Source organism: Mustela putorius, unplaced genomic scaffold (assembly GCF_011764305.1).
Source record: "Mustela putorius furo isolate JIRA1106 unplaced genomic scaffold, ASM1176430v1.1 tig00004007_pilon_pilon_pilon, whole genome shotgun sequence".
NCBI lineage: Eukaryota > Metazoa > Chordata > Mammalia > Carnivora > Mustelidae > Mustela > Mustela putorius.
This window is the reverse complement of record NW_025422145.1, coordinates 13,097,166-13,213,574: the sequence shown is the minus strand read 5'-3', so window position 1 is coordinate 13,213,574 and position 116,409 is coordinate 13,097,166. Positions and strand designations below refer to the sequence as shown.

The following is a 116,409-nucleotide window of genomic DNA, read 5'->3' as shown; positions in this document are numbered from 1 at the left end:
CTTCACCCACTGAGCCGACTAGGCGATCCTGGTTGGTTGTTTTTTTGTTTTGTTTTGTTTTAAGATTTTATTTATTTATTTGACAGAGATCACAAGCAGGCAGAGAGGCAGGTGGGGGAGGGTGGGGGACGAGGGGACAGGGTCCCTGCTGAGCAGAGAGATGGATGAGGGGCTCAATCCCAGGACCCTTGGATCATGACCTGAGCCGAAGACAGATGCTTTAACCCACTGAGCCACCCAGGCGCCCCTATTTGTTTCTTAATCTCTACACCCACCACCAGCCTTGAACTCATAACCTCAAGATCAAAAGTCACCTGCTGGGGTGCCTGGGTGGCTCAGTGGGTTAGGCCGCTGCCTTCGGCTCGGGTCATGATCTCAGGGTCCTGGGATTGAGTCCCGCATCGGGCTCTCTGCTCAGCAGGGAGCCTGCTTCCTCCTCTTTCTCTGCCTGCCTCTCTGCCTGCTTGTGATCTCTCTCTGTCAAATAAATAAATAAAATCTTAAAAGAAAAAAAAAAGTCACCTGCTGAGTCTCCTGATCTCAGTGTTATGAGATCAAATCCTGCACAGGGCTCAGCTCTCAGTGAAGAGTCTCCTTGAGTTTCTTTCTCTTCCTCCATGCCTCCCCACCACATACTCAAAAAACAAATAAACAAGTAAATAAATTAAATCTTAAAAAAAGAAAAAAAAGTCATCTGCTCCACCGACTGAGTCAGTCAGCCGGACTTGTGATTTTTTGGTGGAACCCTAGACATTTGAGTCTAACAATGCTCTGGACCCCAGATTCTTCCTCCCTCTTTGTTATTGTGCTTGTGGATTGTGTCTGTTTTTGTGAAGGTCGTGGGCGGTCTCTGCGCCTGGGAGCAGCCTCCCGGGTACACTTACCCTCTTCCCAGGTCCTGTCTGAGCCCTTCCTGGGACACGTGCTTTCTCACTCCACCTCCCCAACCCCATGCACAATTGTTTTGTTTCATTGTGGTTTTCCGGAGGTGGGAGTGGGAGCTGGTGTTTTCTTTAGCAGACGTATAATGGACACGTAACACTGTGTAAGTGGAAGGTGTGCAATGTGTTTATCTGACACATTTATACACAGCAACAACTACCACCGGTGGTGCCCACGAACACCACAAGCACACCACATCATTATCGTTTCTTCCACGTGGTGCGAACCCCTAAGATCTCCTCACCCGGCAGTTCTGAAGCATGTGACATGGGAGTGTTGACTGTAATGCCTGTCCTGGATCTTAGATCTCAATGACCTACTACTGAAACCACATCTCCCCAGTTCCTTCTCCCGGGAGCCCAGCCCCTGGTAACCACCATGCTACTCTATTTTCTGTCTCCATTATATGCAGTGGTTTCAAATGTTCTAGTTTGGGGGGGGGGTATAGCCCAGGGGTAGAGCATTTGACTGCAAATGTTCTAGTTTTTAATATCTGGCTCCTGAAAGTGGAAAAGTGAACAATGAGGGGGGCTTAAGGCACCGGCCCTTCAAATCCCCTGGTAGTCACCTCAGCAGGAGAGACAGGGGCTCACCACAGTGGGTGGGGGACAGCAGTGGCTGCCCACCTCTGTGCATCTCTGGGCTGAGATTCCTGATATCTGGAGGACAGGGTCCCTTTTGTCCACCCTAGTTCTCACGAGCTGCAGTGTGGCTGCATGTGCGGAGCTCGGCTCAGAGAGTGCTGCTACTGTGCTAAAAGCTGAAATCCATGGCAGTCTGCCTCCCAGAGCCTTCCCCAGAAGGTGTAAGCCTTCCGCAGGACTCTAGAGTTCTGAAGTGGCTACTGGAGGTTCTGTTAGCGCACTTGTTGTCCCGGTGGGGAGACAATTCCCAGTGCTGCTTCCTCCGCCATTTCCCCAGGATCTTCCCTGATCCAAGGCCTTTGGCACGAGTGATCCTGGATGGAGAAGAGAAGTTTTCCGACTCCTTGACCTAGGAGCCCTGTGCACTTTGCCACCGAAACCCACTGGCAAAGCCCTGACTTGGGCTACGATTAGATGGGAGGTAAGAATATAAGTGTTGGTAAAACGGTGCAAGTTGGAATGTTGGGGCGGGCCTGCTGGCAGGAGGTCGTGTCTCCTTTATGTACTGTTTTATGCAAGTGGATATTATGTCACATAAGGAAACACGTCCCCACGTTTGCATTGTACAACCAAAACCTGTCGGTTTTGCCCTGAGTGGGTTAAGTACTAAACAGAGATTAGTACTGTGAGGGTTGTGAGGGTTGGTGGAATTAAGGTAAAAGTCGGAGAACTGGTATGTTGGAACAGGTGTTACATGAGATGGTTGAGTCTCTTAAGGCAGATTGTACTTTGGGGATGGGCGATGTGCCCCACTGGGGAATGTTTCCTCCAGCTAAAGGGGTGGGAGGCGCCATTCTCTGTGCTCTGGCCCCTGTGGAGTGCAGACGGGCACAAGCCTGTGAGCGCCCCCCAGCGACAACCACTGGGACTTCGGACTACAGAATCCTCCATGTAACGGGTATTTACTACCTTGCTCCCGACATAGAGTGAAGTTACCCTGGTGAGCGAAGGACTTAAAATGATCTTGGCGGGGCGCCTGGGTGGCTCAGTGGGTTAAGCCTCTGCTTTCGGCTCAGGTCATAGTCCCAGGTTCCTAGGATTGAGTCCCGCATGGGGCTCTCTGCTCAGCAGGGAAGCCTGCTTCCCTGTCTATCTCTCTGCCTGCCTCTCTGCCTACTTGTGATCTCTGTCTGTCAAATAATAAATAATAATTTTTAAAAACTTAAAAAAATGTTCTTGGCACCTGTTACACCCGTGTTGTCTTGGGTACTGTTAGAGAGACACTCTCCGGACGGCAGTGCCCAGCAGTGTGCCCTGAGAAAATGAAAGTGGTTTACATGGCACCGTGCTGCCTGGGGAATGCTCTGAGCATGGAAGCCTCTTTCCAGGGCTGAGTCCAGAACTACAGAAGGAGCAGTGGGATTCTGTTGTCCTTGGGACTGTACCTGGCAAACAGCTCTCCGTTGACCAACAAGGAGCCGCTTGCTTTCTGTGGATGGCCATTCTGAAGGGAGCAGACAACATCCTGTTCAGAAGACGGCCACTCTGATCAAGAAAGGTATGAACAAGTCAGTCCGGTGGGCTGAGTTGCGGGCTGTTTTTCCAGCTGTGAAGGAATACTTGAGCAGGGGTAAAAAGTCCTTATGTTCTGGTTTCTACTGACACAGCCAGGAGGACAGTGGTAACCTGGCCAACTACAGAGGTGCGCAGTTGAGGCTCGGTCCCATGGAAATCACTGTGGGAATTTGCATTAAAGAAAGTAGGGCGTGTTGAAGCCCGTCAGAAGAGCCCCCTTCCAGGTTTGGAAGGTAACTGGAATCCATAATCAGATATCCCCATATGCTCACCTAATGTGGCCACCCGGGTCCACAGAATGAGTGAATGTGGAGGGCCCTGGGCGCCGAATCGACACTCACTCCCCCCATGCCTTCTAGGGTGGGAGATGGCAGTAGGAACTGTTCCTCTGCCTGCTGAAGGGACAGAGACTACAGAACTACAGAACGTGATGACACATTGTCACGAGGATGCCCGTGGTCATTCTGGAGGTGGCAGATGGGTCCCCACAGGAAGAGACACCGACTCTGGACCTGGCTTTGCTAAGCCAGAGGTGGATGGATGTGCTCAGAGAGTCAGAAACTAACCAGAATGGAGACCAACATTTCTTCAGACCAAGGACCACCATTGCCAGCCTGTAATGTCCCACAGTGGGCAGAGAGATATCCTTTTCGGAGACTGGTTTGGTAGAGAATTGGGAGAGGCGATTAAAGCATTGGTTGTCTAAAATGGGGTGGGGGGCATGGATAGGGATATAAAGTAATGACTAAATGAGTTATGTCATAAGGGAAATCCAGTGCCCCATGAATTCCTCCAAGAGGCTCTGAGCAAGAGATGCTGTTGTCGTCTTAGCTCAATTATACTGGATGTCCACAAGGGCAAAGCGAAACCATGCATGTGCTGAGATCACTCCTGTTTCTGCACCCTGACCAGATCGAGGAAAGGGCTTCAAACCTGATGACTGGCCTCACCCTGAGAGATGTTTTCATGCAAGAGAACGATGGACCGGAATGGTTCCCAAGAACTGGATGGGATACTATTAATGTGCTATACTACCATTTTGCTGCAAGGGGTCGTGTGGCCAGAGGCTAGGGGTGTGTGTGTGTGACAGAGAGAGAGAGAGAAATAACAGAAGAAAATACATATATGGGTCTTAGCACAGAGGTCTTAAATCTCCTGTAATTTCCTAAAAGGTAGGAGCCTAAAAGCATCTTCTGTTCTAACATTTGCTCTTTGACCCCAGTTCCCGGCACTGGGCTCCTAAATCCCTTGGAATCTCCTGGGAGATGGTAGTCTCTTATTCTAAGGAGGTGAGTCCCGGAGAGCACCTGGACAGAGGCTAAAAGACCAACCCATGACTGGAAGCCTGGAAATTTCAGTCCCATCTCTCATCACCCAGGGAGGGAAGAGGGACCAGAGATGGAATTATTAGTTGAGCCTGCCTATGAGACAAGCCTCCATAAAACTCTCCAAAGTTTGGGCTTTGGAAGGTTTCTGGGTAGTAACATCTTGCCACCCTCCAGCACCACAGGAACAGGAATCACTCAGCCCCTGTCCCAAATAATGTTTTCCTTTGGGGAAAACCCAACACACAATTGGTGTCGGAAGCCTCCTGAGTGGGGTAGGAGTTGGAGGGTCAAGGAGAAGCTGGGAAGGGGAAGTGCAGGCTTTCGTTGCATTTGGGATTGACCAAATTGACTGTGCTGTGTTCTCGCCCCACACCCCCCAGCCCTGGTGTTGAGGTCCTCATCCCTAGGACCTCAGCCTGTGACTGTTCTGAGAGGCAGGGCCTTGGCCTTTCCAGAGGCGACGAAGGCAAAACGAGGCCGTGAGGGTGGCCTGACTGTGCCCTTAACGGTGAGAGGAGATGTGGGCCAGGGCTGCCGGGCGCAGAGGGAAGACCAGGTGAGCACGAGCCCGGGCAGCCACCTGCAAGCCCAGCGGAGGGACTAAACTGGCCGGAAGATCCGACCTTGCCGGCACCTGGGTCTTGGCCGTCCAGCCTCCAGAAATAAATTCGTGTTGTTTCCGGCACCCGGTCCGCGGTGGTTTGTTAGCGCAGCTGGCGGGGACGCATACAGGATTTCTGTGTTTTATTTTGTATCTGGAGCTCGCTCATCCTGCTCGTTATTTATTTTATCTAAGCCACAGGGCGCCCATCGCTGCCGTGCTGCAGAGACAGAGCGGTGGGACTCGCACGCCCTTCGCCCCTCGCCGGGAAGTCCCCTCCCCACGCCCCCCCCCCCATTCCTCCCCATCCGTCTCCTGCGGCACCGCCTTGTAGCTCTGGGCTTCCCCGGCGGGGGTGAGGCGTGGCTCTGCGGGTCCTCAGGTCTCTGTCGGATCCGCTCCCGTTCACCCCCTCCTCCGCGCTGCGCGTCTGGCCCTGGGCTGCAGCTCCAGACTCTGCGCGCGGGGCACCGGCTCTTGCACGGCTAACACCAGCGGGAGGGGGCGCCGTCTCCGGGAGGCCCGGACCCCGGCCCGCGGACGCAGAGACCCCGCGCAACCCACGGGGCTCGGGGAGTGAAGGCGCCGAGCCCCGGCAGCCGCAGCGGACACGCCGGTGCGCCAGCGGAGCCAGGCGGGGAGGCGGCCCTGGACCCCGCGGAGAGTGGAAACGTCCCAGCCTCCCGCGGCCGGCCTCGGGGTCTCCGGCAGGGGCGGCGTGGGGAGGAGAGCCCCGGAGCCTCCCCTCACCCGCCCGGCTGCTTGCAGTGCAGAAAGCAGAAACGAGCCGTGCGGCGGAGAGTCCCGGGGGATCCGGGTTCTGGGAAGAGAAACTTGCGGGCGCGGCCGGGGACAGGAGGCGGGGGGCGCTCGGCGGGGGCTCCTCGCCGCCCCTCACCGGCGCCGCCCGCGGTCCCAGAAGCCGGCTCCCGCCTGCTCGCTGGGCATCTGAAGGCTGGGCTACTGGCCTCGCCGGGTAGCCACCGCTCAACGGCTGCGGCCGCCCTGCCCCGCCCGGAGGGAGGGGCCGCCCGCGCAGCGCGGGGTCCTGCGTAGCCGGCCGGGGACTCAGAGGCCGCCGCCGCGCACCCGGAGCCTGCACCTCCGCCCCCTCCCACGCCTTCTCCACCCTCCCGGGACCCGCGGCCACCCCGGCCCACCTGGTCCCCCCGCGGGACGTCTCCAGGTACCCCGCGTGGTGCCTCTCAGGATCCCGGGCGCGCAGCGCGGCCCCCGGAGCTCCAGCCCACCCCTCCTACCTCGCGCGGGGTTCCCAAGCCTCTCCGGGCCCCAGACCCCCTCCCGTAGGTCCCCAGAGCGGCCCTGGGCAGACCCCCTCGAGCCCCGCGGGCATGCTCCGCCTCCTGGCGCTGCTGCTCCCGCTGCTGCCGCCGTCGCCGGTGAGCGCCCCGGAGCCCTCCGCTCAGGACGTGAGCCTGGGAGTGGTGAGTGCTGGGGTCTTCGCGCTCCTAGGATCTGCGGGGTGGGGGTGGGGTCCGGATGAGGCTGGGGGCTGATTCAGTTGCCAAAGAGTGACTGGGGATGGGGTCTGGGGAACCCAGATTCTTGGCCCCATTTTTTCGGGGGCTGGGATTTGAAGATCTGTTGAGGGGTAGGGATGGGGAGGTGGAGGACAGGACTGTTGGGTCCGGACACAAGCCAGGTCTGGAGAGCTTGGGCTTTGAGATAGACAACAGGCGGTCACCTGGGGACCCCCTGTGCCCCCCTGTGCTCCGGATGCCCGGATGTGGGGCAAGGGGGGGCAGCTTCCAGAATGGTGGTAGAAAGGGGGTGTCTCTCCCACTCATCCCGCTTCACCTGTTCCCTCCTTTGGTCTAGGAGTGGCTGACCCGCTATGGCTATCTGCCACCACCCCACCCTGCCCAAGCCCAGCTGCAGAGCCCTGCAAAGCTGAGGGATGCTATCAAGGTCATGCAGAGGTTTGCTGGCCTACCTGAGACAGGCATCCTGGGTAGGTAGACCCCCACCCTTCCCCAACCCTCCGCAGCCCTGCCTCTGCACCCAGCCTGACCATTAGCCAGCAGTAGCTAAACCTCAGCATGCACCTGAATCACAAGATCTGCAAAACGCTGGTCTTGGAGCCAAACCCATAAGATTCTCAGGCATTCCTTTTTCAATAAGTATTTGCTAAGAATCTCTTACGTGTAAGGCCATTTTAGGCTCTGCTGGTGCAGTGATGAACAAAGCAGAAAAGGTCCCTGCTCTCATGGGACTCACACACACAGTTTGCGAACAGACATATGCGAGATAATTTCAGTTAGTTATTTGTGTTTTGAAGAAGATAAAATGCTAGTCAGGGCAGATCACTCTGGAAGGTGTCATGGGTTGAGAGGAGCTCACATGACATAAAGAACTCATAAGATGCAAGTAGGAGGAGCCAGCCATGGGAAAATGTGGGAGAAGAGTGTCCTGGGGAAGTGCAAAGACCCTGTGGTAGGCTCAAGCTGGTGTACCTGTGAGGAGAAGAGATTAAAAAGTTAAACAAGAACCTGACTGGGAATGGGGTGGGTGGCGATGGTTAAAAGGTGTTTGGGATTGATTACAAGCATGATAAACCACTGGAGGGTTTGAAGGAGGGAGGCCATTGGATTGGCTTTACAGTTGAAGCTTCCTCTGCTTGCTTATGGAGACTGGAGGGTGGGAGTGGAGACCAGGAAGGAGGCAATTGAATCCAGGGTACATATTTTGGAGGTAGCACTGAGCGGGGAAGAGAGAACTTGGGGGATGCTGGCTATCTACAAGGGAGGTAGGGCCTTTCTCTGTCCTGTCCACTGGATACTTTTTGTCACCTCAACCAATAAGGTGAGGTTTGATCTTCATTTGAAGATGGGGGGGCAGCTGGGAAGAGAGCTGAGCTAGGAAAGGGGATTCCAGGCATATCTAATCTGGGATACTGGACACCCCAAAACCTGGGGGCTTTGGATTTTAGGATGTGGTGAGGACTAGGGACCTACAGTGCGAGGTATGGACGAGCAATGTTCCAAGGGGCTCCGGCCTCTATGAGAGGAATCTGCATGCAACCCTGGGGCTCCTTTCTCCAGAGTCCAGGCACCGGGGCCCAGGGAACCAGGAACCCCAGATCCCAGATCTGATCACCACATGGAGGCAGCCAGTCCGTCCAGGGCTCAGTTAAGAGGGTGACACCGCCCTGAAGAGCAGAGTCCCAATTTGACCCGAGCTGGCTACCAGACCTGGAGAGCCCGTGTTCACATCCAAGCCGCGGGGCCTCCTGGGTCAAGTTGTTTAACGTCTCTAAGCCTCAGTGTGTCTGCGTAGGAAGTTAGCTGGTAGCTACAGGTAGACAACGGGGTAGAGCAGGTTGTCCTACTGCTGATCCCCTTCCCCCCAAACCCTTTCTCCTAGACCGCGTGACGATGGCCACCATGCAGAGGCCCCGCTGCTCCCTGCCCGATGTGCTGGGGGTGGCCGAGCTGGTCAGGCGACGCCGGCGCCGGCGCCGATACGCTCTGAGCAGCAGCAAGTGGGAGAAGCGAACCCTAACGTGGAGGTAGGTCCCGGGACACACCCCGCCCGCCTGCCTGCTGGGCCTGGCATGGAATAGCTGCCTTCTGTCTCCCCAGGGTTCGCTCTTTCCCCCAGAGCTCAGCACTGACCGCGGAGACAGTGCGGACCCTCATGCACCATGCCCTGAGCACCTGGGGCATTGAGTCAGGCCTCAGATTCCAGGAGCTGGATTCTCAGGACCCAACAGAACCCGACATCCTCATCGACTTCGCCCGGGCATATCACCAGGACAGTTATCCCTTCGACGGGCAGGGAGGTACCCTCGCCCACGCCTTCTTCCCCGGGGAGCACCCCATCTCTGGGGACACTCATTTTGATGATGAGGAGACCTGGACTTACGGCTCAAAAGGTATGATCTCCCTATTCTGAGACATGCTCTCCTCAGGTCTGTCTTTAAGAATTCGGTTTCAATCACATATATTGATGGAGACTGTAGCGGTTGGGCTTCTCCAGAGAAACAGAACCAGTAGGTTGCGTGTGTGTGAGTGCACAGTGATTTATTTCAAGGAATTGGCTCACGGCATTGTGGAGGCCAGCAAACCCAAAATCTGTAGGACAGGTACACAAGACTGGGAATTCAAGTGAGAGTTGGTGCTGCAGTCCTGGGTCTGATATCTGCAGAGCAAGCAGGTGGCTGGAAGCCCAGGTTTGATTTCTGTGTTGCAATCTGGAGGCAGAATTCCTTTCTCTCTGGGAAACCTCTGGTTTTGGTCTTAGGGCCTTCAACTGCTTAGACGAGGCCCACCCACCATGGCCCACAATCTGCTTTACTTAGAGTCCACTGATTGTAGATGTTAATCACGTCTACAAAATAACCTATACAACAGCATCTACACTGGTGTTTGACTAGACCACTGGGCACCCTAGTCTGGCTAAGTTGACACGGAAAATTACCCATCACCGAGGCCTCTCAGGCATCCCAGCCCTGAGCTATGGACTTAAAGAGGTGAAAACAGCTCCTTCCAGCAGCTGAGTCAGAATAGTAACCGGCAGTTGCTACACACTGTGATGCAACTTGGGGGAATCCTAGCAGAGGAAGTCCTCTAGCCTCCGGTGCTCAGAAGAGAGGCCTACCCAAAGCCTTTGACTGACAGGGCTTCCTAGAAGTGGTGACTTTGTTCATCCCACATATGTATACTGAAGGCCAACTAGCACATGAGGTCCTGTTCCCCCAGGGTATGGGGGGACTACGGGGAGGACGCAGAGAAAAGAGCAAGTCAGTGAGCTCGCTGAGTCCAGGTCATCAGGGGGAGGGGCACAGGGGGCCATCTGGGGCTGGGAGTTTGAAATAGAGTGTTGGGAGGCAGGCTGTAGAGAACAGATGGATGGTGTGTCTCATAACACAGAGGGCCTTGGAAGCACAGGGACAGAATGGGGAGGATGGAGGAAGGGATTGGGGGCCATGGAAGGTCGGGCATTCTGGAAACGCCACTGGCTGCAGGGTCCAGAAAAGATGGTGATAGGAGTCAGAGGACAGTTGAGTCGGGATGGGCAAAGAGTGGGGTCTAACTGAACCCTGGGGGCAGAGGGGGTGGGAGGAAGTGGTGATGGTTCAGGGGCCCCTGGAGGTGGAAGGACAGGCTCTCGGAAGGCAGAGGGGAGTTCAGGTTGGCTGCGCGTTGGCTGCCCTTGTGGGCCATTCAATGTGGGCGATGCTTTCATGGTCAAGTGTCTCGCTCTAGAACTGGGACTTCTCAGACTTGGGTCAGGTTCTCCATTAGTGCAGCTCAAGATGAAAGTTCTTGTGCAAGCAGTTTCTCAGGGTATGTTCTCGAAGGAAAGGGAAATAAAAGCGGGCTAGGGAAAGCAGCTAAGTCAGGATGTGGTCTCAGCTGAGAGGAGCCCGACCCACATTGCTGGTCCCGCCTGGAGGTCAGGGTTCCAGGTCTTCTAGTCACTCCACAAGCCGCCATTGGCTGTAAGCCGTGGCAGGGAGGCTGGCCAGGAGGGAGAGCTGTTTTCCAGGGTGGGGGGCATCCGGGAGAGGGACACACAGGCTCTGACTTGGACGAGGTGCCCATAGCATCCACAGAAGTGAGGTTGTGTAACGCAGCCTTTAAGCACACTGGCTAGAAGCGAACTCTGGTCAGGGCTCAGTTTCATCATCTGAGAAATGGGGGTTATAATAGTACCTGCTGGCAGGTGGGCTTGTAATTCCCCTATAGCTGTCAACACGAGCCCCGCACACAGTAGCACTATGAGCACAGGCTTCTATGAGCTGGCCTGGTGGCATTCAGAGGTTGGTAAGGTTCTGGGAGGGGAGTGTAGGATGTGAAGGTCAAGCACAGAGCTGTGGAGAGCCCCACAGTGAAGGGGAGGAGAGAATGAGAGGAGGAACCAAGGGAAATGGAGAAAGAACAGGTCCACAGGTGACCAGGAATGAGAGTGACAAGGGACTCAGGCAGCAGTAGGCAGGGCAGCAACCAGGCCAGTATGTTACATGGGCCTGGATTTGATCATCTAAGGACAAAGTAACCTTGGTGCCTACAGACTTGGCAGGTGGGGGAGGAGTCCTGACCAGCGTGAAATGAGGCGTGAGAGGGGCTGAGTAAGTGAAAACTGAGTTTGGACCACTGACCACAGAACTTGCTAGGGAAGGTCAGGTGGGTGAGGCGGGCAGATAGGTACTGGGGTGGCTTAGGATGAGGGAGACTTGAGCACTTTGTGATGTTGGGTGAGCCAAAAGAAAGAAAGAGATGGGGAATGGATGAATAGATTCATGCATGGATAGATTGATGGATGGATGGACAAATGGATGGATGGATGGATGGATGGATGGACGGATGGATGGATGGATGGATGGATAGATTGATGGATGGATAGATAGATTACTGGATGGATGGACAAGTGGATGGATGGATGGACAGGTGGATGGATGGATGGATGGATGGATGGATGGATGGATTACTGGATGGATGGACAAGTGGATGGATGGATGGACAGGTGGATGGATGGATGGATGGATGGATGGATGGATGGATGGATGGACAAGTGGATGGATAGATGGATAGATTGCTGGATGGATGGACAGGTGGATGGATAGATTACTGGATGGATGGATGTACAAGTGGATGGATGGATGGATGGATGGATGGATGGATGGATGGACAAGTGGATGGATGAATGGATGGACAAGTGGATGGACGGATGGATGGATGGATGGACAAGTGGATGGACGGATGGATAGATTGCTAGATGGATGGACAGGTGGATGGATGGATGGATGGATGGATGGATGGATGGATGGATGGATAGATAGATTACTGGATGGATGGACAAGTGGACAGATGGATGGATAGATTGCTGGATGGATGGACAGGTGGATGGATGGATGGATGGATGGACAGGTGGATGGATGGATGGATGGATGGATGGATGGATGGACAAGTGGACAGATGGATGGATAGATTGCTGGATGGATGGACAGGTGAATGGATGGATGGATGGATGGATGGATGGATGGACAAGTGGATGGATAGATTGATGGATGCATGGACAGGTGGATGGATGGATGGACAGGTAGATGGATGGATGGATAGATTGATGGATAGATGGATGGACAAGTGGATGGATGGATGGATAGATTGCTGGATGGATGGACAAGTGGATGGATGGTTGGATGGACAAGTGGATGGATGGATGGATAGATTGCTGGATGGATGGACAGGTGAATGGATGGATGGATGGATGGATGGATGGATGGATAGATTGATGGATGGATGGACAAGTGGATGGATGGATGGATGGATGGACAAGTGGATGGATGGATGGATAGATTGCTGGATGGATGGACAAGTGGATGGACAGGTGGATGGATGGACAGAAGGATGGATGGATGGATGGATGGATGGATGGACAGGTGATGGATGGATGGATGGATGGATGGATGGACAAGTGGATGGTTGGATGGATAGATTGCTGGATGGATGGATGCAGAGATTACTGGATGGATGGACAAGTGGATGGATGGATGGATGGACAAGTGGATGGATGAATGGATAGATTGCTGGATAGATGGACAGGTGGGTGGATGGATGGACAGGTGGATGGATGGATGCATGCATGAATGGAAGGATGGATGGATGGATAGACACATGGATGCAGGGATGGATGGAGGGATGGGTGGGGCATTGTTCTTGTCCTTTTGGAGGTAAGTGAAGCAAGGTCCTTGCACAGGGCAGGGCAGGGCAGGAGGTGAGTGTGGGGGAGGTGGAGCTGTCTGCCCAGGCACACAGGAAGTTACAGATTACATCGGCTGGCCTGTCTTGATGAAATAGGAAACACATTTGTCAGCATTTGTCACCTAAGAGTTGGGAGCCAGAGCTGGGGTGCAGCCTGAGGGGCCATGTGCCTGGCGTTCAGGCTAATGGAGAGCACAGAGGAGCTGTCCGTTGAGGTCTAGAGCAGAGCTGAGCGGAGGTGTCAAGGACCCCGAAGAAAGGCCACCTGGGATCTCATGGCTGGGGCTGCAGTGGTGTGTCTTCCCCCAGCTGCAAAGCAGGAGAAGGTGCAAGGAAGGGTGTGGCCAGAGGAGAGGCAAAGCAGGGGTAGGAGGGGTGAGGTGAGGGAAGAAGGACATGTACTTGATGTGGACACCAAACTTCCTCCAGTTTCTCAGAAAAAGGCTCCAGGGCAATAAGAAAACCACAGCCAACAAAATTCTTCAGTACCTGTGCAGTTTGACCCAGACCATCTGAAGTCACTGCTGAAAGGCAGGACGGTGTAGGCAGAGGACTTGGCTATACCATCACTGGACTCGACCTCCCTGTGCCTTAGTTTCCTACCCATCAAATGAGGACAGGAAGAAGAGGTTTTATGAGAGGAAAATGTGGGCACGTACTCACTACTCTTCTTAAGACTTGCTCACCCATTTCTTTCTTATACTCTCATCCAGCAGCCCTTAGGGGTTGAGAGAAATTTGCTTTTCAGATCACCAGGTCCCTTCCAATAAACCCACTTTCAGCAGCACTGGCCCAAGTTAGAGATTTGCATGCAGTCGATCAGCATCTGTGGACATCGGGCCTCCTTGGGCGGCTGCTTGCCTCTCTTGCCATCTTGCTGTTGTGGTCTCTTGGCCTCTCAGCGGCGGGAGAAGAAGCTGGCCTGCGGATCAATGAGGAGCTGGGATTCGGCCAGCAACTGAGAGCGTGAAGAGGCTCATCCTGGCACCCAGGCTGGTCCCCAAGGAAGAGGCTGTGGTCAGAGAGGCTGGGTACAAGGCTGGCCGCCAGGGCCAGCAGGCTGTGGTCTGAGAGTGCCTGCCTGAGGAGGTGGATGGACTGCAGAGGCCGGAAGGCAGCCAGGACCCTGGGGAGGCAGGAGAAGGGTGGAGGCTGTGGGAAGGGGGAGATGGGGGAGGGTGACAGAGGACTGAGGGGGTGGGAGCGGGGTGAAGGTCTTGGGGACAGAGGCTGAGGGGACCATGGGAGGGGAGTTCTGACCACAGACAAGCCTAGAGGAGGGAAACTCCAGGGACTGGGCCTTCTGGGAGAGAGAGAAATGCATCCCTATGTTCCTGTTTCCCCCAGAGTGTTCCTTATGGACAGGCTTCCCTGCCTGGGGGCCGGCTTCCTCTGTCCAGACTGTCTCCTCCTGCCCCTTCCCTAACCTCTTCCATGGGTCTCTTCAGCCCGCTCCCCAAGTTTCCAGAACTGCCAAATAAGGCTACTAAAAAAAAAATCTACCAAATAAGTGAACACACAAAAGAAGGACAAAATGGCTCACGGAAGGGTCTGGGGACAGCCATCTCTGGAGGATCTCCTGGTTGCTCCCCTCTGCCAGCAGGCCCCACTCCAGGGGCTTCCAGGCTGCCTCCCTTCCTGGTGTGGGGGAGGGGCACAGGTCTAGTCCATGTTCCCTCCTTCCCCAGATGGCGAGGGGACTGACCTGTTCGCTGTGGCTGTCCATGAGTTTGGCCACGCTCTGGGCCTGGGCCACTCCTCAGCACCCAACTCGATTATGAGGCCCTTCTACCAGGGCCCGGTTGGCGAACCCCACAAGTACCGCCTGTCCCAGGACGACCGCGAAGGCCTGCAGCAGCTCTACGGTATGGGGGCGGGAGAGGGGTGCTCTGTCCCCGGCCTCCGCTGCAGCAGAGCAGGAAACTCAGGCCTTGCTAACTCTCTCTCCACAGGGAAGGTGCCCGAAACCCCCTACGATAAGCCCACAAGAAAACCCCTGGCCCCTGCTCCCCCGCCCCCTGCCCTGCCCCCGGACAGGTGAGTCCCCTCCAGCTGCACGACCCAGGGTGAAGTCCCTAACCTCAGGGTGGTCCTTGGTGAGATGGGCGTGGTGAGCGTCCCTAGCCCATGGGACTGTCCTAACAGTTAAGCCAAGAGACCAGGAGCCCCGGCCCTCTCTGCTCACCTCTCCTTTCCTCCCTAGCCCCTCTCTTCCCGTCCCCGACCGATGTGACGGCAATTTCGATGCCATTGCTAACATCCGCGGTGAGATATTCTTCTTCAAAGGTGAGTCAGTTACTCCGGATCTCCCGACCCCACAGAGTTGGGTTTTTTCCCCCAGGATGCAGCACTTTAAGGGCTAAAACCACAAAACAAGGCCACTCTACCCGAGCCATGCGCCGGGAGGGAGATCTGTTGCTGTCTCATGCCCCCACGCCCGCCCCTTTCCCACCACAGGCCCCTGGTTCTGGCGCCTGCAGCCCTCGGGCCAGCTGGTGTCCCCCCGGCCCGCGCGGCTCCATCGCTTCTGGGAGGGGCTGCCCGCGGAGGTGAAGGTCATCCAGGCCGCCTATGCCAGGCATCCCGACGGCCGCATCCTGCTGTTCAGCGGTGAGTAGGGGCCGGGACAGCGCTGGGGCCCGCGCCCGCGGAGTGGGGGCGGGGGCGCACCTGCTCACCTGCGCGGCCCTCCCCTGCCGCGCCCCGCAGGCCCCCAGTTCTGGGTGTTCCAAGACCGGCAGCTGGAGGGCGCCCCGCGGCCGCTCACCGAGCTGGGGCTGCCGGCGGGAGAGGAGGTGGACGCCGTGTTCTCGTGGCCGCTGAACGGGAAGACCTACCTGATCCGGGGCGGGCGCTACTGGCGCTACGACGAGGCGGCGGCGCGCCCAGACCCCGGCTACCCGCGCGACCTGAGTCTTTGGGAAGGGGCTCCTCACGCCCCGGACGATGTCAGCGTCAGCAACGCAGGTGGGAGAAGGTGCTGGGAGGGGCTGGAGGCCCTGGGCACGGGGAGAGGGGTCCTCCTGGGGGTTTCGGGGAGCTCTCGGGAGAGACGCGGCGCGGTGGGAGAAGCAGCCTGGACCGGCCCCGAAGTGTCTCCTCTCTTCCGCGCAGGTGACACCTACTTCTTCAAGGGCGCCCACTACTGGCGTTTTCCCAAGGGCAGCGTCAAGGCCGATCCTGACTCCCCCCAGCCCATGGGCCCCAAGTGGCTGGACTGCCCGGCCCCTAGCGCCCGTCCACATTCCCCCCGGCCCCCCAGGGCGACCCTGGAACCGGGGACCTGCGATTGTTCTTGCGAAATCAATGAGGCCTCAGGGAGGCCGTCGCTGTCCTTCCTGCTGTCCCTTCTGGCCCTGCTGGTGGGGGGCGTCGCTTCCCCTTAAGGGGGACGGGTCTCCCACCGCGGGTCTGTGTTTAGGGGGGTGGTGCTGAGTCGCTGCGGAGGTGCATCCTCTCTTCCCAGGGGCGGGACTCTGCAGGGACGCAGATGGGAGCATGTGGGTGGAGCTAAGCCTTGGAGACTGGGGAGAAAGCTGGCGCTTAGACTGGGCAGGTCAGGTGCACGGCGTCGCCTCCCTTGCCCCACCCGCGCGGTTGCGGGGGTACCAGTGCGCACTCCTCCCGCCCGACGCTCCTTTTCCCGGAATAGCTGGTATTTCTTAGAGCGCAGCCGCCGCGGAGGGACGCCTTAACAACCCCCTTCAGGACGACAGCGGCTCTTAGGAGCAGCTCTGGGCTGTTCGGGCTTTGGAGGAACGGCCTGACTGGGAAACTGAACCACTGCCTCTGTCTCCACCCGCTGCTCGGAGTTTCCCAGGAATGTCCCACTCTGTCCCGCTTCCAAGACACTGGTCAATGCCACAGGGTTGGAGACCCCAGACCCAGCCCTGAAACTACCCCTGAGCACACGTAGGTGTGTCTTGGGTGACATCAGTGGCCACCCAGGCGACCCTCCACAACGTAGGCCCCATGCACCTGCTTTCTGGTCACTACTCTGTACCCAGTACTGTCCCCGCTCAACAGAACACCCTCCTAGCCCTACAAATCCTCTCCATGCCTCCACACCAGAGTATCTGCCGCTTCCCTCAAGGAGAACTCTGGGATTCTCCTCAGCTCTGTGCGGTGTGGATTTAGCTCCCCTCAGTCCAGGGCACTGCTTCCTCAGCACCTCTGGGTGATAAGTGGGTGGACCACCTCACTCACCCTCGCAGGACTCCCCGCAGAATTCAGGATCTAAATCAGTGCCTCTGGAGCTATACTTCTAGAATATTCTACATCAGAATCACCTGGGGAACTTAAAAATGCAGACTTCAAAACAAAAACAAAAACCTACAGAATTCAGGGTCTAAATCAGTGCCTCTGGAACTATACTTCTGGAATATTGCACATCAAAATCACCTGGGGAACTTAAAAACACAGACCTCAAAAAACAAATGAAACAAACAAAAACAAACTTGCAGACCTCACACCCTCATCCTGAGAGCAAAAGTCTGCATTTGAGTAAGCTTGGAGGTGGGCAAGGAAGCTGGGACAGCAGCTGGGAACCCTGTCCTGTGGTTTTCCTGTGTCTCTGCCATGTTCTCCCTCCTAGGGGCCAAGCTCTTGACATTCCCAGAGAGTCAGATTGATGGCCCTGGTCTATGGGTGGGGGACTTAGGCACCATTCTTGGGATGCCCTCCAGCCCACAAAGCTGCCTGGGGTGGGGACTGAGGGTGGAAATCCCAGAATGCAGGGAGGTTGCCTGCCTGTCAGTCAGTCAGGGGATGGGGGGGGGGGTCGGTTCGTGGGCTGCAACAAGCCGACCAGTAGGAAGGCAACAACCAGAGGTCTTCAACCAGTCCATGACCTGGATCCTAAGCTGCCGGAAATCCAGAAATCCGGGCCTCTGTCAGGATCCTTTCAAAAGAGGTGGAGGAGGAAACTTGTATTTTAAAATCTTACAAGCCTCATACAGGAGGACAAAGAAAATGAAAGCCCTTCTTTGCTTCTGAGCACAGAGGGACCTGGCATGAGTTTGGCCACAAGAGCTTGATAGACCTGAATCTCACTCTGTTCTGTAGACGAAGGTGGGGTTCAGAGTTGATGGGTGTTGGGGCAGCAGATGGAGAGGGAATGAGTGGGAGAAGAAAGCAGAGAGGGGAACCCAAAAGTCGGCCAGGGGAGCTCAGAGGATCAGCGTCCAAGGTGAAATCTGTACTATCATTGCTCCGTGGAAACTTCTCTAGTTTTTAAAAATGTATTTAGTATACTTCAGGAAAATGCCACGTCAAATTATTAGTTTTATTTATTTTTTAATGGTGTGGTCCCATCTGTGCTTCAAAGGACACCATAAGGAATGAAAAGACCACCCACAAAATGGGAGACCACATTTGCAAAGGACATAGGTGAAAAGAGACTTGTATCGGGAATATATAACATACTCTTACAATGTCATTACAAGAAGGGTAACAACCCCGTTTAAAAAGGGGCTGAGAATCAGAATAGACACTCCTCCAAGGAAGATGCCCAGTGGTCAACAAGCACCTGAGAGCTGTTCTAGGTCACTCGTCCTAAGGGGAAAGCAACCGCAGACCACACCGGGGGCTATTTCACACTCGCTGCGGTGACTGAACTCAAAACAACATTATAGTAAGTGCTGGAGGGACTGGAACCCTCTCCTGCTGCTGCTGGGATACAAAATGGTGCAGTAACTTTGAAACAGTTACCATGAGTCAGCTGTTCCTCTCCTAGGTGTCTACCCAAGAGAAGGAAAACCCTGTCTACAGAAATCTGCACACACGTGCTCACAGAGACAGGATTCATAATGGCCAAAAGGTAGAAACAATCCGAATGTCCCATCCGCAGGAGAACAGCTATGTAAGGTGGCAGACTCCTGCGATGGAATATTATTCAGCCGTAAAAAGGAGTGAAGTTCTTTTCTTTTTTTTGTAAGATTTTATTTGTTTGTTTGAGAGAGAGAGAACGTGAGTGCAGCTGAGGGAGAGGGAGAAGCAGGCTTCCTGCTAATCAGGGAGCCTAATGCGGGACTTGATCCCATGACCCTGGGATCATGACCCGAGCAGAAGGCAGAGGCTTAACCGACTGAGCCCCCCAAGCATCCCAGGAATGAAGTTCTCATACATGTCGCCGCCAACATGGATTGAAAACCCTGTGCTACGTGCAGGGAGCTGGACACAAAGGTCACATAATGTGACCATTTCCATGTGACTCCATTTATATGAAATGTCCAGAACGGGGGCAATCTGGAGACAGATAGTAGATGAGGGGTTGCCTGGGACTGGTGGGGGTAGGGTTTTGGGATCTGGGGGTTCTGGCTAAGGGGTATGGGATTTCTCTTTGAGGTGATGAAAATCCTACATTTGGATGGGTGAATTGTATGTGAATTCTTTCTCACTGAAACCATAAAGAAAATGGCACAGACCGCAATGAAATACAAAATGGCTGCAGATGGTGGTTTTTGAGCCAGTCCTGGCAGGGCGGCAGAAGTGGGAGATGATACGTTTCTGCAGTTTAAGCACCCCTGGCTCAAGTACTTTTTTGTGTGAGCTTTGGGCGCCCATACAGGGGAAGGACAGAGGCTGTGCTGAACTGGGAGGGGCTTTGGCCGCAGAGCAGGGTTGCGGGGGAGCTGGGAGGGAGTCCCGTGAGGACTGCCTGGCACCTGGGATGTCCCCCCTCTGCCCCACCACACTCAGGTGCCTGAGGGCAGCAGGACCCTGACATCCCTCGGCCCCAGGAAAGCTCAGGATCACCTGGTCATCCGGGCCTAGGCAGACAGCAAGCCACGCTCAGCCTCCCCTGAGGGCATCACCCTGCCCCCTGGCAGCTGGGCATCAGCTCCAGCCATCCCTGCAGGGTCCCATGGGCCAGTCTGTTCGGGTGCCCTGCCTGGTGGGCCCACCCCAGGGGTCCGGCAGGTCCTGCTACACCTGGGCCGGGAGGTTCTTGGAACCTTCTCTGGACTTTGGTGCTGGGATCCACTCCACTCCATGTGACCTGGCCAGCATTCCTCAGGACCTTGACCCCCCCAACTGGATGACTTCATTTTCCTGAGCTCAGAGAACATCTCCCTGTGCTTTCCCAAGTCTGGACTTTCCCACTGCCCCTCCCTCATCCCAGACTGATGAGGTTGAGGAAGGGGCCTGTTTCCAGGCTCTGAGATTCCTGCCCTAGCTCAGGGTGTGGAGGGGTCTAGGCTAGAGCTGTGCCCACCCACCCCCTCTCAGGCCCTTGGGTCTCCCTGCCTGTCATTTGCTTCTGTCTCTGTGTCAAACACACACACACACACACACACACACACACACACACACACAGCCTCACATCCTGCCTTTAGGACAGGCTCCAATTTCCTCCCTCCTCCCTCCTCCCTCCTCCCTCTTAAAAGAGCAGCTCTTTCTCAGAAGTGGAAACTTCAGCTGGGAGAATCTGTGAGAAGGTGATATCTCCGATGTCTCCCCGTGGAGGCCTGGGGAGGGAGCTGCAGCCAAAGGGACTTTCCATGGGGGTGGTGGGGAGGCTGCTTCTCTGAAGACTTGCACACACTTGTTCCTCTCTCACCAGGTCACAGCCCCTGGAGACCTGAATAGCCATGGGCTTCTCCAAGGTGAGTGAGAATGAGTGGGGGGGTGGGGGGGGTGCCTGGATACTATATCCACGCTGTGGGTCCCCCTTCTCCCACCTGCACTGGCCCCGGACCTCTGGATCCCTCCACATGCACCTGGCTCTGTCCCATTCTCCTGGGCCAGTGGGGGAGTCCCCTGGCGAAGCAGGGGGTCTGAGCCACTCAACAGGGCCCCAGTCTCATAATGACCCTTAGCTTGCTGGGTCAAGTGCTCTGCCATCACTTTCCTGAAATTCTGAATAATTTGTTGACAAATGGCTTCACAGTCTCCTTTTGCTTTAAGTCATTCACTGTATTAATTTTTTAAAATTTAAAAAAATTTTTTTTTAAATTTTATTTATTTGACAGACAGAGATCACAAGTAGGCAGAGAGACAGACAGAGAGAGGGAGGGAGAAGCAGGCTCACCGCTGAGCAGAGAGCCCGATGCGGGGCTCAATCCCAGGACCCTGGGATCATGACCTGAGCCGAAGGCAGAGGGTTTAACCCACTGAGCCACCCAGGCGCCCCTGTATTAATTTTTTTTTAAGATTTTATTTATTTGTCAGAGAGAGAGAGAAAGAGCATACAAGCAGGGGAAGTGGCAGGCAGAGGCAGAGAGAAAAGCAGGCTCCCTGCTGACCCCAGGATTTCCGGGTTAGGACCTGGGCTGAAGGCAGATGCTTAACCCACTGAGCCATCCCTGAATTACTCACTTTACAGAGCAGGTCCTGGTTGTGTGGCCAGATTTCCTGTCTGGGGGTAGATTACGGGGAGCAGTTCTGTGTCTGTGTCTTTGTGTGTGTCAGGGGTCCTGGGGAACAGTGTGTGTTGTGGGACAAAGGGGTTATTCTAGGAGGTAGACCCCACATGTGTGTGTGGCAGCTGGAGAGGGCCAGAGGAAGCACCAATCCCAGTAGACCTGTATGCCCTGGAAACCAGATCTGGCCCTCAGGTAGACTCGTGAGGGAGACTCTGGGGTGCCTTGCACTTCTGTGGGTCAAGCCAAGAGTCTGGGCAGGGGAGATGGGTCTGCAGGTGCCCCTGCCTTTCTGTCACCACCTCAGAGAGGACCAGCTGCTGCCAGTCCTTCCCTTGGCCGGGATGGAGAGCTCAGGGCTTTGGAAACACAGTGGACCCTGCACCCTGTGGAGCAATGTTTCTACATGTGCACACGTGTGCGGGTGTGCAAATGTGTGCATGTGGGGGGGGTGGCAAGGTCATATGAGCCTGAATATCACTGTTACCTCCACAGCCAGACAAAGACCTGAATGAGGGATTACGACTTGAGCTGGTAAGAACCGCTTCTCCATGCATGGTTGGGGGAGTGGGGTGTGGGGGGTATCTGGGATCTGCTGCAAGGAACTAGGAATGTCCCGACCCCAGGGGCGGCGAGGGGGAGGATCAGGCATGTCTTTTCCACCTCTGCCTCTCCTCTGCTCGCAGCACCGGTTGGTGGACAATTACTGTGATCGTCATCAGAATGAACCAGAAGGAGAGGACCAGGTGGGTCACTGTGTCCCCCACTCCCCTGCTCTCTGCACTCTGGCTTGGGTGGTTGATTTCACAATGACAGTGGCGAGGAGGAAGAGGAAGGTACTACCACAGGTTTGCTCATACCCTCCACTGGACAGACCCCTGCAATACGCTCATCTCTCGGTTCACACCTGTGTGGCCAGTGTGTACACAGGTGAGGAATGCGGAGGCCCCCCCCGGAGGCTTAGGAAGGCGTCCGAGTCATTGGGCATACAGATGACAGCACTGGGAGACCAGACAGCTGGTCCCCAGGCCCCTGGGCAGGACCCAGCTATGGGAGCCTTGGTGAGCCTGGCAAGTAACAGCCGGGAGCTTGGGGATAAGACTGAGCGAGGGAGGGGCTGGGAGGATTTTGAACACGTGATTTTTCCCCACCAGGAGTGGGTAGTGCTACAGGAGCTGGAGGTGAGTCTGGGGGCGGCGCCCAGCTTCGGGTTCCCCAGGGTGGGGAGATGCATGGCCGCGTCAGGGAGTCTGGGCCTCGGGTCTGGGCTCCCGGCTGCAGAGAGCAACCAGCAGGAGCAGGTCCGTAGCCTCCGCACCCCGGTCTCCCCAGGACGGCTTCAACGAGGTCTTGCTCAACACCGTGGACCTGAGCTACCAGAACGACAGTCAGGTGCGTGAGGCGCCCATCGGGGCCTCCTTGCTTCCCTTCCCCGCCGGTTCTGTCTGTCTGAATCTTGGTGCTGCCAGGTAAGGACCCAGCCCCGCTGAGCGGATGCGGGGGGCTGTTGGCAGGAAGTGGGCAGCTTCCGTCCAAGGGCTTCGTAAAGTTGGGGAGGCCTCAGCGCCGGCCAGGACCTGACGGGCCCCCCAACCTCGTCCCGGCAGGACTCCTCTCCGTTACTTCCCGAGGTGCGGCAGGAATTGCGGTCCAGGCTCAGGAGGTCGCCTGTCATTTCCCTTGAAGACCAGGACTTCGAGAGCTGGGATCCCAGGGAGTCCTTCTCTGACAGGGTCTTGAGGTTTTTTCAGAGGCTGCTGGGCTACCTGCTGCAGAAGTGGCGGGCCCTGCTGGCGTGGTTACGGCGCGCCGTGGCTGCTGGCATGCGGGCCCTCTGCTGCGCGGTGGAGACCGTCTGGAGCGTGTTCCAGGATTTCTGTTCCTTCATGGCGCAGGCCCTGGGATTTACCATCCAGGCCTAGCCAGAACCCCCTGACCAGTTTTGGTCTCCAGGTCTGACCTTGCTCTGGCTCCCATGTTTTAATAAAAGTTCGTGGAATCCAACTGAGTGCCTGTGGCGTTGGGAGCAGGGGGCCCCAGGGGTGGGGGCAGGGCACACGTCACATGGACCTGGGCTGAGGTCCACCTGACCACTCTCTAATCTGCACACAGCACACGGGGGTCATAACATGGGATATGGGGGTCACAACTGGTCACGGACTTTCTGTGAGAACTGGAAAGTGGATGTCTTGCCTGATGCATGGTGGGGACTGAGGAAATCAAGCTTGCAGCCCTTGAGTTTCTCCTGGCCCTGGTCTTCATCCTTGCGCTGGGCCACAGAAGCTCCTCTGTCTTCCTTCCAAGATCAGAGGCCTTGGGGTTGGGGCACAGGGTGGGAGGGAAGGGGAGGGAGGGTGTACCCCTGCTGGGCCAGGCTGAGAAGTGGCTTAGGGTGGGGCAGGAGTCCCATCTCAGGCCTGCAGCTGAACTGGGGGGAGAGAAGGCCTGGGGGGAGGAGAAGACCCGGGCTGGAAGGGCTCAGCTCAGCTGTCATTTCTTTCTTTCTTTCTTTTTTTTTTTTTTAAGATTTATTTATTGATTTGAGAGCGAGAAGGTATGGGGGAGGGACAGAGGGAAGTTGACTGTCACGCAGACTCTGGCCAAGCTGAGCTTGGAACCCAGGGCAATGCTGGGCCCCTGAGCTGATCTGAGAGTGAAACTCAACTGTCAAAGCCACCCAGGCACCCCTCTTCCTTTCCCCCACGCTTCAGCTCCCCCCCACCCCCACGGACTTCCTGCTTGTGGCAGTGACACACAGATTTTGCACTGGGAGTGTCTGGCTGCAAACACTCCAGCACCTCCCCCCACACTCCACACCCCCAACCCTCCCACACCCCCACACACACATCTGAGAGCAGAGCTGGAAGAAAGGGGGAAATGGGCACCTGGGGCAGGAGACCAGGGCAGGGCCCACTGTCTGAGAAGGATGCCCGAGGTGGGAGAGGCTTGGGAGACAGGGGGCCTCACAGACTGGAGGCACTCCGTGAGTCAACATCCTTCTTTCCTGTCTGCCACCTTCTTCACAGCCTTTTGGATCACAGGCATAAACTCTTGATTCTTAGAAAAATCGGCTCTCTGTGGGCCACCTGTGCATCCAGTGGGAGGACGTAATGGTCAAAGCATGCCCTACTAGTGGCTTCTTGGTGGCCTGGTCATGGGACCCTGCTTACTGAGCAGGGGAGGGAGTTGGGGGAACTTCTCGGCCCCGGCCTTTTCTTCCTGAGCAGAAGGCAATCCAATATGGGGGTTCCTTTCTGCAGAGGCCCATGGCGGCCCGCATCTTCTTTCGTTTGTGGGGGTCCCTCTGATAGCCTTGTACACTGGAAGGCCCATCTCAGGCCTGAGTCCCCAGCTTCAAGGGACCACCCAGTCCAGGGCCTGAGCCAGCATTTACTTCCCCTAGGCCATGACCTCTCTTCCCACTTCCCATCAGCATTCAGGTTGTTTTAGATACTTGCCCTGCATTTTCAAGTGACCTTGTGTCAAACTTTTCCTTCTCAGGCCTTTCACACTGATTTCCCTTGAGAAAAGCCTCCTACTGTGCTAAGGGCATCAGGGGCTTCTATGACCCCAGGGCCCCACTAAAGTCACCATCATCCAGAGCCTAGACAACTTCTAGGCTCTTCTAGTTGGTTTCCCTGGACTTGTCCCTTTCAAACCAAATCTATCTAGCACCAAGGTCAAAAGAATTTCATTGCAAAATGAAGTTAACTCCCTGCTTAAAATCCTCCCCCTTTCCCATCATAAATAGACTCTGACCTTGGCCTCTAAGTCCCTGTCTGTGTCATCAGGTTCCTACAGGGTTCCCTCAGGGACAGTATTCTTCAGCTGCCTGCTCAGCAGCTCAGGGCCTTTGCACATGCTGTTCCCTCTGAGGGGGATGTCCTTCTTCCAGTTCTTCTGTGGTTGCCTCTCCCTTCTATTTCGGGCCTTGTTCTCAATAGCTCAGCACATTCCTTTGTACATAGTAGGTGCTCAAGAAGTAATAAGGCCTCCAAATGCTGGGGGTTCTCCCAACTCCTTACTCTCTCAGTTGACTAAGAAAATTTCCTTCATGAAATTTTCTTCCCTGAAGCTTTCCATGAGTCTAATTTGTTCTGTGACATCTGGTGACTCTCTGTACCCTGCCTAACCTCCCTCCTAACCCCTGAAAGCATAGATCTTCCCCAGGTTTGGGGCATCCCACTCACTTGCGCCCAAGGACTATCTCTACTTTCCCATTTTGGGGAAAGTAGATTTGTGAACAGATTTTCCCCAAGTCCCGTTAGCCCTTGTGGATGAGTTCACTTCCTATTCACAGGCATCTGTGAAACAGCAATTTCATGGCAGGGTGGAGGGACAAAGACAACTTAGAAAAGTGTGGGTTAAAAAAAAAAAAGCCACAGACAGAAGCAGGATGTGCTGTTTTCTGCAGTGGAGGGGCGCGGTTTTCTTTCCTGTGGTCTTAACAGAAGTCACATGATTTTAAGTCTGTCTATTTGTTTGGAAAAAAACAGCCAAAAAGCCAAGGTTGCCTGGTAGGGAAAAGGTGGAGAAACCAGCCAAACCAGCTTTGAGTTTACAGAATTATGGCCTGTTAGTGGTCTCCAGCCACAGCCCCACTTGGCCATCAGGCAGGTTTCTTCTCCTCTGCTAGCATCTTCAAGTAGAACTTGTTATCTACATCCCCAAAACAAGGTTTCCCGTAAGAATCCAGAATCTGGGATTTTAGGGATGCCTGGGTGGTTCAGTTGATTGTCCGCTTTCGGCTCTGGCCATGATCCTAGAGTCCTGGGATCGAGTACTGCATCAGGCTCCCCATTCCTTGGAGTCTGCTTCTCCCTCTCTTTCTGCCTCACCACCCTGCTTGTGCTCTTTCTGTCTCTCAAATAAATAAAATCTTTTGGGGGGAAAAAATAACACAGAATCTGGGATTTTAAAGTTTATTCCATTTTAATTAATTTGAACAAGCATATGTGGCTACAGGATACTGTATTGGACAGCATGGATTAGGGGCAGACACCAGAGAAGGAAAAATTCCAGGGTGGCACTCCGTGGCCTTACTCACAGCCGACTCCGATAGCTGTCGCCCCTCTGCCACCCTGGCCCAATTCTGGGCCTTTCTGGTGTGTCTGGGCGGGGCTCTCTCTGGGCCTGCTCCTGTCTAGGGTACTGTGGAAGGAGCTGGGGTAGGGAAGGGGAAAAGGCATCCCTGTCACAGCGGTGAGGGTGACAGACAGTGTTTTGATGGATCTCAAAAAAAAAAAAAAAAAGAAAAGAAAAGTCATTTTCAAGAAGGCTGTTTTCCTTTAGGTACTTTGAAATACACGCCTGAGGCCACGGAGAGATGCCAGCGGGGGTAGGGTGGGGGCGCGAAGGGGGGGTTACTAACACACACGGTTGCGGGAGCCAGAGGGAGGCCGGTGGAGTGGGGGATCCAGACATCCTCTGCCGGCCTTGGTTGCCCAGGACCCCGGGGAGAGGCGCGCAGGGCTGGCCTGGCGGAACCTGGAGCCGCTAGTACAGGGTCTCGCGCGCGTGGGTTCTCAAGTGGCGCAGCAGGTGGGAGTTGCGGCTGAAGCTGCGGCCACACTGTGCGCACGAGTAGGGCCTGGCCCCCGTGTGCACCAGCATGTGGCGTAGCAGGTTACAGCTGCGGCTGAAGCTCTTGCCGCACTCCCGGCACTCCTGGGGGGGCTCGGCCTGCCGGGCCGCCGCCTCGTTGCCGGCCCCCGCGTGGGTGGCCAGGTGCCGCTGCAGGTGAGCGTTCCGCCGGAAGCTGCGACCGCAGGTTGGGCAGCCATAGGGTCGCTCGCCGGTGTGGCTGCGGCGGTGGCGGGCCAGGTTGGAGCTGTTGCGGAAGCGGTAGCCGCAGGTGTCGCAGGCGTGGGGCTTCTCCCCGGTGTGGATGCGCTGGTGGCGCGCCAGGTGCGCGCTCTGGCTGAAGCCCTCGCCGCACTCGCTGCAGCGGCAGGGCTTCTCGCCCGTGTGGCTGCGCCGGTGGCGGGCAAGGTCCTGGGTCTGGCTGAAGGTCTTGCCACACTGGGTGCAGTGGTGGGGCCTTGGGCCCCCGTGGGTCAGGAGGTGGCGGGCGAGACCCGCCCGCCGCACGAAGCGCTTGCCGCAGTGCGTGCAGCTGTAGGGCTTCTCGCCCGTGTGCACACGCTGGTGGCAGACCAGCTGGGAGCTCTGGCTGAAACTGCGGCCGCACACCTGGCAAGAGAAGGGCCTCTCCCCCGTGTGCACGCGCCGGTGGGCCCCCAGGTGCTCGCTGCGCCGGAATGCCTTGCCGCAGTCGCTGCACACGTAAGGCCTGCGCTCCGGGCCCGGGCGCAGGCTGCCCGAGCACTCAGAGCACTGGTGGCCCTTGTCCTTGGCGTGGATCCGCAGGTGTCGCTTGAGACTGGAGCGGCGCTGGAAGGTTTGGCCACAGTGAGAGCACAGGACCACGGCCAGCTCTCGCGCTTCACTCTTGGTCTCAGGGACGCAGGGTGCCTTCTGGTCCTGGGCGTGCGCCAGCAGGTGCTGCATGAGGTTGGCGCGGCGCTGGAAGCCCTGACCGCACTCGGCACACAGAAAGGCGGGCTCGGAGGAGTGAGTCTGAAGGTGTTTGTTCAGATGGGAGCTCTGGCGGAAGCGGTGGCCGCAGAGGTGGCAGGCATGGGGCCTCTCATCTGTGTGCGTGCGCATGTGCAGCTTGAGAATGGAACTCCGGCCGAAGCTCTTCCCGCAGCACTGGCACGGGAAGCACCGGGTGCCCGGGTGGGCGCGCCCCTGGTGCGCCTCCAGGCGGGCGAGCTCTCGGAAGCCCAAACCACAGTCTGTGCAGATGAATTCCATCCCCGGCTCCGACCTGGCCGCGTCCCCGACTACTTTGACCTCCAGAATGTCACTCCTGCCCCGAGGGGACCCTCCTTCACCGGAGCCACTCGCTTCAGGGCCCGGCCCCAGCCGGGGAGGGTCGGGCTCTTCTGCCACCCCAGGAGCCTCTGCCCCAGACTCTGCTGAGTTGGCAGCAGGCCAGGCCACCCCTCTGGGCTCCTCTTTGAACTCCTCATCTGGGGTTCTGTTTTCAAGTCCTGGGAAAGAAGCAGAAAACAGCAGGCATATTCCTAGAGGGTCCCAGGAATGGCCTAGAACCTCAGTGCCTCAAAGCAGATAGAAACCCAGGGTTCCTGCAAAACTGTTGAGTGGACAGAAGATGAGGGTAAAAAACAGACAACACAGAATTTACCATAGTAACCGCTTTACTTAAAAATAAATAAATAAATAAAGTAGGCTCCATGCCTAGTGTGGAACCCAAGCTGGGGCTTGAACTCATGAGCTTGAGATCAAGACCTGAGCTGAGATCAAGAGTTGAAACCTTAACCTGCTGAGCCAGCCAGGCACCCCAATGACTACCTATTTTGAAAGCTCAACGTTGAGGGGTTGATGATTAGATCAAACACAATGAGCCTTTAAAATAAATGAATAAATAGTTGAATGAAGGACGAGATGAATGAATCCTCATTAAGATGGCCGGTTGTTACATTTTTTTAGATTTATGTACTTGAGAGAGAGAGATTGCACAATTTCATGTGCAGTCATGAGTGGAAGGAGGGGCAAAGGGAGAAGCAGGCTCCCTGCTCAGGCGAGACTTGATCCCAGGACCCTGAGATCCTGACCTGAGTGGAAGGCAGATGCTTAAGCAAGTGAGCCACCCAGCTGCCCTCCCCTGCCCCCCGCACATAGCCCATTTTTAGCCCAAGAGGCCAAAAGTGAGGTAGGATCTGAGCTTCAGGGACCACTCCTGAAATACAACGAAAGGGCCTTCAGTGGTTGCAAGCGGGAAGGACCTCTTACCCAGTGGGTGTGCAGGCCAAATCTTCTTTGCTGGGACATCTTCAAATGTCAGGGACTCCTGTAACAGAAGGGTGGGCAGAGACCCTTGGTGAGAGAGGAATGGGGCCCTATGACCTGAGGGGGACGATGAGCTTTTAAGGTTTAAATGAAGGAAGGCATAGATCTGCGCCAGCTGCAGAGGCGGAGAACATCCAGGGTAGAACATTGTGGAATGAGGGTACTGGTCTAGCTCACCAGCACAGCTGCCAGCTCCTGATCCCGGGAGTTTTCCTCCAGCCATAGCACAGGGCCCTGGGGGACTGACAGCATGGGGGTGGGGGGAGAAAGAGCTGTTAGAAGCTAGACTTCCCCTTCATGTGGCTACAGGAAGTACACCTGTTGCCAGGTCCCCAAGAGAGACATTGGCTCCCGCCCATCCCCATCAAAGAGGGGCCTGCATCCTTCTCACCCTGCTCTCACATACCGTGCCTCCCAGCACCCACCGTCTGGGGGTACCAGCTCCTCACCAGTCTCTTGTAGGACCTGGAATGTCCTCTTGGGATCTGGGCTCAGTGACTGCTTTGTACTTGGGGGATGTCTCCAGGTCTCCAGCTCAGCGGGCTTGGAAGGTCCTGGCTGGGATGGCAGAGGTTCCTTTGCTGCCTCCAGGGCTGGGGGTCCTTCTGAGGACACTTCCTTTTTGGGGCTGTGACTAGAGACCTGGGAAGAGCCCCCCTGTTCCTCCAAAGTGATGTCTGCCCGGGGACAATTCTTGCCAGTATTAAAACTAAAATCCTGTTCAAAACACATCTGTTAGGGGACAGACAGGACAGGGGGATAGTCCCTGTCCTGACTCCCAACAGAAATGTGACCGAGGAAAGGTGAGAGTTAGGTTAAAAAGGAATTACCACAGGAAGGGAAATGGAGGGACCTCTTCATGGGGCACTGAGTCCGCACCTGCTGTCCCGCCCAGCTGGCCACCACCCTCTTACCAGGGGCCCCACGGTGCTGGACTCCCTCTGGACACCCTCCAGCAGCAGCACCACCTCCTCGCCGTCTCTGAGCTGTTGGCCCTGCAGCCGAGCCAGGAGGTGGGCGGGCAGCGCGCTCAGGAACTGCTCCAGCACCAGCAGCTCCAGGATCTGCTCCTTGGTACGCAGCTCTGGCCGCAGCCAGCGGCAGCAGAGCTCCCGGAGCCGGCTCAGGGCCGCCCGTGGCCCCATGTCCTCCTGATACTGGAAGCATCTGAAGAGCTGGTGAGCCACCTCCGGCCGGGGCCTGGCCTCTGCATGCCGGGGGCCCTCCTGACCGGCAGTCTCCTCTTCCTCCAGTTTGACTGTTCCGAGCTGCTCTGGCTCTCGGGCAGCCGACGTGGGCTCTTCCAGCATCCTTCAGCTTGGGGGAGACTTGCCGCAGCTGCTCCCACTCGGGTCTCTCCTTCTCTGCTCCCACACCTGTGGTGTTGAGAAATGCCTAAAGAGGGGTTCCTGGGGGCCTCAGCCATTGAGCGTCTGCCTTTGGCTCAGGTCATGATCCCTGAGTTCTGGGATCGAGTCCAGCATCGGGCTCCCCGCTTCTCCCTCTCCCTCCTTCCCTGCTTGTGTTCTCTGTCAACTAAATAAATAGATAAAATTTTTTCTTAAAAAAGAAAGAAAGAAAAAAAGAGAAATGCCTAAAAAGATGTGGCCTTCAGGGGAATCACTTCTCTCGTTGGTCATGGGTAAGGGCTCAAAGAGCAGGATAGCCCGACCAAAACAGTACAAGGCAAAGAAAACCAGTAGCTCTGTCCCCCTTCCACCCCAGCCCTGCCCCGATGGAGCATTTAGAACTTCACATCGCTTCACCCCAGAGATCCAAATTGGCATTCCCGAGACAGAACATTCCCTGCCTCTCAGTGCTGTGCTATAGGCAGTGAGCAGCACCACCAAAGATCTGCCCTTGTCAAAAATGCTTCACGGCTGCAGGATGAGCTCGACTTTAAACCCAGCTCTGCACTGCAAGGAGTGAGAACATGAGGGTTAGAGGTGTGGTGGGTAAGAGTGATAGTGTTTAAAGTACAAGCTTGTACCTAGGAAGTTACAGATCTCATGCACAATATAATGAATACAGGCAGTAATGGTGTACTCTAGGGGTGCCTGGCTCAGTGGGTTAAGCCTGTCTTCAGCTCAGGTCATGATCCCAGGGTCCTGGGATCGAGTTCCACATCAGGGTCTCTGCTCAGCGGGGAGCCTGCTTCCCCACCCCTGCCTGCCTCTCTGCCTACTCGCGATCTCTGTCTGTCAAATAAATAAATAAATCTTTTTAAAAAAATAGTGTACTCTAAAAATAAATAAAATCTTTAAAAAAAAATATGTATTTATTTGACAGACAGATCACAAGTAGGCAGAGGGACAGGCAGAGGGAGGGAGGGGGAAGCAGGCTCCCTGCCGAGCAGAGAGCCCGATGCGGGGCTCAATCCCAGGACCCTGGGATCATGACCTGAGCCAAAGGCAGAGGCTTTAACCCACTGAGGCACCCAGGCGCCCCTAAAAAATAAATAAAATCTTATAAAAAATTTAAAAATGCATTTACTTGAGAAAGAGAAAGACCATGAGGCTTGATTCCAGGACCCCTGAGTTCATGACCCGAGCTGGAGGAAGACACTTACCTGACTGGGCCACCCAGGTGCCCCCACTGTGCTGTTCCTTCAGTGGGCATGAAAGTTCGACAGTTTTAAAGATAATAGGTGTGCATGTGTGGGCGAGGGTGGGGGGAGCTCATGCATGTGGCCAGACATCCTGGTTCTCAATTTATGGCTCTGGATAGGGCTCTCAGCAGTCAAGGCCGAGGCCACCCAGGTGGTCAGAGCAGGCCCGAGCACCCACCTGGTGTTCCAAGCTCACCTCCCAGAGTTCCACCAGAAACAGAGGCCAGGACGAGCCAGAGAGCAGGGAATAATGGTTGCATCTCCAGATGAGAGACCAAGACTAAGGTTTATAACTTGCAGAAATTTGGATGAATATGTTCCCAAGGCCGATCAAAGTGGCTCTGCCCACTTCAGAGGCCTCTGGTGGGTACACTCTTGAGAGCTGGGTGATGATTAGGAGAATCAATTGTTTCTCTTTCTTTACTAAAAAATATATATTTTTTAAAGTTCTGGATTCTTCCCTGGTCTACCCCTCTGCAAAGTTTCCATCCCCAAGTAGCAATAAAAAGTGCTAACTGGCCACCAGGGGGCAGTGGTTCCACAGACGGACAGCCTCCCCGACCGGCTTCCCAAGCCCACACCAGCCCCTCTCCTGCCAGAGGGTTCCATGGGGAAACTCACTGTTTCCTGGTGCGGCAGCCCAGATCTAACAACAGGGAGATGCCTCAAGTTTGGCCTCACCCAGGGGACTCCGTTCAGTCCTTCAGCACAACCCAGAGGGCTTTCATTGTCCTGAATAGGCCAGCACTTCTGCTCCTGAGTTTTGAGGCATATATATATATATATATATATATATATATATATATATATACTTGTGATCTCTCTCTGTCAAATAAATAAAATCTTTAAAATATATATATATATGTATATGTATATATATATATGTATATGTATATATATATATATTTTAAAGATTTTATTTATTTGACAGAGAGAGATCACAAGTAGGCAGAGAGGCAGGCAGAGAGAGAGAGGAGGAAGCAGGCTCCCTGCTGAGCAGAGAGCCCCATGCGGGACTGGATCCCAGGACCCTGAGATCATGACCTGAGCCGAAGGCAGAGGCTTAACCCACTAAGCCACCCAGGCGCCCAAGGCACTTTTATATTTTAATTTGGGTCAAAATTATTATGGAAATAAAAACTCAAGTTCCACCATTTGTCTGCCTTCCCTGCTCTCTGGCCTCAGGGCTACAATTCTCCCCGGGCGTCTCTCGCCGGACCCTCAGTCCATGGACATCCCAAGCAGGGGCAAGGAAAAAAATGTTCTCGCAACACTCCCCAGCACGGAAAGGAGTACAGCAGTGCTGGGCTCCTGGAAGAAAGCCCATGGTGGGCGAGCAGGAGAGCTAGCAATCGCAATTCTCATTATTACTGAGCAACAACACAAAGGACCACCACTAACAGTGGACCCCATCACCAACCCATTTTATAGCTCAGGACACCAAGGCTTGGAGGCCCAGACGTTTGCCCAAGGAGGTAACACAGCATTGGCAATGCAGCCGGGGAGAAGTCAGCCCGGCCAAGAGCTTTGGACAGTTTGTTGAGCCCCCTTGTTGCGGGGCTGGGGCTGGGGCTGGAGGGGGGCGGTTCCCTGATGTTCCTGTTCAGATGGGGGGGGTTGAGGGGTAGCAGAACAAAGTTTTAAACCTGGCTGAGCACTTCCCACCCCAGAATGGGGAGGAGGAAGGGCTGCTGAAGACCCAGGCTTCCATCCCCACCACCTGCCCGCCTCTCCAGCCTCCCTCCCCCTTCCTGCTTCTCCCAGGTCTCCCGCCCAGCTGCCCAGCTGCGCAGCCCACATTCTTTCCCGCATTTGGCATCTGACCCTGCATGCGGCACCTTTCACCCCTTGGCGCCACTCTCCAGGGACTCCACAACACACCAGCCACCTGTCTCTCCCCGTCCACTGTCGCGCTGCGCCACAATCATGGTTGAGCGTCTCTCTCCCCTTGGCAAACAGGATTGCGTCTTGTTCAAAATGGTGTTGTTAGTAGAAGTAACCAAACAGGAATAATGATGCCTACCTAGAAGGTGTGTTACTGAGGAATGCATACAAAAACGTGTGCTACAGAAAAGCGCAGCAGGTAAAGGGCTTATTGTTTCATTACTGTTTCATGTTTTGGCAGCATGAGCAAAATAACAGAACCAATCACGGGTCATCAGTCACTTTGCAATAATAGGTGGTAGGTATCCAGGGCTAGTATGTGTCTCTGCTCAGGCTTGCTTCCTCCCACCCCAGCCCACCTGGTAAATTATAATTTCTCCATTTGACAAGGGCAAAGAGCATGCTTGGAGAGGACGGGTAACTCCCTCAAGGTCACACCAGTAGGAGCCAGCATTTTCTCTAAGGCAAGAACACTGATCTTGACCTCTACGCAAAAGCTCAGAAACAGATAAGGACCCAATTTCTCTCCCTGCCTGTGCAATTTGCCTAGTTTTAGCCAGAATATAACACTGGGAGTCAGGTGGGGGGGGGATGAGATTCCAAATTCTAGCCTTTGGGCCTAGACACCCACAGGGGTGCCCGGAACCTCCAGGAGAGGTCTTGCCAAAAGGTTTGAAAGAAATGAATTTAAGGGAAGTTGGCCTGAGAGTTTCTCCCTCCCCCCCTCAGTCTTCCGGACAAAAGCTCTGTTCATATGCACATCTGTGGGGGGTGGGAGGCTCGTCAACCATCCTCCAATATTCCTTCCACCGGCTTAATCTGGAGCCCAGAGCCACGGGGAGGCAATGGCTGGACCTGCCCAGGGTAAAGGTGAGGCCCAAAGACCCACCCAGACAACAGGAGAGCCCAGAGCCAGGATCTTCAACCGGGAACGCCCCCCTTCTCCCTGGACACAACTGGAAGGAGACTGGCCGGCTTTTTTGTTGGCTAGGCTCCCTTGCTGGGGCTGGCCTCAGTTGATGCCGCCGGCTGGTCCACCTGGAGTGCATGGAGCCTGCCTAACCCTCCCCAGTGGGTACCACAAGCCCATGCTACAGGAAGCCCCACACCCTCCTTGAGGACCCCATAGTGGCAGGTCCACACAGCTGGCTGGCTCTGAGCTCCCAGCAGAGCCAACCCACACCCTCCCAAGACTTCTTTTCCAGCTTCCTAATCCCCCATCCCATCGCTGAGGCCCAGGTCCTCCTTTTCCCTCCGAGCTGCTAGGAACTCCTTAGGTCTGTCCTGGCACCCTGCACCCCAGGCTTCCCTGCAACTCACCACTCAGGGTCTCCACTCCAGAGGTGGAAGTGCTAGGGGTTCCTTGAGGGCCCCGGGCCGGAGTCAGCCTCGGCAGACAGGGAAAGGACTCCGGGAAAACTGAACAGGAAGTGCCTTGCTCTAGTCCCATCCAGGTAATGAGGGGGATTCCTAGAGTTAACCCTTCACCTCCCAGTTTGGGAGTGCGGTGGGGGAGAGGGCGGGGCCAGAGAAATGAGGACAGAGTGGCTAATGGATACTCTAGCCTGGGAGGAGATGAAGAGTCTCGCTACCCCTCCAGTTAAGAACTGCCCCCCTCCTAATCAGGACTGTTCCTGTTCTCCTTGTGGGGGAGGCGGGGAGGTCTGTTAACCTGTACTTTCTGGGGGGACCAGAGCGGCCATTTAAAAATGCCTGTTATGTGCTGGGCCCTTTGCTAGCATTTCATTCATCTGACAAATCTCTGCCAAGGGCCTGCTATGTGCCAGGCACGGTTGCAGGTACTGAGGTAAACAGGAGGAACAGGCCCGGACCTCAGAGGGCTTACACGCAGGTGTGCGGGAGCTGTAAGGACGTAACAGGACCATGTGGCGGGGGAGGAAAGCCCGCCATCAACACCACCTAAGATCTTCCCAAGAATCTTGACAGGTGGCTTCGTCCCAGCTTTCTCCAAGAGGAAGCAGGGACTTCAGGGACGGGACGGGACCCCACACTGGCTTTGGGCCCAAGTTGAGCTTCCAAGTCAAGCCTTTCTCTTGGCTCTACTAAGGTGTCTTTTCACATCGTGCTCTTGGCCGGCCGCAGCCCGGAGGGCGCTTCCTCGCGGGAACCTACAGTTCAGAGTCCGCAGACACTCTCGTGGCACCGCCTGTCCTGGACACCCGGGGCCACCTGCTCCGCGGCCAAGGTTCGGCTTTGGTCGCCCCTAGTCTTAGACTCGTGGATCCGTCCGGGCCAGACCCTGCGCTCGCTCTGATTCCACTGCCGGGTTCTTGTCTCCGTGCACTTGGCACCTGGGCTTATCTTGTTCCTTTACTTTCATCGTCTAGCGTGCTCCTCCCGCGACCACAGGCTCCCCGCGGACAGCGGTGTTTCCCTGTCTGCGCCGCATCCTCCACACCTAGCCCAGGGCCAGCACGTGTCAACACGGCCGGAATGGCTCAGGAGCCGGCCCGCGAAGCCCACGGCCCTCAGAGGTGCGCAGCGCGCAACGCGCCCAGAGCTCCGCCGCCCGGACTTTTCCTGACGCCCGCATCCGCTGGGGCTGAGAAACCCCAAGGCACCCGGCGGTCACCCGACCCCGGGGCGGGGCCCGGTAACTCCACCTACCGGGGGCGGAGCCTGTAAGCCCCACCCCTCGGGCGGAGGCGCCTCCAGAGCCGCGCCCCCTGCGCTCCTCTCCGCGGTCCGCTCCACAAGCCTGACCAGCTCCGCAGTGGCGGTGTCCTTGAGGACTTGGCCACGTCCGAGCCCTGGGGGTGGGGGCGGCTGCACTGCGGGCAACGGGACCTGTGCGGATACGGCGGAGGGGACCTGCTGGAACGTGCGCTGTTCTGGTAAGGGTCCGAGTCCGCCGTGAGGGCCCCGGGGAGGCGGGAAGGCTCGGGGTCCGCTGTCAGCCCGGAGTGCCAGGCGCCCGACTCGAAGTGAAGCTTTCCTGGAAATGCGTCAGAAGAGCCGAGACCAGCCTGACCAAACCGCCGGAAAGAACTTCCAGGCAGAAGGGCTTGACGGCTGCACTGAGACAGAGCAACACTAGCTTTCGGTGTCCTTTCCTAAACCTCGGCCGGGGCTTTGCTTGGTCTGTAACCCTGCTCCTGGCCCGCCGGGAGCGTGCACCATTCATTCGTTCATTCATTCATTCATTCATTCAGGGAATGCTTGCTTCCCTCCTGTGCCTCTTGCGCAGTCCCTGCCCCTGGGAACCCGGTGCTGAGTGGAGGGGACAAGTCCTGGCCAGGTGAGACTTACTATCGGGGACTTACCATAAGGGGACTTCCCTTAACTAAAGTGACTTTGCAGAGAAAAGGGCTTATTGAACATTAAGTCCCTTCAAAATCTCCCTGGTCTTTGAAAAATACACTGCCCTCCCCCAGCGTTACCTGCTAACAGATGAAAAGTTGCTGGATTGTTACTTATTTCCCCAAGTGATAAACACACTTCCAAAGGAGAGACTTTTAATAAAAATCCACCTATTGGGGGGTATATTTCAATATCTCCTAAAATTATTTTGAAAATGCACACAAACTATTCTAGGCATTACCTTAGAATTCTTTTTAAGTAGTTGGTGCGTTTAAAAAAAACCAAAAACAAAAAGCTAACTTTATTTTTGTTTTTGTTTTCTGATTTAATAATTCTTTTTTAAATTCTTGTAAAGATTTTATTTATTTATTTGACAGAGACAGTGAGAGAAAGCACATGCACAAGATAGGGGAGTAGCGGCCGTAGCCCCTAAAATAAAAAACTGAATTAAAAAAATTATTAGGGGCGCCTGGGTGGCTCAGTTAGTTCAGAAGTTGCCTTTGGCTCAGGTCATGATCCCAGGGTCCTGCAGTCAAGGCCCACATCAGGCTCCTTGCTTAACAGTGGGGAGCCTGCTTCTCCCTCTTGCACTGTCTGCCACTCCCCCTGCTTGTGCTCTCTTTCTCTGTCAAATAAATAAATAAATAAAATCTTCTAAAAATTTTTTTTTAATAGTTCAGGGGCACTGGGTGGCTCAGTAGGTTAAAGCCTCTGCCTTCAGCTCAGGTCGTGATCCCAGAGTCCTGGTATCAAGCCCCGCATCGGGCTCTCTGCTTGTCAGGGACCCTGCTTCCCTTCCTCTCTCTCTGCCTGCCTCTCTGCCTACTTGTGATCTCTGTCTGTCAAATAAATAAATAAAATCTTAAAATAGTTTAAAAATTTTTTTATTTTAATTCCAGCATAATTAGTTTCAGGTGTACAAGGACTTGACTTATCAAATGTGAAGATATTTTTTAAGTCTGGTGTTAGTCACTTAGAGCACCTGACTGATGGAAGTCTTCTCTCAGATCTTTTCAGAGATGGCAAAAGAAAGACAAGTTTTCCTGTATCTTCTATTTCCATAGGATTTACACATTTAGAACAATTCAGGGCAAAGAGAGAAATCCTTCTCCAGCTCTGGAAAGATTACTGTAAAGATCTCTGTTATCCGTTATTAAATAGGGTCTGGTTATTCCCGAGGCTCAGATGCTTGTCCCTAAATCACGTTAAGTAACATCTTTACCTGCAGCTGTGACCCCAGTGTTTTCCTGTGGTGCTGGCAGTAAAGGACTGCATTGCGGGGTGTGGAGGGCACAGCCCTCACTGAGGACCAGAGACACTGGGGGTGTTGAGAGCACAAGGTAAGCCTTGTGCCCCACTCCCTATTTATTTGGTGTCTGTAAATTTGTGTCCCCTCCCCCCTGCCCCAAGCCTCTCATCTAGTTTGTTTCACTGGCCCCAGAGGCCTGAGCTGTAGCCTCAGCTTTGCCATTTGCCACCAACTGTATGCCTTCAGCATCATTTAATGGAATCTTTTCTCCCTACTGAACAAATCTGTCCATGGTTTTCCACCGCTCTTTGAGCTCCATGCAGACATCTTGCCCCCGGCACCCGCCCACCGTCACATCTTCTGCCCTCTTCCTTTGACCTTCAATTTCCTTTTTTTTTAAAAAGATTCTATTTATTCATTTGACACAAGCAGAGGGAGTGGGAGAGAGAGAAGCAGGCTTCACATGGAGCAGGGAGCCCGATGGGAGGCTTGATCCCAGGACCCTGGGATCATAACCTGAGCCAAAGGCAGACGCCTAACAACTGAGCCACCCAGGCGCCCTCAAGCAGACAACTTGACCACAGCTATTGACCCTGAGCTAGAGGCACCCAGCTAAGCCCTGTAGGGTACAGAAGCTATGAGATAGTATTTATTTTAAGCTACAATGTTTTGGGATCCTTTGTTAATAGCAAGAAGTAACTGGGGCGCCTGGGTGGCTCAGTGGGTTAAAGCCTCTGCCTTAGGCTCGGGTCATGATCCCAGGGTCCTGGGATCGAGCCCCGAATCGGGCTCTCTGCTCAGCAGGGAGCCTGCTTCCCCCTCTCTCTCTGCCTGCCTCTCTCTCTGCCTACTTGTGATCTCTGTCTGTCAAATAAATAAATAAATAATCTTTAAAAGGGAAATAGCAAGAAGTAACTGATACACCTCCCTTGCTGCTTTCATAGCTGTAACCATTCTTCGTGCCAGTATCCCTGGATTTACCGTTTGTTTCTGACTGTGCACTTGACGTTGCTACCTGGATGTCTTGTAAATGCCCCAAAGTCCTCGTGTTCAGGACCAGACTCATGCAGTGGCTCTGTGGCCTTCCTGGCTGCGTCCTTAGTGCCTGGACATAGCCAGTCCTCGACACGTGGCTCCCGTGAGCCTTCTGCATCAAATCTCTGCGTCCATGGTGTTCTCTAGTTTGGTAAACGTGGGACGGTCCATTCAGTCACTCAAGCCAGAAATTGGGATTTATCTCGGATCCCCTCACTTTACCTCCTTCTCAGATCTCGTCAGTCTCCAAGTCCCATAGGGTTAATATCCTAAATATTTTTCAAATCTGCCTGTGTCTCTACTTCACTGCTTGTCATCCAGGTCCAGGCCACTGTCGTCACCTGCCAAGGCCATAGCAATGGCCTGTTTTTCTCTCTCTCTCTCTCTTTTTAAAAGACTTTATTTATTTATCTGACACAGAGAACACAAGCAGGGGAGCAGCAGGCAGAAGGAGAAAGTAACAGGCTCTCCACTGAGCAGGGAGCCCAACATGGGACCCCAGGATCATGACCTGAGCGGAAGGCAGGTTCGTAACCAACTGAGCCATCCAGGCACCCCACTGGTTTCTCTTCACTCACATTTTTTCTTTTAAAGAAATATTTTAAGTGTAATATAGAAACGTGCACAAACCAAGGATGAAGTATACAATGAATTTCCACCAAGTGAGGACAGCCCTTGCATTACCCCCTGACTCTGGTGCCCCCTTCTGGCCACTTTCCTCTCCGGTAATCACCATTTTATTTATTTATTTATTTATTTATTTTTAAAGATTTTATTTATTTATTTGACAGAGAGAGACCACAAGTAGGCAGAGAGGCAGGCAGAGAGAGAGAGGAGGAAGCAGGCTCCCTGCTGAGCAGAGAGCCCGATGCGGGACTCGATCCCAGGACCCTGAGATCATGACCTGAGCCGAAGGCAGCGGGGTAACCCACTGAGCCACCCAGGCGCCCGGTAATCACCATTTTAACTTCCACCCCCCCCCCCCCGCAGATACCTTTGGTCTGGTTTTGAACTTTGTGTAAATGAATCACGGAACAGGATTTTTTTTTTTTTTTTTAAGATTTTATTTCTGGGGCACCTGGGTGGCTCAGTGGGTTAAGGTCTCTGCCTTCCGCTCAGGTCATGATCCCAGAGTCCTGGGATCGAGCCCCACATCAGGCTTTCTGCTTGGTGGGGAGCCTTCTTCCTCCTCTCTCTCTGCCTGCCTCTCTGCCTACTTGTGATCTCTGTCTGTCAAATAAATAAATAAAAATCCTTTAAAAAAAGGATTTTATTTCTTATTTCTTTTTTTTTCTCTTCAAAATATTTAACTTATTCATGTGAGAGAGAGCAATCAAGAGCATGAGTAGTGGGGGAGAGGGAGAAGCAGGCTCCCCACTGAGCAGAGAGCCCAACGTGGGACTCCATCCCAGGACCCCAGGATCATGACTTGAGCTAAAGGCAGACACTTAACCAACTGAGCCACCCCAGGTGCCCCTAAGATTTTGGGTTTTTTTTTTTGTTTGTTTGTTTTTAAGATTTTATTTATTTATTTGACAGAGAGAGATCACAAGCAGGCAGAGAGGCAGACAGAGAGAGAGGAAGGGAAGCAGGCCCCCTGCTGAGCAGAGAACCCCATGCGGGACTTGATCCCAGGACCCCGAGATCATGACCTGAGCTGAAGGCAGTGGCTTAACCCACTGAGCCACCCAGGCGCCCCTTTAAGTGATCTCTAAATCCAAGATGGGGCTCGAATCCGGAACCCCAAGATCAGGAGTTGCATGCTATACCAACTGACCCAGTCAGGCACCCCAAGGAATTCTCCATCTTGCTTACTCCACAGTGGGAGACCAAGTCAATCCACGTGTTGCTTCTTTCCCAAACGGTATTCCCTGTTGCTTCATTTGTTCACCCCACCTACCTAGACAGTGGGTGGTTTTCAGTTTGGGCTACGTGTAGTAGTACTTGTAGGTCTCGTGACCATGGATGTGAGTTACTGCTGGGTTTCTACCCAGGAGTGAATCGCTGTGTCACAAGATATGTACATGTTCAGCTTTAGAATATTCTGCTACAGGGGCACCTGGGTGGCTCAGTGGGTTAAAGCCTCTGCCTTCGGCTCAGGTCATGATCTCAGGGTCGTGAGATCGAGCCCCGCATCAGGCTCTCTGTTCAGCGGCGAGCCTGCTTCCTCCTCTCTCTCTGCCTACCTGTGATCTCTATCTGTCAAATAAGTAAATAAAATCTTAAAAAAAAAAAAGAATATTCTGCTACAGGGGCACCTGGGTGGCTCAGTGGGTTAAAGCCTCTGCCTTCGGCTCAGGTCATGATCTCAGGGCCCTGGGATCAAGCCTCAGCATCTGGATTTCTGCACAGCAGGGAGCCTGCCTCCCCACCCCTTTGCCTGCCTCTGCCTACTTGTGATCTCTGTCTGTCAAATAAATAAATAAATCTTTTAAAAAAGAAGACTATTTTGTTACACACTTGTGCACCATTTCCCCTCTCACCATCTATAGATTCATCTTGTGTAAATCTTGAGCTGGACTTAGGACCAGCCATCTCTCCAAGGGCCCTGATTCTTATCATTGGCCGATTTCCCCCCACATTATAAAACATTCTGAAGAGGCGCCTGTGTATTTCAGTCAGTTAAGCATCTGACCCTTGATCTCAGCTCAGGTCTTGATCTCAGGGTCGTAAGTTCAAGCCCTGCCTTGGGCTCCATGCTGGCTTTAGAGGCTACTTTAAAAAAAAAATTCGCAAAAATTGAATTTGTGGGGACACCTGGGTGGCTCAGTTGGTTAAGCCACTGCCTTTGGCTCAGGTCATGATCCCAACGTCCTGGGATCGAGTCCCACATCGGGCTCCTTGCTCAGCGGGAGCCTGCTTCTCCGTCTGCCTCTGCCTGCCACTCTGTCTGCCTGTGCTCACTCTGACAAATAAATAAAATCTTAAAAAAAAAAAAAAACTGAATTTGTGAAAAGATGAGAGAAGTAAAAGCCAATGGAAGCTCTACATTTTCCCCCCACACCCAGTAAAGTCCGAATATAAAAGATTCTGTGGGAGAGACCACAAGACATGTAGAGGGAGTCTGAGGGCTGGAGAGTGGGGGAGGGAGACTGCAGCAGGACAAAGGGCTGTAAATATCAGCCAAAAAGGCCACCAAAGGCAGGTGCTCTGGTGCCACTGCCATTTGCTCCCATAAGGGGCCTCAGGTAAGGGTCCTCTGGTGCTAAGCCAGCGCGATGCCTTCTGAGACCCCCATCCCCATCTGCCTCAGTGTCTTAGGCTTGTAAGTGTGAATGTAACCTGAAACTCTGCTGAGACTGGGGGACACTTTAGGGATGAGATGATAGGAGGTGGCCACACCAACGAAGGTATTTTGGGGTGATGACACTGTTCTGGTTTCCTAAAAATGCACAAGTCTCTAACGAAAAAGTAACTTAACTTATTTCCACACCAAAGGATCAGCCGGAGTGAGTCTTGAGCTCTTAGCCTAGTTTTACTAGCGTGTCCGCTCCCTGCCTGTACTGTCCGCTGTCTAGCTCCCAGATCAAGCCAGTGTTCCGGAAGTTGGGATGTGGGTGATCCAGGAACATTTCCAGTCTACCCTTTTACATTTGACCGGGTGTGGGGTGGGGAATGGGGGTGGTTCTGGCCTTGGAATTCACAGCTTGCCTGGCCGAGGCAGAAGCTGAAGCCGCTGGCCTTGACGATCATGGAAGAAAGCCCTTGGTGTTGCTGCCTGGGAAGGAGCCTCGTGGCCTTCCTGACCGTGACTCCAGTGGGCTCTGCTCTCTCCCTCCCTTCTCCCTTTAAAACCCCAGCCCCCTCTGCACAGACCAGTCGGAGCTCAGCTCTTTCCCCAGTTGTCAGCGGTTACCGAATAAAGCAGGCTTTCCCTGCTTCGACTAATGTCTGGTGGTTTGGTTTTGACCCAGCACGTTCCTTTCCCTCCGTCTGTTTTTATCTTGAGCAAGGAATGTGCCACAGAGGGGGCAGGGCGGCAGCGCACGCTTCACTCCCGTTTTTGAAACAAAATTCAGAACAGGTGAGTGTCGGGGGCCAGACGGGGCGCCGGGCCCTCATGCAGACAGCCTCAGTTTCCCCACGCGGGACGCCGACTCCAGAGCTCCCGGCTGTCCGCCCCACGGTCCTCACCGCCCCGGCTGTCCCCCCCGCACGATGGCCACAAGGCGGCGTAGCGAGAGCGCCGGGAAGCCGGAAGTTGAGATGGGGCAGCCGGACGGGAAACGCGGGCACACCGGCCAAGGGCAGGAGGCACCAGCGTTAACCTCCTCCCTCGGCGCAGCTGTCTCTCGTGGGCGCGGACGGGAGCGCGCAGGCCGGGGCGGAGCCCTGGAGGCGCGCACGGGCCAGGTTGTCGGGCTCCAGCCAATCACCGTGGCTTGCGTGAGCGCGTGGGCGGGGTGGCGGCGTTGCCTGGGCGACGCGCTCCGGCGTCCGTGTTCCGCCCGCTAGGGCTGCAGGAGGCAGGGGGCTCGCTGGCGTCCCGCGGCGGGGAACGCTGGCTCGTGCTGCCGCCAGGCGTCAGGGCACCGGGCTTCGGGCTTGCTGCTGGCCGCGGGGGCGCCCATGCCCTGCTCTCCGTGGCCCTGGGCGTTCTTAGTTATTTTCTTCAAAAAAATTTGTATTCCTGGGACCCCACCTATGGGATTTCCCCACCTATCCGCTCTCCTTTTCTTTTTCCGTGCTTAACGTTTGCTCTGTGCTTCCTCGATTATTCCTGTTTTTCCTTGGCCTCTCTCACGTTCCTTTATTTCCCCTTACCGCCTGTCCTCCCTAAGGCTGCAGAGAGGTCTGCATTACCCCGTCTCCAGCCTGGCTGAACAGCCTTCATGACTACATGCTCTCCTCCCTTTACTTTTTAAACATTTTTTCCCTTCTTGCTTCATGTGATTCCTTTTTCTAGTTTTAATTATTGTGAGCATTTTTGTGAGGCCGAAGTCAGTTCTCAGGCTAATCTCTGAAGGTAGATCCCATGATTTATTTACTGAAGTTGATCTCTTCTTAAGCTCAGTGAAGCCGCCAGATGCGGGAGTGTTTGCTGGTCCACAGCTCAGATAAGCGTCTCCATCCATGATATAGCTATCCTCGTGACAGGCTCCGGAGGTGAGTACATCCCTGGTGCCCCAGGAGCTAGACAGCAGGTGTTTTCTGCTGGAGTTGTATGGAGTTCTTAAATTTTTTATTTGAATTGTCAACATTTCACATCAATGCAATTCTTCTTCTTCTTCTTCGGCTTTTCTTGAAAAATTCTCAAGCTTTGGCAATATTGAGCCCCCAGCTGCCCCCTTTGAACAAAATATGATTTCTTGAGGGCCCTGCAGCCCCTCCCCTACTACCGTCTTGCACCCAAGCCACCGGTCATTTGTGGTGCTGCCCACTTGTTCGAGGCATTTAGGTTTTTGATCTCTGCTTTCCCTGGTGCCTTTCTGCAGTCTTTTAGGGACTGCAGTTCCCACACAGCAACTGTGAACACTCTTTCTCCTAGACCTGCGCAGTCCTAGAGCCAGCCCTAGAGGTGTTTCCTCTCATCTCCAAGAAGGGGCTAATGTCTGTCATATAGTAAGTGCTTAATACATATTTTCCGAACACTTAAATAAATGTTGAGACTTCATTTGGTCTAGTTTAGGTGATTCCCTGGTGGTATCCAAACTGCTGGGCTTCCCCAGTATCCCTTTTGTCTGGTAGAGAAACGTTTGCCCGTGAATCAGGACACACCCACTGTGTTGGGACTCGGTGCACAGCTAGAGCTGATGTGGGCTGAAATGGGTCACCTCAGGAGTGAGTCCCCTTACTCTGGACACTGGTCATGGTCCATGTTGATGGAGAAACAGTCACGGACTGAGTTGTCAATCTTTTTTCACAGCCCCCTGTGACTTCTCAGTTTATAGCTCTCTGGCTTGACAGCGGTATTGACTTTGGCTACAACTTTGGATATCCCTCTTTGCCTTGAGGATTAAAACACCTGGAAATACTGACCAGACCCCAAGGCTAATATTTTTTGTTCATCAAGGTGACAGAAGGCTATATCAGAGTTCAAAATGCTACAGGAGCAAGTGGGGACCATGTACAGCTATGTGAGAACGGCCCCCGAATGTGAGGAATATGAGTCCGGGGTTGCCCAATGTTCTGATTTTTCAAGAAAATCGATTTTATGACAAATATACTAATTGTTAAATGTTGGAAACTAAGTTTTAAAGAAATCAAACCCCTGTGGGCCCACATAGTACACCTGTAGGCCAGCACAGGGCCTGCCTTACAGGGTGAAATGGATACATGTCAGAGGACTCTGATGGTCGGAGGCCATAGTTATAGGGAGGTTCCTGGAATCTGACTCCGGAGCTGGCCCCCCTCTTCTGACACCCATCCCCTGTGCCCTGCTCAGGGGGGAGATGAGTTCTTCACCCTAGAAGTGAAGCAGTCTCTGAGCCTCAATTTTGGGAGCCTTGGCTCTCAGGGTCCGAAGGGAAGGCCAAGACTGAGAGTTGGAGTCTGGGAGCCTGTGGATGGCTGGGTCAGACCCCATTACCCCTGCTACACTCCCCAGCCTGGAGATGGAGGTGGGGAGAGGAGTCTAGAGGAATCTCACATTGGTCCAACATCATTTCAAGGATTGGGGCACGGGGGTGAGGGTAGGGCCTCAGGGTGTGGGGCATGGGGCTGAGGGTAGGTTCCCAGGCCTGTTTACTAAGTTTGTTCTGAGGGAGACAGAACTCCATGCCAGTCTTGGGGAGAGCCCAAGACTCTCCCCTGCTCACTGGCCTCAGGGCCTAAGGTGAAATCCAGGAACGTCTCCATGGAGACACCACAAGACCTCCAGAAGCCCTGTGTGTCGAAGAGGACCATCGTGCCCCTCTCCCCAGGAGAGTGTCCTTCCTTCTGTGAGAACAGCTGCAGTGCCCTCTCTGAAACGTCAAATGTCAGAACCTTCCAGAGAATGTATTTCCCCGTTCTGGCATCCCTGCTTTGCTGGTTTCACAAGTGCACACCAGGTAAAGTGATCGTGAGCGGGCAGTGAGGATTTAGGATTCACCTCCCGGCTGAGATCAAGTGCAGCCCCGCTCAGGACCCCAGACCCGGAACCCTCGAAGCCAGGAACCCTGTAGGGCTGCAGCTGCGTGGGGAACGGGATCTGGGAGGGACTTCCTGTTGTCCCTAATCCCAGTCTCCACCCGGCTCCCGGCCCGCTGCAGGCTGTGGAGTCTCCGTTCCCCGGGGAAGGGGGCCCCCCCACCGTCCGAGGTGCCCCCTCCGCCTCCGCCTCGGTGAGAGGGGCGCCAGGGAGGGTGCCTGATCCTGAGATCCTTGTGGGTGGTCAGCTGGCAGGAGGGGACGGGGTCAGAGGTGGAAGGCTTCAGGCTGGTGGGGAGAAAAAGGGGCCTGGACCCAGGTTCGGGAAGGGGAAGGATATGGTCTGTCCAGGTCCGTGAGGAGGATGGACTTGGCAGGTGGTTGCAGTTTCGGGCTGCTCAGTTTCTGCATCCCAGGCAGGGCCAAGTCAGGTCGAGTGCGGGGTGTGTGTATCCAGGGCCTGGGAGACGGTGGGGCCTTGATTCTCCCACGGAGCTGGCTGTGACGGGTGTGGCCACACCCAGCACCTGTTTATAGGATCTCTGCAGTCCTTTCGGCTCCTGATGGCAGGAGAGACAGACGCCGAGTCAGCCCTGACTTTCCCAACTGGGCTGCTCAGAGATGCAGAGTTCTGGCTTAAGTGACAAAGGGGACGATACAGAGTAGCATTCTGTTAAGCGAGGGACCAAAAACCATCCTAGGGAGTGAGGTCACTGGAAGGCAGCTGGAAGGTTTATTTCTTTCTTTTTCTTTTTAAGATTATTTATTTATTTATTTGACAGCGAGAGATCACAAGTAGGCAGAGAAGCAGGCAGAGAGAGAGGAAGGGAAGCAGGCTCCCTGCGGAGCAGAGAGCCTGATGCGGGACTCGATCCCAGGACCCTGAGATCATGACCTGAGCCGAAGGCAACGGCTTAACCCACTGAGCCACCCAGGCGCCCCTGGAAGGTTTATTTCTGATTGGGACCACGGGTGGGTCTGGTCCTGCGTGGGGGATTTTCACACTGCTTCAGAGGTACCAGGGAGACGCTGGCTGACTTCTTCCTGCTCTTCCAGGCTCCTGGCCAGAGCTGGCAGGGGTTGGCCAACGACTCAGCTGTGCTTCCTACCTCTGAGATAGAAATGTCTGCGGATGGCGGAGGCACCCGGGCTGCCCAGGACAAGGAGAGAGCCCGAGAGGTATGGACAGGGTGCTGGGTAAGGGATGCGTGCCCTGGAAGGACAGGGAGCAGGAGGAGACTTTCAAGGCAAGGTGCCTAGACCAGTGGAAGAGTTAGGCTCACCGGGGTGCAGAGCTGGTGGATGGGGGTGATGGGAGGTGGAAAAGGTGGTGGGAATCGACAGCTACCAAGTTTCTCTGCTTTGCCTGGTGAGTTCAGTTGTCATTTGGCCAAAGGCCATACAAAATAGCAGGGAGGCTGCATGGGGCATTCTCCTGGTGGGGTTCCTCTCCGAACGGTGTCCAGAGCACGCAGGGAAGCCTCAGTTTACCCTCCCTTCTGCTTTGGACCCCATCTCCATTCTGGGTCTAAGCACCTAGTCCTTCATGTACCTGTTGCCCACATGTGTAATTATAACCTTCGGTGGCGGTGGTGGTGGGGGCGACCAGGGCCATTGGGCTTGGAATCAAAGGAACATGAGTCACCTGCGGCCAGGTGTGTGACCTTGGGCAAGTCCCCTGCCTCTGGGAACCAGGTGTGTCATCTGTAAAACATCTGTCATGTGCCTGCTGTTCCCACAGGCTGTTCCAGGCGGTTGGGAGGCTCTGAGGTGGTAATTAGTGTAATACAGAAAATAGAAACATCCACAGCAACTAGAACCTAGGTCAGAGAAACCCTTAACACCTCAACTCGCATTTCCAGGGGTTGTAGGTTCAAATACAAATCAAGTGCAGATCTTGCTTGACTTGCGACGAGGTTACATCCCGATAAACCCATTGTAAGTATCAGAAGTTGAAAATGCATTTAACACAGTAACCTTCTGAGCATCATGGCCTAATCTCCCTCCTTCAGACGTGCTCAAAACACGTTAACATCAGCCCGTAGTCAGGCAGAATCTCCTCCCGCAAAGCCTCTTCCATAATGAAGTGGTGAGTACGACCGTACTGAAGGAGAAACACAGTTTGTGGGTCGTTTCCTCTTGTGACCGCGTGGCTGACCGGCAGCTGCGGCTCCTGCCGCCTCCCTCCCCAGGGACGACCGAGCTGCAGATCACTAGCCCAGCAGAGGATGCAAATTCAAAACCCAAAGTACGGTTTCTGTGGAATGGATATCCCTTTTGTACCGTCGTCGGGTCGAAAACTGGTTAAGTTGAGCCGTTGTAAGCCGGGGACCGTCTGTATCATTTTCGTACCGCAGAAGCACAAAGAAGCCCCTGCACTTTTTGCTTCCGCTTCCACGGTGCCTTTGTAACACCCAGTGGGCCTCACGCGTCCCTGACATTCTCTGCTGCTGTTGGAGTCCGTCAGCTCACACAGGAGAGGAGTAGTAATAATTATTGGCTCCACTCTGTGTTTATCCAGAATGTTCCAGAGCGCACAGCTCTTTCTCACAGGTTATCTGTGTATGAGGCAGAGCAGCTGAGTCTTGGAGGCTGCCTGGCCCAGGTGGCTCCCTGGCCTGAGGGTCTTTCTCTTTGAGACCCTAATGTAGATGGAGGTGGAGGTGGCACAGGGAGAAGCCTGGCGGGTCCCTGAGCTGCGGAGGCCAGTGAGGCCTCACCGGGGGCCTCCCAATGCAAAGAAAGTGACTTGCCCCAAACTCTCGAGGTTTGTGTTGCCTACTTGGGGCTGAGCAGCTAATGAGGGGCCGGCCTAGATTTGAACCCTGGTTGCCTGACTCCAAAGGCTCTTCCTCCCCATCCCAGGGGCTGGAGCTGGGGCTGGTGTGAAGTGGGGGGACACTGGAAGTGCCATGGCAGTGGGTGGTGCTGAAGGGGTGAGCTGGGAGGTTTTCCCTCTGTCGGATGGAGGCAGGCCCAGGCCATGGCACAGTTAGTGGTACCCTTGGGCCTTTTTCTCCAAAGCCCAAAACTCCACATTGAGTCAGGCTGGAAATGGCCCAAGGCCACATGATACCTCCCTGTCATCTCCAAGAAATGGTGGCTCTGGCGTTGACTTGTGAGTTGGCTACCCTTGAGTTCCACTTCTCGCCAAGCCCTGATGGGCTCTCTGACCTTGGGCTGTTGTCTGACCTCTGAGCCGGGATCACAGTGTCCTGTGTCTGTGTAACAACCAGCATTTATTCCCTCAGTTTGAGAGGCCGGGGTCACAGTGTTGGCGGGGCTCCCTCCCCAGCCTCGAGGAGGAGGCTCCTTCTGCCTCTCAGGGTCTGGCGGCTCCATGTGTCCTGCGGCTTCTGTCCCCCAGCTCTGCCTCTATATACATGTGGCTTTCTCTGTATTTCCATGTCTTTTCCTCTTATCAGGACACCAGTGATCGGATTTAGGGCCCAGTCTAAATGTGGGATGATTTCCTCTCAAGATCCTTAACTAACCCTGAGCTATGGAGCCGATCCTTAACTAATTACATCAGTGGAGAACTTTATTCCAAATAAGGTCATGTTCTGAGGTTCCGAGCGACATGAAATCTGGGGGGACACATTCAATCCACTGCACTCAGTTTCCTCATTGTTAAACAGGAACAGGCCGTGCTGCTGTGGGAGGCACGAGGCTGGAACTGAGAAGAGGCATCTGCCCCTCGCCCGACCCCGAGCCTTCCCTTCTTTCCTTCGTTCCCTGGCTGCCTCGGCCTTGTGTCGGTAAACCAGAGATGTGTGGGTCCCCAGGGCCAGCAGAAGGAAGCAAGGGCCGCTCTTCAGGCTGTGCCTTGGATCTGGGTGTGTGCGGCCCCTGCCAGGACCTTCAGGTGCGGAGCTCGGCTGGGTCTCCTGTTCTCTGCCCACGTACTGATGGGGGCTGTCGTTCCTAGGTTCTGGGCCATGGGCATCCTTGTCCAGAAATGCTTTCTGAGTCGGAGGAGATGGTGCCTTTGGGAGCCACTCGGGAGTCACTGCACATCAAGATGGAGGCAGAAGAGCCACACCCCGAGGGGGCATGGCAGGGGGATGGGGCTCTGGGAACGCCAAGCTGGGTGTCCCTAAGCCAGGGCTCTAAGGAGAAGGCTCTCTTCCTGCCTGGTGGAGGTGAGGACAGGGATGGAGAAGGATGTGGAGGGAGGCTCTTTGTGGGTGGCAGCTGTGGGGGGAGGTGGAGGTTCATAGCACAGGGGGTCAGGGCATGAGCTTTCCTGCCATGGAGATGCCCGGATGTCTGCCCACCTGCCCCTCAGAGGCCGCTCCTGCGCTACCTCAGAGCCTGCTGACCCTCTTCTTGGGTCGGGTTGGGGTGGATTTGGAGGCAGCTCTGGTGTCCCCTGGGGTCGGCTCAGGGGCAGCAGCGGGGCCCAGCAGGGTGAGGTGGCCGCCCTGAGGACCTCTCTGCTCTCTCAGCCCTCCCCTCCCCCCAGATCCCTGTGTTCTCTCGAGAGGGGCGGACCAGAGACCGCCAGATGGCTGCGGCGCTGCTCACCGCCTGGTCCCAGGTCAGTGTCCCCGATCAGGTGCACGGCTGGACGGAGAGCACAAGGACATGAAGGAGTGGCATCTCAGACGGGGCCTCGTTGTCTGGATCTGGGGGCTGGAGGAGGGGGGCGCCTGGACATCCTGAGCTTTGACTGTGGTGCCAGAAAGGGCCTTTTCTTTGTGTTTTATCGTCTGTGGTACACAACTGCTTTGTTTTTTACACCCCTCCCCCACCAAAAAAAAAATGCCCCCCTTGGGTGGCTGTCCTGTTTCACCGTCAGATGGGAGCACAGGCCTTGCTTGGGGCAGTGGGCTAGGGGCCAGGGGCAGGGGCGGCCCTCATCTTGGAGCCATTCCCCCCCCTCCCCGGGTGTCCCGGCGTGCCCTGGAGAGTGGGCATTTTGTGTTGCAGATGCCGGTGACTTTTGAGGATGTGGCTCTGTACCTCTCCAGGGAGGAGTGGGGTCGGCTGGACCACGCCCAGCAAAGCTTCTACAGGGATGTCCTGCAGAAGAGGAACGGACTGTCCCTGGGTAAGGGCCCGAGCCTGTGCTGGGGTGGCCACTTCTGAGGCCCGATGCCAGAGGTGGGGCTGTCCTGCCACCCCCTCCTCCCCCCATCTCGGGCTTAAGCTTCTCAAGCATCCACGTGGGCCGCTCTGTTCTCCCTGGTGAAAGACACGCGCTCTGCACTGACCTGGAGACCACGAGCCACTGGCTGCTCAGCACCAGAAATGTGGCTGGAGTGCCTGGGCTGATCCTTGATTTGCTTTTAACCGGTCAAGTTTGAATTATCGTAGCCACTCGTGGCGAGTGGCCACTGCGCCAGGCAGCGCTGGCCTTGCGCTTCTGCTGCCTGGTCCTTCTGCGGTGTTGGGCTGCTCCTGCCACCGTCCTGCTCCTCCAAGCCCCACCTGAGAGGTGTGTGTGTGGAGAGCTTGGCTGCCTATCGGGACTTTGTGCCAGGGGATGGGGGGTCCTGGTGCCAGCTCATCTCTCCAGGCCCCCAGACCCTGAGCTGTCACATCCACCCCAAGGGGCCTATCCTCTCTTCAGACGGGCCTTGGGTCCCTCATTGTTTCTTATGGTAAATCAAGTCCCAGCACCCCAACTTCTCTGTTTCAGACCCTGTTTTTGTTGGCAGAATTGAGAGGAGCTTCTGGCGCTCATTCCTTCATTGCCATTCAGTTCAATCTGCCTGTTTGTCTGTCAGTACCTACCAGGGGCATACTTGCTGGTCTAGGAGAGCCAGGGACTTGGTGATTTCACCTTGACCTCGGCGGTGGGCTTCGGAGTCAGGACAGCTCACGCCTTTAATTTCTTGGCTTTGCTCACCACCCATCGTAGCACTCCTCACGGCCCAGAGCGGCAGGCCCAGGCAAGTCCTGGGAGATCAGAGGGAACTCAGCACCCACCTGCAGCCCCACGGCCAGCCTCACAAGTGCCCGAAACCCAGGGGCGGGTCCCACACACTCCTCTCTTCCTGCATGGTGTGGTTTGGGCCGCTCTGCTCTCTGACTTGACCAGAAGCCCCAGGACCTTGCCCCAGGGGACTTGGCCAGGGGGCTGCTGGTCCCTGACTTCTGGGCCAATGGCACCCCTGGCCTCTTCTCCCGGGCCCTCCCCCTGGGCTTCGGTCCACCACTGTCCCTCCCCCAGGAGCCCTTCTTGCCCTTGGTCTGGAGAGCTGCGGGCCTGGAGACATTGCTGGGCCTGCACCTGGGGGCCTGTGTGACAAAGGGGGTTATCAGCAGCTGACCTCACCTGGCCCCTCTCCTTTTGCCTCTGGGGCTCATTCAGGGAAACAAGGTGGAGCCCACCTCAGCCCTGAGGAGAGTGAGTCAGGCAGTTCCCCTACAGTGCGCTGCCTACGGGGGGCTGGACTCCGGACCCCATGCGAGTTTTCAGCTTGTGTCTTTTATTTATTTATTTTTTAAATTTAGCTTGTGTCTTTCTACTCCATGTTTGCAGAGCTGCCTCCCCATTTCTGCCTCTTCGTTTGGGGGGGTTGTCTCCTGCTGTGCAGCATGGGGGTTCCACAACTGAGCATAGCATCTCGTGTCTCTCTTCTCAGCAGGATTTCCCTTCAGCAGACCTCTCTGGGGCTCCCAGGGACAGGGCAAGGGTGAGGCATCGAGCTCGAGCCAGCAGATGGGAGATGACAAGGAGAAGACAGGTGTGTGCAGAGGTGACAGGTGGGCAGGCGCTGTGGCACGGGGCCGTGGGCTCCTTGCTGTCACTCCCGGGTGCCCCTTGTCAGCACGGGCTCTCTGTTGCTTGGGGTGCAGACCCATGCCAGGGACAGGGCTGCCGGTGTCCTGTCCTCTGCCGGGGTGGTGGCTTTTCCTTCCAGGGTCCTCGCTCTTACCTTCCTTTCCTGAATTCCCCTGGGTCCCTCACGGAAGTCTTTCTGTCTTGCTGGAAACTCTTTCTCCAGGAGCCATTGAGGCGGGCAAGGAGGAGCCGGCCCCATCCCTGGCAGCCCTGGGGGATGTGAAGGCTTCCAGAAGCAGGATGGGGAGAGCCCCGGGGGACGTCCAGCCATGTGGGCAGCAAACCGGCAGTGGCCAGAGCTCAGGACAGGCCAGAGACGGTGGGCAGCCGGGTCCCCTGCAGGAGATGCCGGCAAAACCGGCGCCACCCAACGCCAGCCTCACAGAGAAAGCCAGAGAGGGGCGGGTGGGGGCCCCCGAGAGCAGCGAGGAGGGCCTGGTCCCCGACGGTGACGCTGGCAAGAAGACGTACAAGTGTGAGCAGTGCGGCAAGGCCTTCAGCTGGCACTCGCACCTCGTGACCCACCGGCGCACGCACACGGGTGAGAAGCCCTACACCTGCACGGACTGCGGCAAGCGCTTCGGCCGCAGCTCACACCTCATCCAGCACCAGATCATCCACACAGGCGAGAAGCCCTACACCTGCCCCTCCTGCTGGAAGAGCTTCAGCCACCACTCGACGCTGATCCAGCACCAGCGCATCCACACGGGCGAGAAGCCCTACGTGTGCGACCGTTGCGCCAAGCGCTTCACCCGCCGCTCGGACCTGGTCACCCACCAGGGCACGCACACAGGCGCCAAGCCCCACAAGTGCCCCGTCTGCAGCAAGTGCTTCACGCAGAGCTCGGCCCTGGTCACCCACCAGCGCACGCACACCGGGGTCAAGCCCTACCCATGCCCCGAGTGCGGCAAGTGCTTCAGCCAGCGCTCCAACCTCATCGCGCACAACCGCACGCACACGGGCGAGAAGCCCTACCACTGCCTCGACTGCGGCAAGAGCTTCAGCCACAGCTCCCACCTCACTGCCCACCAGCGCACCCACCGCGGCGTCCGGCCCTACTCCTGCCCCCTCTGTGGCAAGAGCTTCAGCCGCCGCTCCAACCTGCACCGGCATGAGAAGATCCACACGACAGGCCCCAAGGCCCTGGCCATGCTGATGCTGGGGGCGGCGGGGGCTCTGGCTGCACCCCCACCTGCTCCCACTTAGGAGGCGGGGGGGAGGGGAATGCGCGAGGGCAGCGTGAGAGGGGTTGTGGGAAGGGAGTGGGGGGTGCCGGCATGGGGCGGGGCATGGCAACACAGGAGCTAGGGCGAGGCGCGGGCACGCTGGCTACGAATTAAAGGCCTTGGAATTCCACCCACCACTTGTGCTTGGTCTCGTGGGGCCCTGGTGGTGAGCGTGGCTGAGGCATCCCTGAGTCATTGTCCTGGGGGCTTGGGTACTCTTCCCAGCCTTGACCTGTCATGGGGCCAGTCCAGAGCACCCAGAACTGAAGTCAATGAGCAAAGGCTTCTGGGCACAGAGAGGTTTCCAAACCTGATGCCAGCCAGCCAGTTGTGAGACCGTGGATCCGCGTGGAGGGGTGGCCTGCTGCTGTTGCTGGCATCACTCTTGTCCCAGGGGCATGGCCCACTGAGCCCAGCACCCTCTCTCTGCTCTTCCGTTTGGGAGCTGGAGCAGACCTGAGCCAGCTGGGAACTCATGCTCTGCCGCCCCCCTGTCTCCTGTCTCAGGTACTGGACCCCTGTTTTGTGACTGGACATTTTCCATGCATTTCTACTGAGGCCCAGCTATAATCCAGTGAGGATTCCTCCCTTTGCTAGGGACCACTGTCCCTCCTGGTGCCTTCTGAGGCTGCTGCCAGTTCTCTCTGCTACTTTTCACCTCCGTGGCTTCTTTGTACATGTCCTTTATGATTTGCCCTACCTGCCCCTGTCTGGCTCTTTTACTCTTGGCCTTCTGCTTTTTGATCTCTGTACTTCTGTTTTCTCTTCTCTCCGCCCCCGCCTTTTTCCCCCCAGGGAGGAATGGGCTCAGCCTGCTTATTACCCAGGATTTGCAGGTTGGCTCCCAAGATGACATTTGGTTCTGACACTGACTGACCTTGAGGGCACCCGCATGTGGGAGGCCATTGAGCCTCTACCTGCCTGCCTGGGTCACGGCGCTGGCAGGGTGGCTGCAGCCCAGGCTGGCTCCTGGCTCCCACAGGAGCTCGAGCAGGAGAGGGGACTGACAATAGTCATAACTGCTAGTTGAGGGGCCAATTGCCATGTGTATGTCACTTTTAGTCTCTACAACTCTGAGCAGTGGACTCTGTCCTGGTCTTATAGATGAGGAAACAGCCGAGAGAGAGCTCCAGGAACTTAGCCAACAACCAGAGAGCTGCAAGCTGGGGTTTAGGTCCAGGGATTTCATTGTGTAAAGAATACCCTGTTTCCATGCAACAACTACTGGCTGTCTGGTGCATGTTATGAGGTGGGGTGGTCCAAAAAGGATAAGTCAGATTGTTGATTCGATCTTCAGGGGTGCTGGACTCAGCTGAAGATGGCAAGTCGGAGAGCAGGTCATCAGCCAGATGCCAGGAAGCTGCTGACTAGTGGGAACCTGTGCAGAACTTGGTTGTGCTTGGGAGGTCTCAGTGGGATCTAGGGCCGGGTCACTGGCTGGACTGGTTGAATTAGATGGCAGTTCTTGAAGACATGAGAAAGAAAGCTGTTTTCTCCCTTCACCTTGTCTTCATGGCTCTCTGGTCACTCAGAAATGGAATTTCTCAGCTTGGCTCAGTGTAAGGGGCTGAAGGGGGCTTGTTCACCTAAAGCAGGCATGCTGCTTCCAGAAACTTGTTTTCTGATGAAAAGAGGCAAAAAGGACACTTATTAACTTGGTACTAGTTTATTTGCACTGTGGATATGCATTTGCTTCCTTGGGCTTTTTTTTTTTTTTCTTTTTTTTTTTGAAGATTTTATTTATTTATTTGACAGAGAGATCACAAGTAGGCAGACAGGCAGACAGAGAGAGAGAGGAAGCAGGCTCCCTGTTGAGCAGAGTCTGATGCAGGGCTCGATTCCAGGACCCTGGGATCATGACCTGAGCAGAAGGGAGAGGCATAACACACTGAGCCATCCAGGTGCCCTGCTTCCTTGGGCTTTTATGGCCAGGACTTGAACCACTGAGGTCTGTGGAGTGAGCCAGAGGGTTGGTTAAAGACTCCACTCTGGCCTCTGAGGAACTCAGAGACCTGGAGAAACTGTTTCCCCTTTTCATAGCACCGTCAAGAGGAACGTGATTCCAAGGGCCCCGTGAGTCTCAATCCACATTTCCCTAGAGACCCACTCAGAGGCCACCATTCTGGGATAGAGCTGGAGAGAACATTTTATGAATGGAACTTGGCAATTTAGGAAACATTTGGCAAGATCCATTAAGACAGCGGAGGGAGTGGAGATGCCGTGGAAGGGCCTAGGGTGTGAGGCCGAAGGGTGTTCGGGACTTGGGGGGTGATAGAGAGATAGCTGACTTCTGGGTGGACGCCAGGGAAGGGTCTTGGTGTCGCTGGCCTGCTTCTTCCCGGCTTCTGCTCTCACGGGACCTCCCAGCTTCGGCCTTGGAATGCCCCCAACTGGCTGCTCACGCTTCGCCTAAGTCTTCGCAGTCAGAGGGAGGGCGAGGGAAGAGGCGCAGAATATTCCTCGCGGGCTGCCCACCCAATCCTGTGCGCCCCAAGGCACCGCCCGGGTCCTTGCTGCAGGGGGTGAGGCCCCAGCTGGCCCTGCTGCCCTCCCCGGCCCGGGGGCTTCTCCCGCACTTGGGTGACTCCGCGGGGAAGCCAGGCGGTGACACTGGAGAGGGGCTCGTAAGAGGACGACCCTCCCTGAGGGTCCTTGCAGGGAGGAGGATGGTTTTCCGGGAGGCCCCGCCCCACCAGCTCCTCCCTTAGCCTATCAGGGAGCGGGGCGGGAAGGGGGCGGGGTCCAGCAAAACCGTCCAGTCACGACCCTTTTTCTCCCCGTCACTCCCCAAGCGGCACGGTTGCCCGGCAACATCCGAAAATCTCCGCTTTGACGCTCTGCGATTTCCCTTCTGCCCGGTGGCAGTTGCCGAAGAGGCCAAAGACGCGGGGCGGACTCCTGACTTCGCCAACGCCCTAGCTTTCACAGCGGGCCCTGGGCCTACCACCGAGATGCCGAGCCTCCTGCGGTCCTAGAGGGGACTCGGGAGAGCGGGCCGCTTCCGGTTTCGAGAGATGCCAGTCCCGGCGTCTAGTTGCCGGCTGGGAACTCGGGGAGCCGGATTCCCGCAGCCCTCTGTGGCCGCCGCGCTGGAGCTCGGCGGGCGCGCGGACAGCTCCCGCCGGCGTTCTAGCACCTTCCGAGCCCCGGAGCAGGGCCCGACAGTGGTGCTGGGGAGAGCCGGGAGGGAGACCGCGGTCCTCTTGGAGGGGTGAGGAGCTGGGGAAACGGAGGTGACCAGTGCGAGGGGAGTGGGGGTGGCCCTGGGGGCGTGCGGAGGCGGGTGAAGGGCGGCGGGACGTGAAGTGGGACTTTGCTGCTTTCATTCATCCGTTTATCACATGAATGCCTGCCTTCCAGGTTCTTTGCCAAACGTTGAGGAATACGCGATGACAAAGCCAGACGAGGTCCTTGCCCTAGAGGCTTCTGGTCAGGTGAGGGAGACTGATAAGCAGATAAGTGACACACGTGGTTTTCAAGTAGAGACAAACGCCAGGAAGGAAGGAACGGGCGAAGCGATGGAGGGGGATAGGAACCGACTGTCAGAGCGGGCCGCTTTGAGGCGGGAACATTTCAGCTGCGACTTGGAGAATGACAAAAAGCTGTTTTACAAGGATTTGGGGGCAGAACCTTCCAAGCAAGGGGAGCAGAATGAACAAAGGCCCTGCCATGAGGAAGAGATTGATATACTGGGAGCTGAAATGAAACCTCTGGTGGGTGGGAGGGAAGGTGAGAGGTGCCTGCAGGAGGCTGGCAGGGGCTCGGAAGGTGCTAGAAGGTGAGACTTGCCAGGGCTGTGTTCTGATGTTTCTCCTTGGTATAGGGCAGAGGATGGAGAAAGGGAGGTTATGAAGATGATCCAGCCTTTCTCATCTTCGTGTTCCTTTGCCAGCCTGTGATGTGTGGCCCGTCAGGCTTTCTTGCCTGGGTTGCAAAGACAGCACTCTGTGGCCTGCACCTCTGTCACCTCCTGGAGGACCCCAGTTTTTCTGTTTTCAGCTAAGAAATTTCCAGGCCAGTCATGGAGATTAATACTACCATCCAAACGGCCACCGACCAGAACAAGTTGGGTTCAGATGTTCAGGGGAAAGTGGAAAAAGTGCCTGGAGGGCCTAAATCCCAGCACCTCTCCTATACCGTATGCTCCTGTGGGCATGCCCCTGTGACAGGTTCCTGGCGATGGTCGTTCCCTGGTACTAAGCACTCACTACTGAGCTCTTCCTGCGTGTAAGAGTTAGTGCTGGGCTTGTTTACATCATCCTTATAGCAACCCTGTGAGGCAGTGAATCAGGATTCAGTTCCACACAAATAATAGGTAGGCAGCTTATGATGGAACTGGTGTGGCAGCCCGAACCCACAAAGTCAACAGGCCTGCTGCTGTACCACCATTCAAATGCTATCTCATATCCCAAAACAAGGAGTAGGATCTTCATACATGCTGGTTTTTAAAATGTAAACCAAATGGGAATACTATGTACAACTTATCTTAATAAATCTGAAGTTGTAGATGAAAGGGATGATTTCCTAGAAAAGTGAAACTACCGGGATGCCTGGGTGGCTCAGTTTGTTAAGCAGCTGCCTTCGGCTCAGGTCATGATCCCAGCATCCTGGGATCGAGTCCCACATCCGGCTCCTTGCTTGGCAGGGAGCCTGCTTCTCCCTCTGCCTCTGCCTGCCACTCTGTCTGCCTGTGCTTGCTCTCGCTTCTCTCTCTATGACAAATAAGTAAATAAAATCTTAAAAAAAAAAAAAAAGTGAAACTACCAAAATGTAGTCAGGATGACAAGGAAATTCTGAGTATCTAATATCCCATGAGAGAAATTATAAAAATAATTACTTTTATGTTCTGTTTTTTAAAAGATTTTATTTATTTATTTGACAGAGAGACAGTGAGAGAGGGAACACAAGCAGAGGGAGTGGGAGAGGGAGAAGCAGGCTTCCCACCAAGCAGGGAGCCCAATGCGGGGCTCAATCCCAGGATCCTGGAATCATGACCTGAGCTGAAGGCAGACACTTAACGACTGAATCACCCAGGTGCCCCTATGCTCTATATTTTAAAGCTTGTTTATTTAAGAGAGAGAAAGAGTGAGCACAAGTGGAAGGGGCAGAGGGAGACAGAGAATCTCAAGCAGACTCCATGCCAAGCATGGAAACTGATGCTGTGCTGACTTCACAATGCTATGATCAGGACCAGAGCCAAAACCAGGAATTGGTCGCTCAACTGACTGAGCCCATGCAGTGCTCCTAATGTTCTTTTTTTGCTTTATTTTTTTCAAAATTGCATTTATTCATTTGAGAGAGAGCACAGTGTTGAGGGGGAAGGACAGAGTGAGGGGAGAAGTAGACTTCCTGCTTAGCTGGGAGACTGACTCAGGGCTCCATCCAAGGATCCTGGGGTCATGACCTGAGCCAAAGGCAAAGGCCCAACCCTCTGAGCCACCCAGGCACCGCTGTATTCTATTTTTTTTTTTTTAAGATTTTATTTATTTATTTGACAGACAGAGATCACAAGTAGGCAGAGAGGCAGGCAGAGAGAGAGAGGAGGAAGCAGCCTCCCTGCTGAGCAGAGAGCCCGATGTGAGGCTCAATCCCAGGACCCTGGGACCATGACCCGAGCTGAAGGCAGAGGCTTTAACCCACTGAGCCACCCAGGTGCCCCCTTGTGTTCTATTTTTAATGAAACAAAACAAAACAAAACACTTCTTACTAGGCAGTAATCTCATTAGGATATACACTCTGGTTGTAATAGATGTTCAGTACAGCAGAAGTTTAAACATGGTATCTATTTCTTTCTCACATCACTGCCTGGGTATAAACCCAGGCCTAGTTTGGTGGCTCCACAATCATCAGGAGTCCAGGCACTTTCTGTCTTACTGCTTCGATACCTCTGGGTATTACTTAAGTCTGCATGGTCTGTGTCCAAATTCCTATTAGCACCTAGGAAAAAGAGAATAGGAAGACAGGACCCATCCCTTTCTAGTAAAATACATATATCACGTCTGCTCACATCTCATCACCTTTAATTTAATTACATGGCCATGCTTAGCTGCAGGAGAGGCTGGGAAATCCTTATTCTTATTTTTTTTTCTTTTTAAGACTTTATTTGAGAGAAAGAACAAGCTGGGGTAGGGAGGGGCAGGGGAGAGGGAGAAGCAGGCTTCCTGCTGAGTGGGAAGCACTACATGGGGCTCGATCCCAGGACCCCTGAGATCATGACCTGAGCAAAAGGCAGACAGTTTAACCAACTAAGCCACCCAGGTACCCCTACTCCTTATTCTGAATGGCTATGTGCCTATTGAAAAATTCTTACTATAGGAGAAAAGTGATATTAGGGAACAGCTAGTAGTTCTTTTGCTGCAAATGAGAATAAATGCTCCTTAATATGAGCATGGATATATATCAGAGACACAATGGGTAACTGTAAATCATTAAAAGTATTTTCATGAAGCAAGAGAGTTATGTCTGTTGTCCTCAATTTTTTACACTGTTTAGAGAATTCTGTACTAAGAAAATAATGAGTATAAATTCTGGAAATGAATATAAATTTTCCAGAAAGAAAAATTAGACTTTTTCATTATTTATTGATTATATTTCCTAGCTAGAAAAAGAAATACTTTCAGGAAGAAAAAAAAAAAAAAAACGAAAGAAAAGAAGTACTGTTGGGTGGTCAGTTTCCATGTAATTGAATGCAAATAACTTGTCATTTACTGGCACTGGCCAATAAAATATATGGTAAGTGTGCCAGTTATTAATTTATTATTTCTCAGCCCACAATACACACATTTTTCCCGCTTTGTGGTACTAGAGCCTTTCTCCTTTGCCAGCCAACTTGATGTTAGCCTTTGCCAATAGAGGGCGACAGAAGAACAATCTAAGACTACACTTAGTTAAAAGGGGACTTTCAAGTTCCTTTTTTTCAGTGCGTTTTCCAGGGGACCAGCAGAGGGAGCCTAGGAGCATCCATTTCAGCAGTGGTCCCAGAACGTTCTTGACTCACACCCTCCAGCAAATTGTTAAAGCAGATGCTGGAAGGTGGATGTTTGTATAAATGACTTGCAAATACAGGAAACTGGAAATCGTCTAAATGACCCAGAGTAAGGAACTTTAAATAAAATTTGGGGGATGCCTGGGACTCAGTCAGTTAAGCAGCTGCCTTTGGCTCAGGTCATCATCCTAGGCTCTTGGGCTTGAGTCCTAAATTGGGCTCCTTGCTCAGCTGGGAGCCCGGTTCTCTCTGCCTCTTCCTGCCACTCTGCCTGCTTGTGCACTCTCTCTCTGACAAGTAAATAAAGTCTTCTTCTTCTTCTTTTTTTTTTTAAGATTTTATTTATTTATTTGTCAGAGAGAGAGAGAGTGAGCACAGGCAGACAGTGGCAGAGGGAGAAGCAGGCTCCCCAAAGAGCAAGGAGCTGGATGTGGGACTCAATCCGAGGACGCTGGGATCATGACCTGAGCCAAAGGCAGCTGCTCAACCAACTGAGCCACTCTGGCGTCCCTAGTCTTAAAAAAAAAAAAAAAAAAAGTAAATAAATAAAATAAAAATTGGAACTTCGATACTATGGAATACTATGCAGCCTGCAAAAAAGTTGCATTTTATTTGTACATGGTGATACAGAAAGATACCATTTTTATTTTTTTTAAAGATTTTATTTATTGGGGCACCTGGGTGGCTCAGATGGTTAGCATCTGCCTTCAGCTCAGGTCATGAGCCCGGGGTCCTGGAATTGAGCCCTGCATTGGGCTCCCTGCTCAGTGGGGACCCTGCTTCTCCCTCTTCCTCTATTGCTCCCCTTGCAGTAAATAAAAAAACATTTTATTTATTTATTTGGCAAAGAGAGCACAAGCAGGGGGAGTGGCAGGCAGAAGCAGAGGGAGAAGCAGACTCCCCGCTGTGCGGATAGCCCAACATAGGGCTCAATTCTAGGACTCTGGGATCTATCTGACTGAAGGGAGACTCAGTAGCCCTAGAGATATCCTTGATAGACTTTTGTGTCAACAAAACATTACTTCCCATAGAATTATTCCAAATTTACACTAGAAATATCCATAGAGGTATAAGTGTAAAAACAGACTAAAATAATAATGTTCACTTCTGAATGGCCTTAATAGGAATATATTTTTACCTCCAGTTATTTTTGCCTTCAGTTAGTCAGCAAATACTGTGCCAGGCACAAATCTAGATGCTAGGAGTAGGGCAGTGAAAACGCTGACCTCACGGAGTTTATAGCCCAGTATTGGGGGACAAATATTACACAAGTATGTCAGGTAGTGCTAAAAGAGAAAAATAAGGTAGGGCAGAAGCATGGCAGGAGGCTGTTCACATAGGCTTAGGGAAAGCCAGTTGGAGGGAGCGACATTTGAGCAGATCGAGGGTGCTAGTTTTGTGGATACAGATAAATTTTCCGTACTTAATTCCGTACTTGCATAATCAAATCAAAAGACATCGCTTTATATTTCAGGAAATATGTATTTCCTGAAATACAGATATATATAGCCTTGTATATATCTATATATAGATAGGTATAAATAAGATAGCCTTATATAGAAATACAGCCTTAGATCTCCAGGTAGAGAAGAGTGTGGGAGCAGGTACAAATGCATGGGAAGGAGAACCCAGAGCTCCCCCACCGCCCCGCAGACGAAGCTGCTGGCGGGCGACCGGGGGGCTCCCCGGGATCAGGGTGACTGCGTGCGGCGTACTGCCACAACACCCCCGCCGAAGCTCGGGTGGGAAGATCGCCGCAGGAGGCTCCGCGTCCTTCGGGGGACTGCATTTCCCAAGAAGCTCCACGCCCCGCTAGGCGCAGCTAACGACTTCGGCGAGGACGGGACCCAAGAGGCTGGAAAGGAGTACCCCGGAGCCGAGCCGCGCGCATTCAACTCGTGGCTGGGCCAGATGCCGTTTCGGCCCACCAGACCAGCCATGGCTTTCCCTTTTCGCCTTTCACCGACCGGGGTAGGGTAGAGAAATAGGAAAAAACGAGTTTAGAAGCTGATCTCAGCTCGCGGGCATTAGGTGGGCGCTGCTACCTCCTGATTGGCCAACTCTGGGAATTCTCCTCGTTCATTGGCTATCCGTCAGGAAGAAGGCGGACTCAATGGGTGAAGGGCTTTTGGGGGCGTGTAGTTCGAGTGCTTCTTGCGGCGCATGCACTGTGTGGTTTCCCGGCGAGCCTCGCGCGAACTTCCGGCGCAAGAACCTGGAGACGGAACTAAGAACCCCTGGACAGTTGTGGGCGGTGTGTATCCTGGGGGCGGGCCCGGCGACGGGGGCTGCGGGGCTCCGAGGTAGAGCGCAGGGCTACGGGTAGCAGGGGCCGGCGCCTCGAGACAGAGGCCGAAGGGGGCGCGCGCTGCTAGGAAGCGCCGGGGGTGGGGTTGCCTGCGCCCGCCTTGCCCGCCCGTCGCCTCTCAGCGGCGCGCTGGCGAGGTTGCTGGGGTCGGAGCGCCGGGCTCCGGCGGGTCCACGTTCCCGCCCGCCGCGTCCTGCCGAGCGACCCTGGTGAGTCCCGGGCCCTCTCCGAGCGCAGCCTTCTTCTCGGTCACTGGAGGATGAGAATGGAGCGCGTACTTTTCAGGGGTGTTGTGAGGAGTAGGAGAATAAAGTAAATAAAGTGCTTAGTGTGTAGTAGAGAAGGACTGGAAACAAGCTGGGTGCCTCTCTTGGGTAAGAACCTAGAGCGCATTCACACTTTGGAATCAACCAGAGCGGCTGATGAAGAAGCATTGTTAGGTGGGAAAAGCAAGATACAAAATAGTACGAGCAGTAAGACCTCGTTTCTGTAAGCACACAAAACCACTTGGTTTTCCCCGTTCCTATGGATACATTTCCAGTAAATGGACAGGGAAAAGTCCAGGAGGTCACATGTCATACTGTTAATGGGAGGGAGGTGCAACTGCCCTTGGAAGGGAGCTCCTATTTTATGTTTCTGTGTTGTTGAAATCCCCCGCATTTTATTATAACACTCTGTGTCACTTTTTTTTTTTTTAAAGATTTTATTTATTTATTTGTCAGAGAGAGATCACAAGTAGGCAGAGTGGAAGGCAGAGTGAGAGAGGGAAGCAGGCTCCCCGCTGAGCAGAGAGCCCGATGTGGGACTCGATCCCAGGACCCTGGGATCATGACCCAAGCCGAAGGCAGCGGCTTAACCCACTGAGCCACCCAGGCGCCCTCTGTGTCACTTTTTTGTTGTTGTTGTTGTTGTTGTTGAAACAAAAGAGCAATTGAGGAGAATTTCAAAATACATACTTTTCAGGGCTATTGTAAGAAGTATGGAAGGTATAAATATGTGTCATTCATTCGTATGTACCTGTGGATAAATAGCTTAGCCTGGTGTCTGTGAGCTCTTTGCCGACACCCCAGGGCCAAGATGTCTTGGAATTCAGAAGTTTTCAGATTCGAGGAAGGTAATCTAGCACACATGGTATATCAAGCAACCCCACCAGAGGAACCTACAGCAATACTCAGTCATCCAATGTGAGACAGAAACACATGGTAAGTACAACTTAGCAAATATTTACAGGCTGAAGAGATACATAAATATTTTTGCTGTAAGCTATACGAACATTTACCTTGAGGGAGATAAGTGGAGATTATGAATGTGGTCACATCAGTAGGCCAGGTAGTGAACACCTGGGAGTTTTGGATCTCAAAGCTGAGGATAAGGGGCTGTAGACATGTGTTGGTAGCACAGAATCACATGAGCGAGGCCTAAAGAAGACTTCAGAGCCAGGAGAGGACAGGAGCAGGCTGGCTGGTGTTTGCTCATGTATTCCCCGCCTGACCCCTGCATTTTGCTCTTTTCCCAGGAGTACCTGTCCAGATGCCCACCCGGCTGCCACAGGGGATCCCTCTGGGAGACTGAAGGGCAGGCTCCCAGGCCCAGGTTGAGGCCAGCCAGTCCTGAGCTTTAGACCAGAGGAATGGCAGCACCCCCAGAGCCTCAGGATGAGGCCCCTGGGGAGGGAGAGGGGCTGCTGATTGTCAAGGTGGAAGATTCCTCCTGGGAGCAGGACTCTGCCCAGCAAGAAGATAGCAGGGATTCTGAGGCCTGTCGCCAGCGCTTTCGGCACTTTTGCTATAGGGATGTGGGCGGGCCCCATGAGGCCTTCAGCCAGCTCTGGGAGCTCTGCTGCCGCTGGCTGCGGCCAGAGCTGCGCACCAAGGAGCAGATCTTGGAGCTGCTGGTACTGGAGCAGTTCCTGAGCGTGCTGCCTGGAGGCGTCCAGGGCTGGGTCCGAGATCGGTGTCCAGGGAGTGGAGAGGAGGCCGTTGCCTTGGTGGAGGTCCTGCAGAAGCAGCCAGTGAAAGCATGGCCGCAGGTAAGGGGCCCCTCTGCACCTGGCTGGCACCTGGCTACAGAGCAGTGGCCATCTCCGTAGAAACAAGTCCTCCAGGGGTGGTGGTGATGCAGAGCCAGAGGAAGCAGCAACAGGAGCATGTCATACAGGTGTTGCCTTTCTGAAAGACACTGTCCAAATGAATCTGGTTTCTTTTTAGTGGCTTTGGAGGGTGGTCCCAGTAGGACCAAAGGGGGCATGCTCCAGGAAGGCAGTTTGAGCTCCACGCTGGTTCTACAAATACAATGTTCTGCTGTAGTCCAGGCCTTGGGGATATAGTCATGTGTAATGAGAGCAGCAGAGTGGGTATGAGAAAGCAGCTGTCTGTGTGAACTCTGCTCTCTGAGGGGTGTTGGATTCTTGACCTTGGGGAAGGTGCTAATGAGTGGCTGGGGTGTGGTGTTCCGCCGTGGGTGTGGAGGTCTGCCCTCACAACCCCGTACTCAGGGGCTCTGTGATTTGGCCTTGGGGAGCTCTTCTTGCCTTGTGCTTGATTGGGCACACAGCACTGCCTGGTGTCACCTTCTCTGGATTTTTCTGGGACCCCATGTGGATCTCCTTCCCCACGTCCTGAGGGACGTGTCCTGTGTCTCCTTCCCAGGGATTAAGCTCTGTCTCCCCCGTCCGGTCTCGGTGCTGATGAGCATGTTGTGGTCCCCGCACAGGAAGTGCCCTCAGAGGAGGTGGAACCCGAGGCTACAGTCCAGGGACCCCAGGCCAGGGGGCTTCGCATGAAGGTGGGGGCGCGAAGCTGGCCTCCTGCACCTTGGGAGCAGCACAGCTGTGGTGGTAAGTAAGCTTGTAGGCCCCACATTGCTGGGCAGGGGCCTGGCTCCTTCCCGAGCCTTGTGCTGAGGGTAGCAGGAAGGGTATTTCTGTTCCAGAAAGCCTAGGGATGCGTGTGCATGTACACATGTGAGATCTCACTCCTGGCCGGGGCTGGCGTCTGTGAGCCTCTGTTCTTCTTCAGCCCAGCTTCCCGCTCTTAAAGAAGGGAGAACCAGAGAGACAGCCGACACCTGCTTTGCCTCTGAGGCCCACGTGAGTTACCAGTCTGTTTGTCCCCTCTGAGGCCCTCGGTGCCATCTTGAGTCCCTAAAATGGACCTTGTCTTTTCATTAAGGCCTCTCCCAGCTCTTTGCTTGGACTCATCCTGTCCCCCATCCCCAGGGGTGCTCCAGAGTGCTAGTTCTGAGCCAGATGGTTTGTTTTTGTTTCTGTTTTTGATCTTATTCAAGGGACCTGTGACATTTGGAGACATTCCCTTCTATTTCTCCCGGGAAGAATGGGGCTCTCTGGACCCTGCTCAGAGGGAACTCTTTTGGGACATAAAGCGAGAGAACTCCCGGAATGTTGCTCTGGGTAAGCAGTGGGTGCAGACTGGACCCTTGGGGTCCTTGGCTCCTCTGAACTAGAAGTAGCAGCTGTGTCCCGGTGACAGAGGGTGGGGGCGGGCAGGCCATACACCCGCAAATGTTCCTGTTGGAATCCTCAGTCTTCCTACCTCCTCCTTAGCTGGCTGGAAAGTGGCTTTCGCTGGGTCTTTTCAAGAGCCCTGGGTGATTTTCCCTTCGTGTCAGTGTTCATTTTTCTCGGCCTGTGAGTGTGTGTTTCCATATGGTGGGTGCTCGCCCCGAGTCAGCACTGTGCCGAGCTCTCATTTGGGCATTTTCCTGTGATTCTCACCACCTGCTGCACAGAAGTGTGGTCGTGGGTCACAGACAAGGGATCTCAGAGAGGTCAATGGACACTGAAGGGACTGAGCCGGGACTGTCCTTACGACAGCCCACGAAGAGGGGCTGACAGTAGGAGCACTGAGCGTCCATGTGCCAAGGCCTGGGCCCTGCTCTTCGGAGGCCGCCCTCCTGCAGCTCCTGTCCCCGCTAGAGCCTTTCTGACCCCTGTTTGGGGCTTATCTCGTGGAATCCTCATGACCCAGCGGACGGGCTAGGATCATTCTCTGTGCAAATCTGTTGTTGAGTTTAGGGGATAAGAGCTTGTGGAATGTGAGTAGCCACCTAGGCGGAACCCATGTGGCTTCTCAGTTTCTGGTAAGAAATACTGAGGGTTTGGGTAATTTATAAATTACCTGAATTTATTGTTTCAGCGCTTGAATAGCCAAGGTTCAGAGCATGGGATGTGGGGTGCCAGTGTGGATATGGCTGTGGGAGGTTGGGCGTGTGATTAGTAGGCATCTATACAGGCAGGATCGGCCGACTGGATCCCCTTGCCTCCGCCTCAGAAGTGTTTCTCTGTGGCCGTTTTGTCATGTCCCTATTTTATGGCAAGGAAACTGAGGCTGGGGTCTGTGCAGCCCAGGGCTTTCTGGACCTGAGTCCTGTTTCTGCCTCGCCCCAGCTCTGGTGCCAGAACCCAGTGGAACTGAAGAGGCCGCCCCCTCTCGGCTTGCAGGTTTGGGGCTCCGGAGCCACAGGGAGCAACCCGGGCTGGAGGAGTCAGTGATGGCACCGGGGGGCCAGGCCGGAGACGGTGGCCGTGGCACCGGCCATGGCGACGTGACTGCGTCCTGGAGCCCCAAGGAAGCCGAGGCTTGGGAGGGCAAGGCCCGGCCGGGGGCGCCCCTGGGCCGCGCGGTGGGGGCGCGCAGGGGGCGGCCGCCCGCGCGGCGGCGGCAGCTGCGGGACCTGGCGGCCGAGAAGCCGCACAGCTGCGGCCAGTGCGGCAAGCGCTTCCGCTGGGGCTCGGACCTGGCGCGCCACCAGCGCACACACACCGGCGAGAAGCCGCACAAATGCCAGGCGTGCGAGAAGAGCTTCCGCAGCTCGTCGGACCTGCTGCGCCACCAGGGCGTGCACACGGGCCAGAAGCCCTTCTCCTGCTCCCAGTGCGGCAAGAGCTTCAGCCGCAGCGCCTACCTGGCCGACCACCAGCGCATCCACACGGGGGAGAAGCCCTTCGGCTGCAGCGAGTGCGGCAAGAGCTTCTCACTGCGCTCCTACCTGCTGGACCACCGGCGCGTGCACACCGGTGAGCGGCCCTTCGGCTGCGGCGAGTGCGACAAGAGCTTCAAGCAGCGCGCCCACCTCATCGCCCACCAGAGCCTGCACGCCAAGATGGCCCAGCCTGTGGGTTGAGGGCTGGCGAGGGCCGGCGTGGGGCGGGTCTCCTGAGGGTGAAACAGGCACTGCAGCCCTCCTGGGCCTCCATCTGGGCTGCCTGCCCTGCCCTAGGGCCTGCCCCCCACCCCCCCGTACCTCATGGCCATTTCCCTTCTTCCTTCCTGGGGCCGCAGCACATTCCTTGCCCGTGGCCTCTGCGTGGGAGACAGGCTGTGCTGTCAGGGAAGTGTGAGGACTGGGGCAGGGCCTGGGGTCCTCCGCACTGCCCTACCACCCCCCCCCCCAGCCTTGCTGGCCCGCGTGGCTCTTTGTTCCCTGCCCTGTTGGCTGAGTCTGTGGGCCTGGCCCTCTGCCCTTCTAAGCTGTGCCTTGCACTGGGTGTGGAGGACAGGCCATGACCTGTGGGATGCTGCTGGGCTCTGGGAGGGACAGCCTATCCTGGGGAGGATCTGGGTCTTGGGTATGGCCACAGGGGGCTTTCCAGCCACATCCCCTCCCATTTCTAGGCCGTGACCGCTGGGTCCTGAAAGGAAACTGGCTGCCTCTGCTCTTAGCCTACTTGCCCCCAAGCGAGTCCCTGAGCGCACTCCCAGGCCAGTCTGGTGAGGGTGGTGGCAGCTCCAGGGATGGGAGGCCCACACTGAAGACCAAGGACAGGGCTGCTGGAGGCTGGCTGCCCCCGGCGCCCCCCCCCCACCAGAGGTGTGGGGTTCGTGATACTTAACACTAGCACTCTGTTAGCGCTCAGTCGCTGACTCCCTAAGCACTGCATTCCGTGCTGCAGGCCACAGTGTCTGCAGATAGGTGACAGCAGGGACCCACCACAGGCTCTCTGAAGGAGCTCGGCTCTGCTGGTCTCCAAAGGGCAGGCAGCAGAGGACATTGAATAAATAATGGAATCTTTCTCTAGGCTGATCTGTTCTTTCTGTGGTTGCTGGGCGGGGGTCCCGGAATTCACACCTGTCCAGCTCCTGGTTTGGGGGTGCCAGTGGCCCTGGCGTGGGGTGGTTGCCTGGTGGAGACCCATTCTTGGCTTCCAGGTTGTCTGGGCCCCAAAGTACCGGCGGGAGTCTCAGAACTCTCATCAGCTTGTGTCAGCCGAGGACCGGGGGCAGCTCAGGATGGGACAGCTGGTGACACCCCTCGCCACCCCGGCAGGACAACAGGAGAGCTGAGCAGGTCTTCACCGGGCTGCTCCCTTTCTTCTCAATGGCAGTCTGAAGAAACAGGCTTGGGTGCGAGGTGACTGGGGCGGGCAGCACGGTGGCTCTGGCTGTTCAGGGGGATTCAGTACTCCAAGCGGGTCCCGATGCTCAGATCCCTTAGCTGGAGAGGATGGCTGTCAGAATGGGCCCTATTCCCCACCCAGAACTTGACATTTGACCCATCCCCTGCTGAGCACTCCCCCTGCCCCCGCCTGGAGCCTGTGCAGAACTGGTGGGTGCATGGTCAGGGGGCCTCCTGCCCCCACAGAGCCCTTCCCAGGTGGCCTGGTAGTAGCCTTGGCAGGCCGCCTGAAGGGTGGTGGGGGTAGACAGCGACAGAACGTTCCGTCCCCTAGTCTGTGCGCCAGCCTCTCCCGCCCCAGGGCCCTTCCTCAGCCAGTCCCCCATTTAACACTTGCTTCATCTTGAGCTCGCTGTGATGGACCGAACTTCCCAGATGAGGCACCTGGGGCACCGCTGTGGATAGATGACTCCAGTGGGGGTTTCTGCGTGTGATACAGCATGCGCTACCTCTCCCCATACCCTTGTGCTCAAGGCTGCCGTGTGCACATGTGCTGGTGGCGTGGGTGGTGTGCAGGAGTGAGGGGGCCGGTGAGAGCTGCGTGTGGACTTCTCGGTGCTGGTAGCTTGCTCGGAAGGGAGACACTCCTGTGTAACAGGATCAGATAGGCGGTGGGCCAAGAGCTAAGAATAGGATTGGGCATAGGCTCCTGGCTCAGGTGGGGGTGTGCCAATGCCAGCCAGGAAGTAGCCCACGGGAGCCAGAGAACAGTACAGGGACTGAGACAGTGGGGCCTATGGCCTAGGGCTCCAGGGAAGGAGCAGAGTCCAGCTCAGCTCATAAACAGAGCTGATAGGACAGGGCTCAGGGAAAGGACAAGTTCTGGGATCTGGGGCATCGGCACCAGGGGCAGGGAGTACGCTTGGTGCTCAGAGGAAGCCCCCACCCAGCCCCCATGGCCTTCCTGGTGGCTGGGACCCTGCAGGTGGCCTCCCAGATGGCAGATGCTAGACAGAGTCTGGAAAGAAAGGTAGTGGGAGGCACTGCCTGGCCCAGCCCATTCCTGGCTTTCAGCTGAGCCCTGCCTCAGCCCAACTCTGCCCTTGCTTTCCCAGGGGAAGTATGGCCTGCAGGGTCCCAGGGTGGCTCTGATACTCAGCAGCCCTGGGGTGTTAGACTCCACTGTTGCTGTCCTGGAGGGCGTGTTCCGGAGCCTGGGCTTTGAGAGCTGCCAGAAGAGGGAGGCCTCCCTCCAGGTGAGTCCTCACCCGCCTCTGACCTCACCCTCATCCCAGCACCCACCCCTAGGCCCACCCTGTGGCCTCCCCGGACTCAGGCTCAGCTTTTGCTCTTGTCCTAGGGCTTCCTCGGGGAGCTGGCTGGGTTCCGGGAGCAGCTGGATGCCCTTGGGGGCCCTGTGGGCTGTGCCCTCGTGGCCTTGGTGGCCCCTCGTGGGCAGCTGAGGCAGCCCCAGCAGCTGGTCTGGGAGCTGAACCGCTGCAGGGCCCTGTGGGGCTGCCCCAAAGTTTTCCTGCTGCTCTCGACGACTCCTGGGGGTGAGTGGGCTGGGCAGGGACACCGGTTTTGGGACGGCACAAAGTAGGGGTGGGGGTGGGCAGGCCCTCCAGGCCCATGTACCATTTCAACACCCAGCTGCCCCTGAGCCCGGAGCCTTCCTCACTGGCCTGAGCCAGCTCTGTGGCCGATTTCCTCACTGGTCTCTGCTGCAGCTGCTGACGGAGGTAGGGGCTCCAGATGGGGAATCCCTGGGAGGGGGTCTGTGCCAATCACTTCCCCAGGCTCTGCTGTGCTCTCCTGACCCTGCTTGGCGGTTCGAGTCATTCACACCCACCCACCCCCATTTGTTTTACAGTTGAATCTTTATCGTCTATGCATGTGGTATCATTCTTGAGCCCTTGCCTCCTGCCCCACCCATGCCCCTGCTCACAGCCTACTCAGGATTCCTGACACTCCCAGCCGCTTCTCAGCTCACACCTTTGCCCATGTCACTCCCTCTGGCTTGCCCTCCTGTTGTCCCAGCCAGCCTCACACGTTCCCTACCAGGCTGTCACTGATACCCTTCCTTGATTTCCTCGAGTCTGCGCCTCTGCTTCTACCCAGCCCTGTTCATACTTACACAGACAGACGGTGACTGTCTGTCAGACTGCAGGTCCCTAGAAGCCAGAGTGGTGAATGATCCCGTACTGGTCTGGGCTGGAGCCCCAACAGTCTCACTGGGCACTTGGGTGGCCGCTGGTGACCCTGGAGGTGAAGGGTGGGCCCAGGCTCCACTCCACAGCTTTCCCCAGCCTGGTGTCCTCCCCAGGCAGTAGCTACCCTGCGAACCTTCCCAGACAGGCCCCAGCCTGCTCTAGGAAGTGCCCCAGCTCTGCACACAGTGATCCCTGAGGTGGGGCGTGGTGTGGTTAATGGCATGGCCAGGATCCACTTAAAGACATCCATGTCCAGGGATGCCCATGATATTGAACATGAACTAGGACATCCCCTTCATGCTCTCCCATTCTTTTGTCTGTGTCCTTCCTCCATTTTGGCAGGGGACCCCAAAGAGACTGCGGTAGCCACAAGCTAGGCAGGTTGTTCCCTGAAGCCAGTGCCCTGTTCCCTCCCCAAACTGAGCCCCCATGGAGCAGCCCCCTATGGGTTCTCTGGTCCCCCCAGGTCTTCTACAGGACAGCCAAAGAGTCAGAGGCCTCTTACTGCCCAGTCCTCCGGAGCTCCTTGAGGGGCGCACTGTGCCTGGGGGATGTGGAACCCTGGGAGCCCCAGGTGAGGGGCACGTGGTAGGGTGAATGATGTGACAGCAGATGTGAGCAGGACAGAGGCTCGGCGAGACCTGAGATGGGGGGATGTGAGGAGCTGGGAGGTTCTCAGACCACTCTGAATGCTCCTTAACTTGTCTGTAGCCAGAACCCAGCCTCAGCACTCACTATGAACTGTCTGGGACCAGAGCCGCCCTCCTGCTGTCCGTGATCCGTGGCCGGCCCGGGGCCCAGCATGATGTGGAGGCACTGGGAGGCCTGTGTCAGGCCCTGAACTTCAAGACCACCCTAAGGACAGACCCTACGGCCCAGGTGAGGTGAAGGCCAGAGCTCTGGTAGGGCTCTGAAGGAAGCTCCCCCCTCCACCCCAGGACCCAAGTGACTCTCTGCAGGGCTTCTCAGCAGCTCTGGCTTCCATCCTTCCAGCTGCATGTGTGGGGAGCTTGCCTCCTGGGCTCCGGCTGCGTCCCCCGCTGTTTCTCCACTCCTCTGCTCCAGGCCCCAGCAGGACCCTCCAGCTTTTCCTTCGAGGGTCTCAGCTTCCTTCCCAGACACCTGTCAGCTCATTGCTCTCCCCTCATGCTTCTTTCCTTTGTGGAGCATTTTCCCTGCCCTGGCCAAAGACTCAGCTGCAAGAGGCTAGACCACATGATTCTCCCAATTAGGCCATGCCAGGTTTGCAGTGTGTGGGGGAGTGTGTGTTAGAAAAAGGACTTTCTCTGTGGGCCTGAGGCTGGTAGGAGGTGGGAAGTAGGGTGGGCAGGGACTGGACAAGCCTCCCTGGAGGGCCACCAGGCACTGGGGAGGACAAAGCCTGGGCCCAGGCCTCCATCTTGTCCCCACTCCAGGCTTTCCAGGAGGAGATGGCCCAGTTCCGAGAGGGCCTAGATGCCCGCAGGGTCCCGGTGAGCTGTGCCCTTGTGGCCCTCATGGCCCATGGGGGGCCACAGGGCCAGCTGCTGGGGGCTGACGGGCAGGAGGTCCAGCCAGAGGCACTGGTGCAGGAGCTGAGCCGCTGCAGGGCCCTGTGGGGCTGCCCCAAGATCTTCCTGCTTCAGGCTTGCCGTGGAGGTGAGTGGGGCCTGCCCATCCTCTCCCTGCTGAAGGCCAGGCCAGGTCCCCGCCTCCCAGGACTTGCTGTCCACCTTCTCCAGGAGGCCTCATCATGGGAGCTTCACGTGCACTGCCCCACCTCCTAGCCTCTTCTAGAAGTCAAGTCTATGAATTTGAGCACTTTACCCTCAGCACATGCATTTCCATCCTTTGGGTCCTTGCAGCCTGGCAGGCCTGCCCTGGATTTCTGGGGGATGGGCTTGGACCCCTGGGGGCACCCCAGGTATCTGCTGAGCCAAAGAATCTGTATATCCCCGCTCCCTTCCAGGGCAGAGGGACGCCGGTGTGGGGCCCACAGCTCTCCCCTGGTTCCGGCGCTGGCTGCAGGCATCACCAACCACCCCCTCACATGCCGACATCCTCCAGATCTATGCTGATGCCCAAGGTGGGCGTGGCTTCCTGCTGGAGCCCAGGCTTGGCCAGGGCTGGTGGGAGGGCTGTCTGGTGTGCCTCTCCAGGGCTCTGATCAGGGTCTTGCCAAGAGGATGGGAAGGAAAACCTTCCGAAACCGCAAGGGCCACTGAAAATTGAGGGCTTCTGCCCTTCCTTAAGCCTCAAAACAACCCTGGAGGCAGGAAGGTGAGACAGCTTTCCTAAGGTCCCACACTCGTAGGTGGCAGAGCTGAGAGACTTGAGTTCTTTCAGTGGTGGTGTTGAGATTTGAGTTCTGATTTGCCTTTTCCACCCTGGGCTAATTCTCCTGACTTCCCCGTGTGCCCGTGAGGCAGGGCTGGGGGGACCTCTGGGGCTGAGAGAGTCCCAGGAGGCTGGGTCAGTGCGTTGCTCCCTCTTCCAGGCAGGTCCTCCGGGGGCCCCACTCCAGGGAGCTCTGACCAAGCAGACATCCTGATGGTCTACGCAGCTGCAGAGGGTAAGCCTGCTGCATGGGGAAAGCCCACTACATGGGGCCCTGCGTCCTGGCTAGATGCCTGGGGTGGCTTTAGGGGGGCCACGGCTGGACAGGGTCAAATTGTATATTCACTCCATGAATATCAAGCACCAAGTTGTTCCAGAAGCCAGAAGTTCCTGCTCTTTGGGACCATTCCCTTGCCTGACCCCTGGGGTCCTGTCTGTTTGCACTCCTCCCCACCCCTGTTTCAGCCAACAAAGAGCAGCAGGTGGGGCCCAAGCCTGATGCTCTGACCCGGGTCCTCTGGCCTAGGCTGTGTAGCCTATCGGGATGATGAGAAGGGCTCGGACTTTATCCAGACTCTGGTGGAGGTCCTCAGAGCTTACCCCGGGGGAGAGCTCCTGGAGCTGCTGACTGAGGTGTGTTGGGGTTAGGGGCAGAGACCTGGGGAAAGGGGCTGGATTCATCCTTCTCCCCAGCCCTGGTGTTCTGATCACCTCCCATTCACCCTGTGGGTGAGCCAGGCCAGGGCCCACTGGAGAAGGCAGTTGCGCACCTGGCAGGGCCCTTGGGGGTTGCGGTCAGGAACAGGGTGAACCAGCAGAGGCTGTGGGGCTGCAGGCTTTATAGTATAAAGAGTGGGTGGCATAATAATAATTTCACAGGCTTGCAGGGAACCGAAGCCCCTCAGACCGAGAGCAAGTGGAGGGTGGGGGAGCCAGCTGGGTGGGGAGCCCTTCTTGCTGTGTGCGGGGCACATCTGCCAGGAGCAGAGGGCTCATGGTTAAGCCTCTGAGGCCCCCTGAGGGCCCACAATGGCAAGGTAGCGCTTGAAATTTTAGGCCTTCTCATCCACGGGGCTCCAGGCTGGGTGCCCAGGGACCTGGCAGTCCTGGGTACAGGCTGAGTGGGGTCTTCGCAGGTCAACCGCCGGGTGTGTGAACTGGAAGTACTGGGTCCGGATGGCCAGAGGCGCCGCAAGGCCTGCCTGGAGATCCGCAGCTCGCTGAGGCGCCGGCTCTGCCTGCAGGCGGGACTGTGCCCGCTGCCGTTCCGGGGGTGCTGACCACTGGGGGCTACGGCCCAGCGCCGCCGCTGACTCCATCCCCTGTCCTGGTTCCTCTTGTGTAAATGGGCGCAGCAGTGCGGGCGCGGGGCGCGGAGGTGGGGGGACTGCAGTAAAGGTCTGTGGGTGATCGCAGTGCTCGTGAACAGTGCCTGCCCTCGGGGAGGTGACCCAGTGAGAGAACGCATGCCACGTGACTGGCACCCCGTAAGGGTGCACCTATGCTCCTGGGAGCGGGGGTGGGGGTCTGGGCCTTCCCACGGGCGCGGGGACCGAGGAACCCGGCCCGGGCTAGGCTGGGCTGGAGGTTCGGAGAGAGGACAGCCGGGGCCCACGTCGCTGTCCCAGCTTGCGCACTCCACAGGCGCCCCACGCTGGGGCCGTGGGAATGCAGGAGATGAGGTCTCGGCTTTCACGCTGGTCGGAGCCCGGGCTGGGACCACAGGACTGGACAGAGCACAGCAGGCTGACCGGTGCTGTGATGCGGGAAGCGCGGGGACTGCACAGGGAGCAGTGGGCAGTCTCTGACCCAACGCGCTCCGGAGCCACGTAGGGGAAGAGCTCCCAACGCGCGGGTTAGGGCGGGAGCCTGCCCCCTCACCGGGGCTCGAACTCGTGCTACAGTTCGTTAGGGCGGTCCTCGCCGAGCTGCCAGGCCTCGTTTGGTTTGCGTGGCCGGGCCCACAGTTTGCAGCCCCACCCACAGAGGGCCCGAGGGGCGGAGCTCCTCGCTGGTAGGAGCATGCGCATTGTGGTGCACTACACAGGCGCCTGGACCAGCTTTATGAGAGAAGCTGGGGAAATGTAATCGGTGGGGCCGCGTGGCCTAATGGATAAGGCGTCTGATTCCGGATCAGAAGATTGAGGGTTCGAGTCCCTTCGTGGTCGCTGCAGTGCTTGTTTTTCCTCCCTTGACTTAAAATTTTCCCTTGGTCCGAACTGCACTCTCCGCGGAACCTGAAAATGTTTGCGCTGTGCCCCCCTCCTCGCGGCGCCCCACCCTGCAGCACCCGGAAAACCGCCGAGCTCCAGAGTTCCAGCACGCGTGGAGCTCGGGAGCTTAGGGTCTGGTCTGCACCTCCCTCGACTCGAGGGTGCTGCGGGGCCCGCATCGAGTCCGGGAACCTCAAACGAGGTCAATATAGTTCAGCCGACTAGAGCTGTGACAGAAGGGTTGTTGGATTGTTGCGGGGATGAGGTGGGGGGGGTGGTCCCAAGGTCAGAGGACAGGTGCGTTTCAACATACAACATACAATAGGTTCTTGTGATGAAAAGTTTTGGAAATAGTGACGGTTGGATGATATTGTGCATATAACTGATGCCACTGAATTGTACACTTAAAAACGGTTTAATTGGCCAATTTAACATTAAATATATATATTTTTTACCACAATAAAAAATGTTTTAAAAAATCTAACAAATTATTCCGATTTCTTACAATGATAGTGTACCTAAATGGTTTGTGTGCATATATATGTAAAAGTTTAAACCTAAAGAATATGCCCAGGATTGGGTCATCATTGTACCTGGAAAAAAAATGTCTTTACCTGCGGACCCGACTTCTCTCCAAGGGATTCTGGTTAAGCCAGGTAACCTAGGTGATGTAACCTCCTCCCACCAGGTGACCGCCAGGGCAGTGGCAGCCGGAGACCTCATTCGGGAAGGTAGGCACAGGTGACCTGGGGTCCTGTGGGGGTGTTACTTTATCGTTTCTGTGATGCTTCAGCGGTTTGAAATTCATTATGGTGAACATTTTGGAGATGGGAAAGAACACCTGTCCTCTGGTGGGAAAGCTAACGCTGGGTTCTCTGACCGTGAGAATCTCCTACTCCACCGACGCAGCTAGTCCGAGGAGAGCCATTGCGAAGGGCGCCAGGGCAAAGACCTCGGGCCACTGGGATCTGTTGAAAACCGCGGAGACCTGGACAGGTAACACCTCCTTTCTACGGGGCAGTGTAGGGAGGAGGGCTGGTACCCCTCTTCTCTCCTCTCCCACATTTTGCACAGGCAACTCCTTCTTGCTAATAGTTATGACCGGACCCGGAGTCTCCCAGAAGGAGAGGAAAGTGCTCGCCCAGGATTTGATCCCCAGGCTTCTCTTACCCTAAGCGAGGCTCACACCCTAGTCCAACGAACTGAGCGACACCTGTGGCCTGTTCTTTGGGCTCCGTCTGCGCATGCGCGGTCTCTCTGCGATCCGGAGATGCTTTAGCCGCCGGCCAGGTGCTTTAGCTGCGGGCCGAATGCAGGTGTTGAAGGGCCGGAGAGGGGCAGAGGAATCTGTGTGTAACCAGTGGGAACAACGGGAAGGTATCAGAGAGACTGGTGTAGGACCATTGCAAGGTATCCATTGTCGGCCCCGGTGGCCTAATGGATAAGGCATTGGCCTCCTAAGCCAGGGATTGTGGGTTCGAGTCCCACCCGGGGTACAAAGGGTTAAGTTTTAGACTCCCTCCAAAGGGGAAAAAGTGAAATGCTTGTGCAGTGGAGGAAACCAAATTAAAGGTGCTTGAAGTTGCCCAGTCCTAGTCCTGAACTACTAAATTGGTTGTCTTTATTTTCTAATAAGGGGTGCACGTTTCCAGCTTTCAGAAAGGAATACTTGCATCATTTACCTTTTAAAAATAACCATCCATTCTACTTGATGATATAAAGGAATAATTGTTCATTTTTCCAGGTGTATTAATTTTATAGTGGTTCTATATATTTTTAAAAGTTCTTTTATAAACAGACCCAAGGCAATTATTTGGAGATTAAATTATATGACAACTGTTTTTCTTTAAAACACCGGCTGAGTGCTGACAATAGTTATAAATACGGTAACGTATACTTGCAAGTTGCTTTCAGATGAGATCTGAAAGGTTCTCAGCACACACGCAGAAAAGGTAGCTATGTGAAGGACGGTAGTGTTAACAGTGGTAAATATTTCACAAACCTATGTGTGTATCAAATCATCACATTGTGCACCTTCAGTATATATCATTTTTATTTGTCAATTATCTGTCCATAAAGCTAGGGAAAATACAATGGGTTGCTTGGAGGTATAGACAAAACAAGGTAATGGTTGCTAATGGCGTAAGTTGCTAATGGCTTAAGCTGGGGGATGAGGACCCCTTAAACTATTTCTCTGCTTTAGTGCATGTCTGGAGTAGTCCATAATAAAGTCTCCTCTTTTTTTCATCCATGCAATCCCTGTCTTCATCCTGGAGATAGAAATCTCCCAACTTCTGCACATGGTGTAGAGTAAAATCAGAAACCTCCTATACCACATGTTCATGGAAGGGAAGACCACTGGAGCTTTGCCATATACATATACAAAAATAGTTCTCTTTTTAAAATTAACATATAATGTATTATTTCCTCCGGGGGTACAGGTCTGTGAATCATCAGGCTTACACATTTCACAGCACTCACCATAGCACATACACTCCCCAATGTCTATCATCCAGCCACTCTCTCCCTACCCCACCATCCCCTAGCAGCCCTCAGTTTGTTTCATGAGATTAAGAAGCTCTTATGGTTTGTCTCCCTTCTGATCCCATCTTGTCTTGTTTTTTTCCCTCCCTATCCCCATGACCTCCCACTGCCTCTCAACGTCCTCATATCAATGAGATTATATGATAATTGTCTTTTTCTGCTTCATAAAATATAGTTCCCTTTTGCCTTCAAAAACCACAAGTGAGACTCTTCTGTTCCTCCAGCTTTGGCCTTACTTCTCCCACTTTCCCAAATATCTGGAAACCCGTTATTCCCCCTGCAATCAACAACATCATCTCATGTCTCCCACCACCGTGGGAGGAGACTGGGGACTGCAGAGCTATCCGAGGATGCTGGTGCTTCCCTTGCCAATGTTTCTACATGCCTTCTTGAAAGGTATGTCTTCTGGGTGATGTCAGTGGGTGGTGGGTGTCCGCATCATGTGTGCTAGATCTGCTCCAGCATCCCCATCTAAGTCTTTGGCTTCCTTTCTCTACTCGGTGCCAGGGACGTTCTCACATCTCAGTCTCATTATAGGCTACCAATGAGTTCAATGCTTAGCCAACCAACCCAGAAACATGGCAGAACCACATTCAATTGCACAAAATAACATGTTAAGTATAGGCATTCTGGAAAGTGCTCCCAGGTCAATAAACACCAGATGAACAATCGTATCTCATCCTCCTTACTCCAATGACCTTAGGTTCCTTCCCACATGTATTTCCTGGGTCTCTGCTGGCATAAATGAGCACCACGTGCAATTCTTTGGTTGAATAAGCTATTTCCTCCGCATGCTGATCTGGCTGTAGTCATGGGGCCACATGGGGCCAGTGTTAACAAGGGTGGTTGGTGTGGGCTTTGTGGAGCACTGCCATCCCCTTGGAAGACAAGTGCTCTGGGTAAGATTATTATAGGACATTGAAACATGGGAGGCCTCCTCTCCTGATTCCAAACTGATTTTGCTGACAAGGAAACCCAGGTCAACTTTGTTTGAGCCCACCCAGAGGTCTCCACGTCTTTGGCCCAACTCCTTCATAATCAGGGCCATTTCTTTCACATGAAAGATTTCCTGAGGCTGTGAACTCAACTTCCAATGTTGTTCCACAACACGTACATTTCAATGATGGGTTTGATCTTTAGCAATATCAGCCCCACAGCTATAAGATTATTTCATGCCAATCATGTAATGTCCCTGGGCTTCTGAACATGACTTAGGCTGAAACTTTAAAGACCTGGTCTTGCCATTTCCTTTCGGTGAACAAACCAGTGGCCCCCAAAAGAATCCCTTCCAGGCCACAGTCCTCATAATCACCTTTGCTGCCACAGCACTTAAGGACAGCAGCCACATGGTCCTTCCGGGCACTGTTTCATCATAATCAACCAAGCCATATATCACTTGGTTGATTATGATGCCACCGTGTGCCATTAGTGACTGGCATCCCATTTCCCCCGGCAAGGAGCTTGGCTGCTTTCAAACTTCTCACCAAACCAAGGTCCAGGCAGCAAACCCATCCGTGGGTGTTGGGGGAACCAGAGAAGGTTTGTCAAAGGATACAAACTTTCAGATGTAAGAGGAATGAATTGCGGGAACCTAATTTGCAGCATGGTGATGAGAGTGAGTAATACTGTATGGTGGGCTTGAAATTTGCTAAGGGGGTAGATCTGGAGTAACCACGTGACTTGATGGGTGTGTTCATTAGCTTGATTGTGGGGATCAGTCCACAATGTATACGGATACAAAACAACTACATTGAACACCCTCAATATGTAGGGGTTTTGTCAGTGCTATCAAGCTGGGGTGGGCGAAAGAAGAGCCATCCCTGATTTTAACAGACTATTGGAAAAACAATGGTTAACGAGGTACAAAGAGTGGCCCCCGAGGCAGTGGAGGAGGCAGAAAGGTACCACAGAAAGGGGCTCCGACCTGCAGAGCCGCGGGCCAAGGGGAGAGGTTGTGGTCATGAAACGTCAGAAGCTTGCAGAGGGCCTCGAGGAGCTTGGGAGCAGATTTCGGAGAAAGAGTGCGGCGCGGCTAGCCTGGGTGTCACTGAGTTCCGAGGAGGGTCCCCCCGCAGGCGGCTCCCGCCGGAGCCTCTCAGGAGCCGTGATGAGGCGGATTCTGTGTGGGTTGGGAGATCTCGCTGGGTTCAGCTGCTGTTCCTGGAGCAAGAGGTTACTTCCGGGATAAGGGGGGCGGGGCGCGGCTTGGCGGGAACAGGAAACCGGAAGCGGCGCGTCCCTTCGTCCTCCAGCCGCTCAGTCGAGGCCTCCCGTCTGCAAAACCTAACGCGGGTCCGCTGGCCAAGCAGAGTGGCACCCAGTAGGGTCTAGAAGGGTGAGCAGGAAGCAGGGAGAGAAGAGTGTGATAACTTGCACCCCTGCCCTGCCTCGCCGACCGCGCCCCTTCCTTCCAGCCGCTTCGTGAGCGCGCTCCGGTCCAGCTCCCCGCCTCAGGCTTGCCCCCGGGAGAGCTGTTGCCTCAGCTGTTGGAACCAGACTCCCCGGATGAGGTTCTGAGGTTGAGTCCCCTGCTGGCCGCCTGGCACGGAAGACCACACACCCCCGAGCCGGGGAGGGTTTTGAGAAAGGCTGGGGCGCCTCAACGCGGCCTCTATTCCGATCCTCGCCCGCGGTGGCTGCGGATAGACCGGAGGCGCTGGGAGACGAGCTGCGCTTGTCCCGCGGCTCCGGGCACCTGAGCGACACAGTGGGCCCGGTAAGGCCCGGGGGAATGATGCGGCTGCTGCCTTGTATCTTTTTTTTTTTTAAGTTTTAATTTTAATTCCATTTAGTTAACATAGTGTGACATTAGAGTCAGGTGTACAGTGTAGTGACTGGGCACTTCCGACAGCAACCAGCCGTTTGTTCTCTGTGGTTAAGAGGCGGCTTCTTGATTTGTCTCTCTCCTCTACTCTCCCTTTGCTTGTTTGTTTTGTTTCTTAAATTCCACATACGTGTGAACTCATGTGGCATTCGTCTTTCTCGGGCTGACTTATCTTGCTTAGTATTATACTCCCGGGCTCCACCTGTGCCGTTGCAAACGGCAAGCTTGCTTTCTTTACCGGGGCTGAGTAATATTCCGCTTTTTATAGCTACACATACCACATCTTTTTAATCCTCATCAGTTGAGGGACACTTGGGCTGCTTCCATAATTTGGCTGTTGTAGAAAATTCTGCTATAAACATCAGGGTACATGAATCCCTGAATTTTTGTGCTTATGTTGGTTGGATAAATACTCAGCGCAATTGTTGGGTCAAAAGGTAATTATTTTTGACTTTGAGGAAGGTCTGTACTGGCTTGTAGGGTGGCTGCAGCAGTTTGCTTTCCTATCAACAGTGCATGAGGGTTCCTCTTTCTCTGCATCCTCGCCAACACGTGCTGTTTCTTCTTTTGTTGACTTTAGCCATTCTGACAGGTGTGAGATGATATCACATTATAGTTTTGATTTGCACTTCTCTGATGATGAGTGACGATGAGCATTTTTTCATGTCTGTTGGCCATCTGGATATCTTCTTTGGAGAAGTGTCTGTTCGTGCCTATTTTTTAATTTTTTAAAAATGTTTTTAAAAGATTTTTTTTTTTAAGTAATCTCTACATCCAAGCGGGGTGTGAATTTCACAACTCTGAGATCAAGGGTCACATGCTCCATGGACTGAGCCAGCCAGGTCCCACGTGCTCATTTTTCAGTTGGATTATGCCTTTTTTGGAGTCAGGAGTTTTATAAGTTCTTCATATATTTTGGATGCTAACCCTTTATCAAATATGTCATTTACAAATATCTTCTCCCATTCCATAGCTTACCTTTTAGGTTTTTGCTCATCATTAACTTTACTGCGCAGAAGTTTTTATTTTGATGTAGTCTCCATGGTTTTTTTTTTCCTCTTGCCTCTGGAGATGTGTCTAGCCAGAAGTTGCTACAGCTGATGTCAGAGAAATTACTGCCTGTGTTCTCCTCTAAGAGTTTTATGGTTTCATGTCTCATATTTAGGTCTGTAAAACATTTTGAATTTATCGTTGTGTATGGTGTAAGGAAGTTGTCCGTTTCATTCTTTTGCTTGTAGCTGTCTGATTTTCCCAGCACCATTTGTTGAACAGAGGGTCTTTTTTTGCATTGGACATTCTTTCCTACTTTGTCAAAGGTTAATTGACCATATAATTGTGGATTTATTTGGGGTACCTGGCTGGTTCAGAAAAGCATGGAACACTTGATCTTGGAGTCATGAGGTTGAGCCCCACCTTGGGGGTAGAGATTAGTTAAGTAAATAAATATTTTAATTGTGGATTTATTTCTGGGTTTTCTGTTTCCTGATCTATGTGTCTGTTTTTGTGCCTGTACCATACTGTTTTGGTTACTACAACTTTGTAATGTCAGGAACTTTGATGCCTCCAGCTTTGCTTTTCTTTTTCAATATTGCTTTGGCTAGAGCTGGCTGCCTGGGTGGCTCAGTCATCTGACTTGATTTCAGCTCAGGTCAAGCTCTGCATAGGGCTCTGTGCTCCTTGTGGGGTCTGCTGCAGATTCTTTCCTTTCCTCTCCCTCTGCCCCTCCTCCCCACTTATGCACTCTTTCTAGGTGAATACATGAAATCTTAAAAAAAAAAAAAAAGATTTCTCTGGCTATTCAGAGTCTCTGATGGTTCCATACAAATTTTAGATTTCTCTTTTTCCCATTCTGTGAAAAATGCTGTTGGTATCCTGACAGGGTTTACCTTAAATGTGTAGATTTCTTTGGACAGTATAGACATTTTAACAATTTTCACTCTTCTAATCCATGAACATGAAGTGTCTTTACATTTCTTTGCATTGTCTTTGGTTTCTTTCCTCAATGTTTCATAGTTTGCAGAATACCGGTCCCTCACCTCCTTGGTTAGGCTGTTGGAGAGCATCTTGAATGCACTGAGACAAAAGAATGACATGGTTGTGTTGACTGATGATCAATTCTGAGCACTCTGGCAGCCTGGAAAGCAGCCCACGTGTCCTTCACCTGAAGGGCCAATGAAGCTGAAGACCAGGCTTGGGGCTTCGGTGTAAAAAGAGCTGATGCTGAGAAAAAGCTGAATTCTCACCATTGGCAGATTGCCAATGTCAGGGTGCTGAGAGGGAAGAAGTGGGACCCAGAGACTTGGAATGGGTCTAGGTGGGCTGATGGATGGAGACCTAGGCTTCCACCCCTTCTGCCTCAAGGCTGGGAGAAACCTCAGATGAAGCCAATGCTTACAAGACAATGTTTCATCTCTTCAGGATTCTACTCCTTCTCCAGGCCCCTGGGCTAAACACGGGTCCCATCACAACTGAGAAAGTCCAGCCACTGCTCAGAAGGAGGGGTACTCTAAACCCAGCGCCATAGTACCTGGGTAACGCATCAGCAGTAACCCATCCTGGATCAGGGTTGGGAGCTGGAAAAGGGACAGATGATCTCTATGGGACTCTTCCTTGGCATAGACCTTAAAACCCCAGCAAGCATCCCTCCAACTGGTTTTAATACACAGCCCGCTTGGCTTCCCGAAATGAAGTAGAGTTGCCAGAAATACCGTGGCGAACGGTGGAGAAAAGAATCAGAAGGGACAGAGATACAGGCATGCTAGTGGCCGGCACCATCAGAGCAAACACCCACTGCTATTTGTGTGTCTTGGCAGTGCCTGGAAGCAATGCCATTTACCAAGGGAATAATACATGCCCAGTGGAGGGGATGCACCAGCATCTTTGAGAAGCTTGGGAGTGATGTTCTCTGATCCGGCAGGTACTGTGACATATCCAAAGTAGAAGATAAGCCTGTGTACCTTGCATCCCCTATTATTAAGAAAGAAGCCTAGTAATCACTTCTCTACCTTTTGGCTAAGATCAAGTGTAGTATCTGTTCTTATCAGTTTAATATCTGATACATCCTCTATCCGAGGACAATATATTAAATGGAATTTTGGAGTAAGGAGTTGGAATAGGAGCTTGCTCTGATCCACTCCACGCATTCACCTGGTATTGCAGTATCTCCAGGAATGGTGCACCCTCCCCACTAAAGTAGTAAATAAAAAATTTGGGAGAAAAAAAAAAAAGAAAGAAGCCTAGCACTCGGTAGGACCCCATGATGGTTAATTTATGTCACCTTGGCCAGGCTGTGGTGCCCAAATGTTTGGTCAAACACAAGTCTAGGTGTTGCTGTAAAGGTAATTTTTTTTTTTAGATGCAACTAACATTTTAGTATATGTGCTGCCGAAGTGAGCACAAGATGCAACTAACATTTAGATCAGTAGACTTGGTGAAGCAGATGACCTTCCGCAATGAAGGTGGGCCTTGTCCAATCAGTTGAAGGTCTTGGGAGCCAAGACTAGGCTCCCTCAGGAGGAAGGAATGCTACCTCTGAGGCATTCTAACTCAAGACTGCAGTATCGGGGCGCCTGGGTGGCTCAGTGGTTTGGGCTGCTGCCTTTGGCTCGGGTCGTGGTCTCAGGGTCCTGGGATCAAGCCCCACATCGGGCTCCCTGCTCCACAGGAAGCCTGCTTCCCTCTCTCTCTCTCTCTCTCTCTGCCTTCCTCTCTGCCTACTTGTGATCTCTGTCTGTCAAATAAATAAATAAAATCTTTTTAAAAATTAAAAAAAAAAAAAGACTGCAGTATCTTCTTTTGCTGGAACTTCCAGCTGTCAACCTGTGATCCAGTTCTTTAAAAATCAATCCAGGGGCACCTGGGTGGTTCAGTGGGTTGGGCCTCTGCCTTCAGCTCAGGTCATGGTCTCAGGGTCCTGGAATCGAGCTCCAAGTTGGGCTCTCTGCTTGGCAGGGAGCCTGCTTCCTCCTCTCTCTCTCTCTGCCTGCCTCTCTGCTTACTTGTGATCTCTCTGTCAAATAAATAAATAAATAAATAAAATCTTTTAAAAAAATCAATCCAGATAGATCTCTGTCTTTTCTATCTTTTTATGTTCTGTTTCCCCAGAGAACTCTGAAAAATACAGTCTCTCTCTTTATTTATTTGAGAGAAAGAGAGAGCCTGAGGGAGAGTGAGCAGTGAGGAGGGGCAGAGGGAGAGGGAGAGAGAGTCCCAAGCAGATTCCATGCTAAGCACAGAGCCCACTGTGGGGCTTCCATCTCCTAACCCTGAGATTACAGCCTGAGCCGAAACCAAGAGTCATTCGCTTGATGGAGTGAGCCACCCAGGTGTCCCAAATACAATCTCTTTTGGATGGGTAGGGTGCCCTGGCCCAGCCACCAAGAGGCACCTGGCACATGTCTCCTCAATCCCTAGCCCACTTCCTCACCTGCATGGAAGCGTGGGTTTTCTGGGATGCAGCAGGACCTAGAGAGGCTGGGTGCCAGAGCAGCAGAAGTGGCCGGAGGAATGGACCCCTGGAAACCAACATTACTCTGAGGACCCGACATCCTGACTCACGGCTGTTGAACAGCCTCAGGATCTGGGCAGCTAAGCCTTTGGACTCTCATATCCTTCCACAGAAAGAAACCCACAGTTCCCTCTCTGCTTGCTTCTCAACAAGTGGACACACTAACCTGTCCTCAGAGTATCCCATGATTTCTAATTTTTACTTCAGAAAGAGGAGAGGAGTTGGGACAGGGCTGGACTGCCGCTTCTCTGTCCACCAGCGAGGGAAGCCTGGGCAGGGGGCGCACTACTGGAGAAGACCAGGGTCAGGAAGAGGGAGTACCCCCATTACAGATGGGGCCCCATGTGGGCCCCCAGTCAGGGCCAGAGTTGATGAGGTTCCACCTTTAGCTGAAAATCCACTCTATGCTGTTTATCTGTAGCTCTCCCTCAGCCCACAGAGCTGAGACTTAACCCCGTTAAGTAGTGGGTTCGAGTGGACTTAACCCCTTAAGCTGTGGGTTTGAGCCCTATGTTGGGTGATATTCTTGGGTTGGGCTGCTTAGTGCCTGACCAGATTGCCAACTTCAAGGAAGTTACTTGAAGGGGAACTCCTCAGAGAGGCTTCTGACTGTTGTGTGTACTGTACCTGGAACTTTCACATAAATTTCAACTTCTGTAAAATTAAAAATTACATATAATGGAATCTGAACAGCGGAAGCAAGTTGCCCAGAATCCTGGCCTTCCTGGACTGGGACAGGTTCCTCTTAGTAAGGGGTAGAACCAGTCCCCTGTTTAGTTGTAGGGCTATCAGGATAAAAAGCCACGCCCAACGTGGGGCTCGAACCCACGACCCTGAGATTAAGAGTCTCATGCTCTACCGACTGAGCTAGCCGGGCAGATGCGAGGCTTTCCACCGCGACAGGCTTCCAGGCAAACTGAGGAACTTTGCTGTTCTGAGCCTGTTAAGGACAGGTCCTGGAGCCTCTGCGTGCTCCCTCCCCGGCACAACGCTGAATTCGAGTTCCTTTCCGCAAGGAGCGAGGGCAGGCCACTGTGCGCCGTGCTGTGCTGTACTGTCGGTGTGTCTGCGTGGCCCAGCGGCTCAGGGGAGCCGGGTGTGGGGTGAGGGCATGAGGCTGAGCGTCACGGGGGCTGGCCAGTAAGGAACGTGGTGTGATCCTCTACTAGGATGTGAGAGGTGCCAGGTTCCAGTCACAGGCGATCCGTGGGTTTCCAGCTGTCCCCCTTTTTAGTGGGCAGCAAGAAGCGAATCCGAAGGACTCCAGGGGCTTGCTGTCGGGACAAGCCGGGAAAACCCTCCTCCCCAAGTCGGTGCTGGACCCCTTGTTAGCGCAAGAGGAAAGAGAAGATGGGAGAGTAAAAGTCTGGAGCGTTGGGGCAGCTGCCCGTTTGGGAAGAAGTGAGCCTTGATCCCAGTTCTGACCGCTGCATCGGGGTTCCAAAGTTGCTAGGAGCTTCTGGGGTCAAGCCCGGGTCTGGGGTTGGGGGGCAGGGGAGGGCTCTAGCGAGGACAGGAGCCCTGAAGTCCTTCCCCGACTTGGAGGCTCGACTGGGCTAGGCTGGCCGGTTGGAAGGCAGCAGAGATTCATTCTCAGGCTCCGGGACTGTATCCCACGTTGGGTGAAATTTTTGGGCTGGGGTCCACCATGAGAGACCTCCCTGTTCACCCGGGCCACACAGACTCCGCAGGGTCATCTGCCGCCGCCGCCTCTGATTGTTCGGCGCTGGGTAGCCTTCGGCGAAGGCGGGGCCATCGTTGTGGGGGTGGGGGGCGGAGTGGGGAGGGGGCCTGAAGGTCTAGGGTGGGACCGGCTGCGCGCTCTCTCTCCCCCCAGGTTCTGGCTGCATTGCACTCCTTCCTCTTCTGGAATCGAAACCGAAACCTCTCTCCGCGCACCTTCCCAAGGGATCAAGAAGCCAGGACTCGTAGAACTAGGGGAATGCCCTGAGGCCAGGGCACAAGCCTCCAAGGACAAACGTCAGGAAAGCTACGCCAACGTGGCTCGTTGGTCTAGGGGTATGATTCTCGCTTTGGGTGCGAGAGGTCCCGGGTTCAAATCCCGGACGAGCCCGTCTTTTGGAACGGTGTCACGCGGCAGGTCCTGGGCAAGAGGAAACTTGGGTCCACCACAGGCTAGTCTGCTTCTCCGAGAGCAGGAGATCTGGTCTGTGTGCGGGACTGTGCAAGCACCAGGGAGTCCCATCCTCAGGGATAACGACCCAACTTCCTCTCGGCACTTTTTTTTTTTTCTTTGTGGTATTAAAAGGTCGTTTGCATACATCTTTTTCCTTCTGGAGGGGCTACCAGAAAGCCCTTCCACAGATAAGGGAAGGAAGGAAACCACAGTGGAAATTGGGCATGGGGAGAGATTTGGTCTTAGTTTTGGGGCCATGAACGACTAGGGCACCCCATAGGCGCCCCAGCCACGCTGTGTTTCAAGAGGCTTTATTCAGGGATGGCGGGCCCAGCAGATGAGCCATTGAAAAGATGGGTTGAGGCTCATAGCTCCAAAGCCAAGGGGCAGATCCTGCCCTGGGGTGGAGGGGGTGGAGGTGGGGGGTAGGGAGGGCACAGAGGAGGCTCTGGGTATTCTGGGTAGTCCAGGAGCAGAGAAAGTTCTAGAAAATGCGGTCCAGAGTCTTTCTTGTGGTTTCAGTGAAGGTGAGACAGGTGAGGCAAAGGGAACAGGCTTAGATGGGCTAGTCTGCACTAATTTCAGCTGCTTCTAGAACATAGCTCTGTCCATAGTTGTCTGTTTCTTGGCCTTGAGGTGATCCTGGCAGGGGGATAGGAACCCCCAGTGTGTGAGCCCGCTGAAGGAGGTGATTGGGGGCTGTAGACTCTGGAATGGTTGGTTTGCATTTGAAATGTTTAGGACAATTTGCTATCTCTAGGAATTGGCCAACCCTGGGAAGGAAAATCTCTCCAGGGTCAGCAAGGATCTGCTGTCAAGGTGTCAGAGTATAGAATATAAAAGACATGGTTCATATGAGCCGGGCCGAAGGCAGTGGTGGACATGTCAGGGGCCCGCAGTCTGGGAGGAGTTTCCTGATCTCAATCCCAGAGTCAGCCCCCGGATTGTGGCATAGCGCCCTCACCAGGCGGCTGCCTGCAAGTACAGACCGCTGGGCCTGCTTTCTGACCCAGTTTGTTCACTTAAGCCCAGGGCGGTATCCCTTTTATGCCTCCTGATTCTGGAGTCCCTGAGGGGAGCAGGTCTGCACAGATCCTGGGGCCCACTGGGATGCTAGGAGAGGTCTCTCTAGACCTGAGGCCTGGTGGAGATCAACTGAGGTAATCGAACTCCCTGGCCAGCCCTGCCTTCTCCTGTGGCCAGAACCATTCAAGGTTCTTAAGGGGATGGTTTCCCACCAAAATCCTCTTCTGAATCAACAGCCTCCTTCCCTCGGGGTCTACCCCCATCTTTACACCCAGCCCTGGATTTCCAAGGGAAACACTGGGATGGGTGGCTTTTCTGTCATAGTCAGGTCCCAATCTCCGCCGGACCCCTTTCTAAATTTACTTGGCTCAAAAAGGAAGTTGAGGAGTAAAGTGGCTGGAGAACCCATTGTAAGGGGGGAACATCATTGGTCACCTCCGATGGCTTAGGCAAGGTATTGGTGCACCACCGTGACAGCTTGTACCTAAACCAAACATGCAGGAATTGAGCAGCAATCCCAGAAATGTGTGTGAATTGCGCTGCAGTCCCAGAAATGTGTGTGAATTCTCGGTTCAAAAGGACGCCCAACGTGGGGCTCGAACCCACGACCCTGAGATTAAGAGTCTCATGCTCTACCGACTGAGCTAGCCGGGCAGTTGCCACCAAAGGGCGGCTGTTGAGTTTCAGAATGTGATTGGCTGCGCACAATCCAAAACGGCCGGGCAGATCTGGTCCTGGAGGGGCATGGCCACTTCTGGAGTCGCCAGATAGCACCCTGTGTTTGGGCTGCTCAGAATCCGCAGGGGAGCGGTCCCGAGCGGGTGAAGGCAGACGCCCCGCCCGCACCCACAGACAGATGGGCTCCGCGGCCGCCAGGGGGTGCTGCAGCACCGTCGGGGCTCAGAGCAGACCCACGCCCGCTGACACCCCACCACCCTTGGACCTGCGGCCCCGAGATGGGGAAATGCAACTGGACCCATCCTCCCTTATCTAATCAAGCAAACCTGTGTACTTAAAATAAGTTTTAGACCCACCAGATTCCACGTGTTTGCATGAAAACTCCAACTACACTTCCTTTGAATGATCGGAAATCAATGTATTTTTATGTAAAATTATAAAAATATATATTTCGCCCCATGCCTTCTTGGTCTGCCCTTGGGCGAACCTGAGCTGTAGGAACCTGCCGCCTGGCAGGGGATGGCGGAAGGCTCTGGAGACCCCCGGGGTGCCTGCCGTCACACCTGCCTGCTGCTCTCTGCCTCTAGATCCAGTCTCCAGGGACTCGGGGTGAGGGCTAAGATGTCCCTGGGCTGGGAGTGGGACCTAGCAGTTCTCTGCTCCTCTCTTACCCCAAGCTCTGGAGTTGGTTTGCCTCAGTGAATCTGCTGAGGATCCCGGGAGATTTCAGACTCCCCACGCTCTGCTCCTGCCGTGGGGGCCGCTGGCCTGCATCCTGAATCCAGCCAAGCAACTGCAGAGAGGGGCAAGGAGGGAACCCGTACACAGACCAGGGAAGAGAGAATACGAAGGTATCATCCTTAATGGTGCTGGATGTGTGCACAGTACTGAGGGTGTTCAAAAACAAAAGACTTTATTTGTAGAGGTATTTGCACCCCTCAGCCCCCACAAAAGTGAAAAACATTTATGGGTGAGGCAATGCTATATGTGCTTTAAAACAAAAAAAATGGAGGAAGGTGGGTTTTAAAAATAGGCAGAAATGGGGGAGGCCCTGCATGCTCGGGGCAGAGTTTTGGAGAACTCTATATTTCTGCTCAATTTTGCTGTGACCTAAAATTGTTCTAAAAAACAAAGTGTGTTTTTAAAAAATACACAGACAGGTGCACCTGGCTGGCTCAGCTGGTAGAGCGTGTGACTCCTGATCTCAGGGTTGTAAGTTCATGCCCTGTGTTGGGCATGGAGTCTATCTATCTATTTATTTATAAAGATTTTATTTATTTATTTGAGAGAGAGAGAGAGCATGAGCAAGTGGAGGGGCAGAGGGAGAGAGAGAAACAGACTCTCTGCTGAGCAGGGAGCCCGATGCAGGGCTCAATCCCTGGACCCTGGGATCATGACCTGAACCAAAGGCAGACACCTAACCAACTGAGCTACCCAGGTGCCCCATTAAAGATAATTATAAAAAATGCACAGATAGACTTCCATTACTATTTCTTCCGATACATTTAGCCCTGTCTTTCTTTTCTTTTTGGGTCTCTGGCATCTCCAATATTAGGTCTTTTGTTAAAGTCCCACAAATCCTTGAGGTTCTGCCCTTCCTTCTTTCTCTCCTTCCTTTGTCTTCCTCTTCCTTCCATTCCTGCAAAATCTGTTTTCTGTGTTCTTCAGATTCGGTCATTTCTGCCGTTCTATCTTCACGTTCACTTATTCTTTCTTCCATCTTGCCCATGCGTTTAGCCATTAGGCTTTTCATTTCAGTTACCTCATTCCTCATCTCTACGTTTTTCCATGTGGTTTTTCTTGATATTTTCTATTTGTTTGAGACTCCCAACTTTTAAATTTGTTTCAAGTGAGTTCTTTAAAGCTTCTTCAAACATTTTTAGGATGGCTGCTTTCCCACCTCTCCCCTCCCTTTCAGACAGTTCCAAAATCTGTGTCGGTGTCTTTCACCTTTTCTCTTTCAAGTTGAGATTTTCGTGGCTCTTAGAATGACCAGTGATTTTTCAGTTGCATCTTGGACGTTTCTGGTATTATGCTTTGAAACTCCAGATCTTATTTATGTCTTTGGACTTCTGACAATGCGCCCCTGTGGTGGGAGAAGAGAACTCCTCCTTTTTGTTTGGGGAGGAGGGAGCAGGTCACAAAGGTGGGGCTTCCTGATGGCTGAACAGGAATGAGAGTTCAGGCTCCCCACTAAGCTTCTGCAGTCACCACCTGGCTGAGGGGAGGTGCGGCACCCCATCAGACAACGAGAAGGCTGGGACAACGTTAGAAGCCGTATTGAAGCAGGGCATCAGAGCCTGCTGCTGGGCACCTGGTCACAGGCGGAAGTGGCTCTCGGGTTTTGTGCAGGTCCCAGGAAGGGAAAGAAGAGGTGAGGAGAACGTGGAGCTGAAGTCAAAGTGTCCATTTCGTGTGCCGCACGCTTAGGACAGGCAAGCCCTATGCAGTCGCCTTATTCTCCCCTTCTGCAAGTGTGTGTGTTGGGGAGTGGGGTGGGGGGTCGGGTCGCGGGAGGCTCCCTGAACCCGCACTGTTATTAACACAAGAGGCAATGTGGGGCGTCAGCCAGACTCTGGCTCATCCGGAACATAGCTGGGGGTGCTTCCCGGCCTGGTCTGGGTGCTCTGACGGCTCCCGTGGGAGAAGGTGGCGGGCTTCTCAGCCCAGTCCTACAGGCTCGCTCCCCCTGGCGGCCAGGCAGGGAAACTACCTGGGAGTGCAGGAGCTGCGGCCGGGGGTGCGCGAAGCGCAAGGACTCCAAGGCTGAAGCTGCGGCGCCCCATGTCTGTGTGGTCTGGTTCCCTGGAGATCTGTCTCTGCTGGCCTCAGCTCCCTAAACTCAACGCGGAGTTTAAATTCAAGCCTCAGGAATTAAAGAACTCTGACTCTTTCAGCGCGGCAGCGGGATGAGGGTGTGGTGGACCATCAGGCTGATATTGTGGCTGCAGGTGGCCCTGAGGTGGGTACCCAGAGCTTCAGTGAGGCTTCGGGGAGTTTGTGAGAGGAAAAGGGTTCGGGCTCGTCCGGGATTTGAACCCGGGACCTCTCGCACCCTAAGCGAGAATCATACCCCTAGACCAACGAGCCACACGTAGTTAACCTTTACTTCTGCTTATTTCTAGTTATCTTCACGCCCTGGTTAATCGCCTCCCACTCCCATGGGTGGCAATGACGCGCGCATCACCTCTCCCGGAGGAGGGTGCACCTTTGTCTCCTTTCGCAACACGTGCCTTTAGTACGTGGAGTAGCTGGGAGGTAGAGACAGACTTTGTCCTTACCTGGCTAGCTCAGTCGGTAGAACATGAGACTCTCAGAGTTGTGGGTTTGAGCCCCAAGTTGGGTGTATGGTTTTTTGACTGCTCAACAGGCCTTTTAAGATGACACCGGGCAAGGAAAGTATTTCCTGTCGTTTACACGAGGCTGTTTAGCAATCTAGGCTGGTGGCGGATGCTTCCCGTGAGACCTCTGCCCCGGGCTGTGGCTCTTGGAAGCCTCACACCTTGCTGGTGCTTGAGGGAAACAATGCAGATATTTGGGGCCGCCAGCCAGCTTTTGAATACGTGGCGGGAGAAGACACAGAGTTTAGTTAGTAACCGCAGGATGCCCTGCCCCCCACCGTGCTTGACTCGGGAACAGGATTCAAACCCAGAGGTCAGAGTCTGTGTGTGTGTGTGTGAGGGGGTGTCGAGAGGGAGCAGGACTCTAGGTCCTGAGTGGGGCTCCCAGGAGGAGGCTCCCAAGCAGGGCCACCCTAGTGCTGGGGAGCGCCCTCCCCCACTCCCACCTTCAGGTCAGCGGTCTCTCATTTGGAAGGCTTCTCAACTTTGCTCCACTCTCCCCAGTGAAAGGGAAATGGAAGCAGGGGATTTTATTTTCCATTTTGGGGGAGAGAGAAAAGGAGGGCTTAGGGTTCCCATCAGCTGATTTTCTTCCATTCTCTTGCAATGGCTTATGCTGTTAAAAAGGCCTCTCTCAATGTTTGCTAGAACTGGGTTTTCTTTCCTTTTTGGTGGGAGTGGAGGCTGCTTTGGGGGAGACACCACAGCAGCTGACTGACACTCTCCTGGACCCCTCCCTGGAGCTCAGATCCCAGGCCTGTGGCTGGGACTTCTCCCAGAAGTGTCCACATCTCTCCCTTCAGGGCACTCTTGGTGTTGGGAATCGTTCCTGGTATTTTTTTGGGTAAAAGAATGTTCAGTTTACTAGGTACTTAGGTCCATACACCTTAGTCGCTTTTTTGGAAAAAATGTCTTACCAACCCAGTACCTCTGTTAGTTTCCAGTGGCTGCCATAATAAGTTATCACAATCTGAGCGACTTAAAACTACAGAAACAGATATTCTCACACTTCTGGAGACCAAAGTCTAAAGTCAAGTGCCCACTGGCCACCTTTGGTGGCTCTAACCTCCTCTCTCCCTCATTTGTCTGACATACTAACTCGCTATCCCTTCATGGGTGAGGCAGGGCTTGGCCAGGGAGGCATGTGCCCTCATATTCTGGAGTCTGGGATGCCCACTCTGGATCTGGTTTTAAGACCAGTCCCCTGGAGATGCTCCCAGTGGCACCCAGCAGCTTCCTTCCACCCAGAACACTGGGATCTGCTCTCAAGGGAAACATCATCTGTCTTTCCTCCCCTCTCCCCCGTGCTCCATGCCAAATGGTGGGGATGAGGGTAGGGGTGGGGAGGGGAGAACACAGGGACAGTCTAAGCAGAGGGCAGCAAGAGCAGGTCCAAGCTGGCTCTGCAGACCTGAAGGTCTTTTAATCCCCATCATGTGTAATGGTGGGTCTCTGAGTCCCCGTTTCTTCCTGGCCTTGGGTGGACTTTGGCTCCCTTAGGTGGTAACAACCTGACCATCTGGAGAAGAAAAAGAACCAGAGACAGGGCTCATCTGGGATTTGAACCCAGGACCTCTCACACCCAGAATGAGACTCACACCCTTAGACCAATGAACCACACCGACTCTATGCTCTGTTCTTGATTCTGTCCACTTGCTTTCCCTGGGCTCAGGGGCAGCAGGGTCCCAGAAGCGCACCCCAAGGTAGGAGTATTTGGCTTATCTTCCAGAAAAGAGTGAGGCTCCATAATGCTAGGCCCAGAGTCTCAAGGGTCAATTTCCCCCAGAGGCTCTGTCACCAGGACCTCCCTCCAGGGCCAAGGCTTGGGAACTTGGGCTGCCTTGGAGCTGGGCAGGGCTCCAGGACCGTAAGGGGTTCTGGGGGGACTCAAACCTAAGACCAGGGAGTTCCCACCCTCCCAAAGCTTGGGCCAAAGCTGTCTCCTCTGCTAACAGGAAGGGGACCTAAGGTCAGGGGCAGACTCAGAGGCTCCTGTCCTCATCCAAGCCCATCCTCTTCTGGGCTCAGCCCCCAAAACCCCCTCGCAGCTCTGGGTCCCCCGAAATCCCTTTTTTTGCCCTGGTGCTGGGCACAGTCCAGCAACCCTCCTTCCGTGGTGGCACCCCTGGGCACAGATATGTGGGGCCTCAAGGGACCATGCTTATTCTCCCCCGTGGATGGGTGGTCGTTCTAGAAACCTACTGGAAAGAAAGGCGGTGGTCTCGACGTGACCTTGCACAGTATCCTGGGGCACAGGGGTCCAGTCCTGCAACTGGTCCTCTAGGTCTTCCTGGTCCAAGCCCCTCTGCCTGCCCCAAAGCCAGGCATGGGGTGGGGAGGAAGGTATGGGGGGTGGGGACAGGGGGTGAAGATGTTGAGAATTTGAAAGTGAGACTTCTCTGGGATTTGGACCCTGAGCTCTCGCAGGTGGTGAGTGGGGGTAGAGAGATTGACTTATGTTCCAGGGACCACAATAGAGAAGGGCACCTTGTTCCCATTACATCTAGTGACCTTGACCTCCATGACCCTGTCCTCCCAGTCTGCAGGAGGGTGCCGAGCTTCCTGTGTCTCACTGGAGGGCTGGTCTGTTGGGGGGAAGCCTGGGTTTGCACCCCAGAGCTGAGAAGGAAGAAGGCGCTCTTCTTCCTTCCTCGCCTGTGTGTTGGACCCTGGACAGAGGGACCGTGGAATTTCAGGGACTCGGTGCCACCCAGGAACCAGCTTCCCAGGGTTACCGAGCCCCTAGGCCTCCTCCTCTCTGTCCCTCTGGGTCAGCATGCCCCTTTCCCTGCCCCTGTCCCTGAATTTCAGGCCAGATGGTCCCTCCTCCTTGCAGCTTTTAATCCTGAGGTTCTTGGTTTCAGGCAGGGGAATCCTATTGGAAATGGTACTGATCAGGCGGGTGTTCAGTGAGGGAGAAGTCTGCTTGCCCCCGCACTGCCCCACTTTCCCTTTGAAGGAAGGTAAAGGTGGTATGCCCAGCTAGTTCAGTGGGTAGAGCAAGAGACTCTTAATCTCAGTGTTGTGGGTTCAAGCCCCATGTTGGGAGTGTGGCTTTTTACAAGCCTGGGTGCATAGAATTCATGGTTTCAGGTGCTTAGGTCTAAACCTTAAGGCAAGCAGTTAGCACAACTCAAGATTTCAGGGACTAACTCTCGGGGGACCCAAACACCAAATCCCCAGCAGCTGCAGGGGACCACAGGAGAAAGTGAGGCATTGGGGTTGCTCAGGAAGGGGTCTGAATCTAGTCCCTTCCACACAGAAGGTGGACCTGAGTTGCTTTTCCATTATGAGATTTTAGTGTGTTTCTAGTCTGTGGAGGCGGGACAGGAAGAGCATAGCTCTGGGGGATCATTCCTGCCATTCGGGGCTCTCCCACGGCACACGCACATGCCCTCCTGCCCGCCCCCCTCACCACTGTGGGTGAGCGTGTTCCCTACTCTTGAGAAGACTAGCACTGCCCAGTTGCCTGGTCCTCTGGGATACCCGGATGTGGTCCTGGATCTGACTCCCTGGACTTCCCCAGAGTGGGTGTAGATGTGAATTAAATATAAAGGCGCGAAGTCCCTTGCCTCCTGATCCTGGACTTCTGAGTTCATTAGAGACACACAGGCTGCATTTCTCTCCTCTCCCATTTCCCTCATAAGTGCAAGGAAGTCAATCCTGTGAAAGTTACCTTGAGTTTCAATCACAGACCGCGGACAGCTTACCAGTTCCCAATGCAGTCTTTCCCAGCTGGGACCCAGGATGGGGCTCCCGATTTTTCCCCGGTGGTGGGACGGGATGGAGAGACGGAGATGGGCTAGAGCTATGGAAGGATGGGGGACATACCCCTCCTCATGGGCAGGGTCGTAGAACAGAATCCACAGGCACTGGCAACAGGAGTTTCTGCACCCATGAGGGTCTGTCTGCTCATCCCTAGACTGGGAGAGGAAACCTGTAGCCTTTTCTTTTGCACAAGTTTCAAAACTTCCTCCCCCATCCCAGGAGACCCAGTCCTTAGGGTGGCAGGTGTCCAAGGTGGTTGGGAAGCTGGGAAGTTCAGAGGAGGGAGACGAGCTCTGGTCACCTGAAGCTGGATCAACATGGAGAGGACACCTTCAGTCTGTTCCACTGTCCCCAGCTCGCTCTGGGGGTGGGGCGCAGAGCCCTGAACTCTTGATCCACTAACTTAGACAGAAAGATCAGGGCTCTAGAAGCCAAAGGGGAACTTCATCACCACCTTCCTGCTGTTGGGTGGTAGTCCTTGCCATGGCACCTGAGCCATGGAGAACCAGATGTGTCCATGTGCATGAGTGGAGGTGATGCTGGTTTGACCCCCAGGGGACCCCACAGGAACAGCCAAGAGGGTCCTTGGATTTCTGCAGCACAGAAATCAAACATGAGCGGAGAGGAAGTAAGAGCAGAAGTTGTTGAAGACATAGAGTAGGTACGGACAGAATGGTAGACTTAGAAAGGACAGGCCCCAAGCAAAAGACAGCCCTAGCTTGGGGCCTGGAGTTTTTATGAGGATGGCGGTTCCATGAGCGTGCCTTCTCAGCCATCCAGGAACACGGAGGAGTGTTTAGGTGTTCCCCATAAGTCGCTTATGCCCTGAAGCCAGGGGTCTTGATGACATTCAGGATGATTCCCCCTGGGGCACAGTTGCACTCCTTAGATGTTATCTGTTGGGCTTGAAGACTCCTAAGAAATCATTAACTCCTTGACATTTACAAGGTGAACATATGTTATCTGTCCTATAAGATGTGTGTAAGGTGGGCACGTAGGTCCTAGGGGAATGGAAACAGGAAAAGGAGTGAAAAAGGGAGTTTTTCATGGGGTCCCTTTGGACCCCATGACTCCAAGCCATCCAGGTGGCATCCCCAGTCTTCTAAAATACCAGCTGGGGCGCACCAGCCATGGTATGACCTTGGAGCAGGATTCAAACCTAGATTTCAGGGGCTTTAGAGTGGCTCTGGGTCCATCTCCCAGGAAGGCAGGGGTAGAGGTGCAGAGCAGAGGAGGGTGGGCTGGAGGCTGAGACAGCGGGCTCTGTGTCTGCACCAGTCCCATGTCCTGACGGAAAGCCTCGGGTCAGAGTTTGTGAAACTGTACCCCATAGCGTTGATAACGTTAAAACTGTCACCAGCAGGACTCCCAGTGTCAGGCCAGAGCTCCGGCCAGCCTAGACCAGTTTGAGCTCTGCTGCTGCCTCACACCTGTGCTCATGAACCATGGAGAGCATGCCAGTGTGGGGTCCATGTGTAACTCCCCAAGGAGCAAACCCACATGACCTTGTGTCACGGGAGCATATGGGGAGTGGAACTGGGGGCCACTTGTGTCCTTGGCCTCTGACAGTTGCTGAGCCAGGGTTGAGCTGGGAGGCCAATGCATCCTCTTCTGTCTCAAATTAGCCAGCCTGGGCGTTTCCCAGGGAGAAAAGGCCATCACTCCCGCAGCCTGCGTGTCCTCACTTCTTTTATTGGAGCAGTAAAATAAGGTCTGGAAAATAAGCTGGATTTACTCCAGGAATGCAAGGTTGGTTTTATGTTCAAGAAAGTCTATCAGAGTAGTCAGTCATATTGATGGATTGAAAAAGTTCGGGATGCCTGGGTGGCTCAGTTTGGTTAAGCGGCTGCCTTCAGCTAAGGTCATGATCCCAGTGTCCTGGGATCGAGTCCCACATCAGGCTCCTTGCTCGGCAGGGAGCCTGCTTCTCCCTCTGCCTCTACCCTGCCATTCTGTCTGCCTGTGCTTGTGCTCTGTCTCTCTCTCTCTCTCTCTAACAAACAAATAAAATCTTAAAAAAAAAAAAAAAGTCCCATGATCTTCATAAATGTAAACACCTTGGATGCAATTCACATCTGTATTATCACACCTGGATTTTATTTTCTGTATTCCGTGATGGCTTGACATCTGAGGGGGCTTGCTAGCTGAGGACAGACTGCCCCTCTCCTTAGCTAGCTAATTCCTAGGGACCACTAAACCACTTGCCTGCTAATAGGCCTTTCATATGCAAACCAACCAATTCTGGGTCTATATGCCTGCCCGCCCTGCTCCTTATCTGACACGCCAACCCTCTATTTCTCCTGCCCTAATCATCCACGGTCAGAATCAGACAACTAGGGACAGCCCCTATATCCCACTTCCCATTGCATTATTCAATCCAGCCAGTCCTAAACTGTTTACTCTGCCTTGACTTGCCTTTCCCATGGAAACAATTTGCTTAGAACTGCGGGAGGCTCCCAAGGGGGTCGTCTCCCACCCCATGGGGCTTGGGGATCAACAGGGAGAACCAGAAGCAGCTATGGGCACTTCCTTCCCCCTCGCCCCGACTGGCAGCCCTGGAGATGGGTGAGTAAAATGGGACCATCATCTCTTCCTTCTCCTTTCCTCCTCCTCAAGAGATTTGAGGGCATAGGCCTACTTGATGCCAGTCCCCTTTCTCTGGTCTGCTCCCCAGCCGCCATTGACAGTCCCCACAACCCGCACAGCCTGAATGAAGCCTTGGGATCCCCTGCAGAGTGAGTGCTTTTTCAGCTGGGGGAGTGGGGGCTGCGGCTCATCCAAGCCCCTCATCTTCCCCTCCCCCACAATCTGCTCCCCACTCCCCTGGTGGCAGAAATCGATCCCGGTCCAGTTCTACAGATCCATCATCCTGGGACTGGGCCGCTCTGCCTCTGGCCACCTAGACCCACGAGGTCTCCCCATGGCCACCTCACTGCTCAGCCCCGCTCCTGGCTTCCAGAAACAGCTCAGCCTATCTGGGAATGAACTGGAGGTTACACGTGATACAAACAGTTGTGGGGAAAGTGTTAGTAAACACTATTGTGTGTGAGGCTTGTTGGTCTAGGGGTATGATTCTTGCTTTGGGTGTGAGATGTCCTGGGTTCAAATCCCAGATGAGCCCAAGCCATGCATACTTGTTCTCTACTATTTTAACTCAGGAATATCAAGTTTAAGGTGTGGACCCTGGGTTTTCATCCAGGTACAGGCTGGTTTCTTTGGGTGGGGAGTAGTGACTGTCACCTTCACAGTCAGCCCCCCTGCGTGCCCCAGGAGCATCCAGTCCCACCTCCTCTGCACTCTGTGGCCCTGACGTCCCCACCCCCCTTTGCTAGACACCTGTTTCCTCCTACCCTCCCAACTGAGATGTGCTGCTCTAAGTGTAAAATGCAAGTCAGGTTTTGAATACGTGTTACCAGAAAAGTAAGGTATCTTACTACTTGTTGAAATGGTATTTTGGATATACTGGGTTATGTAAAATATATTACCATTAATTTTACCTGTTTCTTTTGACTTATTCTTATTATTTTAAATAATAATAACTTTTATTATTTATTATTATTTAATAATAATAAGTTTAAATAATAATAAATACGAGACTCGGCTCATATTTGTGACCTGTAATAATGGACCGAGCGAGCTGGCCAGTGGCATGACTCACGCTGCAGGGATAGAGGTCCTGGGTCCAAATGTTGACTGAGCTCATGACTGTTCCTTCCGGTTTAGGGACCACAGGACAGGAGTAGGGGGTACGGGGGCGGGTGGCTATGGACAGGAAGCTTAGCCATGCAGGCCTTTCTTTCACCAGCTGTTAAATGGGGACCGTTCTGATTCAGAATGATTTATTTGAAAGATTGTCCTTTCTGCCACTGATGTGTGGTACAAAATTCTTCACAAATCAAGAGTCTGTGTTGTTCTAATACTTTTTCCATGATCTGTTTAGCCTTGCACCCAAACTGGTCTAGCTTTGTGGGTAAGACTTGATACCCAGGAGTGTTAGTTTCTCAAATTTGTTTTGGTTCTTATTGGCCTTTCACACATTCATATAAGTGTGAGAATCAACTTGTCAGTTTACACAAAAATAGTGATTGGGATTTCTATTGGTATAGTACTGATTCTGTAGGTCAGTTCTGGGTGGTTTGACATCATTACAATACTGAGTCTTTCAAGTCATAAACATGATGAATCTCTTCTTAATTAAGGTCTTCTTTAACTTATAATAGTATTTTATAGTTTTCTGAGAAAGGGTTTGTACATCTTTCCCTAGAATTTTTGGTAGGTGTTTGATGTTGTTGATACCAGTGTAAATTATATCACTTTGGATATACTTTTCTATTTTTTTGCAGATATACAAAATTATAATAAATTTTGATGTATTAATCTGGGATTCAGTGACACTGTGAAGCTCACATGTTATTATTTTTTTAAATTTTGTTTAATTATTTATTTGACAGAGAGAGATCACAAGTAGGCAGAGAGGCAGGCCCAGAGAGAGAGGAGGAAGCAAGCTCCCTGCTGAGCAAAGACCCTGAGACCCAAGACCCTGAGATCACGACCTGAGCTGAAGGCAGTGGCTTAACCCACTGAGCCACCCAGGCACCCCTCACATGTTATTTCTAATCTGTAGAATTTTCTATATATTCACGCATGTCATCTGTGAATCAAGGCAGTATTACTTACTTCCCATACTTATTTTGATTACTTTTAATTACTTTTCTTGTCTAATTGCGCTAACTAGAACCTCCAATAAAATAGAAATGTGATGGAAGTCATTCTTGTTTTGTTGCAGAATTTGCAGAGAGAAGTTTTCAAAATTCTACTATTATATGTGTTTGCTGCCTTTTGTTTTAATAGTTACCACACGACAGTTGTTGCTGTGTAACACTGCCGGACTTCGAGGTAGAAAACAGTACGTTTGGGGGCACTTGGCTGGCTCGGTCGCCGAACATCAGAGCCTTGCTTTGCTTCAGCGGTAATCTTAGGGTCCTAGGATGGAGCCCCTCTTCTGGCTCTGTGCTCCGCAGGGTCTCTGCTGGACTGTTTCCCTCTCCTGCCCCCTCTGCTGCTCCCCCTGCTCTCTCTTAGCAGAGAGGTATATGGGTAAAATCCTTAAATTCAATTAAATAAAATGATATGTTTTTATGCTTATGGATTCTTTGGGTCAGGAATTCAGGAGGGGATAGCAGGTACAACCTGCACCTATTAAACTGGAGTTCGGGAGAACTTGAATTCTAATAGCCTCCATGAACCCCCTGCTCCCGTGTCTGTCATATGAACAGCTCAGCCGGGACTGTGGAATGGAGCATCTACACAGGTTTTCTACACGTGGCTAGGACTTTCTTATAGACAAGAAAAGTGACGTGAAAGATTGTTTATTTTCTCCTGACTATGGGTTTATTTTCCTGCTTCTTTTCATGTATGTTCATTTTTCATTGAATGTCACATGTTTATAATCTTACTTTGTTGGGTGCTGGACATTTTTTTTTTTTTTTAAAGCAATCTATACACCCAGCATAGGACTGGAACTCATGCCCCTGAAATCAAGAGTCACATGCTCCCTAGACTGAGGCAGCCAGGTTCCCCTAGGGTCTTGCTTTTAAACTTAGGTAGACGGAACTAGGAGAAGGTTTCTCTTTGCTTCATAGACTGCCCAGGGATGAAAACCACAACAAGCAGGGGCCCTGATACTCAGTACTGGGGTCCACCAAGGGCGCGTGTCCTTAACACCCATTAACACAATTGGTCCCTGGTCAGGCTTTGCTCAGGGCTAAGCAACAGATTTGAGCCTGACTCTGGGGCTTTTCTTTTCTAGAGAGAGTGAGGGGGAGGCTCCCCCTTGACATAAAGAAAGAACCACAGAAAATTTCCCAGTGTCTGGCTAGCTCACTCAGAAGACTGCAAAGCTCTCTCCCAGCCTGGGCTTGGAGCTCCACGCTGGCTTTTCCCCCCAACCTCAGAAAGGGTTCTTGGTTCCAAGGCACCCACCTAAAGATCAGATCAGCAGTGCTTGGCCCATTTATTGCTCAGAGTGTTAGGGAATCGCTGAGAAAATCAGCTAATGGGAGAAGCCGACGCTCCTCCCCTCAGTTCCTTTCCGGGTTCATGCACCCCCTGGAACTAGAGGACCAGCAAGAGTGGTGCTGCCTATGTTATATTGGGGAGAGTGCAACCCCCTGCCCATTCTTTCGTGGCACTTCTGCAGCTGGTGCAGTCCCGAGAACAATGGATTGGGCACCCTCCCCAGGTCAGCTTTCTCAAAATGTAGGCTTTGTTCAGGTTAAAACCAACTAAAGGCAGAGGCCCCTGTCCCAGCTTCGGGTGTCCTAAGAGGTGTAGCCTGGAGTCGTGGCTGACAACAGTCTTTTGACAACAGAAACTACTCAGGAGTGCCAAAATGTAGCCATTCTACCCCAGGTGGGACTCGAACCCACAATCCCTGGCTTAGGAGGCCAGTGCCTTCTCCATTAGGCCACCGGGGCGTACCCCTGAGGCGCCGGCTCCCCTGTCAGGACCCGCCCCTATCCACGCTCAGGCCGGGAGCTGGTGGGTAGCGCCAAGTGTCTTGCGCGCCCTTGCTTTTTGGAGACATCTGTTCTGGCGTTTGGCTGTGCTTCTGGTTTGTTTAGGGCGCCGGGCAGGTGCAGAGTCCCGGCACCTCTCACCCACCCCGCGCCCGGTGTAGGTCGGGCGCGGGGCGCTGTGTGGCTCGTCGGGCCCCGGGGCCGCCCCGGCTGCTCAGCCGCCCGAGTCCCCGCTGCACCCTTTTCCGTTCCTCGGTGGTTGGAAGCCTCTGGCGTGTGCATCTCCGGGAATGGCCCGGGGACACCCGGGCATCGCGCCGACTCTCACCCTCCACTTTGTGGTATCAGGGGAAACTGCCCAAAGGTCCCGTACCCTGCGCCGAGGTGGGTCACCAAGGACCTAATCCGTCGTCTTCGTTCTGGCCTCTTGGTTTAAGGTACAGTGCTTGTTTTGGGGGCTTACCGTCCCTACGCCCGAGTCTCGGCCGTCCCCAAGTGTCCAGATTCTCTTGGCGTCAGGTGGGGGCGAGCCGGGAAAGTGTCTCCCCGTTTTAGTCCCCAGCACTGGAGAGGTGGTCGATGCGGCTTTTTCCTGCTGGAGAGGTGTCCTTCACTTGGTAACGCGCGGAGGGGGCAGAAGGACCCTGGTGGGAAGGAACGAGGTCTGGGGAGAACTGGGAACCTCCACCTGCACCATCGGACGGACGTGGCCCCTTGTCCCACCACAATGTGGAGACTCAGCGAGCCCAGACGGCAAACCGCGCTCCAAGCGTGGGGTTGGAGGGGGTGGCTTGGTTCCTCCTCCACCGCGGCGTGGGCGAGTCTTCTGTGGTTCAAGGAATGGAATACAGTTCCCGGTCCTGGGCTGGGGGTGCAGGTCCTCCCTATCCTCGGATCGCACCCCCAGAAACTCTGCAGCTGAGTCACCTGAGGCTTCAGAACAAAGGACAGAGCGCTGAAGACGTGCACGTGTTGCCCGGCTAGCTCAGTCGGAAGAGCATGAGACTCTTAATCTCAGGGTCGTGGGTTCAAGCCCCACGCTGGGCGGGCTCTCCATTTTGGGCGTCAACAAGTTTCCAACTCTCTCTTGAGAGAGAGATCTTCCTGAGAAAATAAATCTCGTGGTGGTTCACTGCATCAGAAAGCACAGTACTTGGGTGTAACTTTTACCTTCAAGGGAGACAGTCTGAGGCACTTTCTCTGCCTTCGGAGTTTTAATTTTTAGGGTTGGTGGTGACTTCAACATAGATGGGCAGAGCCAAGCTTGGAGGGGCAGGTCTGTATAGGTCAATCTAAGCTTTCCCCCTATGGACTGAGTCTCCCTGCCTCACTTGTAGGCATCAGGTCACTCTGGGTCAGTCAGTCTCGGTGGGTAGGGCCTCCGGCACCTCATACTAAAGGAGATTCATATCCTACACCTTGTCTATGCATGGGTGCTACAGTTGTCAGACTGCACCTGGGAACCCAGACGAACAGATGATCTGTCTCCAGGTGAGAAGGGGAGTGGGCAGAGGGTCAGGCAGGAAGGGACCCTGACCCAGGAGACAGTGTCTCATTGTCCCACTAACTGAGGGTCTACTGTCACACCCTGCTTATGCCAGAAGAATAGACTTAGATTTCCAGCATCCTTAAGTCTCCTCCACGACCACCATCTTCTCTGTGAGCAAAGGGCCTCAGGACAGTTCAGACTCCAGAGCCCCAGTGGAGGGACACTGGCCAATCTTCTCCTCCCAGCATGGACTCACACCTGACCCCTGACCCCAGAGGCTCCCACAATCTGGTAAGTAGGTGGAGAGGGAACTAGGACCAGGGTTGGTCCACCTGCTTCTAGGCCAAGTTCTGCTTCCTTTTGAGATTCTCCTACTCTTATTCCCACTAAGGCTGCTGCCCTTGGAGGAGGGTCCGCTGAGGCTCTTATTTGAGGGACATGGCCCGAAGTCTTCCTTGGACCCATCTTTTAAGGCCCTGGACCTGGGGGTTTAACTGAGACCTTCACCTAGACACTCTGGGCTCCCAGCTTGAAAAAATCTTACCATCTGTTGTGAGGCCTGGACCAACCTGGAACCCATACAAGAAAATAATTCAGAAGATACCCCAAGACGGGGCCTCCTGGCATTTTCCAGACATATTCTATTCAGACCCACAGAGTGAGCTGCCTTCCCTACCCCCAGTAGCCCTTCGCAACCCCCTGGCCCTGCCAGGAGGGATTGGCGAGAAGAAGGGGCGGAGAGAGAAGGCCGGGGACCCAGGTATGGGGAGGACAGTTCAGGAAATAAGGGACAGATACATTCAACATGAAGCCTGAACCCAGTGACAAGGGCCAATTTCTGGGGCCCTCTGCTCTCCCCACCCACATGCAGGAGGCCCTACTCTCCCTGTGCCTGCCTTCCTTACTCCAGCCTGGCACTGCCTCTCTCCAGGGACCCCCTCCAGCATCTAGGAGATATCCCAGTCCACAGCCCTAATGTTGTACTTGTCCTCGAAGCCTCAGCCTGAGAGCCTGGCCCAGCCAGCGATTCCCAGAAGAGTGGATGGCTCCAGGTCTCACAGAACCGGGGTCAAGACCACTTTCTTCCATGGAGAGATGAGCGGCAGATGACCTTGAGGGATTTGTTAATCTGGGGGCGCACAACTTGCTTTGGGAGTGAGAAGTCCTGGATTCAAATCCCTGGCAAGCCCTTCTCTTGCACACAGACACTTTTGGGGGGGGGTGGAATGGTGGGTCTTGATTATAGGTCCTTTAATTTTATAATGGAAAGCAAAGGGATTGAAAGGAGAGAGGGTGGGGGAGGGAGTTGCTGGTGCTCCCCCTGCACCATCGTCAAGGTCCTATGTGTCAGCGTGGATCCACAGAGCTGACCCTTGTCCCTAAACCCTGCATCCACACTTTGCTGCACACACTCCATCCCTGAATCTCAGCCTCAGGGGGACGCTACTTCCTGGAGAGAGCCTGCACTGGGATTTTCCATGGCTTGCCATCTGGGGTCTTGAGCCTTCCTCGAGATGTGCAAGGTGCAGAACACAAATCTTGGGCAGTTCTTTTAGGACTGCAGGAGAGTTACAGGACTAGACTCCACAGATCTGGACCCCCAAAACCCAGTCTCTCAGGGGTCAGTTCATCCATCTGTTAAGTGGGGATGATCACAGCTCATGACTCAGATTTGTCTTGGATATTCAATTACTTATATTTTATGTAAAGCACTTAGAACAGACCCTTGAGACTGAGACTTTGAGCCTCCTATTAGTCAGAACTTTCATTGCCCCTTGCGGTCCACTGAAGGCATTGAGGATTCCCGCCCACACAGGTTATTTCTCTGCTCCCAGCTATCCACTCCTTCCCGAAAAGTGCCCTGTTGGGTGCACAATGTGTGAGGTTCCTGCTCCTCCAGGAAGCCATGCTTGGTTCCTGCCCTCAGAACATCTGCCCCTTGTACCAGGAGTGGCCTCCCATGGGTGCTTCTGGACTACTGTTCTCGAGAACAGGGAGAGTAGCCATTCCAGCACCCACGCCCAGGACAGGGCAAGGACCAGTAAGTACCCTTTAAGGCTGACACCAAGGGCTTCCTTGCTCCTTGTTACCAAGAGCCCAGGGATGGAATTCTACAGGGGTTTTCCTCCCCTGGGAACACAGCAGGCTGTCCCTAATTAACAGACTAGAAAGTCTAAAAACCTAGGCTCCTTCGGCTGGGATTTGATCCTTTTGCATTCTAAGGGAGGATTATACCCCTGAAAACTCCTGTTGCTGCCAACCTCTCCCCTCTGCTCAGCAACGCTATTGTCGCTCCAGTCCTCATGGCTCTTTTGGGGGGAAGTTTGGTATCAGTCAAGAAGAGGGACTTAGGAGGTCCCAGTTCCTAATGTTCAGTAGTTTGGCAAGTCCATATTTGTTGTCCTCCGGTTCCAGGGCAGTTTAGAGGGCTTCAGCCCAGGATGATAAGCGCTGGCGATTGGGGGCAGAGCAACGTTCCCGGTTTGCGACCCACTGCAGGCGAGCTGTGCCCCCCCACAGTTCACCCTGAGATTCTCTTTCCTTCACTGGATCCCAGCTAGGGCTGGAGACCAGCCCTCCCCCGAGCGCTGCCGCGATCCAGATGAGTGGGAAGCAGTGGTTTGGAAAGCTGCCGCTGTGCGGCCTTCCTGCAGCTGGGCCGGCTCGCGGTCGCACGTGCAGCGGTTGATGAGCTTGTTCATTTAGGTGGCAGAACGAACCCTCAGTCTGAAACCTGACAGCAGCCGCGAACCCGCGGACGCGTGGTGCCGGCTTCGCAGGTGCACACGTTAACAATTGAACTACCAGGGTGAGATCGGCGTTTCCGCGTGCATCAGTCACAGAAGGGGAAGGAGACAAAGTGGGGCGGCTCGTTGGTCTACTGGGATAATTCTCGCTTTAGGCGCTAAAGGTTCCGGGTTCAAATCTCGAGTGGGCCCTTTTTCCCTGCCGCGTCTTCCGCGGAGAACAGCACCCAGCCCCTGAGGGTCGTAGAACTCCGGGAGACACAGACTGTATATGTCTCCTGAGGCTGGGCCCCGCGGTGACGAGGTTAAAGGGTTACAGATAGTCTTAGTTCGAGATGATCCCCGCTTAAGTTCCGGGTGAGGCCTACTCTTACTTCAGTTGCCTTTTTATTTTTTATTTTTTGGTGGGGAGGGGAGCGAGGGAGAGAAACTCGGGATTCGGCTGGTAGAACTTCGGTTCTCCGGGGCTTTCCTAGATGAGAGCGCTAGGAAATTCGCGCCATGGATCGGGAGGGATGGTGGTCAGACAGTACGAAGCGAACCTCCTAGCCCAGATCTCGGGTTGGATCACTCCTGAACACGGGGAAGGACACTGAGACAGCAGAATGCCTAGAACCCGACCCCTGGACGCAGTCCCTCTGGTCCTTGTCCTCGCCACTGCATGAGGAGCAGAAGACCCGCCTCTTGGTCCTGCTGAGGAGAGGAGGGAAACCCTGAGTCGTCCTGGGGCGGAGTCTTGTTGGTGGCCTGATCCACGTCCCTCCAGGGGTCAGCTCCTCCCTTCCGAGGGCACCTAGAGCGGGACTGCTGGTTTAGTCAGCATGACAAAGAGACTCAACGTCAGCCTCTTGGGATGTAGGTCCCACGTCGGAAACCGGACTTCTTGGTTTGACCTTGCCAGTGGCGGGAGAGAGCAACGCAGCCTGGAGCCCCGGGGGACACGGGGCGGAGGCAGATGGTGGTGGCTGTTTCTTTCATGCCCTTCGCACGCGTTTAGTAAGCACCCACTGGATGCCACACCGTGGGGGGAGGGGTGCAGCATTTTCCAAAGTGGGCTTCCTAGTGACCTTGGTGCGGGGACCCTCCACGCGCCGCCGCCCCGTTCTTGAGCCGTGCAGTTGCCGGGTCCGACCGGGAAGTGCTCACCGGCTTCCGCTCCAGCGCGCCCGCGGCCGGGAGGAGCACCTGCAGAGCCACCGAAGGACGAAGGGCGGCGCGGGGACGCCCTGACCGCCTGCCCAGCCGGCCGCCCTTCCCGGCCAGGGCCTCAGCACCGCGCGGAAGCGGCGGAGGCCACCGTATAGCCGGCTTGCAGGAACCGCTCCCCACTTTGTGGGCTCGGGTAGCGCTGGGTTCCCTCCACGTCCAGGGTTTCTTTAATTTAGCGGTTCTCCATTAGTCTGAATCTGGAGTCTCGTCCCTGTGTTGCTCTGCAGGTCCCGCCCCGGATGCCACAACGGTCATAAAGAGGAGCCTGGAGCACAACCCCAGCGAGGCTCGTTGGTCTAGGGGTATGATTCTCGCTTAGGGTGCGAGAGGTCCCGGGTTCAAATCCCGGACGAGCCCTACTTTTTTGTGTACCCGGTACGGGTGAGAGATCTCTGCGTCAGACGGCGAAGCTTGACCCGGGAAAAGTAGTATTTGAGAAGGCCTAGAGCTGGCTGAGTGCCGCCCACCGCTGCTTTCAAAATTTAACTGGGGCCTTGTGGCCAGAGCTTTGTCTCCCTACTACTTTGTCAGTCGGAGTTTGAGGCACCGAGGTGGGAGAAAGGTCTTTCCTTCCTGTGCACTAGGATCCGGTTCTTCTCCAGACCGACGCCTTTGGCGCGGCCTGTCTGGGCCCCCCAGTCCCGGGCTCAGGAGTCCAGGAGCTTGAGGAGAGGTCGTGGGCTTTGGGCGTTTGCAGCCTGGCAGGAGGGGCCTCCAGACGCCAAGCAGTCCTCACCTGGACGAGGCCTCCGGGGGCCCTCCCCCGCCCCTGCCAGGTCCCTGACCCCCAGTGCCTGCCCCAGTGAGGTCCCCACTGCCCTTTTATGCGGCTCCGGGTGTGTGCGGACCGGAGTCACGTTGGCGGCGAGAGGAGCGGACCGGGTCCTGCCAACACCGGGAGGTTTGAAAATCTAAGCTTTTGAATAACAATAGTGGACACATTGTTGATCGAGGCTATGATAGCATGTAGTTATATCCCCACTCCTTGTTGCATCAGCCCTGACGTCAAACACATGTTAACATTTTAGAGCTGTGTTAGAGAATCTCTCATACCTGTGACTAAAGCCCTAGCAAACCAGGTTCAAGAACTCTGCAAGGGGGGGGACATCTGTTCTGCAGAACCTTGAGCTGCGATGCCTCCAGGCACCCAGTTCCTATAAAACTCTCCCTCAGAACTGGGGGCTGAGAGGAAAGTGGGACTCAGGGGAATGGGATTGAGTCCTCCAGCCTTTTCCCCTTTGTCAGGCCCAGGGGCCCAGGGAAAGTCCATCTATGGAGTCCCAAGTGTTTTCCAGCAGATGCCTTCAGCATGTGTGGAAAGAAGAGTGCCAAAGTGTGCCAAGAGCATCTGCCTCCTACAGGACCTGAAGGATGGGGTGACACTGGAGAGATGGAATCAGAAGAATGCAGTGGTCAGAGGACCATGGTGTTGGGCAACTGTTAGTGGCATGGTCTTCCTTTTTGTTTAGGGTGGTAAGTTTGAGGTGTGCCCTGAACCAAGGATCATGAATAATCCAATTCTGTGTACGTGAGGACCAACTGGAAGAAAAAAAAAAAAAAAAAAAAAAACTCAAGTAGAAGATTTAATTTAAGTGCGAAATTAATTAATGGTATTTGAGTCCTTGAGCCCCTGGCAGAAGTAAACAATTGTCTGTGGAGAAATACACTTTTATTCTAGACCTCACAGAATTCCCCTACATGGAGAAATTTATAAGGAAAATGGGCAACTCACAAAACAAACAAAAACAACAAGGAAATAAGGCACCATGAGCAATAACCAAGGAACAGCAAGCAATGGAAACAAAATTACAAAGATTAGAGATGCTAAGCTTATTAGACACAGGCTATAATACAACTATTCTTACTATGCATAATAAATGAAGACTAAAATATCTTTGAGAACAGAAGCTATGTAAAATGATCTAAAATTATGAAAGACCTAAATTCTTCTAAAAATAAAAATACACAAAAAATGAAACAAAATTCAGTAGATGTATATAACTGTTAAAAAAGATGGAGAAAAAGTAAGCTAAGAAATAGGTCAGAATAAATAATACAAAAATAAATAAAATCCTAAAATATCCCAATATAATTGCAAATTAAGCAACACACTTCTAAAAATTCCATGAGTTAAGGAAGAAATTACACTGGGATTTAAAAATACTTTGAAATAAATGATGATGAAAATACTGCATATCAAAACCTGTAAGATATAGCTAAAGCCATACTTAGAGGGAAATTGATAGCCTTAGATGCGTATAATAGAAATATTGAAAAACTAATGGCAAGAACTTGCAAAAATAAACCCAAAGAAGTTAGAGCAGGTAAAAAAAAATATAAGATGTGGGCTTCTGGGTGGCTCAGTGGGTTAAAGCCTCTGCCTTCTGCTCAGGTCATGGTCTTAGGGTCCTGGGATTGAGTCCCGCATCGGGTTCTCTGCTCGGCAGAGAGCCTGCTTCCTCCTCTCTCTCTCTCTGCCTGCCTGTCTGCCTACTTGTGATCTCTGCTGTCAAATAAACAAATAAAGTCTTTTAAAAAATAATAAGATGTGAAAATAATGAGGCAGAAAACAAGCATACTATAGAGAGTAATGACACATCCTGAAGGCAAATCTTGGAAAAAGTGAATCAATATAAAAAACTATCCTCCAAGGAAGATCTTGACTCAGATGGCTTCAGTGGTGCACGCTACCAAACATTCAAGAAACAAACTCACACAAAATCTTTCAAAGAAAAGAAGAACACAGAACCTCACAACACATTTGAGGAGGCCAGCACAACTCTGATATCAAAACTTGACACAGGGACCCCTGGGTGGTTCAGTAGGTTGGGCATCTGACACTTGCTCTCAGAGTTTTGAGCTCAGGCACCCTATCAGCCTCTGCACTGGGCATGGAGCCTACATTAAAAAACAAAACAAAACAAAACCACAACAGGGTGCCTGGGTGGCTCAGTGGGTTAAGCCTCTGCCTTTGGCTCAGGTTGTGATCTAAGGGTCCTGGGATTGAGTCCTGCATGGGGCTCTCTGCTTCCCACCCCTCCACCCCTGCCTCTCTACCTACTTGTGATCTCTCTCTCTCTCTCTGTCAAATAAATAAATAAAAATCTTTTTTAAAAAAAACATAGACAATATGAAAAATAATTTTAAAACCACTTAGCGTATAATCTCACTCATGAAAATGGATATAAAATCGTAAAATGTTAGCAAACCAAATCTTATGACATATAAGAAGAATAATGTACCATGTCCAAGTTGATTTTATCCTAGGGAGTGCAAAGTTGATTTGACATTGGAGTCTATTGCTCTGCAACAAATTCAATGAAAAGTGTTCAGTATAATCCAACTTCCATTCATGACTTTTAAAACGCTTAGTAAACCCCATAGCTTGCCAAAATTATCTACAAAATACTACAGCAAACTTCATACTTGCTAGTGAAACCTTAACATTGCCTTTAAGGTTGGAGATGCAACAAGGGTACTGATGCTCTCTCTCTCTCTTTTTTAAAGATCCTATTTATTCGTTTGACAGAGAGAGATCACAGACAGGCAGAGAGAGCTAAGCAGACTCCCTGCCAAGCAAAGAGCCCAGTGGGAGACTCAATCCCAGCCCCTGAGATCATGACCTGAGGTGAAGGCAGAGGCTTAACCCACTGAGCCACTCAGACACCAGGCACCTCCAATGCTGTCTCTTTCTATTGAACATCTTGTCAGACAAACTGGGTTACTCATGCATTGTTGATGGGAATGTAAAACGGTCCAGCCATTCTGGAAAACACTTTGGAGGTTTCTTTAAAAACTGAACACCTACCATCTGACCCAGCAGTTGCACCTTTGCGTATCTATCCCAGAAAAACGAAGACTTATATTTACACAAAAACCTGTACTCCGATGTAAAAAGAAAAAGAAAAGAAAAAGAAAAAAAAAAGTCAAGAACAAACAAAAAAACCTAGAAATAATCCAGATGTCCGTCAAAGGGGTCAGTAGGTAACCTAACTGGTACATCTTGTCCTAGGCGTTCTCCCCTGGCCAGATCGCTCCTCCCCCCTGCACCTAGCTGCTGGGGCTGCTCGTCCTGTGCCTGATGCCAGGTCTGCCTCTGCGGGACCCGGGCCCAGGCCCATTCCCCAGCTAGAGGCTATGGGGGTGGGGGGGTGAGGGGTGAGGGAAGTCTTGGGTTAGCTGCATTCTGACTCCAGAGGGGAACTCCTGTGGGACCCTAATGACCTGTCCTGGGTTCTTGGACCCAATTCATTACTTAAACCAGTTTCCATCACCCTCCACCATGGATCGTAGGCGTTGAGCGGTGCCCGGCTAGCTCAGTCGGTAGAGCATGAGACTCTTAATCTCAGGGTCGTGGGTTCGAGCCCCACGCTGGGCGGCTTCTTTTCTTGGTTTGGAGCGCGAAACTCAACAGGGCATGATTGGGGAGCAGTGTGGATGCACCACAGGGGGGCAGCCTTTCCACGCAAGGCGTCCCAGTGACCTAGAATCGAGACAGGCAACGTTGCTCGGGGGATTGGGGGCCTCTCGCTGGGCTTTTCCCCAGAGTGTGACCAGCGTGCTCGCGGCAGTGAGGAGTGCCTGCGAAGTGACCCCGCTGCGGCGCGTCTGCCTGGCTGGGGACTCGTAGCGTGAGGGCTGGGATCACCAGACTGGGGTGCATGCGGGGCCGCTCTCCACTCTGTGCGCTCCTTCCTCACCCACTGGCTCCTGAGTTCACCCCTTCCCTGTGGGTCTGAAATCCGAATCTTATCCTTGCGTCACTTCCTTAATCCCGCTCGCTGCAACGCCTGGGTCGCCACGAAGTCATAAAGAAAGCAGGAGACACTTCGTCCCGCGGCTCGTTGGTCTAGGGGTATGATTCTCGCTTAGGGTGCGAGAGGTCCCGGGTTCAAATCCCGGACGAGCCCTCCTGCTTTTTGGTACAAAACCGTAGAGGTTGAGGAACTGTCGGCAGATCTCAGCCTTCGGGCGAGGACGAAACGGGAGCAGGCAAGAGAAGATTAGAAGAAAAGCTTTAAAATCCTCCAGCTCATTTCGGGGGCTTTAAAAATCTTAAATTGAAGTCCTAGGCTCCAGAGGTGTAGGCATCCCGGGTCAGGAAGCTCCTCCCCGGGCTGCGTCAAGTGTAGTCCAAGGCCGGTTTGGGGGAGGGGAATCCGAGAAAAGCATCGTTCCTCCCCTCTACCCCTTTGAAGATTGCAGTCCCGCCATCCCCCGGAGGCACTCAGTGGCCCCCGCCAGCACTACTGAGGGGGGGAAAAAGGGGAGACGCACTTTGAGGTGGGCCCTCCTCACCTCTTCCCTTTTCTTTCCCCACCTCCTCCCTGCATTTTTTTCTCGTCTCCCTCACCTGGGCGCCCTTACCTGCCCTGCTCCTGCCTGGGGACTGAGTGCGGTCAGGATTGGGGTCCTGTGCCCCTCTTCGAACGTCAGGCTGTGAGGTCCAGGAGATTGGAAGTCCAGGTAGGGTTTGACTTTGACCCCTAAAGAGTTTCAGTCCTTGAGAGCTGCTTCCCACAAAGGGCGCAGGGTCCCCACTTTCCGGGGCAATCATGGGCCAGGGCCCAACGTCCTCGAGGGGGATTTCCCTGGGCCATCATCTCTGTCCTAAAGTTTTTCTTTTCTTTTCTTTTTAAACCTTTATTTATTGGTTTGAAAAAATTGTTAACAGCTTTAAGGAAATTACTACCAAGGAAAACATTCCAGGAGAGACTCGCGGTTTCCAGTAACACGAATGGGCAGGATTTGGGGGACCAAACTTCTAGCTAAAAACAACGGAAAACGTTGGCTATTTAAAACAAACAAGCGCACTTCAAAGTGGCGAAGCGCTTTCGGGAGAGCAAAAAAAGTTCCTGGCCACATTTAAACGACGGTGGAAAGGCAGAGGACTGCGTGGATCCCCAGGCTGCCAAGCTGCGGCAACACCGAGGGCATTTGCCAATTTCCTCAAGAGGAGGAGATGAAGGCAGAGCCCAGGACCTGCTCCCAAGTTCCCCCTTGAATCTGTGCCCTGGAAAGATGCACAGAAATACACCAGTCCCACTCCCACGGGCCTCCTGCTCCTCTGGAAAGCTTGTTGCTTCGGAGCTCCTCCTTATCCCATCTTCTGCTAAAATGCAAATAATTTTAAGTAAGAGGCAAGCCTGTTTAGAGACCTCTGCACCGGAAGGGTGAGCCCCCCCCCCCCACAAAGGACCCCATGTCTACAGCGTCCTAGTTTCTCTCAGTGGCGGTCCCCTCCCTCCCAGGCCCGGCCCTCTGAAGTCTCAGGGATGACAGCTCCAGGCCCTTGCCTGCCGCTTCCTCTTCTGGGCCTGTGGTCAGATTGCCAGGACAGGTGGCACAAAGGGCATTAGAAGACACCTCAATTATTGCGGTGTGCAATCTCCGATTTGGCTTGGGCCTTTTAAATTAAATTAAATTAAATTAAAAATTTTTTGGACATAAAGGACGTTATTGGAGGAAATTCGAATATGGACTGTACGTTAGATAATCCTGTTGCACAAATGATAAAGGATGAATTTGGAGATGTGGCAAGCGGTGGCTCTGAGGTCCCAGGAATTCTTAGGGGAATGGGAAGAGAATCTTGAGAGGCTTCCGATTTTGCTAATTGGTTGGTTGATTTTATTTATTTATTTATGTATTTAACCATTGGATAAATTACAAACCCCAGCGAATACGTGAATTTCAAGGAAAATTGCAGGGGGTGTGTCCTGGATACTCCAGCCTTCGGCTTCAGACTGCCCCGAGGGAAGGGGTTTGGTCTGGGGCTCTGGAAAGGCGAGGTCCAGGGTAGAATCCTCCAGGCTCCCTCCGTCTCCTGGACATTGGCCAAGGCTGGAGTTGGGGCACCCAGCCCCAGGCGGCGTGGTGCAGGACGCTCGGACTTTGGCCTGAGGGTGAGCCTCGGAAGGTCTGGAGGGGCGGTCTCCCCACTGCGCGCTGTGGCGGTGCCTCACCGTCCTCCTTCCTCCCAGCCCCGCGCTCTGCAGGGTCATTGGGGAAGCTGGGCCTGGAGAGGACTGGATGCTTATCAACCACACA

General features: G+C 54.0%; 6 protein-coding genes, 1 long non-coding RNA gene and 12 other non-coding genes across 31 annotated transcripts; 14 read left to right on the top strand and 5 right to left on the bottom strand.

Annotated features, from left to right (window-relative positions):
• The first annotated feature begins 6,244 nt into the window (after positions 1–6,244).
• MMP25 (matrix metallopeptidase 25) lies at positions 6,245–18,056 on the top strand. The gene is made up of 10 exons (XM_004750586.3): positions 6,245–6,475; positions 6,870–7,002; positions 8,415–8,559; positions 8,633–8,925; positions 14,446–14,622; positions 14,710–14,794; positions 14,961–15,043; positions 15,215–15,367; positions 15,467–15,724; positions 15,872–18,056. Exons 1-10 carry the CDS (start codon positions 6,383–6,385, stop codon positions 16,141–16,143), a joined length of 1,692 nt encoding a protein of 563 aa, XP_004750643.1. The 5' UTR covers positions 6,245–6,382; the 3' UTR covers positions 16,144–18,056.
• Positions 18,057–18,398: 342 nt separating this feature from the next.
• IL32 (interleukin 32) lies at positions 18,399–23,124 on the top strand. Of its 2 annotated transcripts, XM_004750594.3 has the most exons (7): positions 18,404–20,196; positions 20,322–20,364; positions 21,616–21,654; positions 21,807–21,866; positions 22,275–22,301; positions 22,453–22,512; positions 22,728–23,124. In XM_004750594.3, the coding sequence occupies exons 2-7, from the start codon at positions 20,350–20,352 to the stop codon at positions 23,040–23,042; spliced, it is 516 nt and encodes a 171-aa protein (XP_004750651.1). In that variant the 5' UTR covers positions 18,404–20,196; positions 20,322–20,349; the 3' UTR covers positions 23,043–23,124. The 2 variants fall into 2 exon arrangements, with proteins under 2 accessions (XP_012910660.1, XP_004750651.1); XM_013055206.2 differs by lacking the exon at positions 22,275–22,301 and having other exon boundaries at positions 18,399–20,196.
• A 2,909-nt stretch (positions 23,125–26,033) lies between these two features.
• ZSCAN10 (zinc finger and SCAN domain containing 10) lies at positions 26,034–30,941 on the bottom strand. Its single transcript, XM_004750584.3, has 5 exons — positions 29,913–30,941; positions 29,448–29,715; positions 29,176–29,240; positions 28,942–28,999; positions 26,034–28,178 (listed from the first exon to the last, which is right to left on the bottom strand). Exons 1-5 carry the CDS (start codon positions 30,306–30,308, stop codon positions 26,617–26,619), a joined length of 2,349 nt encoding a protein of 782 aa, XP_004750641.1. The 5' UTR covers positions 30,309–30,941; the 3' UTR covers positions 26,034–26,616.
• A 5,258-nt stretch (positions 30,942–36,199) lies between these two features.
• On the top strand, positions 36,200–54,319 carry ZNF205 (zinc finger protein 205). Of its 7 annotated transcripts, none has more exons than XM_045072027.1 (9): positions 36,200–36,345; positions 44,105–44,201; positions 44,584–46,087; positions 47,223–47,345; positions 50,095–50,308; positions 50,615–50,706; positions 51,099–51,219; positions 52,760–52,861; positions 53,123–54,319. In XM_045072027.1, the coding sequence occupies exons 3-9, from the start codon at positions 46,013–46,015 to the stop codon at positions 54,163–54,165; spliced, it is 1,770 nt and encodes a 589-aa protein (XP_044927962.1). In that variant the 5' UTR covers positions 36,200–36,345; positions 44,105–44,201; positions 44,584–46,012; the 3' UTR covers positions 54,166–54,319. The 7 variants fall into 7 exon arrangements, with proteins under 7 accessions (XP_044927962.1, XP_044927963.1, XP_012910507.1 ...); XM_013055053.2 differs by lacking the exon at positions 36,200–36,345 and having other exon boundaries at positions 43,544–44,201; positions 44,584–44,657; positions 45,863–46,087; XM_045072028.1 differs by lacking the exon at positions 36,200–36,345 and having other exon boundaries at positions 43,543–44,201; positions 52,763–52,861.
• Positions 54,320–56,025: 1,706 nt separating this feature from the next.
• Positions 56,026–59,107, top strand: LOC123389704. The gene is made up of 3 exons (XR_006604333.1): positions 56,026–57,396; positions 57,546–57,619; positions 58,009–59,107. It is a non-coding gene; the product is annotated as an uncharacterized LOC123389704 (long non-coding RNA).
• Positions 59,108–64,342: 5,235 nt separating this feature from the next.
• ZNF213 (zinc finger protein 213) lies at positions 64,343–69,854 on the top strand. Of its 4 annotated transcripts, XM_045072030.1 has the most exons (7): positions 64,343–64,680; positions 64,995–65,507; positions 66,191–66,314; positions 66,394–66,566; positions 66,764–66,887; positions 67,884–68,513; positions 69,646–69,854. In XM_045072030.1, exons 2-7 carry the CDS (start codon positions 65,109–65,111, stop codon positions 69,849–69,851), a joined length of 1,656 nt encoding a protein of 551 aa, XP_044927965.1. In that variant the 5' UTR covers positions 64,343–64,680; positions 64,995–65,108; the 3' UTR covers positions 69,852–69,854. The 4 variants fall into 4 exon arrangements, with proteins under 4 accessions (XP_044927965.1, XP_044927967.1, XP_044927966.1 ...); XM_045072032.1 differs by lacking the exon at positions 69,646–69,854 and having other exon boundaries at positions 64,344–64,680; positions 67,938–69,509; XM_045072031.1 differs by lacking the exon at positions 69,646–69,854 and having other exon boundaries at positions 64,345–64,680; positions 67,884–69,509.
• An 875-nt stretch (positions 69,855–70,729) lies between these two features.
• On the top strand, positions 70,730–77,065 carry LOC101691116 (caspase-14). 3 transcript variants are annotated; one of them, XM_004750576.3, is made up of 11 exons: positions 70,730–70,862; positions 70,948–71,088; positions 71,193–71,388; positions 71,486–71,574; positions 72,512–72,619; positions 72,757–72,924; positions 73,461–73,683; positions 73,994–74,110; positions 74,522–74,596; positions 74,888–74,994; positions 75,498–77,058. In XM_004750576.3, exons 1-11 carry the CDS (start codon positions 70,788–70,790, stop codon positions 75,639–75,641), a joined length of 1,443 nt encoding a protein of 480 aa, XP_004750633.1. In that variant the 5' UTR covers positions 70,730–70,787; the 3' UTR covers positions 75,642–77,058. The 3 variants fall into 3 exon arrangements, with proteins under 3 accessions (XP_004750633.1, XP_044927969.1, XP_012910518.1); XM_045072034.1 differs by lacking the exon at positions 71,486–71,574 and having other exon boundaries at positions 72,761–72,924; positions 75,498–77,065; XM_013055064.2 differs by lacking the exon at positions 72,512–72,619 and having other exon boundaries at positions 75,498–77,060.
• On the top strand, positions 76,457–76,529 carry TRNAR-CCG. The gene has a single exon. It is a non-coding gene; the product is annotated as a tRNA-Arg (tRNA).
• A 932-nt stretch (positions 77,066–77,997) lies between the features above and the next one.
• TRNAR-CCU lies at positions 77,998–78,070 on the top strand. Its single transcript has one exon. It is a non-coding gene; the product is annotated as a tRNA-Arg (tRNA).
• Positions 78,071–84,934: 6,864 nt separating this feature from the next.
• LOC123389738 lies at positions 84,935–85,126 on the top strand. The gene has a single exon (XR_006604393.1). It is a non-coding gene; the product is annotated as a U2 spliceosomal RNA (small nuclear RNA).
• A 2,127-nt stretch (positions 85,127–87,253) lies between these two features.
• On the bottom strand, positions 87,254–87,326 carry TRNAK-CUU. Its single transcript has one exon. It is a non-coding gene; the product is annotated as a tRNA-Lys (tRNA).
• A 1,125-nt stretch (positions 87,327–88,451) lies between these two features.
• On the top strand, positions 88,452–88,523 carry TRNAP-UGG. The gene has a single exon. It is a non-coding gene; the product is annotated as a tRNA-Pro (tRNA).
• Positions 88,524–90,193: 1,670 nt separating this feature from the next.
• TRNAK-CUU lies at positions 90,194–90,266 on the bottom strand. The gene has a single exon. It is a non-coding gene; the product is annotated as a tRNA-Lys (tRNA).
• A 3,042-nt stretch (positions 90,267–93,308) lies between these two features.
• TRNAP-AGG lies at positions 93,309–93,380 on the bottom strand. The gene has a single exon. It is a non-coding gene; the product is annotated as a tRNA-Pro (tRNA).
• Positions 93,381–103,802: 10,422 nt separating this feature from the next.
• Positions 103,803–103,875, bottom strand: TRNAR-CCU. Its single transcript has one exon. It is a non-coding gene; the product is annotated as a tRNA-Arg (tRNA).
• Positions 103,876–104,891: 1,016 nt separating this feature from the next.
• Positions 104,892–104,964, top strand: TRNAK-CUU. The gene has a single exon. It is a non-coding gene; the product is annotated as a tRNA-Lys (tRNA).
• A 4,683-nt stretch (positions 104,965–109,647) lies between these two features.
• Positions 109,648–109,719, top strand: TRNAP-AGG. The gene has a single exon. It is a non-coding gene; the product is annotated as a tRNA-Pro (tRNA).
• A 3,948-nt stretch (positions 109,720–113,667) lies between these two features.
• On the top strand, positions 113,668–113,740 carry TRNAK-CUU. The gene has a single exon. It is a non-coding gene; the product is annotated as a tRNA-Lys (tRNA).
• Positions 113,741–114,200: 460 nt separating this feature from the next.
• TRNAP-AGG lies at positions 114,201–114,272 on the top strand. Its single transcript has one exon. It is a non-coding gene; the product is annotated as a tRNA-Pro (tRNA).
• The last annotated feature ends 2,137 nt before the right edge of the window (positions 114,273–116,409 follow it).

Excerpts from the sequence above, each read along its gene's own strand:
- MMP25 (XM_004750586.3), top strand. The coding sequence starts at position 6,383 with ATGCTCCGCCTCCTGGCGCTGCTGCTCCCGCTGCTGCCGCCGTCGCCG. Across the intron at positions 14,623-14,709 it reads AGGCCTGCAGCAGCTCTACG|GGAAGGTGCCCGAAACCCCC; the intron begins GTATGGGGGCGG and ends CTCTCTCCACAG. Across the intron at positions 15,725-15,871 it reads TGTCAGCGTCAGCAACGCAG|GTGACACCTACTTCTTCAAG; the intron begins GTGGGAGAAGGT and ends TCTTCCGCGCAG.
- IL32 (XM_004750594.3), top strand. Across the intron at positions 21,655-21,806 it reads AGGGATTACGACTTGAGCTG|CACCGGTTGGTGGACAATTA; the intron begins GTAAGAACCGCT and ends CTCTGCTCGCAG. Across the intron at positions 21,867-22,274 it reads AACCAGAAGGAGAGGACCAG|GAGTGGGTAGTGCTACAGGA; the intron begins GTGGGTCACTGT and ends TTTCCCCACCAG.
- ZSCAN10 (XM_004750584.3), bottom strand. The coding sequence starts at position 30,308 with ATGCTGGAAGAGCCCACGTCGGCTGCCCGAGAGCCAGAGCAGCTCGGA. Across the intron at positions 29,716-29,912 it reads CCAGCACCGTGGGGCCCCTG|GATTTTAGTTTTAATACTGG; the intron begins GTAAGAGGGTGG and ends TGTTTTGAACAG. Across the intron at positions 29,000-29,175 it reads AGGAGCTGGCAGCTGTGCTG|GAGTCCCTGACATTTGAAGA; the intron begins GTGAGCTAGACC and ends CTTCTGTTACAG.
- ZNF205 (XM_045072027.1), top strand. The coding sequence starts at position 46,013 with ATGTCAGAACCTTCCAGAGAATGTATTTCCCCGTTCTGGCATCCCTGC. Across the intron at positions 46,088-47,222 it reads GTTTCACAAGTGCACACCAG|GCTCCTGGCCAGAGCTGGCA; the intron begins GTAAAGTGATCG and ends CTGCTCTTCCAG. Across the intron at positions 51,220-52,759 it reads GAGGAACGGACTGTCCCTGG|CAGGATTTCCCTTCAGCAGA; the intron begins GTAAGGGCCCGA and ends CTCTCTTCTCAG.
- ZNF213 (XM_045072030.1), top strand. The coding sequence starts at position 65,109 with ATGGCAGCACCCCCAGAGCCTCAGGATGAGGCCCCTGGGGAGGGAGAG. Across the intron at positions 66,888-67,883 it reads CTCCCGGAATGTTGCTCTGG|CTCTGGTGCCAGAACCCAGT; the intron begins GTAAGCAGTGGG and ends GCCTCGCCCCAG. Across the intron at positions 68,514-69,645 it reads CCACCGGCGCGTGCACACCG|GTTGTCTGGGCCCCAAAGTA; the intron begins GTGAGCGGCCCT and ends CTTGGCTTCCAG.
- LOC101691116 (XM_004750576.3), top strand. The coding sequence starts at position 70,788 with ATGGCCTTCCTGGTGGCTGGGACCCTGCAGGTGGCCTCCCAGATGGCA. Across the intron at positions 71,389-71,485 it reads GCTCTCGACGACTCCTGGGG|CTGCCCCTGAGCCCGGAGCC; the intron begins GTGAGTGGGCTG and ends TTCAACACCCAG. Across the intron at positions 74,597-74,887 it reads GGTCTACGCAGCTGCAGAGG|GCTGTGTAGCCTATCGGGAT; the intron begins GTAAGCCTGCTG and ends CCTCTGGCCTAG.